Here is a 144,179-nt window from a genome sequence, read left to right on the forward strand (position 1 = left end):
GAGCAACTTTCCTGTTCCGACAACGAGAGACGACTCGAACAGGGACAGTTAATCTTAAGAGCATCAGACTAACAGGCTCTGTTGTGATTGACTGTCCCTTGCAGCCAGTCCCTGAGTGACCCTCAACACCACAGAGATGTGAGAGGACCAATAAAACTCCAACTGGATAATAACTCATCATAACCTCATACGTTTTCATTTGCAGAGCAATATAACCACATTACCAGTAATAAATCAAAGGCTAATAGGATAAGTGAAGCTTCAGACTGTTAGCCTTGATGTGCGTACTGACCACTGAAGTGCTTAAGTAATATTTAACGGTATCCTCCCTCAGGCCAGCACATTTGTTTGCTCATATGTTGCCATAAAAAAAACCCACTCCCTTTGTTGTTGCTGTTTTCCTGGCTCTAAAGTTTTGGCCTTATTCTTTTACTTGGAGTCCTTTCTTTCTTTATTGTAGTTTTCTTATAAAGTAAGTGTGCACATCTTAAGTTAACACATCTTAATCATTTGATTACCGAGCAAAATGCTGGTAGGAAATTAGGGCATCCAATCATAGCTGCAGAACTTAAAGCAGCAGCTTGAGCTCAACAGAGTGTAAAAAGTTTGGCACCTTTAAGAAAAACGGTTTGTCTGTTATTGGCAGATGGATTTGTTCATGCCTATGATTTTGGCCAAGATGTCAAATTCTTTGCTTTTGAAGAAAGGCAAAGATCCCCTGCTGTGTGGTTCATATCGTCCTATAATCCTCTTAAATGTTGATTTTAAATTATTGTTGAAGCTACTAGCCAAGAGTCCTGAAATCATCCTTCTATCTGTTATGTCCCTGGATCAAATGGGGTTTATTCATAGCAGGCACTTTTTTTTTTTTTTTTTAAATCTCAGGCGAGTATTTAACATCATTTACAGCTCCCATCAACATTTCCTGAGGCTTTGATATCTTTAGACTCTGACGAAGCATTTGATAGAGTGGAAAATCTTTTCTTCACTCTAGAGAAATTTGGCTTTGGGGGAAAAATATTTCTTGGAATAAACGACTTTATTCCAAGAAATAATTAGCCTTTGTTAGGGCCAACAGCATACTTGTAGATCGTTTCCACTTTCATCATTCAGCTAGACAAGGATGTCCCGTGAGTCCAGGGTTATTTTATTCCGGCACAGTTGGTGTGGAGCACCTACATTTTCTTTGTATAACGACAATAACTATTCTATTTGCCACTCTGATGGAACACCCATCTTTTTCTTTTGACTTTTTTTTGCAGTCCTTTTGTATGTGACCCTTCTTATCTCCAGCTCATCTCTTTCACGGAGTCTGTTGAATATTTCTGCAAGATTTCTGGATATGACTTGAATCTTAATAAGAGTGAAATTATTGCTATCAGTAAGTCTGCCAAAGAATACCCACTGTATGATTTATCATCTTAAACTGCTGGTTCAGACTTTCTTCATCATATAGTAGTGTGTGTGAGAGTTTGTGTGTATAAGGTATGCTAGATAATTAAAAAAAGACTTCTCTCTATATATAAAATTATATATATGTATGTATATATATATATATATATATAGGCCTCTGCTAGAGGACCCGAGCTTGAAGGATAGACCACCTGCAGGGGTGAGAGGGAAATTTTTATACACATATACAGAGCTATCTATCTGTATCTATTTTTTCTTTTTTTCCTGCTTCCTTAAATTGAGATTGCTGAAACTGTATCTAATGAATGCAGCAAGAATCTTACTGCGGACCCAAATCAACTATTTCCTTACTTAATGTTCCATGCTTTTTGATTAATCTGTCTTCCTCCACAAAAGATATAAAAACATTCACCACTTTGGTGGCTGCAGAAATTGTAATGATCAATCAATCAATTACTGGCACAGTCTTTGATTTTGAGACATTATCTCAGGTAGGCATGCAGATAATGGTCTTCTAAATCTGTGCAGTAGCTGAAACCGTTTAAATTTTGCAGCTTCTTCTGATGCAAGTGAAAAGTAAAGTGTACCTAACCACTGAAGGATTTAATCAGAAAAAGGATCCAAAATGGCTAAAATATTGCATGTGTGATTGCAACGATAAAAAGAAAGCATGCACGTTTTTATGCGTTATACGTTCGTGTTAATCAAGGGAGAACTAAGTCTGCCCGAGGGCTGTTTCTTTGTATTGTCAACGTGTTATTAGATGTTTTCTTCAGATTTCCTTCAGATTCCGTCATGGTGTAAGTGTCAGTCACTCAAATGGAAGAAAGGGCCGGAGGGCTAGATGGATGAAAGACGAGAGGTGCTACATGCTATAACAGGGCTTCAGTCTTGCAGCATCTTTGTGGGTGTAGCGTGTGTGCATGTGCACTTGCTCGGGTTTATATGCACCCGTGTCCGTGTCTGTGTGTCTTTGCTCATGGATAAAAGCAGAGAGAGAGAACTCCCACACAGAAATGTGTGCAGTCACTGCCCGCAGCTGCTTGTGGGTGTAGAAACAGCACACACGAAGAAACAATGGACAGGTCCAAGAGGGGCAAATAGAGAAACAGGTGAATTACAAGTGACATGAAAGGTAAAGACAATGTGGAAGAGGCAACAGGCGTGAAGCTGTGTGTGACGGTGCCCTTTTATTAGAGACAGAGTCAGTTTATTCAAGCTGCGCCAATGAGGAACAAGCGTTGCCTCCTCGATGGCTGCGAGACTTTACTCCGTCCCTCCAACATGGGCTGACAGCATCGTCTTCACCGCTATTGATTTCCTTTCTTTTTCTATTTGGAAAAACATGGCTCACACGGCAGGAGAAGACGCCCGAATAAAACCCGATTTAAAAAACAAAACACACACAGTATCAACATTACACACAAATGCAGCACATTCAACCAACATAAGTTATGATTGAATTAAAAATATTCTCATGAGCAGAAGAACAGGTAGCATCTACTAGGAGTATAGAGGGTGGTTATTGAAATGTTGATGCCTTTACGGTCATTGTAGCTGTACAGTCTATTATTTTTAGGCCATATACAAGACACAAGCCCACCTGTGTATTTTTAATCAAATCCCCCAAATGATTTTGACAAATAAAACAGAAAATATTTGATTGGCCCTTTGCTAAATCCATACCCCAAACAGTTATTATACAGCTATTTTGATGTGTCTATATCCTGGAAGAATGGAACGGCACAATTCCAAAAACCATAAATCTAAGAGCAAAAGTCAGTGGATTTGATATTTACTATCACAGGTATTGAACTCATGAACCCACCTATATTCCAATCTTCACTTTTAGTCTGAAGTCTGGATAATTAGCAAAAAAGTAAGGTCACAAATAGAAGCAGCTAAAAGGAGTTTTAGAGAGTTTTGGAGTTCTTAGACTAGACCTGCTGCTCTTTTATATCAAAAGGAGCCAATTGAGGTGTTTCAGGCATCTGGTTAGAATTCCTTCTGGGCACTTCTCTTTGGAGGTTTTCCAAGAACAAGTACTTGATAGTATTGATACCAACGCTGGTATTGGACTGATACTTTGCTTCTATCCTCCAAGTTTACTATGTAGACCATAGAACTGTGGTAAATACATTATTTATTTTAGAGATGAAAAATGTATGTCATGATTACGAGTGCTGGACTCAAACGCAGGAATCACACTGAATGAAGAGTCAAAAGGTGGTTTATTTACACAAGTGTCACAAGGTGACAAAGGAAGGTCCAAACTCCTCTTCACACAGTTTGTGACTCACGACAATCCGCACACTAATCCAGTCCAAACTCGCTCTCACACATGCTCATGCACTCGGGATTCACGGGGAAGGGAAATAGGCCAGGGTCCAGGGAAATCTATACACAAGAAGAGAGGCTGACATTAGTGAGGAGCAATGTTCCCTCTAATTTTTCGTGTGTCTGAGCAAACGCACAAACTCCCTGAGCGGTCCCTTGGACCTCTGTGAGCAATATTAGACATGTGCACTGCGGTCACGCCAGCATCGAATCCATCCAAGTTACATGGTTTATTAAAATAATCAAATTACAGCATTTATGTTAGACTACTTTTAATTAAGTGCTTTAGCCCACTTACAAGGGAAATTTAAAAAAATCTTGTAAAAGTAAAAATAACTTGAACTCCAATTTTGAAAACACAACTTCTTTTCTTTTCTTTTTTTTTTTATAAAGCTCTGACTTGTATTATGAGTATGAGTCTTTGGTCTGGGGGAGAGTCCTGTAACTCTCTGTCTGCAAAATATAGTATGTAATGACCAGTGTTGGGCAATTAATTATATAGTTACTTCTTCAAAAAAGTAACTGAGTTTTGCAAACAAAGTTTTTTGCAGCTGTTTACCTAAAAATGCAGCTTAGGCGTTTTTTAAAATAAATATTTCAAGCTATTAACAGAACAATCAGCTGTTCTGCATCAAATTTGATGCCACACAAATTATTTGTGCCACTCCAAAAAAATAATTTCTGTCCACTATGAGATAAAGGAGAACAACAGCCTGATACCTGCAGGCCCGACAGCAGAAGATGTATCACTCCTGTACAGAGATGGGCAGTAACGCGTTACTGTAATCTGATTACTTTTTTCAAGTAACAAGTAAAGTAAGTGATTACTGTTGCAAAACGGTAATTAGATTACCGTTACTTTCCCGTAGGAACGCTGCGTTACTGCGTTACTAAAACCGTGATTTTGTTTTGCGAGAATGTCTCATGACAGTGACATAAGCAAGTGCGATGTTCGTGGCAACAGCTGTGTGCAGATCAACAGTGGATCACATATCGATTGTGGGAGCGAGTATGAGCGTGCAGCGTTTAAAGCGTGGAAGTACTGACCTTACTTTGAGTTTGATTCCATAAAAAGTGACAAAAACATTAGTGTCCGTTGTACGTGGGAAGAAAACTTCTTTTTACAGCGAAAAAAAACCCCTAAACTTCCAAGCAAGCACCGAGAGTGCTACGACGTAATGGGAAATTCACAGAGAAACTCGCGGATTCTTCCACCAACACAACCACTGACCGCTGCGGTACACCTGCACCAGGGTAAACCTCCGCCTACCCCAGTCCTGCTTTACAGGTGAAAACAGAGCAACAGGACCACTGAGTCTTTGACTTTATTTATTTTCTGCTGTGTTTTACTTGCATCTATTTGAAAGAGTGAGTGTAAACACACAAAAAAAATTATTTTATGTGCTGGAATGTGCAGAAAATAGGTTTAAATGTTAAACTAATTTATTCAAGTCAGAGAATGTTGCATATAATTACATTTTTGCTTGATGCATAAAGTTAAAAGATTAAAACTAACAAAACAAGTTTTAAAAAGGGACTTTTCCATTTGATTACATTTTTTATGATGGATTATGCAGAAAAAGTAGAATTGGGCTGAAAGATCTATCACTTTATCACCTATTCAGGTTGTAAATCGTGTTTTTAAAAAGTAACTAAGTAACTAAGTAATTAATTACTTTTAAAAATAAGTAATCAGTAAAGTAACGGGATTACTTTTTGGGGGAAGTAATCAGTAATTAGTTACTGATTACTTTTTTCAAGTAACTTGACCAACACTGCTCCTGTAACACCGGTAACATTCAGTATTCGCCTCACTGTTCTGACACACACAACAAAACTATTGACTACATTACACACTAACAACACAAGGCAACGCACTAACTTTAGACTCCAAACACGCTAAATGTTGCAAATCTCTCACATCTCAAAACACCACCGTCACTGCTAAAACTTCCCCCCTTCCTAAACAACTAAATGCCATGTTGCCATATCATTTTTTGATTGGTCGACATGGTAGATTTTTCCACCAATAGGAAACAGTAGGGTTTTTTGGTTTTGGTTTTGCTCACAGGCGGAGAGTGCTTTCGAGCCCTTTCCTTATAAAACACTGTTTTTTACCGTTTCTTTCAGCAGTAAATATAAACAACGATAGTATTCAGAAAAAACAAACACTGCATATATTTTTTATCATACCTCTGGTTTTATGTGGCCGATCAACACAATTTAAAAACTGGTACAAAGTCCACACTTTTTCCGTCAATTGTTCCGTCTGTCCTCACATCTCCAGTGGTTGTACACGTTGTCATTAACGTGGCTTCACTCCACATCATAGCCTGTCAACGACGTTGATTAGCTGCGTATATAGGAATGTGAATCGCATCATTGGCTGGAGCAGCCAGTCACTTACTGACTCACACTGCAAAACAGAATTGTTAACGTATTTATTTAAATTTCAATTCAGGTTAGATTTTTCTTTTTTGTGTGCAACACAGATTCTTTCTGCGCAGAGACCGTGCCAGCAGTGCGCGATTGCGCTCGCGCGCAGCTTAGAGGGAACATTGGTGAGGAGCACTAGGAGAACACAAGGAAATCGCTAGGTGATTTCCAGTGAGTAATCAGCCTCCACTGAGGTCTTAAGTAGCATGGGAGCAGTCATTGATGATGGATGGCGGGTAAGTAATAATTCGTGATAAGTGGCAGGTGAGTAGGGTGCACAGGTGAGGAGCGAAGGAGAAACAATGACAAACAATCCAGAGGAACCAGGAACCATGAGAATATACCTCAAACATGCACCATGTGTTGTGCTGACTATGAGGTCTATTTTATTTATAGCCAATAGCACAATTACACAACAGAAGCGCCTTAGACACACGTGCAATTACATTCCAGGTCTCCAAAAACCTGGTCTCAAAATACAGAAGCTGAAATGTGTGCTTTGTTGTGTTCACTAATTATTGTGGAAATTAAAACCCACAGTGATTTAGTTGGTCATTATAATGCATTTAGATTTTGCAAATTGATGATGATTCGTCTCATAAATCATGACACACTGAAGAAGAAAGAAAAACCTGCTGGAGAGATTACAGTATATATCTCATCTTGCCTGGCAGCATCTCAGGATTCCCCAAAAGGAACTAGAAAGTGTTGCTGGGAAGAAGGACATTTGGAGTACACTGCTTAGTCTGCTGCCACCAAGACTGGACTTCAGGGAAGTGTAAGGTAAAGGACTGAAGGATGCAGTCCTAAAGCAGGGATGTCAAACTCATTTTACAACATGGGCCACATACAGGTTACTTTTATAACTTAAGTTATAAAAAAATAAAATCCTTTTTCTGTAAACCCACAGTAAAAATCAAATGAATATAGTAGTGAAATTCTGACATTTAATTGTTTATTACTTCATTACTTTGATCTAGTCTGAACAGCTATTGAGGAGGGATTCTTTATCATCAGCTGTAAAACTAATGACTACACTGTTAAAAGTTCAAGACCTGGGCACTCTTTCACGTTTTCCAGAGCCATCCAGAGGGCTGGATTGGAGTCTTTTCTGGCTCGATCCTGGCCTCCCAGGCCTTATGTTTAACACACGTGCATTTAAAAAGCAGTAATGTGCAGGCTTACTACTCCCTTAACAAACCAGAACATCAGGCTGTTACTGGTACTTGAGGATCTTTGAAGCATCTGTTTCTCAAACTAGAGACTTTGTCCTCTGATCCCTTGTGAACTACTTCTTTGTGCTTTTCCAACCAGCTTGTGCCTTTTATTTGAGAGTTGTACACCCTGCTGTACTATATCCTCAGTTTTTTGGTCCTTTTTAACCTGGGACATTTCTTTAAAAAAGTAACCTCAGGCATTTGAGTGCTTCTGTAAATATTCTCTTACAAGGAAAAAAAATACTTTGAGTGACGTGTCAGACACATTCATCTACAAAGCTGAACTATTTCGCGAGCCTGTGTTTGTGTGTCCACATCTGTGTTTGCCTTGGTCTCTTGGCAAATGGCCCCACTGCTAATCAACCATCCCTATTAGAAAATCTGTGAATATGCTTATTAGTGTGAGTATGCGTGCGTGTGTGTCCACTTGTGTATGTTTGATTCAGCTGCTGCTCATCAACAGTTCTCTAATGAGGGATAGAAAGTGTGGGGAATCTGCACCTGGACACAATTAGCTAGCATTCACTTTCAATGACTCTCCAGGCTGGAACAAGATATTCTCCCTGCCCCCTACGTTCGAATGCCTACTTCTTTCTTATCAAACTTTTTTCTTTACCCGTACATAATACGACTGCTTTCTTTTATCTGCAAGTTTTCTCTGAGAACTTCATTAATTTGATGTTGAAGGGCATTGTTTTTTATAGTGCACTCATGAAGAAAGTAAAGTGAAGCTTTACAGGACAGCCTAAATTATGTTATTTACCCGTCCTCCAATATCCAGGACAGGTGGCACCTCCAGATTTAATTTTAGATAAAGTCTGACTGTTTGGGCTCTTGAAACCTAGGGATATGATTTCATTCTCCTTAGATAAAGTTAATTTGAGCTGTCAGACTCTTTATGCCTATTAGACATTAACAGTCACATATCAGACCTAGTGAATACAGGTGGTTAGTTCAGGCCCGTGGCGCAGAAAATCATACTGAGATGTCAGACACGTTTCTTCAAACAGCCCTATTTCAAAGTCACAACAAGAATTTAGAAAGTTGCCAGGTCAGAGGAGGTAAACCCAACTGCAAAAATCCTGTGACTGCTGAAAACACCTCACTCAGAAAAAAAAGGAGACAGTGGCAGAAAGAGAGACAAAAGAGATGTTAATTATACAGTAGGCTGCTGGCTGTCAGAGTGAAAAAGAGTGGGGCCTCTCCGACGGTTGATGCCACTAATCATGGGGTGTGACACACCATGACACCCTGCTATCTCTAATGTAACACACAAGTGCACACACACACAAACTCAAACGCACACACACTCAAAGGCGCGTGTGCTCGGCGCAGCGCACGCTGGTACATTCTATATTTGTATCTTCATTATAATAATAATAATTTCTTCTTCCAGGCTGAACAGTGATATGAGAAGCGGGTGTTGCATGAAATGTTTATCCCAAGAAATGAAAACTATTTCTTCTTCTTTTTTTGTTTTCACCCCTTATGCATCAAAAGGATGATGCATCAAGTCTAAATATATGCAACATACCCGGGGAAATAGATTAATTAGTGCGCTAAAAAGAATTTGAATCGTCAAGGGGTAAGATTTGTACCAAACCATCATCAGCTTCACTGACACAGCATGAGATCTGGTGACTGTAGAGGCCATTGGGGTACGGAGGACTCTCTGTGATGTTCAAGAAGCCCGTTTGAGATGATGGGAGTTTCGTGTCAATAAAATATAGGCAACACAGGATGTATTAGGGCGTTTTTCCTTTCGCACATTCAAAACTTTGCTAAAGTGTAGAAGTATTTGTTGTCAAGAGTACATAAACTTTCAAAAATGACACTTCTCAGTAAGAATTACGTGTTCTAATTGAAAGATAGTTCTAGTTGAACGATGAAATCATGCATACTTGGTCACTTGCTGCTAATTATAAAAGCACATAAGCCTGACTTGGCAGTTATCTGTCAGTTATTGTCACGGTATGGCATGGCACACCGTGGAAGGAGTGGGGAAGGAGGACCCAGGCGCGGTGCTCTATGTATGGACAGTGTTTATTTACAAAGTGAAACAACGTAACAATAAATCCCCGTGTTCTCCCAGACTCCCGTGTCGTGTCTCCCCGTGAATAGTCCGTGTTTCTGTGCTCTCTCCGCTCCCGTGTCAGCACCCCCCGGTGCTCGCTGCTCTCGTGTCTTCCACGCTGCTCCTGCGGGAAACAAAAGACGCAGCCGTCAGGACACATACAACTGCGGGCATGCACACACACTAACTCAATAACAGGACGACTAACGTGGAGTCTCATGCAATGATCCCGCGTCGGTGGGAGCTCCAAGACTCTCCTAAGTAGCTCCCCCGACGAGCCCTGATCAGCGGCAGGTGTGTGGCTTCGGGTGTGGCCAGTCCTTCCACAGGGCCACACCCCTCAGGCCTGCAGGTGGCTGAGCTCCATCCTCCAAGCATACCCGCAGACGTACACACACACACACACACACACACACACACACACTCACATCTACAAGCATGGAGAAGAGCAGCAGCAACACCAAAATACATATAATAATAATAATAATAATAATAATAATAATAATAATAATAATAATAATAATACATAACTGCTCAGGGATCCTGGGTCGCCCAGTCCCAGGACCCTGACAGTTATTTTAGGTAATTAGGTAAAGTAGGTTCACCATGCTAGTCCCTCACATAAACGCTGTCCCATCCCTCTCCACCAGCCTGAACTGTTGATACAAGGCAGGATGGAACCATGCTTTTATCTGTTTTGGAATAAATTCTTGAGACTCTTAAGATCAAGCAACATTTTTCCAATCTTCTGTTGTCCAATTCCTTTTTTTTTTTTTTTTTTTTTTTCTCTCGCCTGTCCCATTTGGTTCTTTAGCCATCAGAATTGTTGTCTGAAGACCAACAAGGATACCCAATGGATTTACTTTGCCAAATGGATCATCGTGGCATTGCCGTATTGGTCCATTTGGTCGATCTTTGTTTTTATTATTTATTATATTTTATTTTCAGATGTTACAGACGGGACAGACATGAGTGAGAGATAGGAAAGGGAGAAAGAAAGAGGAAGGAAAGGAAAAACAGAAGGGGAGAGGGACAGTGAGAAAGGGGGGGAGAAAAAAAATAAAAATCTCCTGGATCACCTGTTGAGAGAAGAATAGAAAACAAGCAAAAAAAGACAAAAAAACAAAACAAAGCAACATACTAAACACAACACCATCGCATTAATCTAGCTAAGTGTAAACAGCAGTAAATACTAAATATTCAATGTTGTTGTGCAGCACGCAGGACAGATGTGCTTCGAAGTAGCAGCCAAGAAAGGTGTAATTTGGGTCTACGAGCAGTGAACACCCGTGTGCATACCTGTGTGGATCAGCGCGCTTGTATTCCAAAGGTTTCTCCATGTAACGATCTGTTAGGGAGTGTGGGGGGGCCACAGCCCCGTCCTCCGGGGTGTGAAGCAGGTATGGAGGAGATCAAAACTCCAGACATCCAGAGGCCCCCAGAACACAAGAGACCAAGGAAGACCCACAGAGGGGCAGCCGCGCCACTGTTCCAGTAAGAGCTGAGGAGAGTCCCAGATGAGGGTTCACTCAGCAGCCGCGGAGCAGAAGCCAGGGGGAGTTGCAGTGACGCGCCCGTGAGCTTCGCCGGCCGCCAGCTGTGCCTGAGTGACCGAGCCCCAGGCCGAGAGGCCGGGGGCACCCCACCCCCGAAGGGGCCCGAGCGAGCCCCAGGCTCCAGGCCCCGATAAGCGGCCGCCAAGGAGTGAGCCGGTGTGTACCTGGACGCCCACCCCCAGACACAAAGAACCACCAACGCACTGACACCTGAGGGAGTCCGCCACCGGCAGGGGAAGTGGTGGTGGGTGGAGATAGGCCTCCAAACCTTGGAGGGCCTGAGGTGTCCCCAGAGAGGTGGCGTCTGATACCCAGCCTGACATATAGACACAGACATACAGGCACACACAGACACAAACATCCATTCCCCCCCTCATGCTCTCATATGCACTTACTCAACACTCAACCAACGTGGAGACAGACATAAAGAGACGCTGTACACACGATCACACTCCCCAAGCGTACTCTCCAAACCGGGTCTAGGTACCCTTGCCTCTGGAGGGGAGAACTGCACCCAGACCCAGGTGGTGTTACCCTTTTCCCTGCGGTGGGGAGAGGCAGACCACCCCGACTCCGTAGCAGCAGGGAGGCCCCACACTCCAGACCGCAGTCGGACGGCCAACTCCACCTAGCCCTCCCGCTCCAGCAGGCCGCAGAGAATGGGGGTGGGAGAAGACTCCAAACCTCCCTCCACCCGCTCATTGTAGTGTTGATGCATGTGTGTTCTAAGGTGCAATTAAAACCCAGGAGGGCATGGAGCTACCTGCCAAGGAGCAGCAGGTAAGCGCATAGTCCCTCCTGATAGCTCTCAATGTCTAAGTATATTTAAAATTGAGAGGTGGGCAACGACGCCAGGGGTGAGGTGTACACCCTGATGGTAATTTGGACTCCGTGATTGTGCCCACCCCCAAGATCCTATATGTATGTGTAATGAGAGTGTGAATAATGTGAATGTCTAAGTTGTGGGATAAAATTGAGGCAGAGGCAGCCAGAAGGGGACAGGGGGGGGGGGGGGGGGGGGTAGCCTCCTCTGCACCCTGGTGACATACCCCTACTCCAAGGCCCTGCATGTGTGGGTGGTTGTGGTGGAGCGGGAAGAGGGAGGCAGCTGGAGATGGGGAGGGAAGGAAGGGAGGGGCAGGTAACCCCTCCCTGGGGCCAGCTCCCCCGCTGACCCCAGTAGGCACTCCCACACTCCGCGACCCGCCAGGGACAGGGGGCCCAGGCCCATCCAGACCGGGGCCCAGTGCAGCAGCGCCTCCCGGCCCCACAGAGCCCGGGACAGTCCACCCAACCCCACCACAGAGAAAACTGCACCCACCCCACCATCCACTCATCTTCCAGACTACATAAGACAGTAAACGCCCAGGCTGAGATCTTCCTCCACCTCTCCTGTATCTCCCCCTCCTGCAGAGAGAGTTCCTGAAGAGAGGAAAGCTCCTGCAAGATGTGACCATCTCCCCCACCAGTTGAAGAGCCCCCCAGGTGGTTCGACGCACCGGCGGCACCCTGCTCCAGGGCCGGGCCCCCATGCACCCACCCGCCCACAACCCCGGCAACACACCAACCAGGATCCAAGCCCCCGAGGCCCGGCCCGGGCCCCAGCCCAGAGACGGAGCGCCCCCAGAACCTAACGCCCATCCCGGACCCACCCAGGGCCAGCCAGGCTACCAGGTCAGTAACCCACGTCCGTCAGCACAGACCCTCCCCTAGCCCCGCTGCACGCAGCCGCGAGGAAACAGTCACCTGAGAGCCAACAGAGCCCCCAACCGGACATGACCGCTACCCCGGGTTGAGCCCCCCAAGGAAGATGCCTCCGGGGAACCCCCCGACGCCCTAAGCCTGTCCCTACCCCCACACCAATCACAACAGTGAAGGCGGGACCAAACTATGACCCCCCACCCCCACTAGGTGATGGAGCTGATAAAAGGAGTCCAGAGCAATTGATCTGATGTGGTGGCAGAGGCTGTATCAAGACTAATGTAATCTAATAGATAATTTCTATATTGGTTAGAATTAAGATTATTTTTATTTTTCCAGTTCATGAGGACTGTTTTCTTGGCTATGCATAGGGCAGTGAAAATCATATGGGCTATATTCTTTTCTGAAGTGACATTATCTAAGCTGCCCAGTAAACACACTAAGGGGGAGGTTGGAATGTTACATTTCAGACACTTTGATAAGTCTTCACATATCTCGCGCCAAAACTTCTAAACTCGTGGACAGAACCAAAGAGCGTGGATGTAATTGTCTGGTGTATTGCCTTGACAGTGTGAGCAGTTGTTGGAAGATGTAAAGCCCATCTTGAACATCCGATGACCTGTATAGTGCACTCTATGTAGTATTTTGTATTGTATTAATCAGAGGTGTGGACTCGAGTCACATGACTTGGACTCGAGTCAGACTCGAGTCATTAATTTTATGACTTTAGACTTGACTTGAAAAAATGTTCTAAGACTTGTGACTTGACTTGGACTTTTACACCAATGACTTGGGACTTGAATTGGACTTGAACCGGTTTACTTGAAAAGACTTGATATTTTACCCCAAATATAAAATTTAACATGCATATTATATAGAGATTGAAAATGTGACGTCATTCACGGGTAGAACCGCAAAGGATTCTGGGAACTCGTGGCAAGCGGTACTAGCGCACGCAGGCTTTCAATTAAAATCAGTTACACAGCGATAAAAAGAAACACAAAAATGTCAAGAAGCCGTTGTATTATTAACTGCAATAGCCGGTCGCATGACAGCCACGGGAAGCCGACGGGTAAAGAGATCGGTTGTTATCGGATTACGTCGTTGAAGAGAAATTGTTCAAGCCATGTTTCCGAAGTAACAAAGACGCGACGGATGGCCTGGATTGCAGCCATTCAAAGATCAAATATAACGTCCCAGAACACTCCAGCTCACAGGTTAGTCTGCTCCAAGCATTTACATTTAGTAGTTAATACGTCATTTTCATAACATAATTGGTGATATAGGTTACAAGCAAGTCTGGCGCTGAACAGAAATTGTCGCGCTATGCTCCTTTATTTATTGTGCATAAATAGTGAATTGTCCTGACACAATATTGCGTTTCGCTTCTGTTATTATGGTACATTGACAAAAACATATACTTTTATTCACAGGATAAAACAGTTGTTTTGTATCACTAATTGCCCAGTACGATTACAGCATACAGTATTATTGTCACTGCTACATTTCTGTGATGGGTACCAGAAATTATTTCCACTACTAATTAATTACCGTTGAGCTCAAAGGTCCTATTAATAAACGGTTAAGGAATGTGTATTTATGACGACAATTTGTGAGACTGGTAAACTTATGATACGTACGATGGTCTTTCGTTCTACACGGTGCATTTCAAGGTCCTGTACCCATCCGTCGGTAAACTGTACCTGGGCTTGTTGCAGTGACCTGAAGTTACTAAACTTCATGAGTGTATGCACTCACTCCAAGAACCGTATGATTATAAATATGCATATAAATATGCTAAGATGAGATAGCTGACTTCATCTAACTAGCAAATGTTGTCCAGGCTACGTTGGTGATGCAGTTTTTTAAATGTGTATGATATTTTTGTCATGCGATTTTAAAGCCGGTCCTACAACCGCATCCAAGAATAACATGCGGCTTATCTCAGAACTGTCGGTGAAAATTATTCTTGGAGCTAGGTTTAATTGAGCTGCATTTTAAAGAGGTGCAATTTCACAATTTGTGTATATTTTCTAAGTTCACTATTTTGTCATGTGTTGAGAAAAACACAGATTTAAAAATTACATGGTCTAATATTTACATTTAGCATAACTGCAACATTATTTTTTCGTTTGTTTTTTTTAAAGACTCGAAAGGACTTGAAATTCAAAGTTTCAGACTTGTGACTTGACTCGGACTTTTACACCAGTGACTTGAGACTCGACTCTGACTTGCCTGACATTACTTGAGACTTGACTTGAGACTTGAGGATAAAGACTTGAGACTTACTTGAGACTTGCAAAACAATGACTTGGTCCCACCTCTGGTATTAATTGCAGACTGGGATTTTTAATTAATTTAAAGGTTTTTAAGCAAATCTGAGACCAGAAGTTTTGGTCTAAGCTGACTGATAAATCTGCTTCCCACTTTGCAATAGGAAGGGATATTGATTCATCTAATTTAGAAAGTGTTCTGTATATTTTAGATAATAATTTGGGGGATTTAAGAGTAAGAAAATGTGCCGCACTTAGTGGTGTTTGTAATTCAACTTGACTGAGGTTAAATTTCTTTTTTACTATGGATTTAATTTGTTGATATTCTAAAAATCTTGTCTTGTTGATCCCATATTGTGCAACTAGTCTGTCAAATGGAATAAATTCTGTTCCCTCTAATATATGTTCTAAGTATTTAATTCCTTTACAACTCCATTCTGGGAAATTAATCATATTATTGTTTTGTAATATGTCAGGGTTATTCCAGATAGGTGTACGTTTGCATGGGATTAATGAAGACTCCGTTATTTTTAGAAACTCCCACCATGCTGTCAGAGAAAAGCTGATGTTGATACTTTTAAAGCATTCATGTCTTTTGATGTTTGAGCTAATAAATGGGAGGTCTGAAATCTCTAGATCCTTGCATAGTGCCTGTTCAACATCTAGCCAGGGCTCAACTAAGAAGGTATGTTTTAACCATTCTGAGATGAACTGAAGCCTGTTGGCTAAGAAGTATTGGTGAAAATTAGGCAGATCTAATCCTCCTCTATCCTTGGTTCTTTGTAGCGTTTTTAAGCTGATACGCGGGGGTTTATCTTTCCAAAGGAATTTGGAAATATATGAATCCAGAGATCTGAACCAATCTTGTGATGGTTTGTTAGGGATCATCAAAAATAAGTAATTTATTTTTGGCAAGATCATCATTTTTATAGTGGCGACCCTTCCCATGAGTGATATGGGTAAAGATTTCCATCTAGTCAGATCGCCTTCTACTTTCTTTAGAAGTGGGATGTGGTTTAATTTAGTTAAGTCTGAAAGCTTAGGAGAGACATTAATACCTAAATATTTAATATTTCCGGATTGCAGTGGGGCAGAGGAAGAATTATGGAAGGAGCAGTTAATGGGGAGAACTGTAGATTTTGGCCAGTTAATTGAATAATCTGAAACTCTTGAAAACCAGTTTATTAAAGTAATTACCTCAGAGAGGTTGGTTTGTGTGTTTTGCAGAAAAAGCAACACATCATCCGCATAGAGACTGATTTTATGTTCTATGTTCTTACATTTTATGCCCTTAATTGTTGTAGCCTGTCTAAATGCTGCTGCTAGAGGTTCGATAAAAATTGCAAAAAGTGAAGGGGAGAGTGGGCATCCCTGTCTGGTGCCCCTCAGGAGACAGAAGCTGGAGGATGTCTGGTCATTTGTTCTGATACGAGCTGTTGGGGAATTGTATAATATTCTTATCCAGTTTATGAAAGAGTTTCCAAAACCAAATTTGTGTAAAGTTGCGAATAAAAATTTCCAGTTAACTCTGTCAAATGCTTTTTCTGCATCTAGAGATAATATTATGGTTTCGATGTTTTTATCGTATGAGTAGTCTATTAAATTAAGTAATCTACGAGTGTTTGTTGAGGAGTGCCGACCTTTTATGAAACCAGTTTGGTCAGGATGAATTAAGAGGTGGGGTTATTTTCTCTAATCTCTTTGAGAGAGCTTTGCAGATTATTTTAAGGTCTACATTTAAAAGAGAAATTGGACGATAGCTTGAGGGAAATAAAGGGTCTTTGCCTGGTTTTAGCAGGAGACTAATGTTGGCAGAATTCATATTTGGTGGTAGTCTGCCATTTTCCTCGATTTCCTGCAACATGCCGTGGAATACTGGTGCCAAAATTATCCAGAATTCTTTGTAGAATTCTGCAGGGAAGCCGTCTGGACCTGGAGCCTTATTATTGGGCATACTTATCAGGGCTTCCTGGAGTTCACCTGGTGTCAGTGGCGAATCCAGTTCCATTGCTTGACTGTCTAGTAATTTTGGAAGAGTTACGTTGCCAAGAAACAGATCAATTTCATTTTTAGATGGGTTTATTTGTGGTGAGTATAAAGTTTCATAGAAATCCCTAAAAATGTTGTTTATTCTTCCAGGATCATATATTGTGTTCCCCGATAAATCTTTAGCAGCACATATAGTTGTTTTTTCTTTATTTATTTTTAGCTGGTTAGCTAGAAATCGACCTGATTTGTTACTGTGTTCAAAATTCTGCAAGCGAAGTCTTTGTATAAGGAATTGTGTTTTTTTATTAATAATTTCATTTAATTCTAGTTTTGTTTTGCATATTTTGTTCAATGTTTCCTGATCTTGGTCGCACGCGTAGGCTTCTTCTAGTGATTTGATGTTTTTTTCTAATTCCTGAATATTTTTGTTTTCTTCTTTCTTTTTGTGTGATGAGAAAGAAATTATTTTACCTCTCATCACAGCTTTCCCTGCTTCCCATAGAACAGAAGCAGATATTCCGGGAGTGTCATTAAAGTCTAAATATGAAGTCCATTCTTTTTTAAAATATTTAATAAAGTCTTCATCTTTAAGTAGTGATATATTAAATCTCCAGTTTTTTCTTGGCGTAGTGTTATTCTTGTGCATTAGTGTTAAAGATACAGGAGCATGATCGCTGACAGCTATAGGATGAATCTCAGTGTCTGAAATGTCACACAGCAGTGAGCTGCTGACCAAAAAATAATCCAGACGAGAGTAAGAGTGATGAACATGCGAGAAAAAAGTATATTCCTTACTGGTGGGGTGAAGAGAGCGCCATGCATCGCAAAGACCAAAGTCGCTCATATACTGTTTGATTATATTTGTGGACTGCCAATTGCGCTGAGTTCCTGTTGTGTTGAGCCTATCCATGTCTTCATTTAGTCCAAGGTTGAAGTCACCGCCAAGAATGAGTGTGCAATCAAGGTGTTCAGAGAGTGCACTAAAAAATCCGTGGAAGAATGAGGGTTCATCAACATTTGGACCGTATATACTTACAATACATAGTTTTTTGTTCAATATTGATAGTTTAATAATTAGAAATCTACCCTCTGGATCTATAACTGTATCGAGTACTGTAAAATTAACATTTTTATGTATTAAAATTGCTACTCCCCGTTGTCTAGAATTATAACAGGCTGCAAACACGTTAGGAAACTCAGGTGTTTTAAGTTCGTTTAAACCTGTGACAGGTCTGTGAGTTTCTTGTAATAAAACAACATCTGCCTGTAGTTTTTTAAGCTGGTTAAATATCTTTAACCTCTTTCCTCTGGAGCCAGCTCCATTTACATTCCATGTGACAAACCTCAGCATGCCCATAATTGTGTGTGTATGTCTAATGAGGTATGCTGGGTGTTTCGTTTAGACAGGTGGAGAGAATGTGGAAACATCCCTTGTTTGTAAATAGAAAGAGAAAAAGAAGTGTGGTGAGAGGCTCCATAAGTCTGACTATGTGTGTGAATATTCACTAATATGAATGTTGTCCAATTCCAGTGAGCCTGTGTGAACTGTAGCTTCAGTTTCCTGTTCTTAGCTGACAGGACTGGAGCCTGATGTGGTCTTCTGCTGCTGTGGCCCATCTGCTTCAAGGTTTGACGTGTTATGGATTCAGAGATGTACTTCTGCATACCGCAGCATGTGGTTATTGTTTCCTTCCTATCAGCTTGAAGCGGTTTGGCCATTGTCCTGTGACCTCTGACATAAACAAGGCATTTTCTTCTAGAGAACTGAATATTGAAAATAATGGATATTTTCTTTTTATTCAGACAGAAAAACCTGTTAGATCAACAACTCCTGAAATACTCTGACCAACAACCATGCTACGTTCTAAGTCACTTAAATCAACTTTCGCCTCTATTCTGGTTCAGTTTGAACTGAGTTGCTGCCATATGATTGGCTCATCAGATATTTGTATTAACAAGCAGAAGAACAGATGTACACGGTGAAGTGTCTGGTGAGTGTGATTTGTTTTTCATTTGTTTTAATCTTATTCTCTAAATGTGCACACAGGTACACAACACCCATGGAAGTCCTTGAAAAGCAGGTTTTTAGAAGATTTCTGGGCATTCAATAAAGTTGGCCACTGGTAAAAATGAACAGTTTCTGCTTTTTAGAACGACTACTGCTTTTTATTATAAGACAAGCTTAGTACCTAATTTAGCAGAAGTGAAGTAATAAAATCTCCCACAAGCTTGGTGACAGGGATCTATTGTATTCCAAAGCGTCCCTTGGGCATATCATTCCAAGGTTGTTCAAAGTTGTTGAGCTCTCATTGACAGATTTTGGGATGCATTTTGAAGAGAAAATTTCAGAAAATAGGTTAAGGCTTTAGGGGCTAATCACTGTGGAGTATTAAAGCTGTCAGTGCTGGATCTTTTACCGCAGTGCTGTCTCCTTCGAAAGCTATGGTAACACTTGTTATGACTGTTCATATAGAATTTCTCAAAAAGTGCTTCCAATCAGTATCCACCTGTACGCTCGGGTTTTCATTCACCATTGGGAAGGGGGAACGCTATTACCACGACTCCCCTGCTGTGCTGATCATGCTGTTTTTGTTGGGGAGTGATGAGGTGAGATGAGCCAAACATAGAACATAGACCGCTTTCACACAATAGCTTCGTTCTAAGCGAGCTTCCTGACTGAATCGAATTGATTCACATAAGTGTGTTAATAAAAAAAGAGCTGTTATAGATTAAATATCTAGAATGGGAAAAATGACTGCCATGTCAGTAGAATGAACAGCATGCCATCACCGTTTTACACTCCCCTTACTTCCCATTACATCCACTGATACACACACACACACACACACACACACACAAACACACACACACACACACACACACACACACACACACACACACACACACACACAAACACACACACACACACACAAACACACACACACACACACAAACACACACACACACACACACACACACACACACACACACACACACACAAACACACACACACACACACACACACACACACACACACACACACACACACACACACACACACACTGTGCTGTTTGGTAATGCATATGCACTTGCCTGTTTTTGTACAGGAAATGATGCATATTACAAAATCCCAATTAATTCAAGTGAGTTGCACACTGAGTTGCTGCTTGATTAAGTGTCTGTACACACTAATCTCGATGACCCTGATTGTTTCTGTTCAGTTGTCTAGCAGCTTATGTAAAACAGTCTTCCTTCGTCTGCTTTCAAATAAAACAGACTACCTCAGATTATTATTATTATTTTGGATCAGCGCACTCCTTTCAGACCTGGGCAACGCTTTATCCTTCTCTGCTTGTAATATCTAACGTCATATACCATTTGCCTAAGGCACGGAGTGAGATTTATGACTCCAGTGGAAATAAAACTGAACAAATATCCATAGTTTATTCCTTTATTCAGTTACAAAAGCATGATGACTTCTTTCCAGGACACTTTGGTTAGAAAAAAAAGAAGATTTCTCAAAAGTCTGACTCCTAACAGTGTTCTGTATTCTTTTATATTTATTTATTTTAAAACTTTGAACCCATTTATTGAACTTTGAATTTTAAAACTCAATTTTAACATTTGTAGAGTTAAAAAAAAACATGACAGTGTTTCTGGTGATTAGATTCCAGTAGTAAAAGTACCATGAAAAAAAAAGAAGAAATATTCACATGGTGATAGATTTTAAGCACTTCAAAAAACCAAAAAAACAAAAAAAAAAAAACCAACAGGAGATTAAATTAAAATCAACTCTAAACTGGCTTTGAACAACAAAAAGCGTCTGCAGATTAATTAACATCAGTGTGTTGTTTACTTTTTTCATAGCCTTCAAAGTGCCACCTAATTCTCCTTTACAATACAAACACTGAATGTCCCTTTTTTAAAAAAAACAAAAAAACAAAAACTTTTTCATTTTGTTTAATTTTTTTTTTGTTTTTTTTTACAAATCCTGTTATGCCATATAAAACATATTTCCCAAGATAAAGCCTCCACAGAAGAGTGCTGTGCTGTCGTAGTAATTAATACATCATCAGAAAAAAGAAGACGCATATGAAGGAGGAAAGAAAAAAGTATTCACACGGCAGGTAACTAATTCTGGTACACTGAGGCTTGATTTAAAGGAGAACAAACATTTTCACTGGGGAAGAGAAAAATCCTTTTATATACATAACAATGTGGAGATACATATGATTTTTGCTTGCCCACTTATGGCGGAATGGCGGAAAGAGAGGTTCCACATTAGATTTGGTACCCTCGAAAAAGGAAAAAAAAGGATACAAACTCAGGAATAAAAATAAAAGCACATCCATTTGTGGAAGCAGAGGATGAGTGCTGCCTTTGTACAGGCGCTTGGCTGTAAAATAAGAGGTCAGCTAGATTCTGCAGTACATAATCCAAAGCTGACCTCTGGCATCCAACAGCAGTGAAAATCCCATTTCAAGCGCTTCGACCTTCCAGTCACCTTAGACTAAACTCACCCCCTTGGACACTGTTAAAGACACGCAGATATCAAGCCAGTGGTGATGGTTGATGCATTTTAGGACTTCTCTTTTCAAGGACTATAATTTTGAACCACTTTTTTAAAAAAGAACTTTAATTTTTACTCACATTTCCCTCAACTTGCTCCCTCTGCTTAATCTTCGGTTTTTCCTATATTTACTTGAAAGCCTTTTAACGATTTGGGTATGTGAAATTGCTGTACTCTGCAGTGGAATATTTGTGGAGGTGGACTGAGGTGGAGTGATAGCTATGTAAGAGGAAAAGATGTTCATGCTGGCTGAAGGCACATAATGCATCCTTTACATAGCTCCAGGCTCTGATGTGTTATGAAAAAAAAAACTGTTAGTGATTTCTCTCCTGGCACATTTTTCAGCTGTACGACTACTCCATTTAAACAATCAGTTTGGCAATAGTATATATATATATATATATATATATATATATATATATATATATATATATATATATATATATATATTAGGGGTGCAACGATATTCGTATCGATATTGAACCGTTCGATACAGTGCTTTCGGTTCGGTACGCATATGTATCGAACAATACAACATTTGTAATTTATTTTATCAATTTTCCTTCTGACGATGCTGTCTGTGTTGAGCGCTCAGTGAATCTGCGTTCGACTACTCCGCCTAGGCTGCACTGTCGAGCGCAGATCCACTGAGCGCTCAACACAGACAGCATCGTCAGAAGGAAGAGGGCAGGGCACCTCCCCCACCCTCATTCAGATCTGGCGTTTGGAATTATTTTGGTTTTCATGTGACGTATGACCCTGAAGGTAAGCGAGTCATGGACTAAAGTAAAACAGTATGTTGGATGTGCTACGCAATGCTCAATTACATGGGTGGGAGCTAGTGTGTTAGCGCAGTTAGCTCGTTAACGTGTTGGCCGTCTAGCCCCATGCACGGAGCTATCGGCGGTAGCTCGTTAACGGAGATTTGCCGTGTTGTGGCGTTAAGGTCATTTCAACGAGATTAACCTGAAAGCACTAGTGGGAACACGACGAATATGACTGCACATTTATGCCGACATCATCCTAGTGCAAAGACAAGTGGAAGCAGACAAAAAAAAGCAAGCATGCTACTAACTTTAGCCGAGTCATTTAGACAGCTGTTAGCACATGATTCTCCTTATGCTGCTGAGAATATAGCCCAGAAGAAGCGGATAGTATAGCTTTTATTTTGGAAAGAGCCATTTCTCTGTAATAAACTCTCTTTTCCAAAGATGAGTGATTCCTCAATCAGATACAGGGCTTGCAATATCGCTAGCCCGACGTCCCGGAGCTAGCGATTTTTTCAGTCGGGCTACCAAAATCTATCTCTTCCCTGCCCGTCGGGCTATTGTAGGAAAAATATATGTCAATGCTTTTGCATTCTTTCAGAAATGTAGCTGGGTAATTATGTCATTGGCATCGGTGAGCCACTGTCAATATGTGACATATTGAAGTCGCGTTTGAATTTGCGCTTGTTTTTTGCTTTCACTTTGCAATCGTGCGAACTGTGTATAGAGAGCGACAGCACTGATCTGTGAGTGATGATAATTTGTGCACCAATTCCTCTGACATCGTCTTATTAATCGTTAGCTTACTATGCAAACATGACGCAGCAAGCTTAAACATGTGAGAGGTTGATCGCGCAGAGAATCGCTGAGCTTATGTGAGTGAGTGTGTAAAAGCATTTCAGTTCTGCTGAGCCAAATAAGACAGGTCAGGGTGAAGAAGTGACAGCCAAAGAAAAGCTTACCACAAAACGGAGAAGTTATGACAAATCAGACTATAAGGCAAAAAGAAAGTGCAGCTTTATGGTTTCATGGACAAAAGAATTTCTGTGGCTGCAATATGACGAGCTAAATAACCAGGGCTGCACATAAGTGGTCCGCAGGTGCGCATTCGCTGTCAAAATAAAAAACACGCACAAGGGTTAGGGTTAAATTTAAAAACTGTACTTTTGAGTTAAAATATATATTTATAATTTTAATAAATGACAAATTAAAAATGCATGAACATTTTTTGTATCGAAAAAATATCGAACCGTGACACCAAAGTATCGAACCGAACCGAACCGTGAATTTTGTGTATCGTTGCACCCCTAATATATATATATATATATATATTTTTTAAATTATTGTTGACAAATCCAATGAAAAGAACAAAACCAGCTATGATTATCAATCTTTCAAAACAAAAATGAACTAGTCAAAGTCTGATACTGTAACTTATTGCTCTGATACTGCCTAAAAAAATATCAGTGAGTCACCTGACCCTGCTGAAATTTCATTTCGATACAACAAACCAGAATACTGCATATTTCCTTCACTTTATCCTGCACCTTTTCTGCAATAATACCCAGAAACTGGGACTGAATGCTTCAGAGAGGCTGGCAAAACACAAAATTCCTAAGGATGATCGAGGCATGATGCATTTGTCGCAAAATGTGCAAGCCTGGGGAGGAAAAAAAGGAAAAAGCTAAAGCACTGGACCCTATCCACTTATATGCTTTTGTGCATTTATGATAAGAGCGTAACATCCAATACATTTCTTATCACCATGTGTATGTTCTCAGTTTTTCTAAAATAACAGGTCCTCCCGCTATTTGCAGTCAGCATAGTGCTACCAATTATTTCTATCTATTTCTATGTAAAGAAAATGCAGAGAGGGCTATCATAGAAAAAGTGTAGAAGTTGTTTAAAAAAATAAAATTGAAATATTACTGTCTGTGGTGAAAGCTTAAAAAAGGACACGTGATTCCCCGTAGTTACTGGATAAGTGGGAAAGCCACATTATTAATGAATGTACTGCTTTAAGGATTATTTCCTAATAAACCTTTAAAAAATACATATAAATTAGGTTTTAATATGTGATGCACTTTGTGGAAAAAAATTACAGCTGACTGTCATTTGTTGGTACATGGTTGGAGGCAATTCATTGGTTTGCATATATGAAAACTATTTTCATACATGAAAACAAATGTGCGCTGTTATTATAATTGCTACTGTCATGAGAATATTCATGAATATCTTACTTGTGTGTAAAATGTTGGTTTGAGGTCAGATGGGATTTAAGCAAAAGCTGTTTCGGCCCGTTGTGATTTATTGATGATCAGAGCCTTGTGAGAGCGACGGGGGTCAACACTGTCATCGCGTTTTGATTAAAACATCTTCATACTGAAATATGTGACAACACATTTCTCCTGGCTATAAAAAAACAAGTAAACTAGTGCAGACAGCAGCAAAACACTCAAATTGTTCTAATGAAAAAAAAAAACAAAAGTGAAAATTGTTGGTATCGTCGCATCTCTGGAATTATTGTCAATAAACGAAAAAAATAAAATTATAGAATCATGCCAGTGTTTCTCGTTTTCCCTCCTGTTACATCATCTTTCCGTTTTAAATCACAGAATTAGCTAAAGGTTTGTTTTCTGCCGTTGGCCACTTATGCATAAGAATATAAATTACCATGGTGTGTGACAAAATGGGCCCAAGAAATACAAAGTGCATCACCGACGGTCGTTTTATGTTAAATGTACTGAAATGCTCTGGTATGGAATCTTACTTTAGGGCCTAAATGCCAAACCTAGGATGTCTGCCCTTTGTCACATCTGCCCTCTAATGTCCCAGGCCTGTCACTCTGATTCCTTGATACTTGATGTGATCTGAAAGGGAGAACTCGGGAGAGCCAAGTAGCGCAGTGATCACCATAACCTTGACTTCCAATAGCAATACTAACTCCAAATCTGTCAGTCACATCGAGTGTATCAATCGCACCCCCTCCTTGCTGTGCTAGCTAGCAACAGCGAGGAAGCCGGCTTTCTGGCTTTTTCACTCAGTACTGAACAAAACATATCAATGCTGCAACAACTGTAGATAAACTCTAAATTTGTCTTCAAAAAGACTGTCCAGTGTATCAGTGATTATGCTATAAATGTCACAACAGCAGAATACAGTTTAAGGTCACTCAGTATTGTACATACAGGATAATGTGTCATCTCCATTCTCTTTTTCACGTAGGTTGAGGTGAGCATTTATGAATGTGCCCAATGACTGCTTTGATGATCGATGTAAGTACTCAAACTCAATCTGTGTACAATGTTCCGCATTTGAATGGTCATGTGGCACTAAGACAAGGCATGATGTGCTCAATGACGTCTAGCAGCAATGCTTGTTTGTCGTAGCCTGGACAACTTCTGATTTGAACATCATTAACCGGCATCGAAACACAAGTCAAATCAAAAATACGTGAGACGAACTAATCTGCGCTATCAATCTAGCGTAAACCACTATCTCACAAAAATTGGCTATGCTACTCTGAGCACTTAGTCCTTCAAAAATGGAGTATAAATGTAAAAGTGAAGGAAGGTGGGGACATCCCGAAAACAACATCATATCATCGTAGCAGTCACAAGTGTTTGTCCTCCTCTGCCACATCTGTGCAAAGACATGATCCATCAGCCATCGGAAAGCATCTAGGTAGTACAAGGTCAGCAGTGGAGGTGAAGATATTGCACAAGCAGACTAACGTCAACAGCTCCATCGAAATGGCACAGCGCAGGCGTCACACTGAAGAATAAAACTCTTTTTTTTTTCCACATAAATGAACACGGTAAAAAAAAAAAAAAAGTCCAAAAACACGCCCAGTTGACGACTTCTTTATTGCAGCACGTTTCCCTTCTTTTTTTCGATATCTATTTTTCAAACACCCACTTACTAAAAAAAAGAAAAAAAAGTTGCGATTCTCTGTTCATCATTTGCGAGGAGCGGTTTTTAAGAGTCCGTTTTGGCAGTAAGTTTTTGTTCAAGTTGGGAAAGCCGGGAGAATAGATGGGTCAAACCGGACAGCCATGGGTTTTGTTATGTTTTTTTTGAGGTTATTAGAGTCCTGTGCTCTTCTTCTTCTGCCCCACCCTGCCTATCCCCTCGCCGCCAGCACAGTAATATGATGATCACATGCCGGAGGCACCCAGTCCCATGCTGGCGGTGTGGCTCATGCAGGGCAGTGTCTGAACGGTCTTGGGGAAGTCGTGGGTGAGGATTCGTCCGTTCTCTCCGCCGCTCCCGTTGCCACTCATCCTGGTCAGGGTGGAGCAGTGCATGGCGTCGTTGATGGATTGCTGTTGGAAGCAAAAACATCGCAATTAGCCCACAGATCAGATTTTGGTGTATTTGTGCACACATGCGATATCTTGTAATCAAAACGGTGAATGCAACAGTTTGAGCTAGCAGCACACAGATAATGTCTGCAGAGAAGTCTTTTTTTTTTTACGTTAATACACGCACAAAAGAGTCTGCTGCATGTACCTATGTTCCTTTTTGAATGTTAGGCACACCCAAAAAATCTGGAGCAAGTAAACTGTTAAACATTCCTTATCAGTTATATTTGCCGGTGTTAAAATTGGGGTACCAGACATTGTGCATCAAATGTACCAATTTGTAGCAGGAGGAGCCGAGTGAAGGGAGGGCAGAGAGAAGGGAGCTGAGGCTTCACTCATTGGTTTACTAGCTTCATTCTCCAGTCTAGCGCAATAAAAGCCACTGGGCTCGAATGCTGACTTAATGATGTGTGATGCTTGTGTGTGTGCGTGCACGTGCCCATGCGTGCCACTTCGCTATCTGTCCGCATTCTATAGCTGATTAAATCGGGCAAAGCCAGTGCGATCTGGAGCAACCAGTAAGTGCTGCACGGGGATTGGAGAATTATACCGGCCTCTAATTGGAACGGTGTTGTTGTTTCTTTCAAGTCAAACAGCATAAAGGCACCGCTGGACTAATAGGCTCCTCACCATTCTCTTCAGCATACTGATCAGGTGGCCCCTTTGTGGGCTGATTAAAACATAAGAGATTTCATGTAGACGATCACTCCTCGCATTCAGCCTGCCTTTTTTTTTGTTTACATGAAAACGATATCAGTGCGCCCCCCTGGGGGGGCTTTGAAGCTGGAAGAATAAATCAGAGGCTGTTTGTTGTAAATTGATCCACGAAGCTGATAACTAACAGCTGCTGAAGACCAAACCTCACATCTACCAGTAAAGTATAAAGCAACAAGTTCTACATTTTAGATCTGTGAACATAACAGCAGTTTGAGTTAAGACTTTTCGAGGTCAAAGCAGTGATGGAAGACATGCGAGCCGCACGACGTCTGTCTTATGGTATACATATAAACGATGTTCACCACAATGGGGCCTGCGTTAGCGAGACAGTCAGCAAAAAGAGAAGAAGGAGTAGGGCAGAGAATTGCTCAGAGGGACAGAAGTAGATAGATGTACCACTGTGATTCAAATTGCCTTTATACCTGTGCTGTGGTAGATTATTGTAATGGGTTAAGTAATGGGTTTTAACAAAAGGCCTGTGAGGAACATTGTGCAGTGTGACATCGAAAAGCAACATGTGTACTTAACCACACAGTCAAGAAGGAAATATTAGTTAGAGAACAACATATAGTGACAAATAATCCATCTACATGTAAATTCAAAGGCAAAAACTAACTACATTAAAAAAATGCTACATGCTAACAATCCTGCCACATTAACACATGAAACTCTAAGCAACTGCTCTGAAAACTTACTTCTCGAACGTGACGAAACAGGCATAAGGGCAATTTTGGAATCAAGTGATTGAACAACACTGCAGGAGATCAGTGACATAAAGACTGAGCGAGGGAGCGGCAGAGGTAGAGAGAAGTACAGGAGAGCGTTTGCACTGGAAGCCGTGGGAGGCCCTACTGTGATCACGGTTAGATGGGCGGGGAGGGGGTGTGGAGGCAGATGTCATCATCATCATCATCATCATCATCATGGCTTGATCACAGCGTTTCCTACCCCGTGGCTGTGCTCTGCCCTTATATCTTAACAGTGTTGTTGGCGTACAGGCCGTAGCTCTGCAGCTCTGTGTAGGGGGCGCTAGCACCACTGTCTAAGGCTGAGCAGTGAAAGGCCTGAGCGGCTGAGGCAGCAGCAGCTCGCGCGGTGGACACCTTCATTCGGCGCGACTCGGTCCTGGACTTGTAGCAGAACTCCACCAGTGCCACCAGCATGGCCAGGCCCAGGCCTCCAATCAGGATGTAGAAGACTCCCGCCACATTGCTGAGGCTCAGAGCGCTGGTCTTGTCCTGGGGGAAGGAGGGCGGAGAGAAGTCGTGAGGAGGCAATAGCGGCAGCAGTATATGACATATAATTGGACTCTTTCTCTCTCTCTCGCTCTCTCACACACACACAGACAAATTTAGCAATAAACTAGTTTCACAGACAGAAATCATAAGTGAAACGACTCAAATGGAGTACATGTACAGCAAAATGACAACTATAGACAAAAATATTGAGCCACCGCTGACTTCTTTACAATATTCTTAGTAAAACTGAACAAATTGTGCAATAATTTATTGAAACTTGTGGAACCACACGTTGAAATACTATATATATTACATTTGCAGTGTGTTTGGTATCATTATCATGCTAAAAGAAAAAAAAAGATGACATTGCACAGTGGAATATAATCTACTTTTCTTTTCTGCATGTCGAGATATTCCAAGGTTTTGAGAATCACTTTTAAAAATTTTTGCCTGTCAAACTGTGTTATATTTGACATTTTTTGTAGATTCAGGTAAAGAATTGAAAACAAATTATGTGTTTTGGCTAAAGTAGTTCTTTGATAAGCTGACCGTTATATGTAGACAAAACATTGGTTCAACCCTGGACTTTGGTGTCTTTTTATGCTTGAATCATTCATAGATCACTGTTCAGCAGCTTCAGGAACTAGGAATAGATTGAAAATGAGTGAAAGAAAGGAACAAAAAAGCCTGAAGAACCATTGGCCAGGAAGTCTGAACAATAATCTTGTTTCTTGGAAATAAAATGTTAAGAAATGAGGGTGGCTCGAGATTTTTTTGCACAGTACTGTTTAACCCACACTAATCCAAACCAGTAGAAACCCACATTGTAAAGAAAACGCCTCAACTATTAAGGCACATGAAGACAAGTTAACATAAAAGTCGACAAGCTAAGACACACATAACCACACAACAAGAAAATAGCAGGGATAACAATATATTTCAGAGGCCTGGCTCACAAAGCAGTTTTTAACTTTGGATCTAACTTTGGCTTTCTTATCTCGGTGAACTTGGGGAGGAGACCTAAGAGGGGAGGGGGGACCTTCTTATATGATACAAGCAGCAGCAGTAAATACTGCAAGTGTTAAAACGATAAGTGCAAAGGGCACAGAGTTATTCTGTGAAACTGGTTCAGTGACTTTGCTTTTCTGAGAAAGTTAACTCATAAATATTTGAAAGATCTTTGTGTGCGCGGTTACAAAACAGAAGCCCTTACAAACGGGAGGTACTACAAAAAAAAAAATGTTCGGCATGCGAAGGTAGGACTCAAAAGGCAGTTTGAAGGTACGATGAGTCAAAGTTAGAGAATGGTGTTCCAGTCAAAAGGCCCGAGTGAATTTATGTTGGCACAGACTGATGCCCACTGCAGGCTCCAATGATTCATCAAAACATCCTTAAGCATGAATCGGGCTTAGGAACGCTCCCTCAACATTTGGCTCATTTTATCACCTGTCCCTATAAAAAGGATATCATGAATAATTTGTAGTGCAGCTAGTCTTCTCTCAAAGCCAGTACTTCCAAAAGCCACAAACAAAATCTGCCGTTGCAAGTTAACTACAATGATGAGCTTTTAGTGACTGCTTAGATTTACATAACTTACTTATTCTGTCGCTACAGGAACAGAACATTTGAGGCTAAACTGTAACATCTGATGACACTATCATATACAGCAGACAAACTGAAAAAAGCCTTAAGTTAAAAAAAAGAAATCAAACTTTACAGAGACATCATAATAAAACACTTTGAGATTATGCTCTGTCTTAGACTAAGTTGGGATTTATTGTTGTCTTCATGAGAGAGGAAGGCAAAATTATTATTTCCCAAAACAGACTTACATAGCACATTAAAATGTCAGCAATGATATTGAACCCTGTTTAATAACCCTACACAAGTGTATATTCTTTTTATAGTATTTCACACTCTACCTGCCTTCAAGTGCCGTGTATCTCTAATTCACTTCCTGCCACTTTGTGCGAACGTCAAGTCAAATTTCACACTTTTATTAAATTGTAAGTGGCTTTTTGCGTGAAATCCCACCTCTTGCATGTGCTCTGTAACAAAACTTTGCTGTTTATCCACTGTTTACTGGACCGAATTTAACTTTTAACTAATGTTAACCATATTAGAGGCTTTCTTTATATGGAGGCTAATATTCTGATTCTATTAAGGAAAAATCTGAATAAAGAAAAAGCTTAGAATAAGCAGGTGGAACTGATTACGCCTCTTCACAAACCACTCAGAAAGAATAATTTCATCACGTAATGTTCACTTTCTCGTTTTCTTTTCCTGCACACGTTCTCTGTTATGACGTAAATGCACGAGAACCAAGAGTGGGGACGCAGCGGGTAGCTGATCAATCGTGTGCTACAATAAGATAGCCACTGAGGCATGTGTGACATTTTCATTTCTTCTGCATGTCACTCCGCTCTGATTAAGTGCACGTGCATCCTCGCGTAAACACCAGACCGTATTAAGTCATGTTCCAGCATCTGACCCCAAATTTTCAATCAGAATAAAGATAGTGCGTGCATGACTATGTGCGACTCGCTTTGTGTGGCAGGCCCCAGATAGCATTTAACACTGACTTACATTTTACACAATGTGAAGTCAAAAACATACAAATTACAGTTTTCTTTTTAAATGATAACTTTTTGTTGTGAGGAAATGGGTATAGATAAACACACAAACACGCCCCATAACACATGCATTCATGTGACAACAGCACAAACAAGTTTTTAGTTTGACATTATTTCATATTATGGTTTGTTTATCTCTGCTGCAAGTGCCCCTAACGTTACATCTGTGTCTGCTGATGATATACAGAGGACATTAATTATTAAGGCTTGAATTAGTGAACCTACCAAACTGATATTTTCTGTATATTAAATATTCTTTTTCATGAAATTATGTGGGGAATGTTTTTATATCACTCAAATAGACACATGGAAAGTTGAGTGGTTTTTAGCAACTAAATAAAACTGAGGCATCAATTTGTTTGCTCAGATAAACTGACTTTAAACCAAAGTGCAAAACTGAGTTTAAAGTCTGTCCAAATATGTAGATATACTCTATAACAGGTGACGTGTGCCAAACTATGTGCTACGGAGGACTGAATCTGCTGTTTTATTCCCCAAACACACTAGACTAAATCTTGAATTTGTGTTCAGTCAGCTGAATTTGAAAGTCTTCCAATTTATTAGTTTTGTTATATTAAAACTGGAAGAAAATTTTACCACTTACTCACTTACAGTAATACATACATACATACCCCCCCCCCCCCCCCAAAAAAAAAAAAAAAAAAACAAACCCTAATGACTAGCTAAAGTGTTTTACCACTCTACAGTATAAATATGCTCGCAGAGGGTAGTTAAAGTCTGAGTTTTTCAAGAAGACGATTACAGTGTAGTGAAATAAAAAGCTGAATAAGTACTACAAGTATGCTGTATAGAGATAATGCTAAATAATTAACACTGGACCATTCCAGGTTATTTTGTGGCCACAGAAAACAAATAAAGTATGATGTGGTTAGTTTGAAATCCCTCTGGGTGCTACTAGGATTGTTAGCTTTGGAAAGAGAGTGCTAGCTTAACTGCTGTTAGCTCTTGCTACATTGTTAGCATACAGATCTGAGAGCAGCATCAAACTAATCACTGAATTCGATCAAGCAAAAAAACTTGATCACTTAATTTAAGTACATATGTGCATATATTACAATAAAGGCTTTTAATTAGTCTGTTATATGTATGGTGGCAAGGTGGTTCAGTGGCTGTCATCTCACATCTGGGTTTGATTGTGTGTGGGGGGTTTTCAGGGTGCCTTGTTGTTAGAGTAATTGCAGTCTCTGTCTGTGAGACACCAGCAACCTGTTGAATCTTAACCCTGTCCCTGACCCAATGTCAAACTGGATATAAAAATTGTATGTCACTATGAATGCACCCAGTGCTTAGCAAAGTCCCACTGTGACTCTTTAAGTTTGCCACTTTTGCTATGTCTTTGAAACCAAATGTACAAGTGAGGTGGGGATTTGACAGAGGAACTGGATGAACATAGGCTTGCAACAAAAAGGTAGCATACCCTGATTGATCATTCACCTGGACGATGACTAGCATATAAGCATCTAAGAAAACGAATGGATCACAATGGTGTATTTAATATGACTTCAAACTATCGACTGAACCTATAATTCCATCAGAACAGTTTTTACTAAGGTCTGTTTTCAACCAGAGGAGACGTCTCCTGCTGGGGGGAATGCAGGTTTATGGCTTTTCTGCAATTACTTTACTTTTCTTGAACACACTATTGTTTATATACAGTTTATGGCTGGGATAGGCTTCAGCTTCACTCTGAACTCTACAGAAAGCCTAACCTCAAATGTAACTCCTTGCAACTACTGTGATTTTGTTTGTAACATGCTCCTTGTAGACTGAGCTCTTCATGGCACATAGTTTGACACTTCTGCATAAACTACCAATAGAACTGTCGGTACAAGCAATGGGAGAGTTCAGTGGGCCACATAGAGGTACATAAAGAGGTATCTGAAGTAATGCGCTAAAGCTTTTCTGTCGGGAGAAACTCCTTTTTTTTTTTTACAGTAGATAACAAAATTCTAATGCATGCAAGAGCAGTGGGCAGACTTGATACAACTCCGGGTTAATATGAATTGACATGGCATCCATATATGCATACCTTAAATTAAAAGCGTTATGCCAGGATTATTATAAAGGCTAATATATAAAGGCAAGGGCCAATAGCTCATGTTTCATCTTTCTCACTTCATGCCCTTTTGTGTTTCTCATTCCTTTCGACAAAAAAGATTTATGTTCAAAAAGCCTGCTTGAGTAATTCATATTTGATCTACTGCACAAATATAATGTTATCCTAACACTTTGTGTGTGTACATTTGTTTGCAGGATTGGACAAACCGTTTTATAAGGATTCCTTCTACCCAGATCCAAATGTTTAACAATTAATTTTAACAGTCCTTGCTAATCCACCACACATTGTTTATTTACACACTGGGAACGAACAATAAATCTCTGACAACACAATCTCATCAGAAGGAAGAAATAAACAGCAGAGTACCACCAGAGTACTGGCCCAATTATAAGACAGTATTTCTGGTAAGTACATTTTTCAAAGTGGTGGTGGGGGGGGTCATTTCACATTTGAAGATTTACTTTTCGTAATCAAAACAGCAGATTTTTTTTTCTTTGAATAATGGAACTGTCGATGCACTTGCACAGTAAGCTGCATTGAGTTCATTTGCTTTGGTGTTGCTGAGAAAGCGAGATTGAAATTATCCCTCGGCATATATCTACTAGTATTGATCAACACCCCAGCCGGCCTGTTTCAAAGTGAAAATATGTACATTTTGAAACAAACAAAAATAAGCTCATTTCTCCCTTGGTAATCAAATGTGTTTTATGCAATAAACAAAACTTTTGATCAATCCAGTAAACTTAGTAGCAAGACCACAAGGTGGTCTCTGATGGCAGTCTGGGGAGCTGTCAGTATAATTATCATAAATTGATGACTGTTGTAAAACTAGTCCAAACAGGAATTCATAAAATATTTGCAAAAGTATTGGGCCACACCTCTTAATCTTTGAAATCACCTGTTCTCAGTACCTTTGCAACAGGTGTATAAAATCAAGTACCTAGCCATGCAGTGTGGTACTGCATGGCTAAGTCCATTCATGAAATCTTATCCCTCCTAGATCCATAACTGTAATGTAACTGTAATGCTGCAGTTATTTAACTGCAGCATTAACATCAGCACAAACGCTGTGTGCCAGGAGCTTCATGGTATGGGTTTCCAGCTCATGGTGGCCCAGTACTTTTGTCTGTATGGTGTAGCTAATGAATTTTCATATGGTCTAAAAAAGATCTGATCAGTTAATGCACATAAAATGAAGTCATCTTGTTGTCCTGGATACACCTTTACATTAACATTTATGTCATGTTTTTGTGGAGCAAGTGGAGCAAAAGTCTAATAGATAATGCTGTGAACCGATGCTAATGACTCACACTGCAGACTTTATGACCCTTTTGTGACATTAAAATTACCATGCCATTTCCTTGCCATTCATATATGTGCACAGGCTTAGTTTAAATAGTACAATCTTTCTTTGCTGGCAAAGGTTAATGTTAATGTTACAGTAGAAGTGGATTGGACAGGCGGTCAAGTGGTGCCACTTTTGATCACGGACAGCCCATAAAGACATTGTTAGATATTATTAAACTACAAATGTAACAGTTTAGCTGGAAGAAAATGAATGGATGGACAGATGTAACAATCTCTTCGCTGTGTACTTACATAGTAGCAAAGTGTTTAGAATTCATTCTCCAGAGTGAAAGCTGAAGTAGATAAACTTTAGAAAAAGTGGCTTTCATTCACTTTGATTTGTGCATTTTTATTGGTTTCCTATTAATTCAAAATTAAGGTAATTAAATCCAAATATTTTGTTTCTGTAGAGAGATTGCAATAACAATTCTTTCAGGCTGAACTGACATTTATTATATTCTTCTTTAAAGGTAATGATACATGGAAAAACATTGATAAGAAAATTTTGTTTGTCTATTTTAATGCATTTTTCAACCATAAACAGGTGAGAGTTATCCTTAATCATCATCTTATATTTGGGCCAATACAGTAGAGCTGCCAGAGCCACATGGGGAGTGCTGCTAAGTGCAGCACACTTTGGGCTGGTCTAGTATTAAAGGAGGGTTGTGCTGCGAGGTGCTGTGAGGTGCCAGGTTCGGGTTGGAGACTAACCTTTCTTCCGGAGTCCTTGCTGCCACACTCCCCTTTATCGTACCACCATTTGTTTTTCAGTTTGTCTAAGACGGCTTGCTCATTGAGCTTCAACACCGCTAGGTTTACTGGGATTCTTCCAACCATAAGGGAATAACATAAATAACATATTATACCATGTTATTTTATGTTATTAATTCAGAGACATAAAGAGCAGCAAATAGATACACATGCCTGGATTTGCTTGTTGTCAAAAAAACAAAACAAAAGAAAAATGTCACACAAACCACACCCACGTGCACACAAATATATTGCAGAAACATCATTAGAAACATCAATCAAAGTGATATGAATTAATACTCCATCTAGCTCGGTTAGTTTGCTCCCTAAGGCAGTAGATGTGTATTACTATATCACTTGGGGTAACCGGCATACTGCTTGCACTCACTTATGCCACAAGGCTTTCTTAATTTGATCTTTTCCTATTCGAAATCAACCATGTTGTACAGCTAAACTTATAGTCCCAGAATGGATGCGTGGGAGCCACAACACAAAGAACTTTGCCGTTTTAATTAGCACTGATCAATTTTAAATCAGTGCTATTTTGTTTGAGCAGGGAGACATGATGCAAAAATTCCCCTCTCTATGCATTTCAAATTCATCCCCTGCCGGCCAAGCAATCACCCCCCTCAGTCCTTTCCCTTTGCTCTTCCCCACACCACACAGAGAGATTAAGTGTTGCTGGAGTGGTGGTGCAGCGCAGGCCTGCCAGTTACCCCTCTGTTCCCCTTCCCCCACTTCCCACCCCACCTCCCACTCTCAGTGGTGGTGGGTTTACCCGCAGGGTTTATCAAACTGGCTCTGACCTTGGAGTCCCCGCCCCCGCTGCCGCACTCTCCCTTGTCGTACCACCACTTGTTTTTCAATTTGTCCAAGAGGCCCTGCTCGTTCAGTTTTAACACTGCCAGGTTTACTGGGTTTCTTGAAAATAATATAAAACGATAACCATTAGGAGACACTCTATGGGACAGATATAAAGAGATTGGTCGTATGGTGGTGGTGGTGGTGGTGATAATGAAATGCTGACTTAGAATTGGAAGCACTCCTGCGTTTGGCTACTGGTGTTAAGCAGGAGCGCTGGCTTTAGGATGCACGTGTTAGTCACATACCTGCAATGGGGCTTAAACACTGAGTGCCAATACAGTGGGTTTTACCAAGGAGGGGCTTGCCTCAGAGAGAGGCAGAGCAAACACTATAAATGGAGATGCTTTTGGATGCGGAAGTCTGACTACAGATGGTAATTTCCTTTCAGCTGCACCAGCATACAAATTGCTATGGCAACTAACCTATCAATATTCAAGCCATAACAGCATTCTTGTGAATAGAAGCTGATACTGATTAATTTATAAATAACAGCAGAAACAAATTCCAGCAGAAGCTTCGACGGTTTTAACTGCTACGATCACTTTCACGATAGCTTTATTTCTCTAACTGGCTGAAAAAGATGTTGCCTGACCAACTGCAGACACATCACCCAAAGCACCTCCCCATGGGTAGCTCTGTGTCTCTCTGGTCACTGTGTATTTCCTAAAGCTGCAAGGTTGAGGACAAAGACTATCCATCCACAAATCACAAGAATGCCAGAATCTGCAATCAGAATTTGCATATAAAAGTAAAGATTACAGCCTTTACGTGATTGCCTTTTTTTTTTTTTGCTCAAATCAGCACCAATTCTTCTGCACAGGAACAATTTAGTTTGTCGGCATCCTGCCTTTCTCATCACTGAACACAGAAGAGTCTCTACCCCCAACCTGGAGGACATCACACAGCTGTAGGGAAGACAGTTTTTTTGGAGCTGGTAAAACCTCTAAATTCTTTCTTAGCCTGGCAGACTCAGAGAAAAAAGAAAGAAGTCACGAGAAGAATTAAAGTGGACATGGATGTTGTGGAGAGTCATGGTTTGGTTGGTTCAGCGTGAGCAGATGTCAGGGAGGTTACTGAATGTTAGCGGGATGGTGCAGACCCTGAAGATTGTATATGTCAGAAATGAAGATCAGAATTTACACAGAACGTCAGAGCAATTGACAAGAAAGTGATCTCTGAAGACATTCCTGCAAAATGAAGAGTTATTTTAGGTTTTTTTTCCTCAAAAGTTCTGTTTTCAATCAGGCCTGCAATGCAATATTAGCGCTATCAGCGCTATTAGTCTCATTTACTGTGTAGAAAAGAAATCTCTACTTATGCAAAAATCTAAAAAGAATGACAGTATATAAATGTCTAATTAGGAACTTCTATTGGAACGGGTATCAGTTCTGTAGTTCTGCACAGATACTCTATGAAATTTAAACACGATGAGAAAAAAAGAGTCAGATTATTGCTTCTCTAATATCCAGTCGTCCGTTCAAACTGATTCATTATCAATGCATTGCAGGTGCGATTGGACTCAGCTCTTTAAATTCATGGGTAACTCATTCATGTCCCATTCCGGATGACCTGAATACATTTCCTCCTTAAAACCAAAAAAATCCGTGAGTCATTCTACTTGCCATGCTTTAATACCACTCATGCAATCGCAAATGTTTGTTATCTGTTAATGGAACTCCATATCAGACATCTGTGACCACAATGACAACTTGGGAATAAGGTACATCGCTAAGTAAATAATTAACACAAAGAGAGCGAGATCAAACGGGGGCCACCCTTAGCTGTTCACCACTCTGTCCCACTGCTATGTTGTGGTCTGGGCCAATCCCGACTACATGACTCTGAAGCAGATTTATATCAACCTCTTGTCTTATCGTTCATGCAGCATTAAACTTCATTTGCGGAATCTAATTTGTATTAAATTTTAAAAAGGAGCTTCTGATCGAGGCTTTAGAAGCAGTTCTACTCAGCATTCTGACCTCTGGCTGTCAACCAAGGAGGAAACCCATATGAATCCGCAGCGGGTTTGAATAAAATCTTCCCATATGGCTCCTTTCATTAAAATGAATGAGGCCTATTAGAAATAGATTAAAAGCTTCAGATGCCACCAGCTTCTGCACTCTCTCTGTAGTTGCGGGAGAAATTTAAATGGGAAGTTGGTTAAGGTGTTAATGTAATGTGAAATGACAGCTGTTGCTCTTGGACATCGATGGCAGGAGTAAATCCGGGATGAATTATCCTTCATTATGTCAATTATCACATTAAATGTCGCAAAATACAAATTCCACTCTGCTGACTTCACATTCAAGGTGTGAGCTCTGGCTTAAGTGGTAAAGCAGCTATACGGGATTCTTTAAGTTGTAAAATTGCTTTAGGGGCTCGGATTTTTATGATTGGCACGTTTCTATTTTTTGCGTGTGTGTTTGTGTTTAAGGGGGATGATTTGAAGAATATAAAGAGAGTTTGAAATATAATTGGAAGGCATCAAGGAAGCAAAGTGCTACTTAAAGAGGATAAGAGATCTCATCGTCCTGCTTTATACTTCTGCTAGTGCTCACAAGTCAGCTGGGAATAATCTAGCTGCGTACGTAGATGTGCAGACACAAATAAAGATGATCAGAATTGAAAATGGGAGGGATCGAGCTATAAATGCCAGTGCAATATGTGCAAACAGTTGGAGGATGACCGTGACAATAATGAGATGCCTTCTATATCTGATCAGAGCATTTATACTTATAAATTAATCTGGTAGTGCGTGCACAAAGCATTCAGAATGCATGAAATGGCACCAAAAAAAAATCAACCTAATCACATAAATATGTTCATAAATGAGCAAATGCAGACCTCCAAATAAACAGGTGAGGGGTAACGCTCATGCACAGGCACCAATAAAAGCACATGAAGGCTTTTATCCAACCACTGCAGTGGCAAAGGTTTACCTGAGATGGGAGCCCTTTGGTGTGGCAATTCCATAACCTTTGGAGTCCAGGTTGCCTCCCACCTTCATAGTGTCACAGGGTTTCCTCTGCTCTATGTACTCATTCATAGTGGACTCCAGCAGGTAGGCATATTTGCCCTTGGACTTCCTGACTCTCATGACACCCTCGTCTGTCGTTTTGACAAACACAGACGGGTCGGCTGCCTTCATGTAAGACCACATCTTCTCAAACACGGCGATCTTAGACCTCTGACAGCCAGAAATGTTAATAAGAAAAGGGATAGAAGTACAGGGAAAGGGACTGTCAGTATATAAATACTTTATTATCTATCTTTAGAGTGTTAAAGGTAAATGTTAAAATCCTTAAAAATGTCAGGACTTTACTCCCAATTTAACTATTTATGCTCTTTTCATCCAACCCAATATCACTGCAAAATGTGTAACAGACGCAGGTCCACCGTGTCCATTTCACATTTTGCCTCTCCAAAACATGAAATGGACACACACGCAGACGTTGCTGCACTACCAGCACAGGGAGTGAAAATAATTCACAGGAAAGCGTTTAAACAGACATTAGTAACACATTTACATGTATGTACACATTAGCTGCCTAGCTTAATGGTTTCTGGTGATTAAGGACCCTGGAATGTCCAGGAAGTCACTATCGACTTTGTGCCTTTAAATATATTATCCCCCCCTGCTGGTAAGCGTGTACATTTCACGTTTTAGAGAGGCAAAGCGTGAAATGGACACAGTGGACCGGCGTGTCTGTTACACGTTTTGCCGTGATACTGTGTTGCTTCGTCAGTAGTTACTCACCGTTAGATTGCTGGCAGAGTCCACAGCTGTGTTTTTGTGATTCTACATTTACTGTCCTCTTATAACACTTTAAAATAACTTATACTTCCCAAATGCCGCTAGCTCACAATGAAAATGTTTAAACCCCGGGTGTGCCAGGTTTTGTTCCTCACCCTGAAGAATTCTTTGGTGGAGCCAGCATCCAGCGTTCCATATGCAATCTCTGTCTGCTTGGCCAGATCCTCGGCACTCTCTATAGGAGACACCATCCTCTCCACAGTCAGGAAAGCAGCCAGATTCGCAGTATAGGATGAGATGATGATGAGAGTGAAGAACCACCAGACGCCTCCAACAATGCGGCCTGACAGAGAGCTAAAAAGAGAAGGACAGAATGTTGTTAGTCTGTCAAAAATAGGTATGCAAAGATGCTGTTCACACATATCTTTCACAGACAGAGCCAATTCTGCATTAAGGTGGGGGAGAAATAAATAGGTGGCATCCATCTTTCTCTTTATGGAAAATTCTGCACGCAATCAAGAAGAGCTATCTAAAAGAACCCGGTGATGTTCGCACCATTCAAATGATCCACATTACATCACACTCACTGTATCATTCCTCTTTTCACTAGGCTTGGAGATCATACCCGGGTCTGCTAAGGAAAGATAACCAGCTCCACAAAGGCCCACTCAGCTTTCTCCCTGCCAAATTAATCTCACTTTAAGAAAGTCGCCAATATGGTTTATGCCATACACATTAATTGTTGGGGATTAAGAGGCAGACAAGAACACTTAGCCACTGCTCTAATTGCACTTCCAATAAAAAAAAAAAGCCAAATTCAAATGCCTGCACTGTGCAGTTCGTTTCCTTGTATCTCTTCACCTCAAGAGAACCCAGTTTGAACAGCAGCAGCAAAAATCATGTTGCATTACATATCAGACCCCCTCCCAAAAAATCACTGAGGCACAGGGTGGCAGAGGTTCTGCAGTGAAAATGACACAAATCTGAAACAAAAAATAAAAGGCTTTCGTGATTCACCTTTGTACCCACGACTCAAATGGAGCATGAACATGAAGGCAAGATTAAGTATGGAGGGGAAAAAAAGAGACAGGGAGAGAAGCCGAAACGTAATCATTTAAGATGCTTTTCAGATGACGGGCAGATGATGAAAGAGCAGCCATGGAGCGAGCCGAGAGCAAACACAGAACGGTTGCAGAGCCTTTGAAAAATCAGTCGGGAGGCTGTCTGTGTGTGTGTGGTGTGTGTGTGTTTTGACTTGCTCACTGCTCAAAGATCATATGGGTGTAGGTGAGGTTAAACTTTGACTGCACAGTGAAATCTTGTGTGTGTTGTGTGATGCAGGGCAATATATATATATATATATATATATATATATATATATATATATATATATATATATATATATATATATATATATATATACACACACACACACACTTGTACCTAGGTGAGTTGGGGACAAGAATAACCCCCTCTCAACCTGAGGCAATGGTTCTCAGACAGAAAAGGGCGGATTGCTCGCTCAGGGTTGCTGCCTTCAAGTGAAGAGGTTCAAGTATGTCAGGGTCTCATTCATGAGGTGAAGAGTGGCGTGGAAGACTGACAGATTGCTGCAGTGTCTGCAGCGATGCAGATGTGATGCTATCCCGGTCTGTCCTGATGGGGAGAAAGCTGAGCATGAAGGCAAAGCTGTCCATTTACCGGCTGATCTATTTTCCTACCCTCACTTGTGGCCACAGCGTGTGGGTAGTGACCCAAAGAATTATGGATACAAGAAAGCAATGAGCTTCCTCTGAAGGGTATCTGGGCTTATCCTTTGAGAAAAGGTGAGGAATGTGGTCATTCATGAGGGGCTCAAAATAGAGAGCTGCAGTTCCTCCACATTGAAAGCAGCTGGCTGATGTGCTTGCATGGAGCTGTTTTAGGCATGTCCGACTGTGAGGGAATTTTGGGATATATCTAGGTACAGCTTACGGATGCCTCAGTGTCACCCTAGAAGAGCTAATGGAGGTGGAAGAGAGGGAGGTCTGGGTATTTATGCTCAAACTGCTGCTACCAAATAAGCAGGAGAAAATGGAAGCGATGATGGATGCCTATTTTTATGATTTACAGATATGTCAACACACTCATATATTTAACATACACAATACACACAAATATTGAGATACAGTTATATAACTTTCTGCACATCTGCAAATAATCCTCCTACAATAATATGCTAAGGTTCTTCAGGTGATATTCATAGAAGTGAACAACCCTTTTGTCATTTATACATTAGTCAAGAAGCAAGCCAGCCAGCCAGCATCCATACATCACATTATGGTTACTGAAGTGTCTGTATGATTCCTATAAGATCTTTTTGAATTTTCACAAGAAATCTGGAATCTGGCAATGCCATGTATTGATTGTGTGACTAACTATGCTACCTCTGCGGGCTTCAGGTATCACCTCAGTAGTGACACTGACACTAGCTAAATGCAAAACTAGTGAAAAACAGTGAGAAAAGATGAGGAGGGGGGAAAAATGTCAGTGTCCTCCACCTGTAAATCATTCCTGTTTTGGGGGTTGTCTCATTGTTGCCCCTCTAGTGCACCTGTTGTTAATTTCATCAACGCCAAAGCAGCTTAAACTGATTAACAGCCCCCTCTGATACTTAACTGACCAGATCAATATCCCAGAAGTCTAACTAAATAGGTGTTATATCTCGAGCAATGTATTACTATTTCCTATTTGTATAGGTTAAAAAGGCAGATCAGTACGGTCTAAAAAATTAATTGATAAAACAAGAAAGTACAAATCTCAAATAAGCCCGCTAACAAATATATTCAAGATCTAATATTCCACCAATATGTTCCCAATCAGCTGTTTTCTTTAAAATAAATGAAAGCTCTAGATTATGCTTTGCCGGGATCCACTATAAAACTGGCCATCTCCTATTATTCGTGACAACATAGAGATAAAGAGCAGAAATGATGAAAATAATGTTCAAGAATTTCAGAGTCCTTGTAGAAATAAGTTATTTTCAATCCTTTATGTTAGCGTTCAAACTACACGGCACACATTTTATTGTGAAAAGAAGAAGTTAAGTCTGTTATTCTAGGCTGAAACAAGTGAAACGAAGGAGGAATGTGTGTGTGTGTGTGTGTGTGGGGGGGGGGGGGGGGGCAAATGGCATAGAAGATGAAAAGTAAACTGGATAGTACCACCAGAGGCAGACAAACTCCTTAGCTTTGACTGCTGCTGGCCTCCAGAGATGGCAGTAAACAGCTGTCTAATCCTTCCCCCTCAGTTGCCCTTTTTTTTTCTCCTTTCGTTTTCCTTTCTCTCGCCTCCTCTCTTCCTCTCTTTTCCCTTTCCTCTCCGTTCACCCTCCATCTCCGCTGTGCACGCCTGCCTGTCTCTTCATGTGCTGAGAGGGATGCGATTGGGGGGTGGGGGGAGGGGTGGTGACAGGGGTTTGGCCCGAGACAACAATACCCTACACCTTGGCATTGATGCTGACAAATTCAAGTATGCACGAAAACACACAGAAGTGCGTGCACACACAACACACATATGACCCACATGTGCATTTGCTGCCTTCCCGGGGATGGTTTACTGGCATGAGTGTGTGTGTGTCTGAGCAAGGGAACAAAGGGGTCACCATTTGGACGAAGAGAAAAGGGCTGTGTGTGTGCATGCGTGGATGTGAGGGTCGTTTGTGCACCTCAGTGTGTGTGTGTGAGAGTGTGAGTGGGTGTGTGTTGGGCCTCTTGCAGCAGTCCTCCCCATTTGAGCAAAGTGACTGGCAAACACAGACCTGTTTGTCTCTGTTTGTTTCCTTTTGAACTGCTTTCCTTTGAGCCTCCTTTCCGCCCCTCATACATTATTGCACAGCAGCCAACCTTGGCGCCTCAGTAAAAGATTAACTAAGCTGTCCTATTACAGTAAAGGAAATCTTCTGAGCAGCACTGTAATTTCATAGTCATGTTAAGGCAACGATTAATCAATTATTCACTCCGCCTTTAATTTTTTTTATTGTATTGAGAAGAAAATGAATGTTAATGGAAGCAGCAGCAGAAGCACAGGCTCAACCGCAGCGGCACAGGCAGAAATACAATACTTGTGTGTATGCACATCGTTAGTGCTGAAATGATTAAACGATCAATCAAAGTGTCCAGCCACTGACATGTGATCGAGCAAATATAGCGCACACTTACCTACCAAACTCTCTTAACCTTAAAGATCTATTTACCTTCTTTGGCTTCTCTCACTATTACCTTAAATATTAAATTTAAATAAATAAAAAAATACAGTAACCAAATAATATAATAAGTATTTTAGGAGCAGAAAAAGGAAACAGGTCTCATTGGTGTTGTTAAATTCAGTATCAAATCCAAATGAGCCTTTCGTTCTGTTTGTGTATTTTTCTAAAGTCTTTCCTGGAGCGTTTTGCTTCAGCTTCATAGTGATGGAGAGAAAACATGTCATGCAATCAAGAACTGCACCAGGTCTGCGGGAACACTGATTACACAGCTTCTTAAAGCCCCCTCGGCCACCAGGACTCACCACCCGACACCTACCCAAGTTTAGCATTCCCTAAATCAGCTTCTTGCTTACAGTGATGGGGTCCCTCAGGTTTGGCTTGCAGTGGTTGGAAGAGGACTGGGCTGTGACCTCACGTACAGTATTTACCTTTGGAAAGCAGATGTTAAACTCTCTTGTCAGAAAAAAAATCATCTTAAAAAGCTACACACGGCAGACCGGATCTCTGGCTTTGACGTTTCCTACGCGATCTCCACCCACAGGTCCCCGGGAATCTGCTATAGCGCTAAACTCTCATTAGAATTCCCCTGGCTGGCCTCCTCTTTTCGATATGGTAATTAGCAATGACTAATGACTTTAGCAAGTGTAAAAAATGAGCCAGTAATGGCCACATTACAATGGATTAGGAATTACAGAGGTTTAAATGAGAAAGAAAATGGTCTCTAATTATGGTGTGATTCTAAGACAAATCAGGGATGGTACAGGAGTTTTCTGATATGCAGCTTTTTTTTTCTTGTTTCCTTCTTCTAAATTAGTAGCCGTATGTTCTCAATGACTGGGAACGGCCACTCCCAGTGTGTTTCCACAGGCGAGCCTTCTTACATGCAACGGCATGAAACAACAGAAACGGCAAAAAGGGAGTGAGAGAGTAGCAAAGTGGAACTGGTGAGGTTATTGTGCCACTAAGCAGAAATATATATATAGATATAATCCGAGATAGAGTGATTATATCTGAGCTAATCATCCCCTGCTCTGGTGAACTGCGAAAAACATCCTTAGCAAAAACAACTCATTAGACGTGGAAATGAAGAAAGCGGTATAAAGAAGAAAGGACCACTATTCAATCAACACAATGAGACTGCAGAAGATAAAGTGGCCGTGCGTGTGTGTGTGGTGCAACAACCAAGTCAAGGGTTACTCCATTAGTTATTCTAGCATAATATAGCACACAGGGCTCTACAGTCATAATTCCGAGTTGTGTGTAAACATTATTTGTATTCTGTTTTGAAGGAGCTGAAGGTTTGAACAGGCCGTGAGAACTGAGGTGAATCATTTTTAATACCTTACTTGATGCGTTTGTCACACAGTGCTGGCACAGGATGATGGTCTGCATTACATTTGAATGAAATTAGAGAAGAAGAAGAAAAATAATAACTCCATAATTTATTCTTTTATTTGGAGGATTAAATGATTCTACTTATATTTCCTTTAAGAGTCCTTCTACTCACTTACTGTATATCACAGGGCTTTTGTTAATGAGCCTTTTCCCCAACTATGCCTCCACTGCTTGTAAATGTTATGGGTTGATAAAATTTTATTTAAGCTTTCTCCACAGTCTCCTTAGCAAATTAAAAAAAACAAACAAAAAACAGGCGGCTCAAATCATGCCTAATTGCACAGGTATGCTGGGATAATGAACCAGAATAGTATATTTATGAGTGCTGAACTTTTTTATGTAAAGCTGCCTCAATATAGGTCGCTGCAGTTGCAGAAAGCACATGCACGACCCCGGTCACGGGTTCAGAGCTCAGCGCAGACGTGGCAGCTTTGGCTTGATGTGCCACACACGATGCTTTTAGTGCACAGAAAGACAACAGACGCACACTTGTCTGACGCTTTTAGTGTGTTCTTGATATTGCCAAAGGAGCCTCGGGGGAACAGTAACACACTACGGCCGATATTGTTGCAAAGCCGCAGGTTTTGCTTTTGTGTGCTTGCGCTTTTGTTGCAAAGACCTCCCAGTTGTTAGGTCTGTATTATTTGAGAGCACTTTCATCTCCAAGGCCAAACTACATGTGAGCTTTAAGCATGGAGCACAAAAAATAATGATTTATTAAAGCTTCTCTCTCCATCTAAAGGTCAGCATTACCATGCCATTGAGCTGAAAAGAGAATATTATGGTAATGTTACCAGCCTGAAGCAAACACACCACAAGCTTGTAATTATACTCATTCAAGTAGACTATGGGAAAAAAAACAAAACAACACTGACAAAAGCATTATGATTTCAAACGCTTTGTAATTATTTAATGCATGTTTCTTTCAATAAGAAGCAGTAAAGTTAACAGGCTGCTTTGCAACATATGGCTCATTTTGGAGCGGTCATGCGTGAATGCAAAACAAAACAAAACTTCAGCTTGCAGCCACCGCACGCTGCCGGTGCAGGGGAATCGATATAATTGAGATGCAACTCTAATCGTTATATCTGTGTCCGCACACTTGTTTGCTGAATGATGCTGCGGATTGCTGTCTTAGCCTCAAGTAACCTGAGAAAAGACAGTTCTGGCAATCTGTGAGAGTGCTCAGCTCCGCGCCCACACACATACGCAAAGCCTCTTAGTCACTCCAGCTAGAAAAACAGGCAAATACATCACAACTGTTTCCCGCAAATCAATGCCATCAACACGCGTGTAAGCGGACTGACAGTGCGTTCAGGCTTTCTGAGCATTAATACAAAAAAGAAAAAAGAAAAGGAGATGCTGTATGTGTGCATTTGAGTGAAGTTCTGCACATCAGAGAGACTTGAAGGGAAACTGCTATGATTTAAAAAAAAAAAAATCTCTTTACGGTTGCTATGGTGACACACTCTGCACTTAAAACAGTACAGCTGAGCTGAGAGAGATTTTAGTCATCTCACTCCTCCTCCTCTCACTCTTTTTCCTCTCACTACATATATAAGGGCATCCACCCCTATAGTAGAGTGGGCCTGCCATCACAAAGAGAAAACTCTCATCAACTCGCAGGCCCTCTCATAAGCCTCACAGCATCGCATCTTTCCAGTCAAATAACTGGCAGTGTTTACACTGGCCCAGGTAGATTTCCCATGTGGCCTCGAGCTCGGTGTATTATTCATGGTTGCAAGAAATATATCCGTATACTGTCACAGCTTGATTACAGCAAAAAGAAAAAAAAAGCCCTCTCTGCATGTGGAAATGTATGTGTGACTGATGTGACAGAGTAAAACGCCTCAGAGGCGATGGTGCCTTTGTCTGTGGTACAAAGTGTGATACGCCAGTGGGGAGTGTATATGGGCTCGTGCGTGCGTGTGCCTCGGTGGTTTCTGTTGGCGAGTGTGCATGCATGTAAGATCAAAAAGTTGCCTTCATGCGATCTCCGAATAAATAAAACATAAGTTGTGCCGTGAACTAAACCGAGCCGTATCTTTATGAATAAATCATCCCTTCCTGAACCCCCACCCCCCCACTCTCTCCAAAAAACTGCTTTATAGCAGCTAACTTATTCCACAATTATGTAACTCGGTGGCGTGTAACACAGTCTATTTTCTCAGTGCTCGCGACATTAATAACAACAATAAACACAGTGTGACATCCCGCTTGATCCCTGTGCAAGATCAATAATTCCCTTGATCACAAGAGTTCACCTGGTTCGTCACTGAGGGTTTGGTTAGCAGCCGAACAATAGCTTTCATGTCAGAAATAATGGGTGTGCCTGCATTATGTGGGAAACCTTTAATTTCAAGTGCAGTGTGCTGCGGGTGAGTCTGTGTTTGGGTTGAAAGGAAGAGGAAAGGAACACGTACAATATTCAGTTTGAAGCGTGAGCCATTTTGAAAGCTCTTCTCAAAATGGAATGAAGACAAACCTATAGGGTATCTATATCTAAACAAATAAAGTGATCACATCCTAAATGTTCTGGAAAAAAGTGACCCAATGCAAAATAAATGTTGAGTCAATGTTACAACAATGTTAAAACCTGACGATGTAATAGTAATGACATTAAAAGAACACAATAATATAATTGATCGATGATGATCTTTCTATAGTTGATCAGGTGACAATGAGGTTGAAAAGTCATGGATTTATAGCTGACCGGGAAATTATATTGAAATGTGGTGGATTTTATAGTTTAAATAACACAGAAGTTCAGTTGATTAGAAGTCATAAATTCAACAATGTGTCAGTATTAAACTGCAAAAATGATCAAGACTCAAAGGTAGAATTCAGGTTGACACTAAAACTTTGATTTAACATATTTTCAATTATTGTTTGCGATCTGGGTCGGGTTTCAATGAGACTCTGATAAAAGTTGTCTGTGCTTACATAAGTCAACAAATAAGTAATGGAGGCTTAAGTTGACACATTGACGGCAGAAAGTCAGCATCTCAACAGATGATCCAGATAATCCACGGAAAGCAGGGAAATAATGAACACTATGCTTGTGTTACACATAGTACTTGATCTGAAAATTTGACTGTTATGTTTTTGCTTCACGTAATGCTGGAGAAATGCAGAACAGAGAAATCAAAAATTCCCTGAGAAAACTGAGTGTTTAAACTCTCCTTTTTAGTGCAATAGCAAAAAAAATAAATACTGACCCTGCTGGGGTTACATTATACGCCTCGTATACAATCCGTTATTGAATGATTCTGACCACCAGCCTGAGACATTGCTGCTGGCAGGAAGGGTGTGAGTGACAGGGCTGATTTATTTCAGTCTACAGTCATATAACGGAGGGAACGCAGACACCTGAGGACCAGAGTGAACTCCACAGGGCCATGCATTTCAGACAAACGCGCACCTATTAGGAGACACAGACGACAGATGCCGACTTAAACATATCCAAACACATTCACCTGAAGAACACTACGCTCTTTTACTCAAATCCACTCAATATTTCCCTCATTGCATCTTCCCTGCTGCGCTTAAAATATAGTACAAGGAAAAAACTAGCTCTTCACTGTAACACAAGTATAGTGCTCATTATTTCCGTGCCTTCCATGGATTATTTGGATCATCTGTTGAGATTTTGACTTCGCCTGCGATGCGTTAACTTAAGCCTCCATTACTTTGGCAGGGTTCATATGAAGAGTGAGGGCCAAGCCTTGCAACAATACTACAGCTCAATGTTGATGCGATTAGCTAGTTTGAATCTGTTCGCAGAAGGCAGACAACTGCAGGGTTAACCAAAGCCCTGTGTTTTATTCACATTTTATGGATGTGCGACTGTTTAGGATGAGAGAGGTGAGGGTTTTTCACCTCTGAAGAATGGAGAACAGAGTTTATTAGCGAATGCTAGGACTGAGAAGAAGTAAAGAACGAGGAAGTTAACGGGTGCACAGATGAATGGAGAATTCTTTGGGTGTTTATGTTTGTGTGTGTGTTTGTGTGTGGTGAGGGTGAGGGTCAGTCTTGGAATCCACCTGTCTGCAGAGATAAACACAAGAAGGGCCCAACAGCACAGACTGGGGCTTATGGGAGGGCCTGACTGACAGTGCTGACATTTAGAAAGAGCACAGTAAACATGGCCTTGCACAGAATAAATAGCAGGGGGAGCAGTTTGGCCAATACACACACAATCACGTACTGTACGCATTAATGCATCGCATCAGTTTGAAGCATAAATTAATACAAGTGAGTCTATGCATGTGCACAGAGAAACAGAGCTGCATGTACACCTTGATGCACAGGTACACTGTAGACTGTTCCAATCTGATAGCCTACTATTAGAGCGCTGACAAAGAAAATGGCAATAAGTGTTTGCTTTTAATAGAACCAGGCTACACACACACACACAGATACAGGCTGACGAGAAAATTAAACACGCCTACTGATTAATCCAGGACAGAGTGGATCATCAGTGTTGTTCCTTGGCCTTTTGTCTCTGATTAAATGGAGAAGTATGAAGAGAGAAGTGCTTCAGGCTGCCTACCACAGAGCTGAATGCACCTCTAGAACAATCTGTTCTCACCTATTAGTAATAAAGGCACAGCGATGAGAGGTTTACAGGCACTGACTGGGAAATGTCAGCAAATTCAGAAACATAATGTCTTTTATCTATCTATCTATCTATCTATCTATCTATCTATCTATCTATCTATCTATCTATCTATCTATCTATCTATCTATCTATCTATCTATCTATCTATCTATCTATCTATCTTCAACCCTACATTTAGGCATGTAGAAGTGGTCAAGACGACGGGCTCGTCTGAGTATTTCAAAAGCTACTGTAATTTTCTCATAACCACATCTAGGGTTTACAGAGCATGGTCTAAAAAAAGAGAAAATATCCATTGAGCGGCAGTTCTCTGGGTGAAAATACCTTGTTGATGTCAGAGGTTAGAAGAGAATATCCAGACTGCTTTGAGCTGATAGAACGGGAACAGCAACTCTGTTATTAAACTTGTTAAAACCAAGCCATGCAGGAGAGGATCTAGGTACCCCTCCTGTCAGCTACGAACCGGAAACTGAGGCTACAGCCAAACTGAGTATTGTTGGTGACGATGCCCATCACTTTATGACCACAGCCCATCTTCTGATGGCTGCTTGCAGCAGGATAACGCACCGTGTCGAAAAGCTCAAATCATTGCTAACATTACAATGTGTTCCTTGTGCTCACAAGGCCTCCATAGTCATACAAATCATATCCGTTCAACAGATCACCTTTGGAATGTGGTTAAACAGCACACTTATATCATGGATGTGTAACCAACACAGCTGCAGCAACTCTGTGATGTAATATGTCAATACGGACCCTAATCTGCTTTATGTCAAATATTATTTCATATAGTCATATATATCCACATAGTCACTTTGTATATCAGCTGCTACCAAATTAACAAGTTCTTAATTAACTAGTTAGAGCTACAACATCAGACAAATCAATATTGTTGATGCTTTAAAAAAAACTAACCTAAGATCAGCCAATCGGCAAGGATAATGCTGATTGGCTGTGCTGCTTACATATGTGCTTACATAATAACCAACAAGTGAGTATCTAGGATTTCATAAGCGGTATTTGCTAAGACATCAATAACATTCCTCCAAAAAATACACGCACAATTCTGAGTGAGAAGTGTTATTTTGTACTTTAGCAAAGTTTTGAATATACAAAATGTTAAAAAAGTGACTTGTGCCTGACAAGGTATCCTCGCTCTAAAGCACACTCTATTTTATTGTCTCTTTCTCTCTAAATGGGACCATAACATACAAAATGAACATAACGCCATATTGAAAAAGACCTGAAGGTAGTGCCTTAGAATATAAACTATATATTCTAAGGCACTACCTTCAGGTCTTTTTCAATATGGCGTTATGTTTAAGAGAGTTTTTACTGAGGACGTCCCTGTAATACGCCTTCTTTTCGCAATCCGGAGAGAGAGGTATGGAGGTTTTAGGCACAGCCGCACTAGCTTCCTTTTTCACACTGACAGGACATATTCAGTCTATGAATAAAGTGGAAAAAGAAAGACAGGCTGCAGCTAGGCAAGAAAAAAAAAAAGAAGATGGTCAAACCCTACCTTACATACAAGAACAAAACCTTCTCAAGAAAGAATTTTTTTGATAAAAGTAAAACTGCGTACGCTGTGTAATACTCTGTTCTTGTGAATTTGTGATGTTACAAGCACTGTTGCTTTCATCTGACAAACCGTACAGTATGTCCTTTAACTCTAGCAGAAGAACTCATAATGCTTTAGGAGACACATCAGCATGCACCAGTGTGTGTGAATATGCACTGTGCTAACTAGAGCAACTAGGTCACCCAAATTTTCAAGGGGAAGATGTTTCCTTCAGGCCAGTATTCAGCAGGGTGAAACATTCACTGTGTTGGTTTTTCAAGACACCAAGCAGGCCATGCTGATCGCTACAGCATGTCCTGCTGCACACGCTGTGACATGTGCAGTTTTTTCTTTTTAGAAAAAAAAAAGTCTGTGAATTCCCCTGACGCCCCCCCCCCCAAAAAATCTTTTACCAAGAACCAAAAATGAACACTCAGACTCACCTTGAAAGGACACTCCAAGACAAAGAGAGGTATTTGACTGAAGTCCTTAGAGGACAAGCGCCCTTAAAGCCCAACCTCACTAATAACACTAATGAAATTCGGTTCCACCTCAAACCTATTTTACACAGAACATAAGAAAGTAGAGAGGAATGGCCTGTTTTGTCCTTTTAGCCGAAGTCAATGAAAGGTCTTGCATCCGCGGAGGTCGTCCCCCTCGCTTCTCGAGCAAAAGAAATGCAAATACTCTTAATTTTGTTTTTTTAAATTGCAAAGTACACACCATTCCACACACACAGCTCAAAGATGGCTGTGCATACAGAAGGAAGGGACAATTTTAAGGAAGCACCGTGACATTCCCTGGCCCTCTCTCTTTGTGTGGCATACAAGAAAATCAATAGTTAATCCAAATGCATTTTCTGCCTGTAAGAGAAGAGCATTTGGACAATAGGCTTCATCTCACATGAAGCACAGCACAGTCTGCAGGCAGAAAACAGTAAATGTCAGATGAAGGCCTGTGGGAGGAGGAATTCACTACCTACATTATGTACTGCTGAGCACCTATGTGCCGCATGCAGGCTCGTGGGTTGCAAAGTTGTTTTGTTTTTTTCCGTTCTGTTATTTGTGCAGGGTGAGGCCAAAGTGAAGATACACCCTTTAATTTGCCACAAGAAGGAAGTCGAGATGGAACGCAACGATGCTTACGATTACACTTTCAAGACGGAGCGCTGGGATCTCCAACTTCACGGTAGCTGCTACATAATGTATATGCAGCTTAATGTTTAAAGAGACAAGAAGCTCTGTCTACGAGTGACCTAACCTGTCTCTGCTAGTTCAGAGCTTACAGTGATAACACTGACATTATCTTCTCATCTCCCCCTGTTAGCGCCTCTGGAGAGCTCAGAAAGTCGACCTCAGTGTCTCTAATTTCAGACACTTAATGAGATTTTTAATTGGTGACCTTTTGAGAACGGTTTCATACCACAGCTCATGAGAGCACTTGAGGGAAGCCAACATATAACACTCAATACTCACACCAGGATCCTTCATAGCAGCTTCTTAAGGCTCTAATATTTGCACAACCGACTGGCTAATCACTTGTGAGATGCAGAATGGCAGGAATTTTGAATTTTATAAAATACTAAAGCTTTCTACTGACTACCAGTTTTGACTGTCCTAGATTTGTGCCATGTTTTTAGCACTATGGGAATTATCTGGAAACTGAATGAGACCACAACAGTCTGCAACATGACCACATCATAAGCTGGCTCTTCTGCCCTTCATCAAAGTTTTATCACTTCTTTGTATGACAAACGGCTAAGAAAAACACAACAAAATCTCAATAAACAAAACTCAAGTGAGCTGAAAAAGAAAGCAAGTCAGCATGCTGAGGCGTTGGTGTGGCAGATAGATATGTACTACACGTAGGTGGTACTGAATGTCTCTTTGTGTACCAACAAATAAAAGCAGAGACTCAGAGGAGTATAAAGCTTCAAAATTTGTGGCCTCAGCTTCTTACCGTGGTGAAATATCACAGCCTTGCTGCATGAAGGCGCCAAGTGAAAACCAAAGGGAATTGAAGATGCCAAATTCATTGGTTTGCTCTGGACTCTGCTGGGTGGTGTTCTGCTGCGTCGGTGTCTGGCCCTGCTGCACCCCGTTGGAAGCCGCCGCTTGGGTGGGAGTCTGCGGCTCGGCTCCCTCCTCGTAGTCTTCGGCGTGCCACTCGTACGGGCTGAATCGACTGACCAGGAAGAGGACGACGCTGACGCCAATGTAGGCAAACACAATGCACATCCAGATCTCATAAGCCAGCGGGTCCAGGAAGGAAAACACGCCAGGCTTGGATTTGGTTGGTTTCTTGATCATTATAGAGATACCCAGAGACATGAAGGGCTTGGAGAAGTCAATCACCTCTTCACGGACCAGGGTGATAGTGAGCGGAGCCACAGCCACGTCTGCTTTCTGAGGAAAGAGCACAAAGGAAGGTGTAAACAGTGCTGGATAAAGTAGCATTTCATTGAAATTCTGAGGTGGAATGATACTTGTGTTTCCTTGTTTGCAGCAAAGGTCTGAGAGGATCACCGCAACCACTCAACGTGCACTACACCGTGTCTAGATATAAATGTATTCTTGATCATTATCCAAGTATATTGCACAACGAGAAAGCAAAAGAAAGACCAGTTCTTTCAGTTTTAAGATGGTGTCTTTATCTTCCTCCCCCTCATCACAGCACAGTTGGTACACACAGCAAAAGTTAGTCGGTAACGATCCAGGTCAAATTAAAAACACAGCACAATTTCAGACTTCTGAAGAACAAAGTGGTTAGACTGTCGAAATTGCAATTCAGAGGAACCTTTAGTAATCATATAATCACAAATTATTCTAGCAGCAAACTGTAAGGATTTGTTTCTTCCAAAGTGAACCTTGCCCAAAGTCTAACATATTAAAATTATATTTAAATAAGCAGCGCAGAATACTAATAAAAAGAAAGCAAAATAGGTAATCATCCTTAACAGGCTTGGGGCCAGTGCGGTTTTCAATGTGTTAAGACCTTCAATAATCAGTATTTACAAAAGACATTTAAAAGTTAATTTTCCAGCTTTGACTGTGGGGAAAACAAAAAGAAAATCTTAGAAGAAGCTCCACCGACTCACCCCATACACCAGCTCTCCGACCATGCCATTCCACATCTTGGTTTCGGGATCTCGGGCTCCGTACTTGCCATCTGAGACGATCTTCAGTTTGTACTGGTAGCCCACATGCTTTGCTATCTCTGCAGCCAGCTCCACGATGTAGCCCTCGTACTTATCATTCCCCACAAGCTGTTCGTGGTTCTTCTTCAGCATCACGTATGGAGACTCCTGTTGGATGTGGGGCAGCCATGAGTAAAAACAGATTTTTTATGTGTTTCTTTTTATTTTCCTAAAGTTTTAAAAATCATTTACAGGAACTCACTCAACAGCTTCTGAAATGATTTCCCTGAAATTAGTGTGTGTTTTGAAAATGAAGTGCTATCTCTTGTTCTAAACCGAGGCTTAGGGCAAAAAAAAGGAAAAAAAAGCACTGGCCCCCAGATATAATTGTAGGTTTAAAGGTTGAGAAGAAAAGAAAATTAAATGGAACTACAAGGCATTATTTTAGCTTTGTTCCCTGAAGGTAGGTATGCAATTCATCCACAAAGACCCTCTAAGTAGGATGAGTGCGACTGAATCGTGCACTGAAAAGCACATAGCATGCAACAAGAAAACAGGAATTGGGCAGCATTGTTAGAGCCGAAGAGACATGAGGTATGATTCAAACGAGCACCTGTGTAAGTGCGTGCATGAAGACAATGAAGCTGACAGCTCTCTGAAACCAGGATAACCTCTGCTCCAGGGCCACATTGTTCTTCTTGTTACATCGACTACTGCACATCTCACACTGATTGACTTGCCTGAGAAACTGCAGCTGGCACTACACCTGGGGCTCCACTTTCAGAAATATGTATTTCATACAGAATTAAAGTCGCCTCAGTATAAATTGTCCAGCAGCACTAAGAAGGCCTCAATTCCCACAAGTTGTTATGTGTTCCTGTTTTAAGCGAGAGTTTTCTGCTGAGCTTAGAAAATCCTTCCATCGTGTTCACCAGTGTCTAGATAAGGAGGCGGGGTGTAGGGAGGAGAGGGTTTCCTATATGTGTTACAGCTATCTGTATTCTCCCGCTCTTTATGATCCAGGTGAAGGTAATCATTGTTGCACATAACTTGAGGCTGGTAGACAAATGGCACCCTGGGGAGGCAGTGAAGAGAAAGGACTGGCGTGCAGCGCTTTCACAGTGTACGCACTGGCGCACGCAGTCATAGACAAAGACAGGGCACACGCAACTGTGACCATGCCCACTACACACACACACACACACACACACACACAGAAATACACACACACATGTACAAATGTGCACATGGAGATGTGGCAAGGCATACAAAAGGTCCTCCAGGACTGAATCACATTGACCTCGAACAGCTCCACTGAGATCTGCTGTCACTCAACCACATTAAATACAATACTCAGACACATTCGCTGTACATTTATACACACAAGAGCACTTGTGCACCTGAACAAATGCAACTACACATGTAGAAGTTCATATTTTTAATACGTTTTAAAAATTCAATCATTTTCTCTTGTGTGCTGACATTACCCAATATATTTTAAGGGTTATACACACTAAAGGCGACAATAACACAAAAATCAGGCATGCTAAGATTAGACACATTTCACTCTTTGTCTGATTTCAGTGCAAAGCCGCAGTCATCAGCAAAGGAAGCTTTGATGCCCCATTAAACCAGTTGTGCCTCATTTCTCCACATCTCCAGGCCTAGTCTGTGGGCACAGGCTTGGACAGCAGGGACTACAGTGAAGAACTATGTGATATCAACACAGCAGCAAAACAACACCCACCCGTAGGCAACGAATCAGAGAGCACAGAAGTTAGAAGGTGTAAAAACTCCTGCGCCTGTGCTCCTCACACCTTATCTCTTCTCTTAGCTTCCAAGACAGAAAACTAATTTATCTTCCCGGAGAAAAGGACACTGACAGGAGATTATGTCAGAGAGAGTTATTTTGGGGGCTTACTCCGGAGACTCCAACTCTTGGGTTTAAATAAGGATTTTAGGCATACTTTCGAAAGTAGATGTCAATAGACTACATGTCAGGATTTTCCTTTGCAGCTACATTAGTGGCTACTTTCTTATATTTAACTCAGTAATCTTATTATAGTAATACTACAACAACCACTTGATTGGCTTTTCAGTGAAAATGATTCTAACAGGATCTCTGGTCTTCCAGTTGTACTGCAGACAGCTGAAGTGGCAGAAGCTACATGCATGCAGAATGTATTCCCGGCACTTCACATGTTCCACGTTGTGTTATGTTACAGCCTCATTCCACAAAGGATTCAATTCATTTTTACCTCAAATTATAAACATATTACCCCATAAAGACAAAGTTTTCTTGAAATTCTTGTAAATGTAGTAAAATTTGAAAACTAAAATATAACAACTACATAAGTATTGAAAGCCCTGGCTCAATATTTCAATCTTCTCTCAAGCTATGTCAGGTTGGATGGGGAGCGTCTGTGCACAGCCATTTTCAGATCTCAAGTCTGGGCTCTGGCTGTGACACTCTAGGACATTCACAGAGTGGTCCTGATGCCACTCCTTTGTTACTTTGGCTGTGTGCAAAGGGTCGTTGTCCTGTTGGAAAACTGGGGCTAAACCAGAACATTCTGGAGCTTGTTATAATCAAGGACACGTTGCTGCATTCATCTTTCCCTTGACCCTGACTAGACTCCCTATTCTTACTGCCAAAAAACATCTCCAGAGCATGATGTTGCCGATGACGCACTGCATTCAGGGCACAGAATTCAATCTTTATTTCATCAGAACAGAGAATTATTTCTCGATATTTGAGAGTCCTTTAGGTGCCTTTTGGCAAGCTCCAAGTGGCTGCCCTCTGGCCTCTCTCTCCTGGAGTGTTGGAGAGTTGCTTTCAAACAAAGAATGTGTTTAGTTAACTATGTCTAATCTCTGAGATTATGCACTCTGTTTTTCTGAAAAATAGCCTAAAGGCTTGAAAACTGGGTACAAAAAAACCATGTAAGCTATCAATCTCCTTTTCTCGCAGCTGAATGGATTGCATTAGGGTTCACTTTGGGCTTCATTTAAGCTGAACTGACTACTGCAGCCATTTTGCACTAGTTTGTTTAAACATAATTATATCTGCTAAGTGGCAGAGATAGTTGGCTTCTGAAAATTTCTTTATCTTAATTACAACTTGGAGGCTGACTGGAAGAGTTTTTCTCCTCTCACTGGCAATGATGTCTATATATGCAGCCAATGGCTCTAAAAAGAGTGCACAAGTTGATGTGTACTGATGTCTTTTCTGTTATTCTACATTGTTTCTTGCCTTCATCAGCTCCACTAAGAATCTTTTATCTGGTGAGCACTGAAGTCATCTGAAGGAAGGCGTGTCCCACAAAAATCCCACAGTCATGCAGTCTTTCTATACCAGAACTCTGTAAAGGCAGCTAAAGCAGCTTTCCTATCAGATATTATTGAGACTAATAGCCACAACCCGCGAATGATATTCAAAATTTTTAATTCAGTGATAAATTCCTGTCCGGACTCTTCGAGCTCGGCCTCTCAGGCTCTCTGTGAGCAATTTCTTATTCATTTTAGTGGAAAAGTTTTATTACTGAAGGCTTCACACTCTCACTCTCTTGTGCTGAATCCTGTTCCGGTTTTACGATGCATGTCCACCTTTTCTCACTTTGAGCTGTTATCACTCCCCACTCTTAAGGGAATAATTGAACAATTGAGAAACTCAAATTCTGTGCATGATATCCTTCCATCCCGAATTATCAAGGAAAGTTTTGAGGAATTTGGGCCTTGCATCTTATTTTTAATGAATTTATCATTGTTAGTGGGCTGTGTCCCGACTGCTTTTAAACATGCGGTAGTGCACCCTGTTCTTAAAAAAAGTAATTGCGATCAGAAAGACCCTGCCAATTATAGGCCAATCTCAAAACTTCAGTTTTTATCAAAAGTTTTAGAGAAAGCCGTCTTTCTCCAAATACAGGCTTACTTAGTTGCAAAAAATATCACTGACAAATACCAGTCTGGCTTTAAGCCACACCATAGCACTGAAACGGCCCTGCTAAGAGTCTATAATGATCCTCTTGTATTTGCTCACTCTGGTCGCCATGCTGTTTTAGTTTTATTGGATCTCTCTTCAGCCTCTGACATGGTTGATCATAATATACTCTTGAGGAGGCTAGAGCATGTTGTAGGCATCAAGGGTTCTGCCCTTAACTAGTTTAATTCTTACCTCACAGATAGATCCTTCTCTGTTGTGATGGGAGGATACTCTTCCTTTGTTGCCCCTCTCTGCTGTGGTGTGCCCCAGGGGTCTGTATTGGCCCTTTATTATTCTCTTTGTATATGCTACCCTTGGGCTTCATATTTGAAAAATACAATATTTCTTATCACTTTTACGCTGATGACATTCAAATCTCTTGTCAACTGACTGATGATTTGTCAGCATCACTGAACTCCCTGTACGATTGCCTGAGAGAGGTTAAAGATTGGCTGTCAGATAATTCTCTCATTTTAAATGAGAAAAAAGCTGAAGTTATGGTGTTCGACAGCCATATTCCTCGAGACCAGCCTGTTGCCCTGCTGGGGCCCCTAGCTAACTCTCTCTGATTCTATGCGTAACCTGGGTGTCTATTTGGATAGCTCCTTTAAGCTTGATAAACAAGTATCATCAGTAGTTAAATCTGTTTTTTTTCAACTGCGCCAGATTTCTAAAGCTAAGCATTATATCACACAGGGACCTGGAAAAACGTATCCACGCTTTTGTGACCTCCAGGTTATATTATTGTAATTCTCTCTACTGTAGTGTCCAAGCCTTCTCTCTTCGAAGGCTGCAACTCGTTCACAATGCTGCGGCTCGCCTTCTTACTGGAACTAGAAAATTTGACCCTATTACTCCGGCTCTTGTTGATATACACTGGTTACCAATCAAATATCGCATTGAGTTTAAAATCTTGCTACTCACTTTTAAAATCCTGGATAACATTGCGCCCAGCTACCTCACTGACCTCCTCAATCTGTACATTAAGATCATCAGGTCAATTACTCCTGGCCCAACCTAAGTTTAGACTGAAGACCAGAGGCGATCGTGCCTTTGCTTCAGCTGCACCCAACCTTTGGAACAGCCTCCCTGCTTCTATTCGAGCCTTGGACTCAAGATTGAAAGAATATCTATTTGACTTGGCTTTCCTCACCAGTTAATACCCTTTTAAATCTTTTAAATTTTAAACTTTTAAATCTTTTATAAAATTTTATAAAATTTATTATTTTATTATTAATTTTACTGCTGTTTTTGTCTCAGCAGATTTTGTATTTATCTAACTCTTCTGGTCTGTTAGTGCCTCTATCCTGTCTATGCTAGTGCCCGATTTGTACCCTGTTATTAACTTATGTTGACTCTCCATATTACTGTGAAGCACTTTGGTGTGCCTTCGGGTTTTTAAATGTGCTATATAAATAAAACTGTAATGTATTGTATGCAAAAAAGAAAGCTTTCACAGGATTCTATACAGTCCTGTGAAAAATGAGGCTCATCTCATGATTCAGTAGCTGGTAGCGCCACCATAATTTTAAATTACTATTTTTCTCTATGACTTTATCAGTCTCTCACATCATTGTGAAGGAATCTTCACCCACTCTTATTTATGAATTTGCTTTAGTTCATAAAGACTTGTGAGCATTTGTTTAAGCACATCTCTCTTAGGTCTCCCCACAATATTTAAATCAGGTTGACGTGTGGACTTTGACTGGGTCATTGGAACTACTTGATTCTTCTTCTGTTGTACATTTGCTGCTGTGCATGGGAACAATGTCCTGCTGAATGACCCAATTTCGCCGAAGCTTTAACTGTCAGAGAGATGACCTCACATTTGACTCTAGAATGCTTTGCTATAAAGAGCATGCAAGACTTCTAGGTCCTGTCTCTGTGAAACAGGCACAAATCATCACTCCTTTCACCACACTGCTTGACTGTAGGTATGATGTGTTTGTGCCTATATGCTGTGTTCAGTTTGTAACAAACATAGTGCTGTGCATTATGGTCAAACATCTCCACTTTGGTCACATCTGTCCAGAGGAAATCATTGCAGAAACCTTGTGGTTTGTTCAAATGGATCTTTACCAATCTAAGACATGCTGCCATGTTCCTTTTAGAGAGAAGAGTCTCTCCTGTCAACTCTTCAAAACAAGCCATACTTGTTCAGCCTTCCTCTAGTTGTACTGTCACGAACTGCAACATTTAACATGCTAACTGAGGCCTGCAGAGTCTGAGATGTCGCTCTGGAAATTTTTGCAGTTTCTCAGTTTCGCGTCGCACTGTCTGATCTTGAGGTGAGTTTGTTGCGACTTCTACTCCTGGGAGGATTGGTAATCTGTCCTGAATGCCAACTTGTCAATATTTTTTTTCACTGTTGAATGATTGACTTCAAACTGTGTGCAAATGGTCTTATAAACCTCCACAGATTGATAGGCAGCAACAATTGTTTCTAGATATTGCTGGTGTCTTCCCTCCTCAGAATTGTGTTAACATACACCTGAAAGCTCCAGAGCAGCAAACTGCCAAAATGTCTTCCTTCATAGAGATGCTCATACTTGCTGATGTAGGTTGTATTTTTTCACAAGACTGCAGAAAGTCATGTGAAAACTTTTTTTTTTTCACATGACATATAAGTTAAGCTGCTTAATTTCTAATTCTGGTGTGCATATACCTTTCACATATACATTAGAGCCATTAAAGCCACTTTTCACTGCAAAAAAAAACATTTTCACTTTAAAAATATACCACTAGTAAAAATTAGGGAACCAGTTCATAGACAAGCTACTGAGAACATCCTGTACCTCCAGGGATATATTGTACTAACTTTAATATCCTCTACTGTACTATAGTCAGATATTATCAGCTATGATTACAAAATATAATGATACGTGTCACAAGAATGGATTAGGTCGAATCTGACCTCACTTGCAGACCATTTGTGTTACTGCCAATAAATACAACCTGAGACATGTTGGATGACCTAATGATGACATTTATGGTAAAAAAAAAATAAAAAAATAAAAATTTAAAGGATGCACTGACATACCACAGCCTCATATATAACAGTTACTTTGTCTATTTCATGAGAAGTTCTAATGCTGCACAGACACTTCTGCTGGTTCTTTCTAGTCTGCCTGTTTTTTTTATGTGTGTTGACATTACCACAGAGATTATGTTGACCTTTTGTGAGCTTTTAAAAGTGCAATAAATGTGTACTATACCAACTCTAACAGTCATCAACACTGTATGTCAGGCATGAGATTCTGCACTTCAGATGTACACGGAGCAATAAAGTTATACTGATACTCATTGTTATTCTGAGCAGGCTTCAGTCAGAATGAGAGCAGTTAGAAAATGTAGCTGGGAAAAGAAACAAGAGAGCAAGATACAATTGCGGACGCCTGCTGAATTCTTTCAGGGTCGTGAAATTTAAGGAACTCTACCATGATAGAAAATATGTTACTATTACTTTATCTGTTTCAGTCTCTCAAATTAAACACCCTCGTCCCCTAAAAAAAGCCCTTAACCTCTGTTTGTTTGAGTTTTTTTGTTTTTAACTCATACTTACCAAGATAGTGGTGACTATGTAAGTTCTGTTCAGCAGTGGGTAAGTCTCGTTGCTCCCTCTCAGGCTGGCTGTGGTCACGTACTTCTCATCTTCATTCCAGTAGCCGACCTAAGGCAAGGAGAATGTGTCACAAAGTAGGGCTCGTGTTTAATTAACTGCCTAAAGTGAAACTGACTATATGAGAGAAAAATAACTTTTACTCCCACTCAAAGACTCGAGCTTAAAGGCAGTTTATCATATTTCAGCTTATATTTAAGTCCAGCTCAATGACCTATCAAGCTGATTTAGCAGCTCTTACTGTGAATGACTGAAATCCCAAAAGAGACATGTATGTGGAGTGCACAAAATTTAATTGAAATGATGAGCTGTATTTAATAAAAATGTATAATTTATCAGGCATTTCAGATAAATTCAAGTACTTAAGTCTCCTCACTGGATAGCTTCTCCAGCGCAAGAGGAAAATATGAATTTCCTGCTATTTCAAATAAACATTCAGTTGCATTTGCAAGACTGAAAACATACCAAGAAGTAAGGTAAATCCATGTCTCTAATTTACCTTTCACCCTTAAGGTATTTGCAGCAGTAATGATGTACTCATTTGGGAGCTGCTCAGTGAGGTGTGAGAGTAAAAAGCTACTCATACACTTCACTGAAGGTAGTAGGAGATTTCTTGTTAAATGTAAATCTTAACTTTTTAAATTAGAAACTGGCTCTTTGGAGCATTCAGTCGTTTGACTACAGTACAAGGTTTTAAAATAAGCTACAGGGTTAGTCAGACACATGTAATAAGACTGCATACATATTGTCTTTTTAGAAAGGGGGCCCTTGGGCAAGAATGAATATCTTAAATCGGACCCTCAGGCTCACCTTCTTGGGTCCAGAGGGGGCCAGTTCCATGACACTAACAGTGTAGTTGGTTCTGCGGCCTTTCTCATTAAACTGAATGTGACCAGTCAATCCATCTATACGGACCTGTAATGGAGTCAAAGATATCGAATAAGTAATTCAGATCCTCTCACTTCCTTGGCTGGTACGGCTGCCCCGTAACGTGATATTCAACCAGCGTTTCAGTGCTAGGAGCAAGCACTCGCACATCATGCTAACATGACATGCATTCTAAGCGCAACTCGCATGTTTTGTGTCGTTTTCATTTGTGAGTGTCCGCGCGTCACTGTGGACATAAATGACAGACGGTGTGCACGTATGTGTGCAGAGTGCACCGTGTTTGTCTTGGCTGTGTGATGGAATTAATTGAGCGAACACGAACGGCTTCAATCTCCAGTCTATCTGCAGGCAGATGGCGAGACTGATTCGGAACAGGCCTCTGCGCAGCCACTCTGCAGACAGCGCCTTGGGCAGCACACTCACACAAGCACTTGTACTGTACGTAAATCCTCATGAACACAAAAGCAGTTTTTATATTTCCATATTTTGCGTGAATGGTGTTGAATGGCTTGAACTTAAATTTTCTTTTTTTTTATTAGCGTTCTAAATTTAATCCAAATAACTGTCCGTGTTCCTCAATGCACATGCGGGTCGGCGTTCGTGTGTCTCTGTGACATTAAGGAGTCTCACAGCCAGTCCAGCATTTTCATCGCCAAATATTACATTTCTAAACTCAATTGCTGATGTCATATTTCATGATAATCACAGTCGAGTGTTATTGCCTGCAGGTTGTGTTTACTAGCTATGATGTCACATTTGATACTGGAGAGCTCTCCAACGACTTAATGTGAACTTTACACGACAGAATGAGACCTAATTTGTTCAGCCAGCCCAAACTCAGGAGCTGTTAGCCAATGTGCCACTCAAGAAATTGTGTGAGTGTGCACGAGGATCTATGTATTTATGCGTGTGTGCATTAGTGTGTTCCTCTCCACGTGTGCAGACCTGCTGCAGGGCTCTCTGGATGTCTATGCCCTGTCCCCAGGGAGCTGGTGGGTTGGCTAGGCATTCTCCAGCGTTGCCCCTGCGAGATATGTCTATCCTCTGTCTCCTTAAATTCTGAAAGGCTGTGGACATGACTTTCACCCCGTCATATGTTAGAGCACCTGTGTACTGCAGAGAGCAAGTTTAATTCAATTACATTTCATGTCACAAACACTAGAAGCGCTTTGCTTAAACATCAGAGACTTCATTTCTATAACTTAAACTTTAGGTTACTTTCTTATGCCTGTAAATACACAAATACCTTGATATGGTATCACTCTCAGCTTGGTATAGATAAATAATTGCTATAGCAGAAATCCAAAATCCAAAAAGCATATTCAGGTAAGAGTTACCTATTATATAGACACTAGGCTTAGAGACTTATGGAAGAAGAAGAAAGTAACTCAGAAATTTAAGGGGTAGTACTTTGAGTCCAGGCTTGGGCACTTTGGAGTCCTTATTATCAAACTCCATCCACTGCTGGACGATGCGGCTCACACTCGGCTCTGAGTTGTTGACGAGCTGAAAGCCGGTTATGTTTGCCCCGCCTTTCCTCAGATCTGTCAGATCGATGTCCAGAAAACCCTGAGAGGAAACCAGACAGAAACAGATTACACACACATACTCACACAGGTACAGAGGATATGTTAACTCCCTGTGAAATCCAGCTGATATGTTCTTCTACAGCAGTGGATTGCAAACAGGGGTTCTGGTTATCCAGGCGTCACAAGAAAAAAACCCACATGTAAAATGGATCTCGCCTCTACTTTTGAGCTTCATAAGCAGTTTAGCTTATAAGCAGATGGATGAATGGATCAATTATCATAACTTGTTAAAAACTGCATCAAAGGGTTTCAAGCAGGTGAGCATTTTGTAAGAACACTGTCCAAAAAGGTTTTGGAACCAGCAGCAGGGCACCTAACATTTGGTGCCGCTGGTTGGGTAATTTAGCTAACTTTATTACATTTTGAGTACTGCTTTAACTGTGCCATCACAAGTTCAGGTTTTAATTTCTTAATAAAGAAAAAAAATCTTTCATTTTTACATAGGGAGATCATCCCATTGAGCAGACTTCATTTAGGTCTTTCCTGAGGGACAGAAGTAGTGAGAAAGAAAATAGAAAACCTCATTACATGGAAGGAGCAGTCCGGCACTAATCTGTGATAGACGGAGTCCTCATATGCTACTGTTAACAACAGCAGGATCAAAACCTTATAGGCTACTGTGAACAATGCAAGGCGAGCCTCAGGCAAAGAAGAATGGAGGAAGAAGCGATTTACTGTAATGGTATTTCCTTCTTGTATCCCCCCCCCCAAAAAAACTATTATGTGGAGAGGGCTGTTTTTCAGAGGTAGAAAGTAGGAAAGACAGTTTCAGTCTCTCAGCAGGCTTCCTGTCAGCGTGGGGAGAGGAGGAGGTAGACAAGAGGGACCGGGTGGGAGTGGAGACAGAGGAGGAAAAAAGATTTGTCTGTGATTTGTCTGAGGTTTAAAAGCAAAGTTTTGATTGATGAGGAGAAAAGGTGCCTCTCTCTGGATTGTCTCCAGCGTACCATCCGTTTTCTTTCTTCTCTGCTCTGATGTTGTTGTTGTTTTTTATCGTGCCATTTGAAGCCTTGGCTCTTTTTATCACATCCGTTCCGAATTCGCGCTTGTTTACTGTGTTTTGATTTTCATACAGTCAAAAGAACTGAAGAAAAACAAAGAGGACTTGCTGTTCCCTAGCCTAAAGTTATCTAGAATTGTTTTTTTTTGGTTTTTTTGCCCTTTTTCATTTAAGAGAAGAAGAAAAATACCCCAAACATATGCGGGCAACCAAGAGGGGCAGCATTCAGTCTGCTTTAACAGCCGCATTTCCCTTAATGTACCTGTATGTGTTGCCAGGTGTCCATATTTCTCAGCTCAACAGACAGACTTATGTCTTTTTTCTGCTCCATGAATGAGCTAATGCTGTGCAGTCAGCTGAGGAGGTTACTATAGAAACTAGCCTTTGCTAACACAGGACGTAGATGGGGGATGTTCCCGACAGAATTGTAACCACAATTTAAGTACTTACTGAAATTCAGTCTGTGCTCAGAATCAACGCACACAAGCACACATGTGCACTGAGGTAAGTAAATTAACTAAAAGGTCCAAGGACGTATAAAGTCATTTTCTTTCTTTTTTACCCCGTTTTTTTGGTCCAACATTTTAACGGGCCCATTATAAATGACTGTGGCCACTTTGTATATCATCTGTTATTACCGTCTAAGCTTTATCGTTTAAATTTAAATCTGGCAAACCGGTTGGACAAGGGAGATTGAGTCAATCTAAAACGCCAGCAGTGAGAAACTGTTCAAGCCAGCATCTGCATATTAATGTTGTTATTACCACAGCTTCTGTTGATGCCAGTTTTCTTTTCATTTAGCCACATTTATCGAGTGTTGTCAGGGTCTAACGTGTGTGTGGCGAGGAAAAGGCAGCAGACAAAGAGAGCTAATGGATGTATGCTTTCATACACTGGCTGCCTGACCTTTTTCTGTTGCTGTGAGTCTGCACAGCTTTCTGTCACTGTCGCAAGTCTCCCACTTGTGTTGCTGTGATTTCTATAGCTGTGGCAGTGAAAGGATATTTGACTTAGCTGAGCTGCAGATGGAATGAGGGTAAAACCAGACAATTCTATTGGGTAAACACAACTATTGAATTGGCAATAAACTACTGAAAGTTTGGAATCCAGTTATGAAATGAAATATAAGACAAAAGATACAATTTACATACATTTATATAAATTCAAATAAAGTGTGAATGCAGAGAAGAATAGTGCCGTGCAAAAAGTCCTGAGCCACCCCTGATTTCTCTCTTTCTCTTAGAAAATGAGAAATAGGCACAGTGAGTTACTGAAATCTGCCAACATATATGAACATTTATTCTTCAACAGAACCTGAACTCTTTAACACAAGCTTTCTTTTAACTTTATTTTAAGTGGTCTTCATGCCTGATTGTATTCCATTCTGTATTTTTATATCCAAGTATGATTTACTGCATTGGCAGTGTGTTTGGGATCATTGTTGTGCTGAAATGTTACGTTGTTTCCAGTCATATGCTTTCCAAATAATATTACATCAAAATCTGACGGTACTTTTCTGCATTTATAATGGAGCCCCAAATCATGATAGAGCTTCCACTGTGTTTTACGGATGGTTGTTAACCCGTCTACTTAAATAATTTCCAATCAATCTCCATTGAACAGTAAATGGACCAACTAAGGCATCTCTCAGGTCTTGTGTCAGGTCTTTGTTGGTTTTGTTCCCCTGTTTTTTAAGGAAATGGATACCGCTCATTTGCTATAGTTAGTATTTTTTAAGACCCGCCACTTCTTCTGTTGTCCTCAACTTTTTAAAGTAAACAGTGTCCAGATAGTTTTCAGTTAGTAAGTCTTTAAGAATCAACATGTTGGAGGAAAAATACTATTTTATGCTTGTCAAAGTGTTTTATCTTTGGCATTTTTTGTAGATTCAACTAAAGAAATGGAAACAAATGACATGTTTTTGTGACAGACTGCTAGTAATAAACTGTTGAAAGACTTGATTTAAAATAGATTCTTTGCTAAAGTGTCTGTTATGTGTCAGCACATATGATTAGATGATTCATAGGTAAGCGCTAACTGTGGCTTAAAAAAAATATTTGGAAATGGTCAGGTACAGGAAGTGGACTGAAAATGGGTGAAAAATCAACCAAAGAACTTCGGAAATGCTAGAGAACTATTGCTCAAGACGTCTTAAAAAATTACAAGAACATCTGGCTTCTTGGAAGCAAAATATAATTGGTTATTGGTGGTTATTAAGAAATTTAAAAAAATGAAAATAGTCTTTCTTACCAGATTAGCCAGAATATAGTGGTAGCTCTTTGCATTCTTTCCTTGATCTACAATCTGAAAGATAAGAACAAAAGAGACATAAAATAAAATGCGTGCCACACACACGAGCACACAAGGTTGTTTCGAATATATTCATGTGTGAGAAAGTGCGAGGAAGGATATGACACTCTCTCGGCATCACACCACAGACAGGACAGTGTAAAGCATTTGATCTTGTGCAGGACAGGCAGAAAGTAGGTTAACAGGAAATCAGAGCAAAGGGACTGGCCTTTGAACATGTTGGCTTTGAGAAAATGACAGTTCTGGAGTCAAAGAATGTCCTTTCCTCCCTTTCCTGCCAGTGATGAATGGTTCTGCTATGGAAGAAGTGTTCTTACAGCACTGCTGTCTTTATGCAGATATTTGTTCCAAAGAAAATGGCACAATATCTACCAAGCAAAATGTATCAACAGAAAATTTTGATACATAACCCGAAGAGGGAACAACTTAAAAATTAAATATTAAAAAAAAAGAAGCAAAGACGGAGAAATATACACAGTTTAAGACATGAGGCAGACTCTTCCTAATCCTACTAGTCTTCTCTCTGCTCTCAGTATTGTTCCCTTGTGAGCTCTGGTTTGATCTTTGATCTGATATTTAAATATTTTACAGAGTTCTACTTCCCTGGAGCTCCATCAAGGTCTAACAATACCATGAAATAATGCAGGCTGTTAGTGATGAACTGTGCCAGCCCTTCTCCCACGCTTACACTCTGCATCTCTGTCCTGCCTGCGCTGTCATAATTCTTTCACTGCAGGCGTCGCAGGTCGGCCAATCACAAAGGGCCAGGACACTTTAAGAGATGGTTTATTTATATTATGAGTGGAGCAGGTAAACCGAGCGTCACTTTTACTTAAATCTAAATGTAGATTAAGTATATGATTAAAAAGAAAAAAATGTCATGCTTAGCTGGTGGCTAAATTATTTTTTTTTCTTGGCTAAATAACGAGTCTGCTGTTGTGTATAGCTACAGCAAATTTGGTTGTGTGTGTGTGTGTGTCCTGACAACAGTCGCATAAAATAAGGTCAAGTGAGCAGCATTAATTTAAAGCTTAATAACAGCCTTAACCCGGTGGATATGAAGTTTGCTTCATGCTCTCCATGCAGGCAGTGTGGTAAACATGGTTTTTCCTTTCTCTTTCTCTTTGCAAGCATTTTGCTTTGTGCATACAGTGCAAAGTGCACTCATTTGTTTGTGTGGTGTTCGCGTGTGCGTCTAATGATGCCGTAGGTCATGACAGAAGGTGGCATTTGTTATTAATGATGACCTCAACACGAGGGGAGCCCTGCGGCCAAGCCTCAGGCAAGGAAAAACAAGAAGGAGGGAGGAGAGACACGAACCAGTACTGACACCAATACACCGTACAACAGGGGGAAACACACAGCCACACTGGACTGTCAAATGGAAAAGTTTTGGCTTTGAGTAGCTTTTTTTAAATTATGCATGCAGATTTTAAGAGTCATTCAGAGTTCAGCCCAAAAAGAGCAGGTCACCCTTTTTGTCTCTCAGTTGGCAAACCCACTGAAACATCTCTGCGGTGGCTTTTCTATGAAACTGCCTCTACACTCGGTTTGTGTGATATACTGTCAGTGGCTGTATTGTAAGACAATATCTGTACGGTATGAGATGAATTAGATGCGATCAGTTGTGAGTTTAAAGGGCAAACCAAGCAGAGGTGTTGTGTATATATGTGTTTCTCGCTGGATGGGTGCACAGGCAGGGCAGCGTGGAGGCAGGGAGCAGATGTCGGTGATTGATGGTGGCTGTCTGAATGGAGAACTTCTCGGGCTCAGCTTCTGTAAACTGGTGAGAACTGATGCAATAACCTTAACTGTAGACACCAGGCCATCAATAACATTCACACAGAGCAGTGATAGCCTACAAATACAGATGGGGATGTGTGTGCACTTTTTTTTCTTCTCTGGAACAAACATAAAGAACTATGACAGTCAGACTGATAACATGCGTGGAATCAGCAAGCAAAACAAATTACACCTTGGTGCCTTCATATTATGCCAGAATGCCTGCTTGTAAAAGGCAGTAAACCCCCCCCACAAAAAACAACAAAGTGAACAAAAGTTTTTGAAATAACGGGTTCTTGGTTTCAGACAGCGGTTGAATAAAAGCAGCTCATTTTGAGTCAGCAACCACTGATTTTGCTGATTGAAAGACAGCTTTTCTTAGCAGCCTGGTAATTAAACTCGGGAACTGTACATGAGTTAGATGAAAAATATATTTTAATGTTTCCAGTTTGCTCATTTTAAACTGAGAACCCTGTGAAAAGGGTCTCTTGAACCTAAGTACTTCATTCATGATAATGTGCATGATAAAAGACTGTCCGTGGCAGGGCATCCACAGAGGTGACGTTTAATGTGGAAGACTAATAAATAGTAGAAATGTAACAGTTTAGTAATAAAGTGTAGATGTTGTATCCTAAATTATTGGTTTAATGTATCTACTGCTTCTTATTAACAACACTTAATAATCTGCCCTTAAAATCTCAAGAGCTAAACTGTCACCTGAGGCTGTCTCCAAAAGCAACTAATCCCCTTCAGTATTAAAATTTGAAACTATACAGCATAAAAATGTTCTGTTCTGGTCTTTTTAGCAGATTTTAACAATGCTGAATGTAAAACACTGTACACCATAACAGCACCTTCACAGCACCACTGACTTGGCGTTATAAAGCTAAAACTACATTGAGTTGAATTAACATTGTTATGGAAGCCTGTTCACAGTCTGCTAGGCTGCATTTGAGCTAATTCCAATAACCAAATGAGGGATGAGCCTGACTAGTCAGCTAGATCAGGGGTGTCAAACTCAAATACACAGTGGGCCAAAATTCAAAACTGGAACAAAGTTGCGGGCTAACGTTAATAGTTATTGAAATATATTTATTCCTCCAGATATAAGAATGAATCTTTTCTTATGGACTCAAACACATTTTGCTGAAAAACTGAATATGGAACAAGCAAAGCTTAATACTAAACAATATATATATTAGCTGTATAATACCAGTAGGCCAGCTCTAATAGTAATTTGGTATGGCTTCGCGGGCCAAATGTAATCAGGCTGCGGGCCAAATGTAATCAGGCTGCGGGCCAAATGTGGCCCGCGGGCCAGAGTTTGACACCTATGAGCTAGATGTTTGAATGTTTGCCAAATTTGCTAGTCTGTGTCAGAAATAATAGTCTGTTTAATGGATTATTTTTCTTTAATTAATGCAGAAAGGCAGTTACTCGCTCAAAGATGGTTCAAAGATGACACCACTGGCGACTACCTGGGGCTACAGCCCTGACACACAGCCAGCACCCTACTCACGTTCTTTCTACCAGTGGAAACAAGCTGGGGAAAAATAAACTGATGACAGCTGTCCTAACTAGCACTGATGTATAAAACCTGGAGAATAACAGGAACATAACCAAGCATCCATAGCCAGGTGTAATCATGTTCTGGATGTGAATGCTAGCAAGCGTAAACCAACGCGGCTGCTGTTAGTATCACAAAGGTTAGACATACTCTGCCATCTAATCTGATGCTGTGTGTTTGTAACTTTATAAAGGACAAAAAATGGCCCACATTTCAGCGGCTTCCAAATAATATTGAACAAGGAACACGTTTGACAATTTCATATTGCTCCTGTAACACACATAACATATTTGCTGTAATGTGGACTCAGTTTAAATGTTTTCTTAGGATCTTTTACACTAGTCTAACTTTTTTCTCTTGGTTACACGACTAACAAATTAGTGATTTAAACAAGAGAAAAACAAACTGTAGCTACTGTCGGTGAAATGCACCCATACAGCTGTCTGTGGACTTTGCTAATAAAGCTAGCTAGCATTAGCCCATAATGTAGCGCTGTTCCCTCTCATCCAGCTATATTCATTTATGGCTCCAAACAACCTAATTGCAAAAAACGCCATTTCAAAAACCAGTGGGTGATGACACAGTGTGTGTGTCCATCACAATATTCTTACAAGCGTATAAACATTCACTTTTCATATTTTTAAACACTATTTTTAGCAGTTGCTAAGGAAACTGCCAACATAACATCCTAGTACTGGATCATGCGTAAACTGCGGTGGTTACTGTGATATCTTCCTTTAGCCAAACTACTGTTTTTGTGAATAATTAGTCAGAACCATTTTCTTCATATTATCTCCCTGTTGTGTTTTTAATAACCCTTTATAAAGGTAACAACAAAGAGACACCGCCTTCGTGATATAATCTGGAGTTCAAGGGACCTGCTCTGCCTAGTTACAGTTGCTAAGCTATGGTTGGACAGTCTGTGTTTGATGGAAGGGGCTGTGAACAGTCAATTGCGATGATAGGATCCTTTTCCTTTTAACAATGCGGAGGTGAGAAAGTGATGATCCTATCATGGGAGAACTGCTGGCTTCAAATGCCAAAGCTGCGTTATTTATCTTTTACTGTCCTTGATGCTCCAGCAGACGAGACATCACAATAGACCAACAGCCAACCACCACATTAAATTTATATCCCCTCCTTTCTTTATCTGATAAAAATGTGTATAAATTTGTCCTGAAATGTTTGTGCCTTTTTTGTATGTCCGACGAATTCTTTTAAACTTAAGCCACATACATAACTAATACTTAGCTTGACATCTTTTTAAAAGAACAGCTGTATGCTTTTGTTGTGCTATGAGGCCACGTTTTTATGCTAAAATTTGATTATACATTGTGAAAACATAAAAAAGAGTGAATGTTTTTACCATTTGCAGTATGTTGTTGAGTCTCTCAGTCTCACAGTCAATGATAATCTGGCCCTCCTTTCGCTTGTCCAAATCCTGGAACACCTTCGCAAAGGCATTACTCGATATGGTCTCCACATTGACTGAGGTCACCAGCCAATTCCTCTCTGCTGCCGTGTCAAGAACCTTCTGCAGCACAGACAGACCTGGAAGACAAGCAAATGAGAACATGTGTTTTTGCCAAGTGTACGGAATAACTGAAATGCGCAAAGAAAGCTCTGGAGGTAACTGTGTGGGCACCTGTAACAGAACTTCTGCAAAGATGATGAATGACTAGTTGGTATTCATCTACTGGGAGCAATCCAACAGTGTCTACATCTTATTAGACAGCATGCGAAATAAATTACATGCGGGGTAACCTCATGCTTTGTGTAGTTATATTATGAACTGCAAGATAAATTAAGACAACTTGTGAGCCAAACAGAAGCTGCACAGAAACCCAAACTGCCCCTGATAAGCTTATCCATCAGAATCTCCCTTGTAGCTCTGGTGATAAAGTGTAACGAATGCGATAGTCCATTAAGCACACTGACATATACAGGTGCACATTTCCAACTCGCACACCGCCGGGCTAAATAATCACCATTTTCATGGTAACAAACAATCAGCTAGACGACACACTCACAGTAAGCTTTAAGTCCTCCAAGCCCCAATTACAGGTGGCTCTACTCAATTACACTGTCACCAATACCCTGCTGACTCATTCGAGCATCACAGAGAAGCAGGTAGAGCAGCCAAAAAGCTAAAGGCTCATGCTAAGACAGGATATAAAAGGTGATTATGGAACACATTGATCTTGAGCTCTGATTTACAACCTGAGTCACTGTTGTACTTCTTTGCTGCTGGCAGCAGACCAATCAGATTCCTCTCAAGCTGGCAGCCGCAGTTGTTCCACAGAGTAAATAAAGTAATTTCACCCACGGCAGACTGGCAGCCATTACCCAAATGAATTATAGCAATCACAAAATTTAGAATTGCAAACTGATACACGACGTAGTTGTGTTTGCTTCTATGTTACTTAGCTGGCAAGCGCTGTTAAAGACTCCTTCGTTCCGCACATCACGCGGTTCACATATATTCTACGATAAATGCACGCAAATACTGGCTTTCCCACAACAACAGCAACAGCAGCAACAACACAGACCCTGTCAAAAGAAGAATGAGAAATGAAGTCACAGCCTCTGAAAGATGATTGCTTGGTCTTATTAGAATGCGCACCAGCTGCTCTCCAGGCAATTCACGCTGCTTTTTTTGACAACGGGTCATTAAGAAATAAAAAGATGGATGGTGTTTCACCTCTATATATGACCACAATATAGCACATGTAAATAAATTAGGGAACCAGACGAATGTGAGAATGCTGAATGGAACTGATACAGAGGGGTTGGTACATGGCTATTCCTTTTTACCTCATGGTGCCGACGCATTTAACAGAAAGATGAACGATAGAGTGATGAGCACGGGGAGACAGGAGATAGTGAGCTGTGAATAAAGTCACAAGGCCGGCTGTACTTTAATGGAGTCGAGCTGTAGTAAGTGTTTCAGCACCATGGACAGCACCACTCATTGTAACCAGGACCCGTGTTCCCAAATATGATAATCCTCCCAGAGAGCTCATCAAAAACTATAAAGAAAACTGTAAATAAAACTATAAGCAAAGAGTTCCAGCTTAAGACTGAGTCAGCTCAAAAGACAGAAAGGTGGTGACCCTGTCGCCAGGTATAACTCATTCTCTCAAAGGTTGTGCTTGGTTCAGTGAAAATGATGGGCAAAATTGGCAGACCTAATCATATAATTTACTCTGGAAATGGTTTAAACATGAATATAAAATTGTAATAAATAAGTTAGTTGCATAAATCTGAAGCCATACTTTAGTCTATGAAATATTTGAAAACACGGACCTACCAGTTTATTATGTTGGCATACTTTGCGCTTAATTATTAACAGTGAAAATTATTCAGCTTTTACAAATTACACCTACAACGCCGGGAAGTTCGCCATGTCTGTGAATGCTTTTGCAAGTCTGAGATGTGAAAAATAAAATGAACTGAATCATAATACGAGACCGTGGAAGAGCTGTAATTGTTTGTGTGATCACTCAGCTGATGAAAGCTGGACCGACCAAACTCATCACTGCTGCACTGCTGTGCTCTTTTTCTTTTTTTTCAGTTCAGTGTTATTGCGTTGGCTGGAAGATGTGAGTGAATTTTAAATGAGATCGACCACAAACATTATCTTAGCTCAGCATTTGGAGTTGACACACATGCAAATGCACAATTTATTATTATTATTATTATGCAGTCACTGTTATTATGGTGGGAAATTTAAATACTTAGTTACACTAGCTCCAAAAGTCACACCATTTCTAGCTTTACCTATTTCCATACAGCCACTGTGTAAAATCTTTGTATAATCCTGACTTTAAGAGAAACTCTGTGAATTTACTCATTATTTTCATTAGCAGCTACTTTTAGTACTGGGACACATTGAACCCAGAAGTTAATTGATTTTCATCTTTTCATTCTTTTGCTATTTATTTTAAATTCTTCTATTTCTTTTAAAAACCTAATATACTTATTTAGTTCTTAATCTGATTTTACCTTGGAATACAGCTGGTTAGCAGTTAAGGTGTGCTAAAATTAGTATTTGAATCTCATTAATGGATTCTAATGTTTTCTTTATTTTTCATTTGTTTTGTTACAGATGTATTGATTGCTTGCCTCACTGACCGACTGATTTACCTCAAATATCCTCTCGCATTTTTAAATGTGCTTGATGCACTCCTCTAAATCAAAGTCAGTCTGACAGGAGAACTCACAAAAATGTTCCCTCAAAGGCATACTGAGAGAGAATGATATCATAATGGAATCTGGCTGTCGTAAGCACCCTTTTGGCCAGAGGCAGTACATGGGCGACCAGGGCAACAGACAATCAAGAACAGAGAAAATAACACTTTAGCAAACTATTTCCTGAATATTGTTTATGATAGGTTTAATGGGCTATCAAATTTGTTTTCCCATTCTTGGCTTCTGAAAATAAAAATGATAGGCACATTTATTAGGGGATGCTGTAAGAGAGCAAGACAAATGGTAATAGAAAAGGGGGGAAATACTAAAGCCTCTCAGGTGGCAGGAGAGTGATAATGCATGTGATATATTTGTATGTCCTTGACTGCTTTGGATAATGGATTAAACACTGGACAAATGCTAACATAGGTAGACATTGAATATGAATGTATTAGACTAGAAATTAGAGAGCTTTTGGTCTTTTAAATCAGAAAAATGCAGGTTTACACAGTCTGGTCTGAAAGTACATCTACTAAGTGAGCAACACACCAATTTTACAGTAAAATACTGTATTTTTTTAAATTCTCAATTTAATAGTGTTAAAATGTTAATGTTTAGCTATGCTGTGTTTAAACTTTGATTCCTTGCCAATAACTGGACTTTTTTAAACCAGGAAGTGAAACTTCACAAAATTTGTTTTTGTGTCCTGGGTCATTGTAGGCAACAATAATCTAGCATTTTTGTTTGTTTGTTTGTTTGTTTGTTTGTTTGTTTGTTGTCATAAGAGAAAATCACAGAAATAAATGCACTGTGGCTCCTCCTCACAGAAAGTTCACACACAGTGCTCACCGCTACAGCCTATGCTATGATGGCTAGCCCTGTTAAGCTATGTTAATCTTTAGCTAGAAGTGGCCAAAGCTCCTGAAACAAAGTAAAGGTTCTGGCCAGTGTTCATACTCAGTGTTGTTTCATGTAGAGGACATTCCTACAAAAGCTGAGATCTTGTTATAGTTCCAAAAAAAAGGACACGGAGTTTAGGGTCCATAGACTATCGACATATGGTTGCACTTTGTTCCTCATAATGAATTTTAAGACAGAGTACAGACAAATGATGACAAATAGTTTTGTATGGTTATGGTAAACCTTATACTTTAAATTGTACTGTACCATAATATGTTGTTGTAACTTACAAGAGATACACTGTAGAGTGTACGAGAGTTTCATGCTAGAAAATTCAATTCAGTTCAATTCAATATAGTTTTATTTATATAGTGCCAATTCACAACATCTCCTGAAGGCACTGTCAACTTAACTGATGCAGTGTACCTAATAAAACATAGTTTGATGAAACATTTAGAAGAGGCAAACACAGCTGCTCTATACCATACTACACAAACTGATCAAACTAAATACGATTTCTTTTAAAGGCTTTAAATAACCATGTAGGAAGAGTGACTGCAGTATAGTATCCAAGCAACAGAGACGACTGATATGGATTCTGCTGGCTCCATCCCACTACTCACAGGGGTGACCCTCTCAGACACAAATATACACACACACACAGGCATACGCAGAATTCGTGAGTAGTTAATAAATGGATCACAGAAGATAAAAAATAATAATAATCTGAGGGGCATGTGTGGCCGCTACGGTCATCATGCATTGACAGGCCAAAGACTGCTGTGAAATCTCTACTGTCACTGCTTGATTGTGTGCTGTGTGGAATGACATAATGGCATCTGTCTTTTAAAGCTGACTTAAATCTGCTATTTGTCACACACAAGTCAAACACATAAGCAGATACAAGCTGCAATAAGCTGTCATACAGCCTAAATGTATTGAAGTGCGCCTGCTTTTGGGCATACACAAAAAATACACAAATCATGGTCATGCTCCAAAACCCACAACACCTGGGACAGATGGCCTGGCATTATGGGGAAAGCTATAGCTGTTTGGCTCTGGGGGAGATGGAGAGGAAGAAGCAGGAGGCTGACAGGTGTGCTACTTTATTCTTGTCTGACTATGCAGGAGTGTCATTAAAATGTTCAATTTAAATGCTACAGCACTCCTTTTTTTCTTTCATCGGACGGACAAAGGAACTGCAGCAACCCTGGTCTCTGTTGAGGAGCGCTCAATAAAAAGCTTAATCTTTCGTACCATTGTGCGATTTATCTGATAGTCAGTGCAGGTCAATATTTCTATTCGGTGCTCCCTGTCTGTAAAAAAGTGGTGGTCTAAAATAAGCGTTCTGATGACTGCTTGTTGCTGCACAATGGCTAAAATTGACCCTGCTGCTGTCGCCATGGCAATATAAAGATGACAACTGGTGGCTGGTCTAACTACTGGTACTGGCTGTCTTCGTCTGCACGCATGAAATTCCACCGTCAGATTCTGACATCCTTCTTTTTTGTAACGATGGAGGCAAGCCTAAACATCAAGTCAAACAGAGAGCCAGCAGCTTTCCTACCTGAGTTGGAACTGTACATGTAGACAAACTTGGACCATCCATAGTGTTCGATAACTCCCACCAGCGCATCCTGGAGCTCGGGCCTGAGCTGGATCACAAATTGGTTGGCTGTTTCAATGGGGAAGGATGGTGTCACAAAGCAGACGTGCAGTGCTCCACAGAAGGACATGAGCATGTTGACTGTCTTCCTGTCATACAGGCCAATGATGGCATACACACCTTTGGAGAACTGGGAGCAAACTGCAAGGGACAGAACAGAAAAACAAGCAGATATACAGGGTGTTAGTCTTTAAACCTTTGAACAATGAAATCAGCAAAAACATCAATCCAATTATCTTTTCATTGCTGTTACACAGCGTCTATTAAGCGACAAATTAAACTTTGTCGCCATCCTGCCTACATTTGCTAGTAGGATAAGAGTGATATGGTCCAATAGGCAATTATCGTAATTAGCCTGTAGAGCTATCGTGTGCAGGTCTGAAGCTTTTCTGAGTCTAAGGTTATAGTAAGATGAATATCCAGGAAATTGAGAAACGATCAGGCTAATCGAAAAAAATAATCATTTCACTGGATGTGGTTAGTCAAACTGAACTAACCACATCACACAACAGAATTTTGTCTGAATTAAAATCAATTTAATCCATGGTTTGGATTTAATTTTGGTTTTTAAAGTGGGAGGATAGAGAGAAAGAGGAAATAAATATCTGTGGCATGCCGGGTGCTGTGAAGTCTTTAGAGCCTGAGCTATTAACTAGTACTCAATAGCATGTTTATGCAGGGCTCATCTGCTGGTCCAGCTGCATAGCATTAATCTGTGTGTTTTGCCTTCAGTGAAAGGTGGAGGTGGTGGAGGCAGATTAGGTGTAGAGAGGTTAATCAATGCATCCCCAGGGTTCCACTGACATTTTACTAGCAGCAGGAGGCGGTTTCCAGCTCTCATTTGCCTTTCTCCCTCAGTCCCTTCATTTTTCTCTCTCTCATTGTCTGTCTGTCACTCTGATTTCTTTCACACCCCCTAAATTCTTAAAATAGCTAATTTATGTTCGTGATCTTCTCTCGGCACTTTATATCCTCACCGTGCTCTCAGTAGAGCATGGTATCTTTGCACTTCCAGGTCTGGTCTGGGCTATTTTCTGCTATGGCGATGGGTGGGCCTTACTTATCTCAGTATTTACCAAACAGATTGAAGACGGTGCCTGTACCCACACGAAGGCCAGCTTGCAGCTAGGAGCTGAGGGAAAGACAGAGAGCGAGGATGGCCCATACCCAAAATGCCTAACCTGTCACAGACCTGCACCCTCCGGTCAGGCACGTGTGTGTGACGGAGATAGAGGGAGAGTGAGGAACCGAGAGTGGGAGAAAAAACAGGGATATCACAGAAAAATACACGCACGTACACGCCATGAACACGCACACACATATGCAGCCTCTAGTGCTCCAAAGCCTGGTGAGTCACCCTACTTAAAGCAAGCCCTGAAATAGACATTTTGCGCCTCGCCACACTGACTCAGTAACAGAACTATCTTTTCTTCATGCTCTTGCTAATAAATGGACACTCTCTCAGCTACTGCTTTCCACTAGCACACATTATATATATCCCCTTACAATTTTCTAGGACCAATTTGATGCGGTGTCCTCCATGTTCTGCTTGAATAAAAGGTAACGGGAGCTTGTTTGACTTTTTGTGCAGTGCCCCATTACTCTGCCCTACAGCAGGTTACAATGTTTCACAGAATATGAGTCATTTCTCATCACTTCAGTGTGTGCGTTTGGAAAAAAAAACACAAAAACCATGCGACAGAGACCTCCTGCTCCGAGTTGGCAAGACAACCATGCGCCTGTCTAATTCGACATAAGCATTAGCGTAGCTCAGCAGTCCGAGTCTTGATAGCAGTACACACCGGTAGCATGTTGAGTCTGTTTGTGTGTGAGCAGCTCGTTAGTGTTGCTCCACATGTGTAACGGCACTGGACGCAGGGCTGAGAGACCTAAACTGATCTCAAAGACCCCGGCAACACCTGTCCACTCTGGCACTGCGTATCTCCTCGCCACAGTTACAGCTGCCATGGTGGCAGGACTGGGGTTGCCCTGGCAACAGTCTGTTTCTCTGGCAGGGATTACAGTAGCTCAGAGCTGCTAAAGGACTTTCGTAAGATGGAGTGGGAATTGTGGAGTGTTTGGACATTTTGTCATAATTAGGGTTTTCACCTCGAGGAATTAGCAAATTTGCAAAAGTGACTTGGTTTTGCAAAATCCTTAGATAATTTCTGAAATAATGAAAGACAGTAGGGCTTCACTGCATCCCATTTTTATTATCACTTAAAACGAGAAAGGGATAATGCCCAACAAATTCTGACTTGCTATAACTGCGAGGTAAAGCTCTGCTGATTCTCATTTAGAAGCTATTTATCCTTTTTTAAGGTTGTTATTATTGGTTATATAAATAACCCCAGTTCCAACATCTCCAGCTTAGCTCAGCTCAGGCTCTCTATACATACAAATTAATGCCGGGGGGAGCAATTTAGAAACACCAGCACCCAGAATTCAGGTTCTACTTGTTACACTTCCTTATAATAATGTTACTTTTAGAAGTGTTTTGTGACATTATAACATTAAAAAACATCCAAAATTGCAAAATTACTGCCATTAAAAGGAAATTTGTAACATTAAAACATTTATGCCATTAAAAATAAGCATGAAACAAGAAGAGTTTACTGTTATTGAAATGGATCTTGTTACATTATGAGGTCCATTAGAAATGAACTTGTAATAACAGAAAATTATTGTCATTAAAATGTTAATTTACAAGTTTACTGCCATTAAAAATCAACTGCAAATGATAATAAACATTACAGCCTTACCTACAGAGAATTACTCATTAACATATTTTTGCCTTATCAAAAATGAACACTGTTTACATCAGGTTTTGCAGTTTCAGTCAGAGTATTGAATATCCTATCATCTATGCCATGTATTAACTTTAACCCGTTTCATATCAAGCTGACACTGGTAGCATTTCCTCCACCACATCACCAATAAGAGACTGAACTCTTTAGCCACAATAAAAGCTAGCCATTGCTTTTTCTGAGCTGTCAGTGGCCACCAGTGTGTGAGTTTAGCTAGCAGATATCACAATGATTTGTGTTTACTCATAACTTTGTCAGTGCCCGTTTTAAAAAACTAGTCTCTCTGAATCTCCCTGGCTGAGCTACACAGTCATCTTCACTGGGGCTGGTATGGTAAAAATTTTTACTGTGAAGGATGGTACATCTGGAAAAAGTAACTAAACTACAAAAAACAAAAACACTAAAGGATACTTTTCTCTCTGCTTCATCTTTCCTTTTCATCCATTTTGGCCTTGTCGGCATAAAAGCAGTTAGACCGTGAGCTCCTGTGTGCCAAGGATCATACTATGCGAGTGAGAAATATCTGTGACTTTTTGCTCGTGAAGTTAACTGTTTAAAAGAATTTAAAGCTCTGTGCTCCTGATCGGCTGCCCACCACTAAACGCTAAAATTATAATATTTCAACAGCCGTGTATAAGCCGAGCATCCATGTAACAAATGATTTAACTGTAAAACTGTGACAAATTACCTGCGGTGTATGATAGCAGCCTTGGTGATTTCTTTATACTTTCTCTTTTTGTGGGATAAATAAATGATAAATGTGGGAGTTAGCAGATATTTGATAAACTCATACACACAGCGGATTGCAATCAGTCTCTGAGAGTTTCATTACTAACCTCTTAACTCTTACAGTTAGGCCTGTGTGTGTTTACTATCGAAATCTTAACATTGTCTAATGGTGCCTATCTGTAACTGTGCTTCATTTTAAATGAATGTAATTCATCAACCTGATTATTATGAGTGACTATCATTTGCCTGTTTTGGTGGCTCCTCCCTAAGATGGCAGCACTGTAAAAAAATATGTGAGAACCCCACAAAGTTAAGTTTAAATGCATTACCACCAATTACCCATAACAATGTCCAAAAAGTCAGCAACTAATTGTTTACTGCATACAGCTGCAGGAAAGCTCATTGGAACCGAGCTGGCATTTTTATCCATACCAGGCTTTTCTTATGAATGAACAAGATGTTGATTTGCATTTGTTGTGGCCAAAGAGCTTTGGGCGGCAGAAAAAAGGAGAGAAAGAAAGAGAGAAAGAGAGTGAGAGAAACTCAATTCCTAAAGGGGCTGATACTCACGCAACAGGAGGAACTGTCAGAAACAACTCACGCACTCACGTCTTCCCTGTTCTCTGTTTCCTATGCCCTGCAGCTGTTCTTCTGCTTAGCATGAGCCAAATTTTAAATGACAGACGTGTCTATGCTGGCTGCATGAAAGAGGGATGTTTGTGACAGTTGCTCCTGCATCTGACGGGCTATTGGGCCGGTGTTTGGAAAAGGTGCCTCCTTAATAGTGACCATAACGGTTTACGATAGAAATATGGATAGACGACTTGATGGCTAAAAAAAGTACACTTTAAGTATTAAAACAGCATCCTGTTAGTTTTGATGGATAGGAAAAAAATATATTCGACAGATTTTTGGGAAAACAAAAGAAATTCATTTAAGGATATGTCAGTATTCGCCGGAAATATATATATAAAAAACACCCAGCACGCCCCTGCGGGCGGTTTATCCTTCAAGCTCGGGTCCTCTACCAGAGGCCTGGGAGCTTGAGGGTCCTGCGCAGTATCTTAGCTGTTCCCAGGACTGCGCTCTTCTGGACAGAGATCTCCGATGTTATTCCCGGGATCTGCTGGAGCCACTCGCCTAGCTTGGGAGTCACCGCACCTAGTGCTCCGATTACCACGGGGACCACCGTTACCTTCACCCTCCACATCCTCTCGAGCTCTTCTCTGAGCCCTTGGTATTTCTCCAGCTTCTCGTGTTCCTTCTTCCTGATATTGCTGTCATTCGGAACCGCTACATCGATCACTACAGCCGTCTTCTTCTGTTTGTCTACCACCACTATGTCCGGTTGGTTAGCCACCACCATTTTGTCCGTCTGTATCTGGAAGTCCCACAGGATCTTAGCTCGGTCATTCTCCACCACCCTTGGGGGCATCTCCCATTTTGACCTCGGGACTTCCAGGTTATACTCGGCACAGATGTTCCTGTACACTATGCCGGCCACTTGGTTATGGCGTTCCATGTATGCCTTGCCTGCTAGCATCTTGCACCCTGCTGTTATGTGCTGGATTGTCTCTGGGGCATCTTTACACAGCCTGCACCTGGGGTCTTGCCTGGTGTGATAGACCCCAGCCTCTATGGATCTTGTGCTCAGAGCTTGTTCTTGTGCTGCCATGATTAGTGCCTCTGTGCTGTCTTTCAGTCCAGCTTTGTCCAGCCACTGGTAGGATTTCTGGATATCAGCCACCTCCTCTATATATATATATATATATATATATATATATATATATATATATATATATATATATATATATATATATATATATATATAAGTCAGAGGTGTCAAGGTGCCCTTGCACATGCCTGCCTCCCAGCAGCTCCAGCTCCACATCAGCTGTTCCCTAACCTGTGTACAGAAACGCGGTATTAAAAAATTGCTTCTTTGTGTGGGTGTATGTGATTCTTTTTTTCAATAGTCCGGGTTTGCTTGACATGCCAAAAAGAAATAAATAAGAAAAAAATAATCAATGCAGCTGAATTGAATTGTACCAAGAGCCCTCACAAATGTATTTTTAGGGCTTCACACAAACAGGTTTGAAAGAATCAATACTGTATAACAAATGTCATTTGAGTGCTGTGCCTAATGCTAAATCAGTAATTGATGTAATCTGGACTCACAGGTATACGGAGACCATAGACAAACCACAAATTCTGATATGTGTATCAGAATCACAAACACACGCAGACACACACAGGAGGGACACACGTATCTACTATTTTCCTCCCTTGGGTTATACATGCTATTATAATGTGCAACATTAAGGTCAGCGGTAGACAGGAAATTTCACAGCAACAGGAAGCTGGGTTTAGCTGGAGGGAGCATACTGATTGGAGAGTTCTTGTTCAGTCATCCATAAAGATCGTTTTTTTTGATAGAGCCTCACTACTGAGAAGTGACATGCCAGATGACTCCATAAAATAGGACATCCGATTTGGTTGCTCATCTTATCCTCTGGTCGACTGTATACCGTTCTCAGTTTGGTGAATTATTTACTGTGAAACTTCAAAGAAATCTGTTTCAAATGCTATGAAATCATGAATTTTTCCTGCGGGCATCACTAGACTAAGACTGAGCGCTGCAAGCTGCTAAATCCAGCTTTCTTCTAGCTCAGCATACTGTTGCTAGACTGATTCATAAAGTCATCTCATCCAATCCTACACCTTTACGTCATCACGATTTTCCAACTAGTCCCTTTTCAGCCTATAGAAAGAGGAAAACCAAACACATTATTCAATTGTTCATGAATTCTTGAAAAAGGAAATTAAAAAAATAAGAAATTAGGAAACAAAAAATGCCCAGTGTGAGAAATTTAAAGGTCCTGTCTAAATTTTTCCCCTCACAACCCTGGAGCAACATCATAAAATCAAGGGATGAACATCGAGATCTGTTACAAAAGAGCTCCGAAACTACTGCACGGATATAAAACTGCAGATTTCCTGTAGTTCCAATGAAGCTATTAAGGTTTGATTGATTAATCAGCACAGTTACATTTTATAAAGGAATGAATGCACAGTGACCAGCGGCTGTGAACCTGTAGCACCATTTTATAGAAACGGTACGCAAAATTCAAGGTAAGTCAAGTTTCTTGTGGATCTTATGCTTCCAATCCTGCCCCCCAAAATGACAACTACGGGTAAGATTCCTACATGTATCGTTCATATCAACACAAAATCAAATCCTCAGATCATTTATATTTAAATATATTTTCATTTAAAATGTCTTTATACATAAAATCCTGATGATGATAATGAGACGCTTTTATAATTAGCCCTGGGACACACTGCTTATTTGGCCTATTTTTCCAAGTGATACAAAGTGGTTCTCAACACTCGAGACAGTGGAATGATCTGTCAATAGTCCTATTTATGTCAGATAAAAACAACATCACATAACTGAAAACCTCAAGTATAGTTTCAGTGTCCACAATAGGTTCTAATCCTGCTAAGCACCTGCACAATTTATCACTGTCCTGTGGACTTTTTGTTTAGTACGAAATACCAAATATCCCAGTTCTATCATTTCTAACAGCAGGTGTTAGGCTGCGGTAAAACTAGTGTTGAGATATGTACAGCATTGCACAGTCACTACCCAAATGATTCTAGCAGGTTGATGTCTTTCTTATCTTTCTTACACTGTTTATTACTGGAAGCGAAGATACTTTTTTGATTCTTGAACTGTCATGTAATAGATTTTATAGGCCTTCATATAAAATTTAGGGGGGGACAAAATCAGCAGCAATCCACTAGGCTGTCAAACATTTCCTTTTAGAAGTGAATGTATTGGTTGCAGTGTAGGTATGAACCTAGTAGCTAAAGCAACAGAGAGGCTAGTTGGATACCATTTCCCGTTTTTCTGCACCTGGTTCTGTAATGAAAGCCTTAAATTCCTCACAAAATAACGAAAAATCTATATAAAAAACATTTTAAATTTTTTGTTTTCAGAAAAGTAAACTTCCTTTTCTTTGCTGGCTTACACTGGTAATCCTAGGGTCTGGTACTTTTCTGCACTTAGTTTAAAGTATCCTTTGGAAACATGAGTGGAATGACACCAGCAGGAAGGCAGCTGTCACATGAGGCAGCAAAATACACCACCTTCACAAGGGTGAAGGGTCACTCAATCAACCACAGAGCACTTTGAGGGGAGATAAACACATCTGACACCAGACACTGCTCGGCGCACAGTTATCCTCCACTCAGCCACCCATGGCTAATAACTGCCAGATAATGTATGTAATAAAAACAGAGAGCATGTTGTGGTCCCTCTGGTCTCATCCATCTTCAGGAGAGCTAATCAGCTATGTTAATGAAAGGACGAGCAAAAGAAGTCAATAACCGATTCAATCAGACCGCACATTTGTATGCAAGCATTCAGACCTGATTTTTCTTTTAAGGGTAAAAAACAATACCCCTTCATAAACGTTAAGCGCTAGCTCAAAAATATTTCAATAAAAAAAATAAAAAATAACAATAATGTCTCACTGGGTTTGACAAGACAGCGTATCACACACAGATCGTGCTTGTAAAGAACCCCCCAGGTGATGGGGTGGAGGTGGCCTACTCTGCGAGCCCTCCAACACAGCATGACTCACACAGTGCAATCAATCTCCTTCTGCGCAGAGGACAGGGACCCAGGGGACCAAAACACAGCACCAACCCAGATCTGCATGAAAGTCTCCAGACATGACTGCGTAGGAGGGTTTCGCTGTCAAAGCAGTTTTCAGTTGCATCGCCTTAAAAATCCTGAAAAATCTGCCAACGAGTATTTTTAGTCATAGCGCATTGTAGTGGTAATTCTTTGATCCATGTATGTTCCAGAAAATCGATACTTAAGAGTTAAGGGAGTCAAAACTGGTTCAAGAGGTTTTAAAAAGGGCGTTGGTTTTTTGACAGACGGCAATTTGTTGCTCCAGCGATTTGTTGTTTCCCAGGTTAAACAGCGTTACCTTCCCAAGCTCAAAAGAGATGTACTTCCTCAACAAAAGCAATAAAATTGTGTTTTGCAACAAAGAAAAAGGGAAAATTGAGATACAGGATAAAAAAGAGTGGCTGAAGGAGTAAGAAAGGGGGCAAAATAAGGAAAATATCGACTAAATCCAGAGAGGAAGACGCTGAACTCTGGGGGAGATGTGGGACCAACAGTTGAACAACCAAACAGGACTTAGACTGTAAGTCAGGGCGCACTGGATACTCATGAGAGTTTATATTAGTTGAAAACGGGGCCACGGAAGGTTAATAAGGATGAGCAAAAAATGAAGTGAGTCTTGAAAATGTAGGTGACAGCAGACAGAAGGCAAAGAAAGAGAAGCACGGGTGTCTGTGAGAGGAAATGATAAGGAGAATGCTGCGAACAAAGAGAACAGATGCCAGCCTAGCAGTGGGAAATAAAGGGACCACACAGTGAAATCTAGATCTCTCCTATTTCCTCTAAGTAATAAAACAATGGCACCGCATCGCCTCATTAAATGGGTAATCGAGGGTGTGAAAGCACTCCCCTCCGCTCCGAACATCTCTCTCTCTTCTGGTGTCTCACTCTCTAACCCTTTCACGCCAAGCTATTGTCTCTCCTTCTTACTGTTTCTCACCACGTCTCCAATCTGGTTTGCTGCGGAGCCCTGCCGCCTGCTGAACAAATGCTTACCTGGGCAACGGGTCAGAAACATAGCCCAGACCAGCTCCTGTCAGGGGGTATGGAAACTCCAATTATCTCCTTAACAATTATCCCTTCGCAATTATCTCCCCATCTGCGTATCAGTGTCGACAGGTGCAGAGGGACAGTCCCGCTCACACGCTTTCATTTCTCTGACAGGGGAAGTGATGGAAGTGGATATGAGGGGCAAGGAGAGCCAAACTCACAACCTGCAAGCTAATTCACTAGGAACCTCTGTATGAATTAAAAACCTTCTTCAACAGATTCCAGCCGAGCTCGTGGGAAATGATTGTGGTCACTGAGCAGAATTTATGAGCGCTGCAAAAAATCATTTCTATCTAGGGCTGCAAAAGTAGAAAATGTATTTATTTGAAAAAAAAAAACACACCTAGCAAACATTTGACTGTTAGTGCTTGATAAATGAATAATGTTATAGCCAGTTTTTTCTCAGCTAACTAATTGAGCCATTGACTCCAACTTGCAGATACTAGAGACAATCAATAACAGTACAGGACAAGGCACCTATGGATAATTCATGGATTAAATCCGCTACCCTGATGTATTTAAATCTTGATATCGATAACTCCGTAGAGTGGATTAGTCTCAGGCGTTTGAGGAACTGTGTACACATGCAGTTACACTACAGAATGTATGCGGCTCACAGGTTTGACAGATGAGTTCTATCATTAACACAAGAATACAAAAGCAAAAGCGCAAGGAATTAATTTGAAAGTGTAAAAAGGAATCAGCTGAACATGAGCAATATAAGGAGATCGTTTGCATTTGAGTGTGTGTGGGGGGGTTGAGGACTAGTAACAGGCATCAGAAGAATTTTGAACACCTCAAAACTCATTCCATCATCTCAAACGGAGGCATTGCAGAGTTACACAGAGTAAGGTGTTGTGTTGGTTATTACTTTTAAAATGTCCCTGAATGTTTTTTTTAGAAATTGTGGTGGCTGTGTCTGATGTTACCATGTGAATCCTGTGTAAAATGGCAATTTGAGCTTGTATAGGCTAGACAGCTCATGCGCGAGTATTTAGAGATACTCCAGTGCTTAACAAAAATAAAGTAACGTCATTACTGTCGAAATATAAAGTTGTGGTTGTGTGTGTTAGTCACAATATTGGAATTTTAAACTTGCTACAGATACTCAGGAAAATACTTCAAATTTGATACCATGGGGCGATTGTGGCTCAAGAGTTGGGAGTTCGCCCATCTATCCATCAATTTCCATTGATGGATAGATGGGTGAGATACATATAAATCTCCCTTTCACTTTCCTTGAGAGGTTGGTATGTGTGTTCCTCAAACTCACCTGGGAATTTGAGAGTATTTCACAGTATCTTTGCTGTTACCAGGACAGCACTGCACCTACAGCTTGATGTCATCCATGTACGGGAGGTGGGTTATGGCTACTCCACTCTTGACTCTACAGGGAGTGCAGAATTATTAGGCAAGTTGTATTTTTGAGGAATAATGTTATTATTGAACAACAACCATGTTCTCAATGAACCCAAAAAGTCATTAATATCAAAGCTGAATGTTTTTGGAAGTAGTTTTTAGTTTGTTTTTAGTTTTAGCTATTTTAGGGGGATATCTGTATGTGCAGGCAACTTAACAAAAAACAAATATATACCCATTTCAATTATTTATTTTTACCAGTGAAACCAATATAACATCTCCACATTCACAAATATATGTTTCTGACATTCAAAACAAAACAAAAACAAATCAGCGACCAATATAGCCACCTTTCTTTGCAAGGACACTCAAAAGCCTGCCATCCATGGATTCTGTCAGTGTTTTGATCTGTTCACCATCAACATTGCGTGCAGCAGCAACCACAGCCTCCCAGACACTGTTCAGAGAGGATATCTTCCCCACTCGCTGTCTGAGGAGGGTGCACAGTATCCTGCGGGACCAACATCACCCTGCGCGCCACCTTTTCCATCTGCTGCCCTCAGGGAGAAGGTACAGGTCTATACAGGCCAGAACATCCAGACTGGCCAACAGCCTGTATCCACAGGCTGTGAGGCTCCTGAACTCTCTGCCCCCCTCTCACGGACAATAACCATATCCAACTTCTTAATAGCAATGAACTGGTCTGCATTGGTGCATCATATCTTTATTCTCTTCCCCCTCCTGCCCCCCCCTCTTTCTTAAATAGATAACTATCATATCTGATATCATATCTCACAGTACAATAATATTGAATTGGTTGCATTGTTGTATTTTGCCATGTTTCTCAGGTCTTTGTCTGAATTTCTACGAACATTATTGCTAAGGATTGTCTTATTGCATTGGAGTCACACTGGGTTAAATATGTACACTTGGGTTTTAAGGGGTATTTATTATTTTCTTCTTTTTTTTGGGTTGTATGGAAGCCCCAAACGCAATTTCATTGTTCTTGACAATGACAATAAATAAATAAATACTAAATACTGTTTTCCCTCCTTGTAAATCTCACATTTGATGATGGACCACAGGTTCTCAATGGGGTTCAGATCAGGTGAACAAGGAGGCCATGTCATTAGTTTTTCTTCTTTTATACCCTTTCTTGCCAGCCACGCTGTGGAGTACTTGGACGCGTGTGATGGAGCATTGTCCTGCATGAAAATCATGTTTTTCTTGAAGGATGCAGACTTCTTCCTGTACCACTGCTTGAAGAAGGTGTCTTCCAGAAACTGGCAGTAGGACTGAGAGTTGAGCTTGACTCCATCCTCAACCTGAAAAGGCCCCACAAGCTCATCTTTGATGATACCAGCCCAAACCAGTACTCCACCTCCACCTTGCTGGCGTCTGAGTCGGATTGGAGCTCTCTGCCCTTTACCAATCCAGCCACGGGCCCATCCATCTGGCCCATCAAGACTCACTCTCATTTCATCAGTCCATAAAACCTTAGAAAAACCAGTCTTGAGATATTTCTTGGCCCAGTCTTGACGTTTCAGCTTGTGCATCTTGCTCAGTGGTGGTCGTCTTTCAGCCTTTCTTACCTTGGCCATGTCTCTGAGTATTGCACACCTTGTGCTTTTGGGCACTCCAGTGATGTTGCAGCTCTGAAATATGGCCAAACTGGTGGCAAGTGGCATCTTGGCAGCTGCACGCTTGACTTTTCTCAGTTCATGGGCAGTTATTTTGCGCCTTGGTTTTTCCACACGCTTCTTGCGACCCTGTTGACTATTTTGAATGAAACGCTTGATTGTTCGATGATCACGCTTCAGAAGCTTTGCAATTTTGAGACTGCTGCATCCCTCTGCAAGATATCTCACTATTTTTGACTTTTCTGAGCCTGTCAAATCCTTCTTTTGACCCATTTTGCCAAAGGAAAGGACGTTGCCTAATAATTATGCACACCTGATATAGGGTGTTGATGTCATTAGACCACACCCCTTCTCATTACAGAGATGCACATCACCTAATATGCTTAATTGGTAGTAGGCTTTCGAGCCTATACAGCTTGGAGTAAGACGACATGCATGAAGAGGATGATGTGGACAAAATACTCATTTGCCTAATAATTCTGCACTCCCTGTATATCTGTATCAACTCTTAGTGAGGAGCTCACTTAAGGGGTTGAAGACAAAATGGCAGTGGGGACAGCGTATCACCTTGGTATATTCCACATATTATGATCATTCACACTTTACAGTTCTAGATGAATGTTACATTATTATAACACTATTATTACACTATTAGCCTTGTATACTCCAAAGCACTCCTGTATCCATGTGTGGGGCAAGAGTTATAGGATTATGTGTAGCCATGTGGTGCTCAGGTTAGTTTGGCTGGTGTACTGCTCTGTCAACCATCAGCTTCTGCTTTGACCCTCTGGTATTATTCCCAATGCTGTTCTGAGCTGTGCTCATGTCTTCACTCAGCTTGGATATTATGATGCCTGAGAGGATCTTCCATGTTGTGGCGAGACAGGTAATTGGACAGTAGTTTGACGATACTGTATGCTTGTGGGGATTGTTTTGCCCTGTGTTAGCCAGTAGTGGATGAGTACCTGCTGTTAGCAAGTCCCTTATTTGTGCTGCCAGGCTTTCATGGTGTGCTCTTAGGTCCACTAGTCACTTGATATTATGGAACCTTTTCCTCCCAGATGTTCTTCCAGCAGTACGCAGGCAGACCCACCTAGCTCTGCGAGAGTACATCCTGAACGGATCTTTGGAGAACAAGGCATTTATTTTCTTGGCCTCTGTTTCTCTTGCTATATCTCTTCAGCCTACTGGCTTGAGCTGTGAGCCTTTGTTTGGCAGTTTCTAGAGGCTCGTTTATATCAATATTAATAGTGGTATCATGTTGTTCTTATTCATCAAGGACCTATCTCTCATGATGCTCTTCTACACATCTATCTATCTATGTTTTCTGAGATGGTGCTGCAGATGTTTCTATTTAATTGCTGGTAGTCTTTTCTCAGAATTAAATCTCAGACTTTAACAGAAACATAGATAGATACACAAATTGTTTTATCCTTTTAAATTAACACTGTAATGTTACAGACGTGCAGGACATATAACGCTAGCTCCAGCATTACCGTTACAATCTTATTATTGGTCACAGCTGCTAGCTGCTACATAATGATAACAGATGGTTATTTGTATCGGATAATTGCTAATAGTTAATAGCGTTGTGAATATCAACCACATTTCATGTGTTTAGCTGCTAGTGAGGGGAGGGGCTATGTGCCTGCCCGTCTGCTGTGTAAAGCTGTGTGTCAACTGGAAGAGACAAAGACAGTGTGGATATCAATACTTGCATCAATAATGTTGCAAATGCATATCCATTCCAACAGTAATTTTCAGTAGCAATTATTAGAGTCATTTGTTTATTTAGATACTTATTTTAGTATCAAGTTTGACATCCATAGTATCAAAATTAGTAATGTTAATACGTAATTATAATTACATTATCTTGTGGGTTTTTCACGCTTGGCTAAGTTTGACAGCCAAGACTGACAGGCATGATGACCATCCAGGTATCAGTTATAATGCTAATTTATGCTAGCAAAAAGTAAAATCTAGTATTGCAATGCATTTATCTGTCTGATTTATAACACTTCAGCCACACAAGTTAATGCGACTACACATAAGGAAATATACACAACAGTCTAAGCTGTAAGGCAAAATATGTGATGATGCATGATTTTCTGTTTCATTTCTTGCCTTTTCTGCTTCTGCGACTTTTAACAACTGTTGCAGTTCTTGTGTCACTTTTGTGTAATCTGTGCAACTGTGCCAACAACAACAGCAGTTGTATTGTGTGACACTGCTTAATATGCTTGTAGGCTTTGTTCCTCATTACAGTACACAGAGGCTCCTATAATGCACTGTATGACAAAAGAGGGACTCCGCTTCTGTCTTTGCTGCAAAAACATGACAGCTGCCATCATCAGGCGCTCGTCCCTCCACCCTGCAACACAAATCCTGGTCCTCATCCGCGAACACATTGTTTTCTAATTGCCAGCCCCAGATGTCTCAGCTCAGACCTCCACGTCCCAGCTCCCATTACCTCCAGAGGCGACAGATTTTTTTAAATACTTGGTGAGCTTGCATGAATACAGAGGAGGATTTGGAGTTGGTTTTGAAAGACAATGAGGGGGACAAACTGAAACAGAGTGGACACAATCATCAGTAATGTGTGTGCGTTTCTGGGCTAAATAAGATGTGTGATAAAGGCTGTGGTCTTGTCTTCACAACAGAACTGGCTGGTCAGTTCACTTTCATGTGGCAAGTCTTTCTTAGAAAAAGTCACATGAGGGCGAAGATATTAAATGACAAGTTGCTTATTTTCTGTTTCGCAGCCATTACTCTCTTCTTCCCTCCCTGCCCCATGTGTACATTCCCTCTGTCTTCCTTGTACAAAGCAACAAAAGCGCACACACACACGCACAGAACATGGGGAAAAAAATCTACCCCCCTCCTGCTCTGCATCCTATCAGTCTGCTGCTCTGGGAGAGGTTTTGGCTGATCTGCATTGATTGCTATGGGTCTTTCTCTATCCCTGGTGCTCTGTAGCAAGAAAAAAAACCAAAAAAACGGAGTCTTCTCATTCATCAAACCAGCACCTGCCAGACTCTAGCCCAAGAGAACTGCCACAAGTTTTTTTTCTTATTTGTTTTCCTTTTGTTTTCTTCTTGACAAATAACTGTGATGTCCCAAACAGTCAGAAGGGAGCAGTGATCTGCTTTTTGTCTGCCATTTTCAATAGCAAATTGAATACTCTGTAATCCCTCTGAACATGCATGCACTGTGGAAGTCAGTCACCACAGATGGACCTCAACGACTGATACAATTGCTACAACAGGAAAAAAAAAAAACCCCCAAATACAACCAGCCAGAGTTTCACTGACACCAGCCACCGGGCTTGAAATTGCAGCTTAACTCCCTACACCCCCACCACCACCCTCTTCCACTCATTGCTTTCACCCCAACTGAAACATGTCGGTTTGCACCTAGAAATGGAAAAGAATGAAGGATGACATCTTTTTCTTTTTTGAAGTTTCTCCTATGGAAAGCTGAACATTTCTAAGCATTATAGTGTTTAACAGAGTTGGTTGAATTCTCTTTTTTCTGTCGGCTTATTATTACATATTTATGCTTATAACTCCACGGAGTGATAGCTTTGGATGTGCTGCATTGAATAATACATTAAATGCATCTGTTCAAGCTCTGTCTCTTGTTAGCTATTGTGTGTGCGCGCAAGGGTGTGAACAGAGGATTTCAGAAAGCAGTCTCACATGCTCGCACACATTTCTTTTTTATAGTCAGACCATGGTACTACACTGATGGGGAAAACTTGAGCCATGTAAATGTGGCAGCGCATACACATGAGAAAACACAACATGATGGCAAAAGTTATCTCAAGGTAAAGGATTTTGTCCACCAGTTTGGTTACTGGAACGTAACTCCTATTGATATAAGCGGTTTGACATGGGATTGTAGCCCCAGTGTTCTGGATCACATGTTAGACTTTAATTCTTTTAATTTGCTTTTTTAGTTTAGGGGTCACAAGCCAAAATGTTTGGTAGATATTGATCTACATTTCCATATTTTGCATTTTGCACTGAGGCAAAAAATGTTTACCTGCACAACGGTGAAACCACACACTAAATTTCAATCAGTGACTAGAAGTGGTTACTACACTCAGAGTTCTCCTTTTTGTTTTCCTTGACATGCTTTCTTTATGGCTGACAGACACCCTATATTTCCTCCCATGCCAGACCTCTCAGCCTCACTTCCATTAAAGCTCCTATAGTGACAAATTTCACAAGCTTTCACTTCTTATGGCATATAAAAAGAAATTATCCAGACGAAGTCAAAAACAGCCCTCCTTTTTGTTTTAGTCCACTTTAGTTCAATTTTATTGATATAGTGCCAAGTCACAGCAACAGCTATAAACAGTTGTGCGACTATATCGTAAGGCAACAATACAGAGAAACCCTAACAATCAGATGACCCCCTCTAAGCCAGCAAATGGTAAAAGTGGAAAGGAAAAACTCCCTTTTAACAGGAAGAAACATCCAGCAAACCATGCTCAGGGAGGTGCAGTCACCTGCCATGACCAGTTCGGGGTGATAGGAGAAAGACAGGGCAAAGAAATGGTGTGGAGGAGCCAGTGATTATGGATAAACTAATAATAGTCAATAAAAGAAACAATAAATCACCAATTTTTGATGTTTTTTTCTGAGGAGTGGTTGCTACAGTTAATTAAAACTTGCTTGTTTGGTAAGTCCTTATTATGTACATGTCAGACTGTTACTCCACGACCCATGTCGGTATAGTACCTGTTTAGTTTCTTCCCATAACTCATATCCTCACTGATACTGTCTATGTGATACTATGTGATTTACAAGCAGCACACGACCAGTCCCCCCCCCCCCCCCCCCCCCTCTCTCTCTCAACCACCACCACCACCCCAAACCCACACCCCCATCTACGCTCTATTGATCAGCTAGGCAGGCTACCACAGAGCACTCACTTCATTGATCATTGCCGCCTCACACTCACACTCTCTTTAGGTTTTTAACTGACCCTCAGAGAGCTGGGGAAAATACTGCTATCTACATCACACTGTCAACGCATATCGTGTTTTCCATGAACACTAATTAGTCCTAAAGAAAGGTTTATTGTCAAGATGGCTGAACGTGACACAAAATCAAATGTAAGTTAGGTGCTGCTGAAGCAAAACATATATTATTGGAAATTCCACAGTCTAGCTTTGCTGCTAAGTGCAATGTTTTTGATTCATTTATTTTTTATTTGATTTTTTGCCCTCTTTTTTCTTTTTACATTTTTAACCAAAATAGCCAAAGATTAGTTGTAAGTCTTACCGCACATCAAAGTGAGAAACAGAGCATACAGGCGGGAGCCTGCAGAGACTTTGACATGAAGCTAGTGAATCAGAGACATCTGCATTATAAACCAGTAGCAGATTATGGTAATGTGATATCTAACTGTTGGGTGACTAACATTCTCTATCTATGCTGAGCATCCCTGGCAGCTATTTTAAACGATGCAAACGTATACAAGGAAACAGTCCAGCAAGCACTTTTACTGGAAATGTGAAAACACAGCAGTAAAAAGGCAATATTGCTAATTCTGTTACTTTTTGACTCGCTTTTGCCTGTCAACGTAAGATGGAAGAGGAGAGAAATGCAAATTAGCCTCACATTATGCAGACAGTGATGCCATCGTTATTATTACTACCCCGATGACTCCACATGCAGGAAATAAAATGAACCACTTTGCCCATAACATTCAGCGTTTTATGGCTTTCTTTATCTCTTCTCATTTTCTCTGTCACCTTTGCCCTACTTCCAGCCACCCGCCCCTATTCCTTTGCTCTTTAGGCAGGTGCCAGCGAGTGTGTGTGTGTGTGTGTGTGTGTGTGTGTGTGTGTGTGTGTGTGTGTGTGTGTGTGTGTGTGTGTGTGTGTGTGTGTGTGAGCATGTGTTTGTGGATGCTGTGTAGACTTGCTTCTGGAGGAAGTGGCTGGTCATAAGAGCCAGCTGATGAGCATCACCCTCATCCGGAGCTCCATTCATCCCCGTGCACAAGGGCCCATTCACCCTTCTGCTTTTCACACTCACGGACCCCAAGAGCCCCGGGCACATTCCCACAGTCGCACGCTTACAGAGGTGAACTGTCAGTCACCCGAGACATCCTAAATAGAAAGGGCACCCAGATGTAGATTCACGCAAACAAAATTCCTCCACGTTACCACACAAAATGGAAATCCAGGAATAGGCTGCGTTTCTCATCTGACTCATTATAAACAAGCCCCGGAGCCTTTCCTTTTTCTTCTCAAACATGTCTCTATAGCCTTCACATCCAAACACTTTTGAGAGCAAGTGACACACAGCAGGAAGAGGTGTCATTTTCATTTTTGTCATCTCCTTCCACTGCAAATCTTTCTGACACGCTTGTACCGTAGCCCATCATCATACCCATGGACTGCAATGATGTGCATGACATGGGAGGTGGGAGGGGGGTCAAATTTAAACATCAAAGACAGGACAGGATGGGTAGATAGAAAAGAAAAGGAAAGTCTGTTTGCATCATCTGCAGCTAAAAGAGAATAGATCTAATCAACCTCTGGGAAAAGTTGGATAATAGCAATGACCCTTGACTGAATTATTAGCACCAAATTACCAAAAATGTTAAGCTCTGGGTATGTGTGTTGCTTGGTAGGATGTCTGTGGATATCTAAGATATATATATTTTTAAGAAAATATGTACAATCAAATGGTTTCTGGAAGCAATTCTGGCAAAAATAGTCAAAAAAAAAGACTGAGAAAATCTAAGAAAAAAGGCAGGCGAGAGCCATCTGAGTTGTTCTTTGTGCTGATGTCTCGCCACTGGCTGCACGCGGTGACAAAGACGTTAATGTACCACACCACCACCACCAGCAGCAGCAGCCTCCCTACTGCGATAGGATCCATGTTTGATCCACTGGAGAAATCTGCAAACATTCAACAGCAGCCTGCCTCCTATATTTTACATCACGCTCCCTTCTGAGCAGAGGACAGTCTCTTTAATGAGGGCATCTTGGGTGTGTTTACATTTCATTACACAGCGCTCCCTGGCTCTGTGGCCTGAATGGCTGAAGGGTGGGGGAAGTTCAGGGGGATGATGGTTGAAATATCTGCTGTGGACTTTGCAGGTTTTGCAGTATTTCCCACAAGACACGCTGCAGATGGATGTCTCTGTATAGGTTGTGATTCATAAAGCGTGTGGTCTTGAGAACAAGTCACAGCATGAAGCTTAATGATATATTTTGTTAGACTCTGACAGATGAGGGTAAATGTCCTTTCAGTGGTTGTGTTCAGCTTTCAGCAGCAGCCAGCACCTGATGTCTATAAATCTACATGAGTGCCGCTGCAAGTAATGCTTTATTTCCAATCCAATTTTAAGCTCATAACCGAATCTCATAAGAACGACTACAACCACATTACATTAAAACTCTGAGTCAGAATACCATTACACTTGCATTTCGTGTCTTTATAAATCAACATTAATTTCTCTTCACTTATATCATTGCTGCATACATTCCGGCAGGGAAGTCATAAAGACCGGTTTTTGAATCGCGGGGAGGGTTCAGAGTGAAAAAGCAACGACTCAAAGTGGGAGTAGGAGTAAATGTCTGTGGATGAAGCAGTATCACACACCTGCCAGACAGACAGACAGGGTTGTCAAAGGGTATCTCCTGGAAGTGTGCGACTTCACTACAGAGAGTGCGAGTGAGCCACGGGCAAATTCAGAGGAGTCGAGGATGAAATGAGAAAAACACAGCTGAAGAGCCTCAAGGGTGACAAAATCGTGTCAGAATACAAAGGAAGGATGAGAGCAGGGCTAACAAAGATGAAACAATTTAGACTGACATTTCTTTTGCACAGCTCAGACACGGAGCAATTGTTGGTGCTGGCATAATGACACACATTATCACCAACAGGAGAATAGCATTCACACTGCTCTGACTATTGGGTTTCACCAGCAGGACTTTTAAACTTGCTTGATGACCATAAATCCTGCATCCCATTGTCAGAGAATCTGGCACAGTTTCTCACTTGAGTTAGCCGAGGATACGTCTGCCTGTTCCAGATCCATATTAATACAAAGAAGGAGGAGGGTGAAGTCCCAAAAGTTAAAACGTTTATTTTGTGTGCTGGTGTTTGTGAAGCTTTCAGGGTGGGAGGGTTTAATAGTCTGTGTTCTGCCAGGAAAAGATAATCGGATTGTGATCCGTGGCTAATTAGAAATGCATTTGGAGTATTTTTTTTTTACCCTCCTCATTGTTTGGAGAGCCATGATCTGCGCTGACTCCTTGTTTTCTTTATAAAAGAAGCATAAGGCGCTCTGGGATCATTGGCAGCCGTTTTAAAAATCATATACGAGGAGCCATAAAAACAAAAAACCTGTTGTTACATGACTGAAGGAAAGCTGTCGCTGTCGCATAGGTTGCTTTCGAATCCCCGCGGCTTCCCCAGAGCGCAAACCACGCTGCAATCATGTAGAGGAAACAAGTCCTTTGCGGTCCCACGCAACAGTTAATAAGATAACCTACGAACACACGCTTTGCAGTAGGCCTGTATTAAAAGCAATTACAGCCTACACAGGCTTTTTTCCTCCTTCTTCTCTTCTCTTACAAATGGAGTTGCAAGCGCTCTTTACAAAGTCAATAAACGGATTTAAAGATTTAGGTTCAATAGGTGGACTACATGGACTAGTATGTAATCAGTTTCCACTGAGATACTTACAGGCATATGTCATGGAGAAGCTGTTCCCCATCATGACCATATCCACCTGCGGCACCAGTTTGGGGATGTCCTGGTGGTGAGAGAGGGCGAACCGAAAAACCTCATATTCGTGGGATCCGCTTGGGAACAATCCTCCTGTTGAGAAGCAAAGAATGAGGAGTTAATGTAGTACACAGTGGACACGAAAAGGAAAAAAATTAAAAAAGAGACACCGACTTAAGTTGAATCAGAGGTTGATGTTTTTTTCTCTCAGACAAAAGGTGACGATGTGTGTGCGCCATTCTCACCTATATTGATGTTACTTGGAAAACTTGAGCTTGAACCCAAGCACATCCCCAGTAAACTGGTGTAGAGGATGGTGAAGCTTCGCTGCATATTTCCTTTTGCATTGGCGAAGGGAAAAAGAGCCGAAATCCAAGCATAGGTTTTGTCCGTGTGTGAAGTTAAATCCCCCCGCTTCTCCTCCACTCCTATTGCCTCCCCTTAGAGCAGCATTTGCACCGACATCGATTCAACAGCGAGACAATTATCGCAATGGCGAGAGGAGGCACCTTTCTCTCTCTTCTTTTCCCTCTCACTGCTGATGCTCTCTTGTCCTTGGTTGCTGCTGTATGAGACGGAGAATGACTTCAGCATTAGCCGCACTGCAAAAAATAAACCCGTTTTGGAAAAAAAACAACAACCTAAAAAACTGTTGAACCTAAAGACAATTTTAATTGCCTTTTACCCTAAACAAGGATTTCCCCCCTCCACGATATAGCGAGATAACTTCAGTTATTTGATATATAGAGCAAATTTTGGCTTTTCAAAGAAATATTTCGAGAGCAAGTGTCACTGCAACAAGTCTGGGCAGCGCGCAATAGTAAAGGAAATGACACAAGGACAGAAGCGAGCATTACTTAAAAAAGGCTGCTTTGGACAGGAAACAAGTAGCAATGTGTCACTCGATAGGAGGATGTTACAGCTGGAAAAGAAAATGGAAATTTTCACACTCATTATTTGACTAATGACCTGCGGGTAAATATTTTTTGCAGTGTGCGCCTTTGGAGCGCACACACAGGTCCCCCAAGACACGCACGGGGTTTAGACATTCGTTCGTTTCGTTGTGGAGCAAATATATCAACACTGATAAGACAGTGTTTTTGTAATGTCACTTTTATTTTGTAATAATTTTTGTGCCTGTAGATTTACATTAAAAAGTAAATGTATAACCCATATAACATCTAAAAACAAGCGTATTTCAAAGATTTAAGAAATGAAGTTTAAATTGGGTGAATGCGAATAAGAATTAAGTTTATTTGATATCTGTCTGCTTTTTAAAGAATACAGTCTAACAAGGAAAGGAAGCCCAAAATGACATGACTGGTTTATTCCTTAAGTCCCTAAATTTAAAAGATATTTCAGCATGTAACATCGTAAAACAGTGTTAAGTCCTTGCACTGATCAAGCTCATGTGGCATGGTAAAGAAGTCCTGCTGCTAATGAACACTTTGGTGAGGCTGTTTTCTCATCTTCTTCGCCATATAATAACTCTATAAGATACTCTGTAAATGATATTCCGTAAAACCACAAAGGACATTTTCAGCATTGTTTCCACTTCATTTTATTTTGACAGCCTTACTTTGTTAAAGAAGTCGTGTTAAATCACTTCATGCCTGCTCTACAGTATGTACAGTTATGAATACAAGATGACACTGTATTAGTGTATAATATGTGTTTTGATGGGGTACTAAGACAATGCAGCTAACAAGTGTTTTTTCAGCTGGAGCAATGTTGTCTGTAGGCTATAGTTAGAATTACAGAAGCATATTACAGTCTCTGACGTTTGCTGTCATTGATTACCATGTTACTGTAAACCATTATAATAAAACGCTGACATTTGGAGGAGGAACAATTAGAGGTTTGAAAGTGAGGTGAGTCAACTTTGCTTGGTTGGTAATTTAGGATTAATTAACTTTTCACATATACAATACACACTCTTTTTTTTTAGCATCACTTACTTCCCTATCCAGGACCATACAATAGACAATGACATCTCGCAAAAGAACCAGCTGAGAGATAAGTGAATCATTAGGTAACCTAATGGTTAGTTCATTATTATCCATAAATTATTCATACTGCAACTTTCTTTGTGAGTCATTCCTAGTTAAGGTGATCCAAACACAGAGCAGCACAAAGCAGTAATTACACATTCATTATTGATTATTTCAACATTAGTTCTTTTTTGTGTGTTTGTGTGTGTAATAAAACCCAGTTTAGTTCATGTATGAATAGTTAATATTATAATATGTTACATTATATTATAACCAAAATATAATACTTTTAAACAATAAAATCCAAATTCAAACAATATTATGATAAAACGATCAAACATCAAATCTTTTAGCTTAAGATACGCGCATTGCATCACAAGTCACCTGCATCCCAAATGTTAAACAATGAATGCAAACATTTATGGGTAGTACTTTCTATTACAGCCAGGTAATACTGTGATAATAGTGGGGTAATAAGCTGGAGACAAGGGGGGAATGATAATATAATTATATACAAAGTTATATGGCTAGCTATTATTACTTAATTACCAAGATAATGTACAAGTAATCATATTGTGTTAACATTAGTTATAGTTGAGTAATATTACACTAAAAGTCATGTAACTGGGTAAAATCAGACTACAGACTAGGGGTACAAATGTGTAAACAAACATATACCTATGAGGCAAAACAATTAGTAACAGCAGAGTAATATTTTGCTAACAATGTGATGACCTGCTAGATGGTATTAGAATTTTTATACACTGACTGGCTGATGTTTTAGTATATTAGGATATTATTACTGTATTGCAATGTTAATGTTTTTATGTATATTATGGATATTTTATTGATGATTATCCATTCTCCAGTCTCCAATCTATCTTCTTAACCACTAGATTCTTTGCTAGCTGTCATAGCATAGCTGTCAATGCTTCTCACATTTACGGTATTGCAAATGTTTGTGACAATTATGAAGAATAATTGTCTCACTTTACTTCAGGACATAAAGAACAAAAATAAAAGGTAAAGTATTCCAGAAGAAATGAAGAATTACATATTGGGCACTTTGTATGATACTTTCTTTACTACACGGAGCAAAAAAGTGAAACTAATGTTCAAGTATTCGATAATGAATGAGTAGTTAGTAGGATGTGCTGTTTATTATTAATAACAAATAAATGAGTGTGAAATATTCACTAGTTCACTTACACACACATAGTGCAGGACTTGTACAACAGTGGTTATGACTTTGACCATGCATTGTTAAAGTCAGGTATTGTTTTGTACACACTGAAATATTAACCAACACTGGGAATGTTCTCATGAGATGGATTGTAAATCATATTATGCTGTGATGCCCTGGCAGTAGTTTAGAAAATGAAGTGTTTTTTCTTGGCAAATTATGCAAATTAGGTATCCATTTATCACACTAAGTACAGCAACTTTCTTAAGTTAAACTCAATTTTGCTACTTATTGTTTCCATAACAATAGCAGGCATATCGCTCCCAGAAAATTATATTTAGAAGATTAGAAGCTTGCTTGAATTAGATTTCCAGTGTTTCCATTTGAGGAGAAACATTTTCTATTTAAAAGACTGTGGCTGACTACCTCTGGCTGTGCTTGAAACACTTGAGAAATAGAATTGCAGGAAGTGAAAGGTTATCTAATTTCTGAGTGATAAATTGTATATAGATACAGGCAGAATGGCTGATTTTCCTTGTCTTTGATCAAAATGATAAGGGGTTACCTCAAACATAGATGGTTGTGCAGGCATTCATTCCACTATTTTTTTTTTTTTTTTTTTTACTCTGGGTATGACCAAGAAGATGCCTGATTTATGCACAATATTCATCTTGCATCACAGTGTTCATGTCAGTGTTTCTGTTCTCTTTGTGTGAATGTGTTTGCCTGCGGTGCCCCGAGTGTGATCAGTGCCAGGCAGTCTTTTTTTAAGTAATACAAAGAGATCTTAAAAAAGCATTATAAGCAATGGCTAAATATTCTATGGTGCTAAGTAGAGGAGTAACTATCGCAGATGGAATCGCTTGTTGTTCGAGGTTAAAAATATTACCATTCGACAGAGTCTGTGTAACAGAAAAAAGGACATACGCTGTCTTTTTTGTTCCTAAGGACGTCTTCACCATAGATCATAATGTGAGCGTCTGTCTGGAGGGTTTTAATCGAAATCTATGTGAAGAGTATAATGGGCCTAATCTGTCAAAATCTGCTGGTTCCACTCCAGTTTGAGTGTGGAGGGAGAGAGAGAAAAAAGGAAAAATTCCCTGCATGTTATTCCTATAATTGAGCTACCACTCTTGTGCTGTTGAGAACTTGTGTGCGTCACACGGCTGCTGGCAAAACTATAAAACGTAATGTTGCAGAAAAGATAAGGGAACAAATATATCAAATGAGCTGAAGAGTAGTTGTTAGCAATCAAAATGCCAACCTCCTGCTTCTCTCCTGGTACCACAGAACCCAATGATAGTGAGGGCAAAAACACCGGTAAGGTATGAGAAAGTAAATGGCCAGACTATTATATTCCTATAATAATTTTATCACTGGCTGTATAAATGCCAGTGTATAAATACCTACTCAACTCAAATCAATATTTGTGTTTTTCTAAGTCTTGTTAAAGTGCTTGAAAAAACTTTCTTTCTATTTTGGGTGACTTTTTTTGGCCAAAGCTTTTTCACATTTTCACGATGATTAAAGTTTTCACCGCTCTCCAAAGGCAGTTCTCATCAGCAGACCCAAGGTAAAGCATTGCATGCTACCTACCTTCAGATTAGTGTTAGCAGTTATTAGCACATTGGTTAGTCTGCTCAGCCTAGATTCCTGAGATCCTCTAACTTTGTTTTTTTTTAAAATATTAAATAAAGAGTAGAACGAAGACATTTAGAGATACTGACTCTGTATTATTGGCATCTCTAACAGCTATCCAAATGAGATTATTACACTAGATACAATAAATAACTTTAAATGAAATCTCAAAACCTATTATGCTATTATGTGCAAAAATCTTGAGTTACCTCTCATTTCTTTATATTGCATTAGGAAAATGGAGAAATGACTGCAGTGATTTACTAAAATATGCAACCATAAATGGTAATGCAGTACAAAAAGGCAAAAACGGAGTCTTTACAATTCTAACACCACCGTTATTCTTCAACACAGCCTGAACTTTCTAATGCAAGCTTGTCATTTGTTTAAGTAGACTTCCGGAATAGTTCTCCAGGCTTCTTGAAGGTAATTCAAAGCTCTTCTTTGGATGTCGGCTGCCCTTTGCTCTGGATTTTGTCAAGATGATCTCACACTGCTTTAATAATTTTGAGTTCTGGTGATATTATGTTTGAATTTTCTGCACTGGCAGTGTGTTTGGGATCATTGTCATGGTGAAATCAAGAGGTTTCCAGATGATGTTGTGTGATGGATTAATAATAAAGTTCATAAGTTCATCAGTTTTGACAGGATCCACAAGACCACTGGCTGCAATGCAGCAGCTATAGTCACCTCTCTCCTGACATCCTCTCTACACTTTGACAATTTGAAGCAAAAATTTCAAAATTGGACTCATCACTCCATAAGACCTGTTGCAGCTGACTTTCAGTCCAGTTCTTGTGTAATGTGGCATACCTCATCCTTTTCTCCCTGTTTTTCTTCCTTAACAATGGCTTCTTGACAGTCACCCTTCCACTGAGGCCCTCCTTGGCTTCAGGGAGGAGTATGTGGATCACCTTAAGGGCCACATGCATCTCTCAAGTCATATGTCAGGTCTTTGCTGGATTTTTTTTTTTTTCATTTCTTAAGGGCATGACTTTCAGATGCTGTTCATTTGCTGTAGTTAGTTTGTGTGTGTGTTTGTATAAATACTGTTTTATTCCTGTCAAACTCTGTGATCTTCAAAAAAGAATTTGTAGATTCCACTAAAGAAGGAATAAATGATGGATTTTGGCAACAGGCTGCTAGTAACCAAGTGTCTAAAATATCATTTAAAATTACTTCTTTGCTAAGTTGTCTGTTGGGTTAGGTACCAATTTTATGTTTGAATGATTCATAGGTCAGTTCTAAGTGGCTTAAAGAAAGAAAGAAAGAAAGAAAGAAAGAAAGAAAGAAAGAAAGAAAGAAAGAAAGAAAGAAAGAAAGAAAGAAAGAAAGAAAGAAAGAAAGCAAGCTCTTGGATGCAAAATACAAAGAAAGCCTGGGACGATTGTGCTGCATGGGACTTTGTTGATATCAAACCTATTTATTACTTTATCTTATTATTTATAAACAAATGACATCATCCTCATTTGATTCTTGATTCATGCCCACATTTTTGATGTTTCTTCAATCATTCTTAAGCACTTTGTGTTGCTATTGTTATTTGAACTAAACAAAACTTTTCTTAATCAAAAGAAAAAATATCTAATATATAAAAACAGTTGTGCTGCGTTTCTGTATCACAGCATTTGTCTTGCTGACAAATGATGAGACACGTGGGGTTTTCAGTTTCTTCATTTTTATTGGTCTGTGATGGCATGCCACACATGGTAAGCTCCACACCTCACCACCCGCTGTTCACTTTAGTTTAATTTACAGTCACTACTTTAAAATATTCTACTTATTGTTCAATATTGTTTCTTTATTAAATGTATTCATTTTTCCATCACACCTTCCAATGTTTATATGGCGTGCACACATATTAACCTTGCAAGGTCAAAGTTCTGTTTTATGTTATATTAATACATCTTTCTTTGTTTGAGTTACCTGGGGGTTGGTGTCTCCTCCTGTGTGGCAAAGGGCTGGGAGACCTGAAGTACTACTGACAGCCTAATTGGATTGCACCACATGCTTCATTGCCTGGGGGGTGTTTCATGTTTGTTTAAATGTTTTGTATTAGTTGGTTATATGGCAGCCATCTTGTTTTCCCCCGTGTGTGTCATTTCAGCAGGTCAGTTTGTCATATGGTTGTTTGAGGTTCTGTTAATTATTATCTTGAGTTTAGTCTATTGAGTTGACCTCTTTTATTGGTCTGCCTGTTTAAGTTTTGGCTTTGTTAAATATATTTTCATATTTTTGGGTCAATAAAACCCATTTTTTGAATTAAAACCACCTGTGTCCTTTATGCTTTACTGCTTGGTCCCTGACATGGTCTAACAATTAATGTTGAAAAACAGTATTTTTTAAACATTGTGGGATTTTATAAGTAACATAACATATTTTACATTTCCATGAGGCAAAAACTGTAGAATATTTTCTTTTTGTAAATAAACAAAATAAAGATTTAACAGTTAATCCAGTCGTCTGGTCTCATCTGTATGCAAAGACAGGAAGATGAATTTAGGCACATCTAGATTATTATAAGACATTTATGAATCCCACAAGATGTTTCATCCTATTTGCCTTTGAAAACATTAAACAGATCCGTAATAGGCAAACAAATAAAGCGTGTGATTGTTTCCTTTAAAAAAAAAATCACAGTAGAACAGAATTCACAAAGTGCTAATGTGAAAATTGTCTCTCCCAATGAATTCTAACAGTTGTGAAACACTGATTGGACCTCACGTCACACGCAGAACACAGTAATGCATTCCAATGGTTTTTGCTTGGCACTTGTTGACTGACAGACACTGTGGAACTACACCAGCCTTGGACGACTGCCTGGCATTAGTACAGAATCAATAGGAAGAAAACTGTCCTGGACTCAATGCATACCTGATTTCTGCTCTGTACTTTAATTGGCATGAGTTATTGACATGTAGCTTAATTACTTGCCCTGGTAATTTATTTACCAGGGATGCCAAAGACGAAGCGTGCCTTTTCTAACAGGAGAAGATTGGTGAAAATGTTCACACTCCATATATTGGGGCACATTTTCTCAGAACTTACACATTTTACCTAAGATCAAGGTTACCTGTCATATTTAAAGACACACCTTTTCATTCATTTTCATGATATTAACGTTTCTAAGATACATTCTCATAACAGCTGACATCATTAAACAGCAATTAAGGAAATAAAATAAAAGCATTAGGTATCACACTGATACCTAATGGTTGCACTAAGACAACATAAACACACAGGAACAAGGTGTATTGTGGTCAGTGAGCTGCACCACGGAGAAAGTAGTGTGCTGCTTTAATACCTTCCCCAGTGCAGTTTTCAGTTACCAAACTATGGAAAGGAACTGCAGATGGCCACGCTTAATACTGGAAACATTCAGCCTCGTATACCCAGAGAGGCTGTTTATGCAAAAAGAACACAGTCAATCAGATAATGCCAATTATCAATCAGGCATACAGTGCAAAGAGAAAAAACATTAAGTGGTGTGGGAAATAAACATGCACTCCTGTTTTGCTGTTTATTGCTATTCAGGTGCTCTCTTGCTCTCTCTCACTAACTTTGTCTCTAGCTCCCTCGCTCTCATATGGTACCTGCATAATTGCCTTTCCCCTCCACTGGCCGCAGGGGAAGTGGAGCTCTCACAACGTTACCGTGGTAATACTGATTGATGGAGTCGATACTTGTGCGGTTCCAGAACATCGAGCATCGCCACACACAGACATGACAAATTTCGAGGAACAAATTATAATAGCCCGCATCATGATTAATCCCCTCTGGGGAAATGGAAATATTGTGAATACCTACGAACTCATAGAGGACATAGAGCTCTACAATAAGACCAGACTCCAGGCGCTTTTGTAACCATTGTCTAGCTGTACAGACGGGAGGAAGGATGACGACGAGGAAATTCATGGTTGGGGCTGCCGAACAATGCTCGAAGGAGTATCAGATGATTAATCAGACAGATTTTAAATTCAGATTTTTTGCATTATGATTAGCTAAGAAATCATTTTCACTCTCTGCGTTCTCTTCTTGATTTACAGGAGCTCAGTGTGAGCTTTGAGGAAAAAGAATAGTTATGGATTGTTATCACGGTCACAGAAGTAATTCAGCATAAAAATGGTGTGTCCATGTTATCTCTACTACATCCATTTACAGCTTGATCACTTACATCACACAACCCAGAAAGTAGATTAAAGAGAGTAATGTGTAGTAAATAAAGAACACTGCAGAATCACCTAAATACAAGTTTGTTTACATGTGAAGAAACTTAAATAAGATATTAAAGCATGACTAATGTTGGATTGTTGCATAAGATGCCAATATCAAGTTATTAATATTATAGGGCAATGGTGGATAACGGGAATTATGGGACTGTCTTGTGGTTTCTGGCAACAGGGTGTTGGAATCACATCAGTTTTGGGTTTTGTGAGTGGTGGCAAAGTTCATGACAATGAGCAACCATCTTGATAACTTCTATGGCTAGTTATTTACCAAGGAGGATTAGCAGAATCTTGAAAGGTTGGTCACTTTGTCTCCGAGTAAGACTTACAAAGAATTGCAGGCATTACTTCTGTTTGTCTGTGAAGGTTCTCAGTCATCCAGGTCTGGACTTTTTTAAGTTGCTCGAAAACGTTTCACCTCTCATCCGAGATGCTTCTTCTGTTTGTTTTTAATGGGGTTTTTTTGTACAGCTCATTCAACAGAGTACTGAACAAGAACTGTGCTAACTCAAATTATGAATAAGAAAAACAATAAATAAATACATTCACTTCCCACTCCCAACTAGAGGAGCTTACAGACATGTTTCAAAAGAAGATCAGGACAATATAAAAAAATCAACCGGTATTTACCTGGTTCTAAAATGAGGTAAATTCACACTCACACGTGACACATTAAACAGTGTCATAATTTATTTAACAAAAACGAAACAAAAATGCAGAAGCTGTGTGTGAAAAACTGAGTGCACCCCATGATTCAGTAGCTTATAGAACCAGTTTTAGCAGCAATAAGTTGAACGAATCATTTTCCATATGATTTAATAGTTTTTGTTGCTTGAGTTCATTGATGCTTGTGAGTCTCAATGTCCTGCCACAGTGCTAATGTTTGGACTTGCATTTACGTCAGTTAAAAACCTGCCAAGGACAGAGACAGAGCTTAGAAATGAGTGAGAACCAGAATGTTTTCTCTTAAGATATGATATTTAATATGCAGCAAGTGTGTTGAGTGGCCACTAAAAAGGTTCTCGACAAACTATGTTCTAGAGTTGAAAAACCATCAAAGCCAAAAATCTGTTGTTTTTTTTACAGCTTTCTTCTTTTGCAGAAGAAACTCTATATAAAGAAATATGGATGATGAGTGCTGTGTGTACAAAACAAGGAAATGAAGCGAAATAACAAACACAGATTTTTTCATTAATTTAACTGGAGACCCAACAGATTTTGGATTTTAAATTTTAAACCCTGACACATCGGCCGGTATCTTTTTTTCTTTTAGACATTTGATGCATAAACAGATTTTTTAAATATCTATTATTAGTTATTTATGAGTACTTGATGAGATCAAATGACAATACATTTTAAATAGTAATTTATTTTACTTAACAAGTTGTGGATTACTGGTTTATGCTATGCCTGTATCAGCTGACTGTGTGTTGCCAACACAACAGAGTGCTGTCTGGGAGACAAACTAAATAGCACTGACACTCATAACATGGTTAATGGGTGTTTCTCCTGTCATTCTAAATGCAGATATCAATATATCAGCAAACAGCTAATATTGGCTAATATATCTGCCGTGCTGGTATATCAGTCGCACTAGTCTAAACCAGCTATTTATCATTCCTCATGAGGCGTACATTAACCTCACTGCCAAAACACATACTTTATATTCCACATGACTGTATATGTTTCCTGGTTCAGTTGTTGACTGGCTTTTTGTTTGGAGACACAGAACAACAGCTCTATGTTTGATTCCATGATTCCCTCTTATAATGTCTCCAGTTGGGATTAAGCCTGAGTAGATTTGGCACAATATCAAGAACATGAATGTCGGGTTTACACATTGTATGTGCAGTATGTTGTCAGTATGTTATACTGACAAGAAAGAAAGACGGCTCATTTAATCTCCAAACATGTATATCACAAACTAGTTAGGAACTTTACACAAAGACACTGCTTAACTGCACACTACCTGAAGAAACTAATACCTTTTACTCCACCATCTGCTGGTACACTAATTAGTAAAAAAATCAATAAACAGAGCTGTTTACTGCACATTATTTTAATGACGGCAGATATGTTTCAGGTGAATGTCTACGAACAGCAGTAAATTTGTACAGCGCAAATGGATATGTTACGTAACTACCTCACTACCTAATAATTTAGAATATCAAGGCTGCTGTCTCTGTGTGAATATTCTGCCTTTGCTAATAAGCATTTAGGATCCATCAAAACAAATTAATGTTCTGAGCAGCTACCAGGGTCAGCTCAAATGAGATTGGACACACTCAAAGGCACAGTTAAAGAAGAATGAATGCTTAACGGGCCTTGAGTCAATCTTAAGCTTAGTAGCTTGTGTTTCATAGTGAACTCCTTTAATAGGATAGCCATTTCAGGCTAAAATGAGTGCATGTGTTAATTTTAGTGGTCACTTAGCCGGTGGGAGAATACAGTCTTGAAAATGTTAAATTATTTTTTTTGACAGTTGACCGTTATTATTACATGCTGCCGAATCAGTGGTCTGAATGTTAAGTAGTTGCATTCACCAAGGCCCTCAAAAATCTTTAAAAAATGGGTAGAATTTGAATGCAGTTAAATTAATTTTCTAATCATGAAATCCCCTTGAAACCTTTGAGGTTCATTTGAATAAGCACTCTGCTCCCTTCTTTCTCTCTGTCTCATACGCACATGGATACAGACACGAAGTTTAATATCATGACTCACGTGTTTCAGTATACATTGCAGGCAACAGAGATGGCATCGCCTTCCTGTGAAAGTAATCATGCATTGCATATTTGTCCAGGGAAATCAGTGCCAGTCTAATCAGTGTGAACATTTGTTAGTGTGTGTAGGTTAGTAACGTAACCTTTAATGGTACCTCTGCATAAGTTGCTGCGAGATGTTAAATCAGCAGCTCTAATGATCTCCAAGGCAACCTGATGCAGTCTGACTGACATTATTATCGCAGAGGAAACTGGAAAGAGGAGCAAAGGTGGAAAGGGCAGATCTGATGTTGTGGATGAGACTAAAGGAGATTTAACACAGTAAATAAAACTGAAGAACTAAAGGAATTTCATGAAGTCTGAACTCTGGCGCATACCTTTAGCACTCCTATTCTCAGCTGAAAACTTTATGAAGCAACATTCTCCACAACCTGACTCTTAGTGAAATCACATGGAAAAAGAAATCACATTTGCTTGTTGCCTGTTAAACACTGAAACCACTCTCTGGCAGTGCGCATCGCTCTGCTTTGATCACATTGCAGAACTGTTGACAGCAATAGTCAAAGAGCATTTGCTCCCAGGTGTCCTGCAGCTTGGATGCAGAGTTATGATTCAGTAGTGAGCCCGATAGATAGCCGCCTGGTGTTGGGCAGCGCGAGACGTGGAAATCAGAGAAGTGTGAGTAATACAGGTGAATGTGCCCACAGTTACTGGGTCAGCAAACCAGGTCACACACATTGACGCACCTAGTGCATTTACAAATACAAGTGGACTGGGATGTCCTCTTTCTTGTGACTGCCACAGCTAAGAATAACCTGTACTGTAGCTCATTTCCTTTATTATAAACTCAGGCAAGCTATTTGTCGTCCCTTTCAAAGATTAAACGTTAGATTGAAAGATCTGGGTAAAACAGCGTTAATAATGAAGGTTGTAGGTACGCTTAGCGAGTATATTTACCTTTTCTTGACCTTCCCCAGCCAGTCATGGCGAACAACTGCCTTTCTCTGAGCCTGGTTCTGCTGGAGGATTCTTCCTGTTAAAAATGAGTTTTTCCTTTCCACTGTTGCCAATTGCTTGCTCACACAATATTCAACTTCATCTTTGAGATCACAAGACATTGCTCCTCTAAGCTAATCTGCATTTAATTTGGGTGTATGAGATATGTAGAGTGTGCTTGATGTGACTATGGATGCTCTACATAGTTAAACACATCATGATTAACTATGTAGGGTCTTAGTCTTTGCATAAATATTACAGATATGCAATATGGTCCGTTTTCTGTGAAGGTCATGCTATAAGGTAACATAACAAATTTTTAACATGGTGTAATGCAGTTACATGGTGTAAATGCTTATATTCCACAACAGAATGAAAAATGCTTTCTTTTTTAAATATTCTACTGTAAATTAAAAGTTTCCAAAACTGATTAATGTCTTGCAAACAAAAAAACAAAACAAACACTGCAACATGACTTTTTGAGTGCCAACTAAGGTGACAGCACTGGATATGATGTAAACATAGTATAAAATATAGCAATTATAATAATTTAGAGTATTTGTTGACTATAAGGCTGAAAAAAAGAAGCTTTTAGGAGCCATGTTCAAATCTTTATTTTCCAAACGTCATATTTTAATTAAAACTAACACCATCGCAACAAACACTGTGACCAACGGTACACAGCTGGCATAGTATCGGGCATCCCCCAGGCCAAGGGTGAATGCACAACAAGAAGGGTGTCACTGTAAGACAGCATGTGAGCTTAGCCCACGAGCACGGCACAAATTACAAAGCTTTACAGTGATTATTATAGAGCATATTTCCTGATGTCACACAGTAAACTATGAGTAACATAAAAACTCTGCTTACTGTCCAGCCTATGTGTGTGCCTGACTATTTTCACCTGTTCTTGACCATGCTTCCATTGTTAATTCACATTGTTTCCACTTGTGTCTTTTCAGTTCACCTTTCTTGCTTGCATCATGCTTCCAGTGTTCTCAGTTTGCTTAGATCTGTTCCTATATTTTTGTTCTATCATTTGGATATCGTGCAACCTGCCTCCTGTGTCCTGCGTTAAGCTGTTGAAACATAACATTCATTTCAAATCATGAATATATTTTCCACATAAAAATTCTAACTGAAATCTTTTGAATTATTAATGATCATGGGTTTCTTACTAGTTGGTTACTGTAAGTAAATCAAGTCCATGATTATCTGGCTACGCATACAAATGCCATGTTTTTAACTTCAGTCGAAACAATTTTAGCTCCTCAATAAGGTTATGAGTCTAGAATATTGATGTAATGTACTCTGAAATGCTGATGGAGCCACGGCTGCAGCAGTCAGACCTGTTTGAAACAAACAAGGACAAAATGAAGCTCAGTCCTCATAAAGTCATGAGAAAAAGGTTTGTGAAGGTCACAGCACATTCTGGCTGCTGAGAAATCAATTTCCTTTTCAGCTAAAATGTCCCTTGTGTTTTATTGACCCATATCTTTCAAGTTGCCAACCCTATTCTCTGGTCAACCCCAAGTGTCTGAGGGCCAGAAATGGACCACTGAATGGCAGTATGCAGCTCCACATCCGTACCTATCCATAAGAGTGGAATTCGATCATTTTCTCTTACTATTTGCATCTCTGTAAATTTTGCATCCACACATTCACAGCATGAGCTGCATGCTTGAGTGTTCACCATGTGGAGTTCTTTCCTTTTGTGCGTGGTTTGTGAGTGTGTATTTGTGTGTATGCACGCGCACGTGTGTATGTGTGTATATCAGACTGCAGAATTTGTGCTTTGCTTTGAAGGACAAGGAAGGAGGCCCGGGAAGCCAATCTGTTCCTCTGCAGATTAACTCTCTCATTCCAGGCTCCGTCTTTTCACCAAAACACCCACTATCTCCAGCGTCTGCCTCTCTCTCCCTCCTCTCCGCGGCTTCATCACTCTCTCCAGTTCCGGCCTTATTGCTTCTGTATACTCTCGGTCTTTCTCTTGCTCTCTGTCAATCAGAGACCTACATGGGCTGCTGTGGATTTGTGTGGGAGAGTGATGGATCTGTAGCTGGAGGCGGTGTAGAGATGCACCCCCATTTTGAGTCAATAGCCTTGGTCTTTAAAGCTTCTTTATTCAGGTAAGGCCTATGCAAGGAACACACTGAGGAGACAGACCAAGACTGAGACCAGAGGCTGAGAAAAGACAAAGCCAGGAGCTGGTTTTGGCCCTGAGAAAAAGGCGCCCACTTTTCACTTCATTCAGTGAGTGGGAGGGAATGGATTAGGAGAATATTGCTCTCATTTATTAATATGTGTGTGGAAATGTTTTACCCTATACAGAAAAACAAGTATAAACATAAAATTACCATCAGATTTATGCAACACCGGCCTATTTTGCTCTTGCCACTGTAAATTAGAATATTCTGAGCCAGAAGGCTTGTGCAATCTGTATACAATCTGCATGATGACATGCCTTTATTTTTCTATATAAGGAAACATGTTTGCTTCATGGTGCATGGAAAAAGTAGTGCCAGTGTTCCAAAAGAGAAGCTTGAACCTCTGAGACAAGAAACCAGGAGAAATGCAATTGTTTCCAAAGAGGAAGCCAGGAAAGGGGTGCAGCTTTGTAAAGTGTTTCTGGTGGAGTAATAAAAAAATCTAACTCTAGTAAAACAACAATCAAAACTGATACAAAAGAAACAAACAGACTACAAGAAAAAGAAAAAAAAAAAGAAAAAACGTGTGCATGTGATCTGTCAGATGAGACGAGAAACTCACTGCAATGAAAAAAAGAACCCAGATTCTCCAACAGCTGTGCTGATGCTAAGAAATTAAACTGTAAGTGATATCCATCCAACAATAAGTCATTTTTAGAGAAAGATGACATAATCTAAGACATAAGGAATACATTTAAGGAACAATTTTCATTTATATTTTGTTTTCTTTAAATGTAGTTTTTTTTTTTTTATCTAATTGTGATTCTGATCATTTTGTGTCATATGATTTTGTGCCATATTGTGTTTGGGGAAACTGTAAATAATAATACAAATAATAATTAGTAGCAGTAGTAATCATTTTAAAGACTCGTGTTTACATTTGAGACAACCAGGCGTTCATTTCTTTATACGGATGATCAGCTGTAATATACAAATTTGTTGCAAATATGTTTTGGGACAAAAATATTGATAAATTGCTTATTTGAGAATGTTGTGCATGCGCGATTTACATGGATAGGGCCACTGTTTTTTCTTTTTTTGTCCAATTAGCCAAGTGACTTTTCACTTGCTGTCTTTTTTGTGAAAGTGTAGCAAGAGGATAAAAGAGAAAGAAAGAATTAGAAAAGAGACTGTGAGAATGAGGACATGTGAAAGAACACACATTCCTGACCCTTGGGAACTCCTTGCATCTCCTCCTCCCTCCACATCAGGCCAGACAAGCACCAAAAGGAAAGAGGAGAGAAAGAGAAGGGTGAAATATGAATAGAGCAATGCTGAGTGGAAGTAGTGGTAGTGGGTGATGAAGGAAGAAAAACCCTGTGGGATTTTTCTACCTCTCCCACATCTTCCTGTTTAAACTTTTTAAGTCTGTCCCTTCTGTAATAGAATTTTGTGTTGAAAACAATGAAAAAGAGAGACACAGGGAGACAGAGGGGTCTTAGAAAGGTGCTGTGGGAGGGTGGCAATATGCAGAGGGTGGTGTATGGTTGGATGAAGAGAGCTGAGAATAAGTGCAGGGAAACAGCAAGGGTACTAGCACTCTGCACGCTTTCATTAGCACTATAAATGCTAATGAATAAGTTCATAGCTTTGAAGATGCAGCTATGTTAAATATGCATGGATAATCCAACACCATACATAGAGTGGGGGAAAAGGAGTAGAAGAGAAAAGGAGTGACAGTGGGGAAAAAGGAGGAGGAGAGAACAAAGGAACGTAAGGAAGGGAGACGATTGAAAAAATCCTGTCTTTTCCTTTTCTCCCCTCTCATCGCCTTTCTGCTCTTCACCTCTCCTCTCATCTGGTTGGTCTGTTAAAGTTCTACAGCTGAAATTCCCACTTCCATTCCCCTACTTCCTTGTTCCTTTAATTCCTTGTCCCTTTTGTTTCCTTCACTTTCTTCTCCTCAGGTCTTCTCTCTTCCCCTCTAATGGGGCATAATTTTTTTTCATTATGAAAACCAAACTATCATCATGGAAGCACTTTAAGAAAACTGATGAAATGTGAATTACTGCCTTAATTGTCGCAAATAAGAGTTAGCATGACTTTTCATAGCATTCCCGTCTCCCCTCCTACCCGCAGGGACAGATGCGGAGCCAGTCATTAGCGTTAAGTCAAAAGACATTAAGGCAAGCTGCTTGTGGTGCAGTAATGACCCGGCAGTTTGAAGTGATGACAACAGCAACTAGGGCCAAATCTCCGAGGAGAACAGCTTCGTTTTTTTCCTCCCTGCTAGAAAGAAAAGTGTAGGGTTTTGTCAAGACACACATCCCACACCCACATACAGATGCATTCTCAGATTATACTTGTAACTCACAATAAATTACAAATAACAATATCAGCATTTTTGCAAATGAAAAGCCTCCCTTTTCATTTAAAAAAATGGCAATGCACCAACTCTCAAACACAATTTAGGAAAAAAAATGCAAATGATGAATACAGCGTGCTGGTCGTTAACAGGTTAATGGCTTCCATTAATACCTCTGCAAAAGTGACAGGGGGATCAGAGGAGCTTCTTCAATTTGATTTCCAATTAATATGTATGAGTCGACCTGAGATGATATGAAGACACATTAAAGGAGCTGAGCAGAGATGACAAAGTTATCAGATGACTCGGTTTAAATGGGAAGTGACCATACTATTAATGGTTTCACCAGTGATACTGAAGATCAAGGAAAAAGGTGAGGTAAGTCAAGTTTATTTCTACAGTGCTCTTGAACAACATGATTTGGGTTGGGAATGACATAGAAAGTTGTATGTCCATTTAACTGTTATTTTATATGACAAAGGGGTTTTATGTCTCTGGCAGCTGGGTGGAAGAGCGCCATGTGAAAGGAGAGACGTTCTCATGGATGAACATTTAGCGACCAAGACACTAAGCAGTTTGTCAAATTAAAACCTGATGCCTGTTAGAGTAGTCATTACTGCTGTCAGTGTAACGTTAATGGATTAAACATGAACTTCAAGTAAAGTTCAGAACTTAAACGCAGCATTTCCAAGAATATTTAATATATTAATGATATACTTAAAAAAGTTATAAGATGCAGTATTCTAGGTTTCATGTTTTTCTCTTCAGACACAGGTGATGCAATGAAAAGCAACAATACAAATGGTTTAATGCATCAGAATTAAATCCCCATTCCACTTATTCGGCCTGCTGTGCCGTTTAACTTCACACCACGTTCTCACTACCAAACAGAGATGGGCAGTACTCGTAACGCGTTACTGTAATCTGATTACTTTTTTCAAGTAATGAGCAAAGTAAGGGATTACTATTGCAAAAACGGTAATTAGATTACAGTTACTTTCCCGTAGGAACGCTGCGTTACTGCGTTACTAAAACCGTGATTTTTTTGCGAGAATGTCTCACGACAGTGACGTAAGCGAGTGCGACATTCGTGGCAACAGCTGTGTGCAGATCAACAATGGATCACATATCGATTGTGGGAGAGAGTATGAGCGTGCAGCGTTTAAAGCGTGGAAGTACTGACCTTACTTTGAGTTTGATTCCATAAAAAGTGACAAAAACATTAGCGTTCATTGTGCGTGGGAAGAAAACTTCTTTTTACAGCGAAAAAAACTGCTAAACTTCCGAGCAAGCACCGAGAGCGCAACGACTTAATGGGAAATTCACAGAGAAACTCGCGGATTCTTCAACTGACCGCTGTGGCACACCTGCACCAGGGTAAACCTCCGCCTATCGCAGTCCTGCTTTACAGGTGAAAATAGAGCAACAGGACCGCTGAGTCTTTGACTTTATTTATGTTCTGCTGTGTTTTACTTGCATCTATTTGAAAGACTGAGTGTAAACACACAAAAAAAAATAATCTTTTATGTGCTGGAATGTGCAGAAAATAGGTTTAAATGTTAAACTAATTTATTCACGTCAGAGAATGTTGCATATAATTACATTTTTGCTTGATGCATGAAGTTAAAAGATTAAAACTGATAAAACAAGTTAAAAAAAAGAGACTTTTCCATTTGATTACATTTTGTATGATGGATTATGCAGAAAAAGTAGAATTGGGCTGAAAGATCTATCGCTTTATCACCTATTCAGGTTGTAAATCGTGTTTTTAAAAAGTAACTAAGTAACTAAGTAATTAATTACTTTTGAAAATAAGTAATCAGTAAAGTAACGGGATTACTTTTTTGTGGAAGTAATCAGTAATTAGTTACTGATTACTTTTTTCAAGTAACTTGACCAACACTGCTACCAAAGCATAACATTTTATGCTAGGTGACAAATCATCAGTATATTACGCTTTCGGCCACCCAACACGTCCCTATATTACGAGTTCGGAAAAATGAGGAAACATTTGATTGTCCTATACAATCCTATACCGTCTGCCTGAGGGCAGCAGTTTCAACAGGGAATGGCCGGGGTGAGAAGTGTCTTTAATGATGTTCTGAATTTTTTTCAAGCAACGGCTTTCATGTAAATCCTTCAGCATTGGGAGAGGGCAGCCATTGATCTTTTGGTCGGTGTTAAAAACCCCTTGGAGTGCTTTCCTCTGAGCTGCCGTAACAAATGCCTATGCCATAAGTTAGTACACTCTCAATGGTAGCTCTGTAGAAGGACACCATCAGTCTTTGTGTGATATTACTCTTCCTGAGAATTCTCAGGAAGTACAGTCGATTTTGGGCCTTCTTCAGTAACTCAGAGGTATTTATGCTCCAGGACAAGTTCTCCTCCATGTGGACTCCAAAAAAATGAAAGTCTGCCACCCTCGCCACACAGTCTCCCTTTATAGTTAGGGGTATATTGCTGCTTCTTTCTATCATCCCAAAACAGCAGCTGCATCATTGCTTGCAAAGCCAACAAACCGTGCATGTAATTTTTCAGAGACATCCTTCATAGGAAGAGTTTCTAAAAGCAGCACGCCACCACAGACAGCCCTGGTGCATAACTGCAGTTCAACAACTTGAAAGAAAGAGCTGCATAACTCACCTTTGTATGGAGTTTTCAACAATGAGGCAACTTGCTGAAACATTTGTATTATGGGTCTGCTATGAAAAAACTGTGATTTCTCCTTTATTTCGATAACAGTAGTTTTCAGTCTGGCACGGTGGCTTAATGAAAGTTGGAGTAGAACAGATCCTGATCAACACCCCCTACACGGTGTCATCTCTATTGTCATAGGATTGCAGCATTGAAAGTAAAAGCCATTTTATGATTTGATTGTTTTTGCACTGTAGACTCTTTCAAGATGCAGCACTAAAAATCAGAAGGGGTTTGGGGATCAAATGTTATCCCTACTGGGGATAAAAACAAGAGAATAAGATAAAGGAGGGAAATACAAATAACAGCTTACTCATGAAATGTGTGAAGGCATGAATGAATACTATTGATTTGATTTTTTTTTACTGATTTGACTACAGTTAATCATAAAATGTGTTATTTGTTTCATCTTTGTTTAACTACAGATGCTGGTGATAAATATAGTAAAATATTTAGCGGCTATACCCAATCTAAGTCACTCAGAACATGCAAATGTTAAACAGAAGATGCCCAAAAACTGAGCCTTGGGAAATTCTGCATGCAACTTTTAAACACTTGATTGCCATGAAAAAGTTCCTCTCCATCTAACACGATCACTGGGGTATGTAGTCTCACCCACTTTCCTTGTCTCTCTTTTAATATGGTGGAAGAAAGAACAAAAGGGAGGAGAAGGTGGAGAAATAATGGGGGTGAGTCTAGAAAAAGGCATGCAGATTTCAGGACATATGGTGCACAAAGCTGGATAGGTGATTTGAGAAATATGCTGACAGCATGCATGAGAGCCAGAGAATCCAGGGAAGTTGGATAAAAGGTTTAAAAGTTGAGTAAAATTTGCATATGTAGGCAGTGGGTGCAAAATAAGACCCAACATTTCAGCACAAATCCAGTGAAATGTGTCATTTTGCTGGGGGAACACTTTGATGTCAGAAACACAGCGCTTACTGTAAAACATTATATGTAAATGATAACAATACTGAAGCATCTACTTTCCCCCCCTCGTGCACTGATATGGATGTTAACGACCAGCTATTTGTCGACTCACAGTAGACAGCATTAAAGCACATTACTCCTCCATCTGTACCACTGTTCTCTGTGTTATGAATTATGCTGTTTAAATGGGTTCCCCCCCTTTAGAAGAGCTCTGGGCAGGGAGGCATCTAATGGCAGCTAAATGAATTCATGCCCAGATAAGGCGTAGGCTGCAAACACAGCAAAGCAACAACAGCTGTCACAGATAGAGAGGGAAGCAGAGAAAGAAGGGGAGGGGGCAACATAATTGGAGAGAGCAAAAAAAGGACCAGAGATGGGGAGAAGTACAAAGATGTAAAAACAAATGGAGTGTGTGAGCGGAAAATGAGAAAAAAATCTGTGCTGCGCTTTCCAGCCTCAACAAGTGAGGAGGTGTGTGGGAGAGAACAGAACAGAGAGTGACATTAGTTGTGAGGAAATCTATTGATTGCCACAGCAGCCATTATTCTCTAAGTCAAGAGACTAAAGGAAATAAAGGAGAGGAGCGTGATGGTTGGTGTTTGATGCGATACAGATTTTCGCCGACTGGAGGCTGTTGGATGGTGTCCACAATTTTTTTTTGTTAATAATGATTTTTTAATTGAATTTCTTTTCAACTTGCTATCCATTTAGCGATGGCCTTTAAGGCTGGTGCCAGAGCTGTTGTCGCGCTGCGTTATGCCAATCAGGAAGAGCGACTGACATAGGCAAAAAATAGAGATGCAATCCATTTATTTCTTCCTGAAAAGATGTGTAGTATTTTAAACTGTGGATGACATGCAGTCATGCTTTAGCCCAAAGCAGGCAGAGATATGCTGAAGGGGAGAGAAAGGGAGGCAGAACATGTACTAACAAATGAGGAGGGGGTGGCAGCTCGGTGGTGGAAAGGAGGGGAGGGAAGCATTTATGTATGATGGATGAGAGGTGCAGAGGACTGCAGACTGTCAGATGTTTCCTTTCTCTCTCTTATGCGTTTTTGATACGCAGATTGGAGGGAGGTTGGAGGGTGCGAGAGCCGAGAATCGAAGATAGAAGGCAGCGGTGGAATAAGGTGAGAGGGTGAAGGAAAGGAGGAGGAGATTGTATCGCTTGTATTGCCTGGCAGAATGTTCCCAGCACCTCTACTCATCTTTAATGAGGCCAGGAGGAACATTATGGAGATGAGCTGCAATGGGCCCAGGACTACAGCCCTAATAGGGTCACCGATCAACACATCTCCCCTCTTTCTCCTTTTTCCTCTTCCAGCGATCCCACTCTTTCTCTGTCCGCCTCATTGTCCAATTTGCTTGTGACCTTCCCTTCCCACTATCTCTTTCAATTTTCTCCTTTGCTTCCTAACCTCCACCTAAACACATCCTTGTGTTTGCCTCTCCGGCCCATCCTAATCTTCCCATTCTCCTTTTCGGAAAGCGAGATTGTGTCATCGATCTCTTCTTCAGGCAAACTGGCTGATCAAAAGATGAATAGGGCCTCTTATGATGTAAAGATGAGATTCATTGCAGAAAGCGTGCTTTAAACTATCATCTGTTGAAGAGAGGAAAGGAGACACGAATAGTGAAGAGGGGGAAATTAAAGGTGGGGAGTGATGCGTAGGATTTGGTGCATCTCAGATGGAATTTTGAGGGCCATTCCTAAATGACGGCTCATCAAGCTCTTTTTTTGCACATCGCATTTAATTGCTTTTATAGCTGTTCCTATGGAAACTACAGTTCTCTTTTAAGCTGCAGAGGGGGGTTGTTTCATTGCCTTTTCTCTTGGGGGTTGGTGCTACCATTACATGTATAGTTTGGATAAAGAACACTATTGATGGATAATATCACTGGGCCTCAGAGGAAAAGAATCACAAACCAGGGGAGGACGTATAAGCAGAATATGGGATTAAAAACACAGCATTTCATACATAAGGAAATGCTGAATGTGTCCATACGTGTATATAAGATGAATCCACATATGCAGAAATTGTCAATTAAGGTATGTCCCCATCAGATGACATAAAGATAACTTAGTGTGCAACAACCATTTTCATCTAGAAATCTTTCATGGTTTGTGTCTTGAAGCTACAAAACACTGTTGCTTGAATAAAACTGATGGTCTCACAGTTATATGATAATAGTCAAGAGATGTTATCAGCGGGTTTGTAAGAGCAAATGTTGTAGATTCCTGCGCCACTGTCTCTCAGCAAACTCATCAATTACACTTTTATTTCATTTGCCAACCACAAGCATTCTGTTGATACGCAACCACCTCCTAGAGTGATGGATGAATGTTTTGTGGTAATGTGGACATGATTTTAAGGGAAAGCAACAAGAAATGTGCATTTATTCTTAATTTAACTTCACAGTACATCAGTTTAGTTTCTTGCTTTACTCCATGACTGTCAAATATTTTACACACTTGCACAAGCTGTATACTGGTTACTTTTAGCCATGTGCATGTTCAGAACCTACACAGTCTCACAGAGTATTGGAGGTTTAATTCAAATTACCTACCAAAGCCCTGACGTATTTAGCAGATGAGGGAAATTGGAGTAATAGTTAAAAATTGATTTCCAATTCATTTTATTTGGTGTAGGATAACCTTTTAGTTTATTATGATATGGCAGTCATAGATTATTGCATTTTTTTTATAAGAGCTTATGATATTTGGTCAGCTTTAGTCTCAGCAGCGGTAAAGTGTTTAATATGATTGTTTTGGTGTCCTGTTTGTGGAATGCTCCTGGCTTATGATGCCTACTAATATTGCACAATTCTCTAAATCATTGGTTGTAGAGTAATGATGCTGATACTTAGCTGTATGAAGGATTTCTTCATTCCCTATTTATACTGCTAAGTTTAGTATACAGGGTGGGCCATTTATATGGATACACCGTAATAACATGGGAATGGTTGGTGATATTAAAGTCCTGTTTGTGGCACATTAGTATATGTGAGGGGGCAAACTCCTCAAGATGGGTGGTGACCGTGGTGGCCATTTAGAAGTCGGCCATCTTGGATACAACTTTTGTTTTTTCAATAGGAAGAGGGCCATGTGACACATCAGACTTATTGGTAATGTCACAAGAAAAACAATGGTGTGCTTGGTTTCAATGTCACTTTATTCTTTCATGAATTATTTACAAGTTTCTGACCACTTATAAAATGTGTTCAATGTGCTGCCCATTGTGTTGGATTGTCAATGCAATCCTCTTCTCCCACTCTTCACACACTGAAAGCAACACCGCAGGAGAAATGCCAGCACAGGCATCCAGTATCCGTAGTTTCAGGTGATGCACATCTCGTATCTTCACACCATAGACAATTGCCTTCAGATGACCCCAAAGATAAAAGTCCAAGACCTTGGGGGCCATTCAACTGGCCCACGACGACCAATCCACTTTCCAGGAAACTGTTCATCTAGGAATGCTCGGACCTGGCACCCATAATGTGGTGGTGCACCATCTTGCTGGAAAACTCAGGGAACGTGCCAGCGTCAGTGCATAAAGAGGGAAACACATCATCATGTAGCCATTTCAAATATCCAGTGGCTTTGAGGTTTCCATTGATGAAGAATGGACCCACTATCATTGTACCCCATATACCACACCAAACCATCACTTTTGTTGTTCCAACAGTCTTGGAGGGATCCATCCAATGTGGATTAGTGTCAGAACAATAGCGGTGGTTTTGTTTATTAACTTCACCATTCACATAAAAGTTTGCCTCATCACTGAACAAAATCTTCTGCGTGAGCTGAGGGTCCTGTTCCAGTTTTTGTTTTGCCCATTCGGCAAATTCTGTGCGCCGATCTGGGTCATCCTCGTTGAGATGCTGCAGTAGCTGGAGTTTGTAAGGGTGCCATTTGTGAGTAGCTAATATCCGCTGAAGGGATGTTCCACTAATGCCACTCCCCAGTGACATGCGGCGAGTGCTACGCTGTGGGCTCTTGCTGAATGAAGCTAGGACAGCCACTGATGTTTCTTCATTAGTGACAGTTTTCTTGCGTCCACATTTTGGCATATCCAACGCTGAACCAGTTTCACGAAACTTAGCAAGCAGTTTGCTAACTGTAGCATGGGAGATGGGTGGTCTCGTAGGGTGTCTTGCATTGAAATCTGCTGCAATGACCCGGTTACTGCATTCACCAGATATCAACACAATTTCGATCTGCTCCTCACGTGTTAACCTCTTCGACATGTCAATGGCTGTGAACAAAGAGAAACTTGTAAATAACTCATGAAAGAATAAAGTTACGTTGAAACCAAGCACACCATTGTTTTTCTTGTGACATTACCAATAAGTTTGGTGTGTCACATGGCCCTCTTCCTATTAAAAAAACAAAAGTTGTATCCAAGATGGCCGACTTCTAAATGGCCACCACGGTCACCACCCATCTTGAGGAGTTTGCCCCCTCACATATACTAATGTGCCACAAACAGGACTTTAATATCACCAACCATTCCCATTTTATAAAGGGGTATCCATATAAATGGCCCACCCTGTAGTTTAACTATAAACCACCAGAAAGTGTCAGTACATTTAAATAATTCTCAGTACATCTATTTCTTTTAAATCTGAAGGTTCTTATGTCGAGTGTTCAGCCCTTGAGCAGATAAACAGTCCTAATATTCTGAACATTTAATTTACAGCTTGAATGAAAAAAAGCTACAGCTACAGCTTCTCTCCCTCCTATAGAGATCAATTTGTCCGCCAACAGCCCTCAGTCCACTCCTTTTTCTACAGTGCTACTAAAGCAGAAGGCCACTCAAGCTTGAAAGGGTCATTGGTCGCTTGTATAGGTGTATTACACTTCATTTAAATCTAGTCTCTTTTGTGCTTTCAGTGTCTAAGCCACTGGAATTGGTAATAAAGAAGGATATATAGGAGTTTTCAGTTCTAGATTCCTAGTCTTCTTGTATTCCCAGAAATTCTCATGTTGATAAATTAGGTGCCATTTTACTGGAAATTCAACTACTATACACTGATGCTAATTAACATAATCCATCCATCCATCCTTTTCAGCTCTTCTGCTTATCATTTTCAGGGTCGCAGGGGGCGCTGGAGCCTATCCCAGCTGTCATGGGGCGAGAGGCGGAGTACATCCTGGACAGGTCACCAGTCTGTCACAGGGCTAACACGCAGAGACATTCACACCTATGGGCAATTTGGATTAATCAATTAACCTATCCCCACAAACTACATGTCTTTGGACGGTGGGAGGAAGCCAGAGTACCCGGAAGAAACCCACGCAAACACGGGGTGAACATGCAAACTCCACACAGAAAGACTCCGGCCTGATGGTGGAATTGAACTCAGGACCTTCTTGCATAATAGTACATAATACATAATAACACAATCCAATAAATATATATTTTTCATACCTAAGAAAAAGAGCCATGAAAAGGTTTTAGACTTCAACCCAGAAAATGCCCATGCTGAATGCCTTAGGAAGACACTCCTGAAAATCACTTTCACACATACAGTGCTGTGCAATAGCCTTGAGCACCCCTCATTTTCATACTCTGCTAGAAAAATGAGATATACTTGCAGAAATTTATTGAAACGTGCAAACATATACAAACAAAAAACAAAATAAATAACTTCAAATGAACTCTTAAAAACGATTATGTATTAATGCTATTACACAGAGTAGTGTGCAAACATGTTGAGTTACCCCACGTTTCTTTATACTGTGCTAAGAAAATGGGGGAAAGGAGTGCAGTGATTTATTGAAATGTGCAAACATAAATGGAAAAACAGTAAATAAGGTATGAGGTGTAGTCTATTACTCCACTGCAGGGGAGGGGTGGTGCAGCAGGCTTGAGGGGCAGTGCCAGGGAGGGTGGTAGGACAGCTGCATTGCATCCAGTAATCACACTCTTACCCCTTCAGTGACACCGGGGCCTGGAGCAAGAGATGTGTGTGGAGTCTGCTGGAAAGCTGCTCCACAGCATCGGCGAAGACAAAACTCTGTTCAGTATAAATAAAAACAAATCTCAAGCACCACAAGTGTTACATGTCATGACTAGGATTACACAGAGTTTGTACAATTCTAACAATTCTAAGGACAGTTAAAGCTCTTTGTGGATGTTACATGCCTTTTATTCTGTTTTGTCAAGATTATCCCACTCTGTTTTAATAATGTTGAAATCTGGACTCTGGTGAGGCCAGTCCATAACTCATAATGTTCCATTGTGTGTTTTTCTATCCAGATATACAGTATGTATACTGCACTGGCAGAGTGTTGGTGATCATCAGATCAGATGTGGGTCAGTTGTATTTCATGTGGTATTACATTCATCAAACTTTTGCAGCCCCCTACACATGACTGAAGATGCTCACTGTTTTACTTCTTTTCTGATTCGCTCTATACATATTGACACATTTTATTTTTTTATTCTAATTTGGATTGTCACTCCAGAAGAGCTGTTGCCATTGATTCTCGGTTTATTTTTTATGTGATTTGGCATACCTCAGTCTTTTCTCTTTGTTTCTCTTCTATTTTTTCCCCAAAGTTTGACATCGCACATTGCAAGTGTAATACACTGCTAAGAAGCGTTTGCAGTGACACAGACTTTGTTTTTCCATTGTCTTTTTAAATGCACAGATGTGTTCTTTTTTATTTTTTTATGCTTCCTTTTACACTTTTTTGTTTATTTTTGCGTTCCTTTCTCTGTTTCCTCCTTTCTTAGCTCTGTGAAAACCATCAGTAGTGAGTTGTTGAGATAAGCTGATGTTTTAATCCCCTCTAGCCCCTCATCATGGCTCATTGCCTTATCAAGGTCAAGAGATTGCTTAGCAACACTTACACCATTTTATTGGCATATTATTCAAGTGCAGAGGAAAACAAGAAAACAAGCATTTAGGCCAAAAAATCACTGCCAAATATTATTAGGCCCTGTAGTGTTTCTGATGACGGCCCATAAATAAGTTTAATGTTGCTAGTGCTGAAACTCAACCTTATAATCATTAGAGTCTTATTTTTAGCTTCTAATTGCTCTCTTCTAATTTGAACTAGCCTTGGTTACTAACTTCATAGCTATGCTTGCTTTCAAGAAAATCCTCAATCTAGACTTGGCTTATCCCGAGGCTTAGCCTTGGCCTCAAACCTCAAAAGCAACATTGTTCCTCAAACCATTTTAAGAATAATTTCAAACATGCACACATTACAGATCTGAGACCTAAATTGTTTTACTTACCAACTATATTCACAAATTCCTATTCCCTGTGGCTTAACCAAGTATGAAATAGTTAATAGTATTTGAAGCCATGGCTGTAATTGCTGGTTGTACAGGGCCAATCAAGAGGGTGTTTAATAGAATGGAAATTAAAAACAAAACTGTTACTTTGATGTCTGTCTTCTAAGGCTGACAGCAGGGAGTGAAGGTTATAACCCAGTGAGTGTAGCGTTTTAACAAGGGGCTGTTTGAAAATCAAGTGCAGCCTAACTCAAGGAAATATAACACCAATCAGGGCAGAAAGGATAAATGCCTCATTACATTTTAAAAAGCCATGTAGCCTTTAAAGTAACAGACACTCAAGGATACGTTCTGAGGTGGAGGCCAAAGGGATTTTACTAAAATAGTGTTACTTTGATATATGAAACCACTTACTTTTCTATTTTTATGGCGTTTAATAATCGATAATCACAAACATAAGTGCATACACTGTTACATGTATTAACTAACTATTAATCAATCAATCAATCAATCCCCCTTAATTAGATGTAAATTTACAACTGAGTTTATATTCTCTGTATCATGAAGCGCAGGACTCTCCACTGAACCATATCTGTAAAATGTAATGACTAAGTTAATCCACATTGCTTGCTACAGGCCAGTAACTCTGAGAAGTGAGCGCAGTAGGCAGTAGCACACCATTATCCCAAAAAATTAAGAGATGGAAACACTGCACATGTAACATATAGTGTATTTAGCAGCAGTGTTGGTCAAGTTACTTGAAAAAGTAATCAATAATTAGTTACTGATTACTTCCACAAAAACGTAATCCCGTTATTTTACTGATTACTTATTTTAAAAAGTAATTAATTACTTTGTTACTTAGTTACTTTTTAAAAACACGATTTACAACCTGAATAGGTGATAAAGCAATAGATATTTCAGCCCAATTCTACTTTTTCTGCATAATCCATCATACAAAATGTAATCAAATGGAAAAGTCTCTTTTTAACACTTGTTTTATTAGTTTTAATCGTTTAACTTCATGCATCAAGCAAAAATTTAATTATATGCAACATTCTCTGACTGGAAGAAATTTGTTTAATATTTAAACCTATTTTCTGCACATTCCAGCACATAAAAGATTTTTTTTTTTTTGTGTGTTTACACTCAGTCTTTCAAATAGATGCAAGTAAAACACAGCAGAAAATAAATAAAGTCAAAGACTAGTGTCCTGTTGCTCTAGTTTCACCTGTAAAGCAGGAGGTAGGCGGAGGTTTACCCTGGTGCAGGTGTGCCGCAGCGGTCAGTTGAAGAATCTGAGAGTTCCCCTGTGAATTTCCCATTACGTCGTAGCGCTCTCGGTGCTTGCTTGGAAGTTTAGGGGTTTTTTTCGCTGTAAAAATAAGTTTTCTTCCCACGCACAATGGACGCTAATGTTTTTGTCACTTTTTATGGAATCAAACTCAAAGTAAGGTCAGTACTTCCACGCTTTAAACGCTGCACCTCATACTCTCTCCCGCACTCAATATATTATCCATTGTTGATCTGCACACAGCTGTTGTCACGAACGTCGCACTCGCTTACGTCACTGTCATGAGACATTCTCGCAAAAAACTCACGGTTTTAGTAACGCAGTAACGCAGCGTTCCTACGGGAAAGTAATCTAATTACCGTTTTTGCAATAATAATCCCTTACTTTACTCGTTACTTGAAAAAAGTAATCGGATTACGCGTTACTGCCCATCTCTGTTTAGCAGATCAACTGTGATGCTTTAGAGCTTAGTAAACACAAGTATACGAAACCTTTTGGATGGATATAAAGTAGATTTTAAAAAAATTAACTGAAAATTCGATATTGCTATTGAGATTATAGATGGTTCAGTATCACAATTCTTGTGTTGACTCAGCCCCAGTGTTGATATTGTTGGAATTTAGCACCTAAATCATTCAGTCCTGTCATTCATTGCTATAGTAATGAGTAATGTAACTTTGACCATACATTTTTCATTAAATCTTTTTTACAGACTACCCAAGCTGCATTAGGGAGACACTGTTGTTTATACAGTATTAAACGAAAAAATTAAATGTGTCGATATTTTTGTAGGGAAATGGGAAATAGGTGCGGGGATTTATTGAAACATGTTCCAATTTATAACATATAGGGCAAAAACAGAGTTTCTCAAATTCTATTGAAAGGTAATATTTGGTATTACCAAAATTATTCTTCAACACAGTCAAAGCTTTCTTATAATTTCTTTAAGTAGTCCTCAGGAATAGTTGGATCGATGGATGTTGGCTTCCCACAATGCATCAATAATTTGGAGCTGGGGAGGCCAATCCATGATCATCGCGTGCTTTTCTATCCATGTAAGCTTTTATTCTACTTTTCTTCAGTTTTGTCCAGTTTCCTCAATTTTAAGGATACGCTGCACACCTTCCTATGCCAAGTTTTTGGCTAATAGCTCTTTGGGAATCACTTTGTTGGTTGAAAATTATGTTTTATGCTTGTCAAACTGTGTTATCTTTGGCATTTTTCATGGATTCAGCTAGAGAAATGGGGACAAATTATATGTTTTTGTGACAGTCCACTTCTAACATACTGCTGAAAGATACAATTTAAAATTAGTTCTTTGCTAAGTTGCCTGTTATGTGGTCCATCCCTTGAGTTAGGTTTCTTTTTTATGCTTGGGTCAATGTTGAGTGCTTAAATACCCCCCCCTCCTTTGAAGCAAACTATAAACGATTGATGTGTGCCTCAAGACTTTTGCACGATACTTATTTGTTGGCATGTTTTTATGGAGTAAAAAAATTTAAATTTCCACATAGCATAATTAACATAAAGACAGTATAACTCACTTTAATGTGTTAAATATGAGCATGTATGTATACATTTTGTTCAACATCATGTAATAACAGAATCTGCAGTTTAAACAGTTAAAACACAGACTTGCCTTTGATCCTTTTTATATAGGAGTATATATATTATACTCTTTTAGCAAACATATAATCCGTAAGCAGCCCCATCAACTAAGTACAGTGGGGCAAAAAAGTATTTAGTCAGCCACCGATTGTGCAAGTTCCCCCACCTAAAATGATGACAGAGGTCAGTAATTTGCACCAGAGGTACACTTCAACTGTGAGAGACAGAATGTGAAAAAATAATCCATGAATCCACATGGTAGGATTTGTAACGAATTTATTCGTAAATCAGGGTGGAAAATAAGTATTTGGTCAATAACAAAAATACAACTCAATACTTTGTAACATAGCCTTTGTTGGCAATAACAGAGGTCAAACGTTTACTATAGGTCTTTACCAGGTTTGCACACACAGTAGCTGGTATTTTGGCCCATTCCTCCATGCAGATCTTCTCGAGAGCAGTGATGTTTTGGGGCTGTCGCCGAGCAACACGGACTTCCAACTCCCGCCACAGATTTTCTATGGGGTTGAGGTCTGGAGACTGGCTAGGCCACTCCAGGACTTTCAAATGCTTCTTACGGAGCCACTCCTTTGTTGCCCGGGCGGTGTGTTTTGGATCATTGTCATGTTGGAAGACCCAGCCTCGTTTCATCTTCAAAGTTCTCACTGATGGAAGGAGGTTTTGGCTCAAAATCTCACGATACATGGCCCCATTCATTCTGTCCTTAACACGGATCAGTCGTCCTGTCCCCTTGGCAGAAAAACAGCCCCATAGCATGATGTTTCCACCCCCATGCTTCACAGTAGGTATGGTGTTCTTGGGATGCAACTTAGTATTCTTCTTCCTCCAAACACGACGAGTTGAGTTTATACCAAAAAGTTCTACTTTGGTTTCATCTGACCACATGACATTCTCCCAATCCTCTGCTGTATCATCCATGTGCTCTCTGGCAAACTTCAGACGGGCCTGGACATGCACTGGTTTCAGCAGCGGAACACGTCTGGCACTGCGGGATTTGATTCCCTGCCGTTGTAGTGTGTTACTGATGGTGACCTTTGTTACTTTGGTCCCAGCTCTCTGCAGGTCATTCACCAGGTCCCCCCGTGTGGTTCTGGGATCTTTGCTCACCGTTCTCATGATCATTTTGACCCCACGGGATGAGATCTTGCGTGGAGCCCCAGATCGAGGGAGATTATCAGTGGTCTTGTATGTCTTCCATTTTCTGATGATTGCTCCCACAGTTGATTTTTTCACACCAAGCTGCTTGCCTATTGTAGATTCACTCTTCCCAGTCTGGTGCAGGTCTACAATACTTTTCCTGGTGTCCTTCGAAACCTCTTTGGTCTTGGCCATGGCGGAGTTTGGAGTCTGACTGTTTGAGGCTGTGGACAGGTGTCTTTCATACAGATGATGAGTTCAAACAGGTGCCATTCATACAGGTAACGAGTGGGGGACAGAAAAGCTTCTTACAGAAGACGTTACAGGTCTGTGAGAGCCAGAGATTTTCCTTGTTTGAGGTGACCAAATACTTATTTTCCACCCTAATTTACGAATAAATTCTTTACAAATCCTACCATGTGGATTCATGGATTTTTTTTTTCACATTCTGTCTCTCACAGTTGAAGTGTACCTCTGGTGCAAATTACTGACCTCTGTCATCATTTTAAGTGGGGAAACTTGCACAATCGGTGGCTGACTAAATACTTTTTTGCCCCACTGTAGATATAAAGTACATGGATTTTTCCAAGAGTAATAAAAACCCTTCAATTATCTTCAATTTTGCCACACAAAAATGCTTGGAGGCCTGATTCTTTCCTTGTGTCTGTATTTTTTAAATTCTCAGTGCATCCTAATATGCATTACCAATACATTACAGTAATTCACTTTGACTTTAAATCACATTTTGCCCATTCGCTTTTGTTGCATTATTATGAGGCAGCAGTGCTGAAGGTGGATACATCAATTAACATGGTAAGAACAGGTTCCAAGAGTTGCTGGTGAGTTCACAGGTTCATCCAAACAGTGCTTATCTCCAGCTGGCAGCTGGACGTGGTAGAAATAACTCAATTTAATACCCATGGCTGTTGCGTGATAATAGCCGCACTCTTGTCACAATGGGAGACTTCTCACCTCTTTAACCCTGTAGCTTCACTTCTCTTCTGCAAGCCACTGGCAGAATGAAGGAGATAAAATTTATATTGTCTGTCCTTCATCCTTTCTCTCATCAATCATCTCTTGCAAAATATTTCCAATTCTTGACTTTTGTATTTTTGTTTCTTTTTACACGTCTCCTCTTTTGTCTTGAGAAAATGAGTCTTAATTTCTTCCTTTTGAAAGCCAAAGTTACAAGTCCGCTGTATGCCAGGGTCACACACCTGTGACTCTATGGCATGCTGCTGCTCTAGACACCGAGTTCTGGAGAAGCTTTCATTAAGCAATGCAATCCAACCTCTCAGGAAGAAAGACAGCTTGGTGACTCACAGCCAATCTTAGTATGTCATACAATATTTGGCCAGACGAAAAGATTTCAATTCAGTCAATCTCAGACATGAGGGCTCACCCACAGTAATGCATGAGAACTTAAAAAAGATACAAATGACGAGACTGCCAACTCTGTGGCTAAACTTAGTCATAGTGCGTCCTTCTATACAACTTCTATAATTCCCCGAGTCAAATTAAAATTTGGTATTCAGAAAAACATCTAACATCTTCCCCCCTTTATAATCTCTTCAGTATCACAACTGTCTAGTTCAAAGTTTCTCACTGACTAATGACTTCATCCATGTCCATAGTTTATGGATGAACCATATGATCCAAGAATAGCAAAACTATTCTTGGGTCATATTCTTGGAGCTTTTTCCAGCTTTCATAGGGTGAGAGGCGGGTTATACCCAGTACAGATGGACAGGTCACTAATGTGTCGCAGGACTAACACATTGAGAAAGACAACCATTCACGATCACATTTACAGCTACAGCCAATTTAAAATGACGAGTTAACTTAACCTCATGCATGTCTTTGGAGGAAGACAGAGAACACACAGACACGGGGAGTGCATGAAACCTCAACACACAATGACCCCTTCCTAGAATTGAACCCAAGACCTTCTTGCTGCCTTTAATGTTCAGCAATAGTAAATACTTACCTTCTGTCATCTAATGTGGCAGTCAAGATCACCAGAGAAGCATCATTTTTCTTTTCTTTCACTTGTAGCTCTACAGTATGTTCCTGTGCTCATTTATCATTTACGGACCAGTGATTTAAATGAATAACTGACTGTGACAGCAATGTCATGAAAATAAATCTCTGCATAGATGTCAAAAAAGCACAATAAATAATTAATTAAGAGAAAACCTGATTAGCTCATTACTGTGTAATCCAAAGAGGTGCGGTTTACCTCTGTTGTTGTGCTTTGTGACTAAAAACAATGCCAAATTATTTGGATAGACTGGATGTGCTTCTCAGCCTTCAGTCTCTGCAGAACTTTATGTCTATTTGACTCATCTACAGACACAAACACAGGGAATGAAAGCATGTTGTTGGTGGGCCAATTCATTGTCTATTACACCACATAATGTGCTGCTGCCTTGTGCTGTCCGTGTGCTCAACATAAACAACAGTGCTTGCTAATGTCTAAAAGTGGGAGGACAGATTCTCTTAGGTAATTCAGTTATGTCAAGCTATTCTGTGGAAGTAAATCGATAGAGCTGTTCACTTGATGCCATTGGCTGTGAGTCACAATGAATTAACTCACTAAAGGAACAAATAATGCAGAATACCCTATCGGTCCACTGACCTAGCTTCAAACACAGTACTCAGATACAAGTGTTTGGGCTACATATGGTTTTGACTGATGACATTAACTCCAGGTGAATCTACAGTAAGTTAATATCACTTAGCCACTGGTACCTCTTATATGGACCAAATTTAAGATATATTATGACATTTGGATGTAGCCCAAAAATATACTACACTGGGTAACCTGGAACTTAATGCAGTAGAAACTGTGTAACTAAATTAAATGGCTGCATGTTTTTATTTCCCTCATATATTTATATGGTGGGCTTGAGAACTGTTTCTTTTGGATGAAGTAAAGCATTAGGTCCCTTTGACACGGAACATTCCACATCGCAGATGTTGCACATAAAGGTACATTGTACTGCTCTATGAACGATGCAATAATCGTCCACTGACTTTTCAATGTCTCTAAAAAATTATCCAAATATAAAGGACTTTTTTTTTTTTCATCATATTACACGGTGTCTCTGTCTGTGTCTTTATTTCTTTACCCACAAATGTCTCCTAGACCATCAGGACTTCAGTATCCAAACTTCGCACATTTGTTCTTCAATCATTTGCATTGTTTTTTTGTTTGTTTGTTTTTAAAGATTTTACTCATTGTGCAGCACTTTAATCAAAGCCTGTTGTGTTTCAATGTGCTATATAAAAAGTGACTTGACTTGACTGGCAATGTACTAAAATGACCTGTTTTGTGCCTTTATTTATTTAGCAACTTATAAGAGAGTCATATAGTTTAAATTTCAGAGCAACCGCATCTAATTTATATTCACAAAAGCTGGATGAAACTTCCCAAGCAACTATCTAGCAACAGGCTAAAATGACCTGATTGATGATTTTTAGCGTATAAACAACATATATCAAGCATTGTTTCACACTTTTCTCATTGTGATTAAATGTCTGTAGCATAGGCATGTACTAGTAGAAAACAATATTTTATTTATTTGACTGCCCTCGAGTGTTTACAGTATTTCTCTATGATCATCATCCCTTGTAAGCCAAATGTTTAGAGCCTGGCTAACCTGTATATACAACTTAAATAACCCCTAAAGTTACTCTGCATAAAAGCTTCCATTTGATGAATCTGGAGCGTAGAGGGTAGAGAACAAATGACAAATCAAAGTGGGGTACAACCAAAATCAAGCTAGCCAGAAACATAAGCCTAATGAAAAAAGACAGGCAAACAAAGCAAGGCTATCAGCGCCCCCAGAAACATGTGACATTCTAACAAACACAAAAATGGCCAAAGGCCCCAAAGTGTATCTTCAAGCAACTTATACAGGCCTTGGAGCGCAACCACTGGCTGCCACACTCAGACTTCAGCCAGTGACATGAAACACAGGGACACCAGCCACCATTAGCAGGGAGGGGTGGGACTCAGTTCAGGACCCGGAAACATTAACCTCACGCATTTTCCTTAACATTCTTTTAAGGGAACATAACAACAGGAGAGAAAAAGACCGCAACCAGCAATGGAGTGCACCAACTGACAGAAGGGAAGGCTGAGCAGACAAAGATGTTTTACTGTGCCACATCAAATTATTGAGCTCCATTTGCAGTATTATCATTGTAGATTAACATTTTTATGAGTGTGTGAAATTACCCATGAACGTCTATTGCCATGCAATACAATGAGGCACACAAGTCCCATTCCATGAATGGAGAAGCTGATAATAAAGAGGCAGCATTTTCACATCATCTGGTTTTGAAGAGAAAGGTTTCATGCACCAGTTGCATGTTAAGGCATTAAAACTTTTGGAGCCCTTTAAAATACTCCAGTCACAATAGAGAATAATAGTCTCACATCAAGGTCACCACTACAAATATAGCTCTGAGAGCTATCACTCACACCACAAAAGCTCTTTGTGTGCTTTATATTATTGTTGTATAAAAAACCTAGACCTGAACCTCAGCTAATAAGTTAAAGAGAACTGCATACTTAATTCACAGATGTCTTTTAGTTTCCTCAGCTCTCAGTCCTTGGAGAACATTGGTCAGACAACATGTAAAAATGGATCCTCCTGTGGCTCTGCTGGAGTGTTGCTGTGTAAAATTGCCAGACTTATCTTGATCACTGTTCCAGAGCACAGCTTTACAGGGGATGAGAGGATTGTGAGGTAGAATAGAGTTTGGTGACTTTTTTTTATCTTAAAGCATACGTGGAGGGACAGACCGCATTGGCAGCCTGAGCCACGAGTATGCTACAGCGCTTCTTGATAATCTTGTTGTTACATTAACAACAAGGATAAAAGTGTATCCTTCTCCCACACAGGAGACTCTATACACACAGAGAGAAATTCATCTGCCAGCCATCTGAGGTTTGTAAACACAAACAATAAGTACAAATATGTGCTTACTTAAATTGCCAGCCTCTTTGCCAACGAGGAAAAAAACATCGGGATGAATCATCAATTTGAATCTGAATTGTGCTCTCTTCACGATGCCTTTCTCTTGTTGACACTAAAGAATACAGACTTTTGACATCAGAGCTACAAGACTTCTGGCTATCAGCACAAAAAAACAAGAACTGAGATTCCTGTTGATTGGTACCAAAAAGCTTCCATGGGTCACAGGATCAATTTTGCAATAAAGAGGGTAAACAGCACACTGCCCAACAGCATCTGAAGATATGAGATGCATTCATTCTTGTGCGTTTTTCAGCCATGCTCCATGACTACTGTCACATGTGATTGATGGATTTTTCTATGCCTCAACACATCGCTATCAATAACTGTCAACACGATTACCACAATAACTGGCCGCTACTTTGCATTGCATGTGGCCTATCCCTCGACAGGTTAAATACATGTTTGCTTTTCTTTTTCCTTTATACGCCATACAGTCCGATCCAAATCAACATGAAAACTCTGACATATATATTTGAAAAGCAGCAGCTCTCATATAAAAATGATATATTTGATTTGCATAGCAGGCTGGCAGTGTGTTCAGAAAGACTAGATAGTACCCTGTTGTTGTTCCTGCTGTCAGAAAGAGGCAAGGCTCCTTTGTTAAATGCCCCACTGTTGACAAGTATTATGACCGTGAGCAGAATTGAAAAGCCATGTAGACAGATTTCATTCAGCACACACTGATGACTCACTGGCTTACTGAAGTGAATTTTGATGCCACACATTTGAAACTGTTCAAAGCTGTGAGGGCAACTATAACCACAACACTGCCTCCATGTATACTTAAAAGGACCTTAGCAAGGCACAAGACAAAGCAACTGTCACCAGCTTTGCAAAGAACCATGGAGAGCAGTAAATAATCAAACATACATCAATAAAGATGAGACCCAAAAGCCAAGAAAGGCCTGAACATGGAATTAAAACTTGAAAGGAAAATACAGCATCTGTTATCTTGCTGACTAGGAAAAAGTAAAAAGGAACTATTACATTTTTTATTTGCCCATGATGCTGACTTATGGAATGAGTATAGGTAAAGCCATAACTTTACCTCCTTCTGCTTTTGATCTGCAGATCAATATTTGATTATAAGAAGTCTAGCTGGATCAGCGGAGACACACAAATGCGCGCGCGCACACACACACACACACAAACACACACTCCCACAAACACACACACTGTTTGTGGCAGTGTCGGGCAAACAACAGAAGAACTAGGAAGAGATAGATGAGCTGGCAGAGAGGGACTACTCTTTTGGTCCAGACTGCAGATAACTGAACATCTTTCACTATCTGTTCACACAATCCCTTTCTGCTTACAGTATTTTCTCCAGGATCATGCACCTCCTGTACATGAACCTAACAAGGTATTTTGATCTTATTAATGTGCGGGCATAATCAGCATGATATATTATACCTAATCAGCTATGGTAATAAGGTCATTCATTTAGCCATTCAATGCATTAATTAACAAATACTTTAATGACTTTGTACAACTCATGGGATCTATAAATTAAAACTTTGTATTTTAAAGCGCTGAAAGTCATTTAAAAAAATAATTGTACCCCCATTAAAATGCAAATTCATTTATCTAGCTGCTCTGAAAACAGTTCATGCAGTGGGTGGTTATGTTTTCTGCTCTAAAGCATGGCGTGTGCTTGTTGTTGTGTTGCCATAAGCACATGGACATACTGCTTGGATTGCATCACACCTGAAAGTTACTACGCTTGATCTAAATCAGGGGTGTCCAAGTCCAGGCCTCGAGGGCCGGTGTCCTGCAGGTTTTAGATCTCACCCTGGGTCAACACACCTGAATCAAATGATTAGTTTATTACCAGGCCTCTGGAGACCTTCAGGACATGTTGAGGAGGTCGTTTAGCAAATTTCATCAGCTGTGTTGGATCGAGGACACATCTAAAACCTGCAGGACACTGGCACTCGAGGCCTGGAGTTGGCCTGCCATGCTTTAGGACAATTCTAATGATACCATATCCATTTAATGTGCTAATATTTGAAAATTAAATCTTAACACAGAGTAAAGGTCCTGTTTTGTTATTCAGAGACTGACGTAAGGGACAAAGTAAAATGATGGCTTTCATGATGTGTAGTAGATTAAAAGCAAATAAATCATTTAACCCTTTAAACCCCAACCTAATTTACCATTTAAAGCAGGAGTCGGCAACTCCAGGCCTCGAGGGCCGGTGTCCTGCAGGTTTTAGATGTGTCCTTGATCCAACACAGCTGATTTGAATGGCCTAATTACCTCCTCAACATGTCTTGAAGTTCTCCAGAGGCCTGGTAATGAACTAATCATTTGATTCAGGTGTGTTGACCCAGAGTGAGATCTAAAACCTGCAGGACACCGGCCCTCGAGGCCTGTTGCTCGCCCGTGCTTTAAACTCTAACCCATCACTGGCGACGAGTTACGGTTTAAAGGGTTAAGGTACTGCTTAACCTAAAGGGAATATGAATATGCAACTAGATTCCTCATTTTAGATTATGAATGTTGGTATAAAATGTCATGATTCATCAGATCTGCATTTCCTGTCTAGAAAAAGATGGCGGCCTATTTAAAAACTCACCTCTAAATGTGACCTATTGACAGAGTTGATTGCAAATTCCAGTTCTTTTCTTTTTTCGTGGGCGTTTGCTGCTTTCTTATTTCATTTTCAGTCCAGTCCTTTTACCATTTTCAGAGGAATGTCTTAATCCTAAGGGACAAACCAGTGTTGTGTCTACACATAAAAGTAAACTTAGTGGAAAATTAATTTTAAACTGTATTTTAGGCACTTTGTTACTTGCAGTTTGTTTGGTAAACATACAATTTGTTCCCATTTCTCTATAGTTGAATCTATGAAAGATAACCAATGACAACAGAGTTATAAAAGAGTGGTTTTACACTAACAACGTGTTTCCTTGGGGAACTATTTTTCATAAATTTAAGGAAACCAAACAGGTGGAGGACAATAGAATTGCTAGATATCTACAGCAGGTGAACAGTATCAAAGTCACTTCCAGAAGAAATTGGAAAAAAGACCTGGTACAGGACCTGAGAGAGGCCGCTGGCCCTTCCATTTCCCAAAGCCTCATCAGAAATGGTCTCAGGGTAAGGGTTTCTGTCAAGAACCATATCTTAAGGAAGGGAAATGATTACGCAAGAAGTAGATTAAAAATCAGCCGTAAAAGGTGTTCTGTAGTGATGAAAGCAAATTTGAAATCTTTGCTTTCTGCAGGTGCGCCGGAAAGAAATGCAACTGTCTACAGACATCTGTAAATCTCTGCTATGGTTTGTGCTGCATCTTAGTCAGTGTTGTTGACGATCTTGCCAAAATTGGTGGAATTATGAACACAGCAAAGTACCATCAGATGTTGAGCTACCATGTAAAACTGTCTGGAAAGCTTCTGGTTGGCAACAGTGTAATTTTTCAGGATGGCAATGATCCCCAACACACAGCCAATACAATAAAAGCATACTTGGATAGAAAAACCTGGAGAAATATTCAAAAAATGACATGAAAGCTTTCCTAAGAGAGTTCAAGCTGTGTTGAAGAATAAAGGTAGTTGTACCAAGTATTGACTTCAAGCTCATTAGAACTGAATTGAACTCTGAATGATTTACTATATTTGCATTAATGTTTGTACTTTTCAATAAATCTTTTATTTCCCCGTTTTCTTAGCAGAATATGCAGAAATGAGAGGTGGCTCGATACTTTTGCACAGTATTGTAAGCGCCACAATAGCCCCTTATAAACCACACTTACACACACGGACACAAATCATGGTACCATGTCTAAGTGATTCTCAACAAGGTGCCATCCTATGCTGAGTCCTCCTTGCTAATGCATCACACGCTTTCCTCTGCGCCACTGATCACAGCCGACTGGACGCTTGGCTTACAGCTCAACACAAAGCCCCGTGTTGGGATTAAACACAATGACTGGTATCACCACTCTGGCCTTGCATCAGTGTGGCATTTGTGTACTAGCCTCAATTCTTCCTCCAAGTTAAGAAAGAAACTGAGGTCACGGTGGAGAGAAACAGTGTGGGCTGACAGAGTAAGGATAAAGGTAGGATGGATAGATGTTGCTGCCAGGACCTGTCAGCAGTGACAAATGGAAGTTGCAAAGATGAAGCAAGTAAGACATTAGAGAACAGTGATGTGGTGAATCACCAGTATGAGTGTGTGTGTGGCGTGTATGTGGATAGATAGGTACCCGTCTCTGTACTTTAACAACCGTGTGGGTGAATGTGAATGAAATGGAAAGTGTCTGTGTAGGTGTATCGATATAGGTGTGTCTCAGCTGTAAGGTGCCATCCCTGACAGCGACCCTCCATGATGTGAGAGTGCTGGGAAATTGATTTAGGTCATGTCTGAGGATGACAGAGATGAATCTGTGTGTTTGATTACAGCAAAAAAAAAAAAAAGCCAAATACCATCAGATTGAAATGGCACAACAAAGAAGAAACAAAGGTGAAGCAAAAGCTGAAAATAGAGAGAAAGAAATTGACATTTTTTCCAGAGCGTTGTTTTGTAGTGTTTGTGAATATTACTCAGTATCATACTGCAATTTTATTTTCTGTCAGTAGCAACCAGTTAGAATTTTATGTGAAGCTGATATACTGTAATGATAGCTAATGTGGATTTTTTTTTCAGGGTTAAGTGAGATAACCTTTTGAAGGGGTTTTAAATTGCATTATTGTCAATTCAAGAGCCAGCAATGCAGTAAGTCAGAGTTCAAGGTAAATAATTAGCCCTTTTTATGAGTCAGACTCATCAAGGGTGGTCTTTAACCAGATACTGTTGGAATGTGTGTGGCTGTGTAAGCATTATTAATTATTAATAAGAGTTCATTATTTTGGCTTTTTGTGTATTTATTTAGTTTAGCGCTTATTAAATACGTTGCTTCTGGCAACTCACTTCAAAACACAGAGCTTTTACTCGGGCAAAAGATTTGATTTTCTTTGTACAAGAGTAAATAATCAGTCAACCAGTTAAACTACATTTGTGTGTAATTCCACTATGTTACTCTGAGCATTGGATATAAAGTGAGAAATTCAAAGAAATGAAGAAAGAACAAATATTTTAATACTGCACACTTAAAATTATAACCATGTTTAATTTAAATCTCACTTGATTGAATAATTTTGTGATGTAAAAATGAAAAGTACTTTTTAAAGTAAATCAAACCTGCCCGAGACTGGAAACAAAGTTTAATTTAATGATTATACTAACTGCATATGGATTTCCAGGGTCTTTTCCAACTTTCTCAAAATAGATTTTTTTTTGTCCCTGAACACAACAATTCATCATTCTCATATGTAGGTGATTAAAAGACACAAAAGCTTCACACATTAATGACAGAGACCGAAGTTTAAGTAATTTTGTCTCCAAAAATGATGTGCTCATGATATGAAATGTTTTTCCTGCTGAAATGCATTCCTTACAAATGTATGTTCGCTGACACACACACACAATTTGTGTCCATGAACATGAAAAAAAAAAGATTTTTTCATTAACTACTGTGAGTCTGAATGTACATGATCTTTGATTTTCTTTCTTTGACAATTTTTTCTGTGTTTAGAACAAAAGAGTATTTAAAAGTCCAAGCTCAAACTATGTCTTTCTTCTTCTAAATCAACACAGTGCTCTAGCTACTTCTATATGAATACAATTTCCCCAGGGAATAGGGCTTCTCACAAGACAGATGTTGAACCTGAGTGAATACTGAAACATTAACAAGATTTATCTCCTATCTCCGCGTGCCAAGGAACTAAAATGAAGGATGTCCTCTCTTTTTAGGTTATTACTCATTTCACTATTTTCTCTGAGAGGCATGTTAGCCATCAGGCTTTTATAATGCAATCTTCTGTTGGTTTATCAATACTGACTCCATTCCATAATATGCTTATTTCTAGTTTGTCATTTACACTCATCCTTGTTTCGTCTTTTCTTTTTGTCTATGATGTAATGTTAACTCAACCTAAACATATCCATCCATTTTCTTCCACTTATCCGGGGCCAGGTCACTGGGGCAGCAGCACAGAAGCCCAGAAGCCCAGACCTCCCTCTCCTCAGTCACCTCCTCTTGCTTTTCTGGGTGTTTCAAGACCAACCGAGAGATATAATCTCTCCAGCATGTCCTGGGTCTGCTCTGAGGCCTCCTCCCAGTGGGACATGCTCGTAACATCTCCCCCAGGAGGTGCCTAGGAAGCATCCTTATCAGATGCCCAAACCACCTCAAATGGCTCCTTTCGATGTGGAGGAGTAGCAGCTCTACTCTGAGCCCCTCCCGAATGGCTGAGCTTCTCAACCTATCTCTAAAGAAGAGGCCAGCCATCCTTTCCGCTCCTTGTATTCCCTCCATGAATTGCTACCCTGGTTTGTGTGGAGGGGTTTGTGTGTTCCAGGGATCCAAGGGGCTATGTTTTCAGGGGGCTTTTTGCCTCCTGGTAGGGTCTCCCATGGCAAATTGGTCTTGGATGAGGGACCAGACAAAGAGCAATTCAGAATGGCCCCATGAATACAACATAAGGGAACAGTTTAACCTTCCTGGGATAGGGTTACCGGGCCCCCGCCCTGGGTAGGCCTGGGGAGGATGAGGGCCTGGTGGCTTGACCTTAGCCCATGGGGCCTGACCAGGCACAGCCCGAAGAAGGAACGTTGGCCTATCCTCCTGTAGGCCCACAACTTACAGGGCGTGTCATAGGGGTCAGGTGCAGTGTTTGCTCCGCAGTGGACAAAGACCAATGGTGGTGAAAAAAATCATATCTATTTTCATTTAATTTTATTACAGTTTCAGACATTTCAAACCTACATACATAAACCTATCAAGTCTGTACTGTATACAGTGACGTCAAAGTATCTGGCAGTGCCACGATTTTTGTAATTTTTGCCCTTCTTCACCACCTGAGTGGATCTGAATCAATCAATCAAGATGTGATTTAAGGGCAAGTTTTCATCTTTAATACAAGGGGTTTAACAAAAATAATGCATTAGGAATTACGACCATTTTTATACATTGCTCCCATTTTCATAGGGTCAAAATAACTGACTGACAAGCAGTGCCATAGCCTCACTCTTAACGAAGTAGGTGTGTTATCATCAGAGTCAACGATGAGGAGACCTTTTCATGAGTGGGAACCTAGAAAGGTGGAAGATGCAAAACACTGCTTACACTCAAGAGCAATAAAGCCAAATATTAAAAATAGTCTTGCCAGTTCTGAATATGAAAAATCTTTAGACAAATAAAATTGAACCTGTATTAGAATGATGGTAAGGGAAAATATGGCAAAGAAGAGAAACAGCTCATTGTTAAATTTTCATTTCCCTTATGTATACTACAATAAAACAAAC

At 40.2% G+C, this 144,179-nt stretch overlaps 1 protein-coding gene and 1 long non-coding RNA gene across 3 annotated transcripts; both read right to left on the minus strand.

Annotated features, from left to right (window-relative positions):
• Positions 1 to 9,427: 9,427 nt before the first annotated feature.
• On the minus strand, positions 9,428 to 10,336 carry LOC145431101 (uncharacterized). The gene is made up of 2 exons (XR_013911453.1): positions 9,686 to 10,336; positions 9,428 to 9,601 (listed from the first exon to the last, which is right to left on the minus strand). It is a non-coding gene; the product is annotated as an uncharacterized LOC145431101 (long non-coding RNA).
• Positions 10,337 to 26,014: 15,678 nt separating this feature from the next.
• Positions 26,015 to 100,119, minus strand: gria1a (glutamate receptor, ionotropic, AMPA 1a). 2 transcript variants are annotated; one of them, XM_026188844.2, is made up of 16 exons: positions 99,825 to 100,119; positions 99,538 to 99,672; positions 78,435 to 78,674; positions 73,143 to 73,327; positions 68,368 to 68,421; positions 64,939 to 65,097; positions 64,474 to 64,641; positions 63,451 to 63,555; positions 62,584 to 62,691; positions 55,001 to 55,207; positions 53,863 to 54,308; positions 40,236 to 40,434; positions 39,266 to 39,513; positions 36,269 to 36,383; positions 28,518 to 28,652; positions 26,015 to 26,658 (listed from the first exon to the last, which is right to left on the minus strand). In XM_026188844.2, exons 1-16 carry the CDS (start codon positions 99,910 to 99,912, stop codon positions 26,491 to 26,493), a joined length of 2,760 nt encoding a protein of 919 aa, XP_026044629.1. In that variant the 5' UTR covers positions 99,913 to 100,119; the 3' UTR covers positions 26,015 to 26,490. The 2 variants fall into 2 exon arrangements, 1 of the variants encoding a protein (XP_026044629.1); XR_003274165.2 differs by having other exon boundaries at positions 26,602 to 26,658; positions 28,110 to 28,652.
• Between the last annotated feature and the right edge of the window lie 44,060 nt (positions 100,120 to 144,179).

This window comes from Astatotilapia calliptera, chromosome 2 (genome assembly GCF_964374335.1).
Source record: "Astatotilapia calliptera chromosome 2, fAstCal68.1, whole genome shotgun sequence".
Lineage (NCBI taxonomy): Eukaryota > Metazoa > Chordata > Actinopteri > Cichliformes > Cichlidae > Astatotilapia > Astatotilapia calliptera.

What these genes read in the sequence shown, in the direction of transcription:
- gria1a (XM_026188844.2), bottom strand. Translation starts at nt 99,912, where the DNA reads ATGCAGCGAAGCTTCACCATCCTCTACACCAGTTTACTGGGGATGTGC. An exon ending in ACTATATTCTGGCTAATCTG is followed by an intron (nt 65,098 to 68,367) that starts GTAAGAAAGACT and finishes GTTTCCTCTCAG; the next exon opens with GGTTTTCTGGACATCGATCT. An exon ending in TCGGAGAGCTGGTGTATGGG is followed by an intron (nt 54,309 to 55,000) that starts GTGAGTCGGTGG and finishes CTCTTTCCTCAG; the next exon opens with AAAGCAGACGTGGCTGTGGC.